We start from the raw sequence: 134,176 nt of genomic DNA, 5'->3' as shown, positions 1-134,176 counted from the left end.
GTGGAGGGGGATTTCCCAATTTGGAGAGGCCAGGAGGGCAACATATCTGTGTATCTATGTTGTTAGTTTGATTTACAACTTTGGTGGTTCTCTGCTTGTATCTTATCTCATTACCTGCTTTGTTATTGGTGCTAAAGGATGGCAACTGTTCTTTCTTCAAACCAGCACTTTAAATAAAATGTCTGTGTAGCACAAGAAGGCAAAAACAGTGAAGGGGCTCTTCCATCTTCGCTGCAGTGTAAAGTCATTAGATCCTTAAAGGCATTAGATAATAAGATAAAATGGCCTGTACATAATTGCATTCTATATCAAATCACATTTTAATTAGTCTAGTAGTCAATGCAGAAGGAGAATTATTTAGCCCTCGGCTTTGATTTTAAATGGAAATGTATTTTGCTACGCAGTTTACGGTGAATCAAGGTAGCTCGACGCCAGTGACATGGAGCTGAACTCCCTGTGAACCGAGGGATTATATGGATTTACTCCTTTTGAAATCCGTCTGTGTTGGGGAAAGCCTGACGGGGGGAAAAAGGGGAGCACCTCTCTGAGATCATGTTAAGATGCATGAGCTTTGTTTGCAGCCATTAGCCTCGATTGTCTTTACTCTGATGTTAATTTTTGCTTTGTGAAGGGTACGTCAAATTCCTCAACAGTCTAGTCCAGGGCTATGCGCCTGTGTTCAGGTTTGTTTACTTGGTAATAAGATTTAGTGCATCTCAATTATCATTTTGCGTACCCATTCCTCCATCAACTCATGTTCTGGGAAGCAATTGACATCATGAGGATTTAGTGTCATTCCAGTTTGAGGAGTGAGGACGCTGGAGTTAAGACACGTGAATTTAGCAGTTTTGTCGATCTGTTATTCCTTCTTGAAATCTTATCTGGTGATCTAACAAAGTGCTCACGATGCTGACAAATTACTTAATGAGCATTAAAATTGTTATATATAAAGTCACATGCATTAATGTAGACTGTACTGGACATGATCTGGCATTAATAACTGAGCAAATAGTCTGAGGAAGGAGACACCCTGTCCTGTCCTGTAATGTGGATGTGATGCTTGTTATGATCATGTGATAAGATGACATTACGGTCATTTAGCAGACGCTTTTATCCAAAGCGACTTCCAATTATTGCAGGGCAGACATTATTCAGCGCAGTTGAGGGTTCGGTGCCTTGTTCAGGGGCACCTCAGCAGTGCCCTGGAGGCAAACTGGCAACTCACCAGCTACCAGTCCACTTACTTGGTCCATATAGGACTCGAACCGGCGACCCTCCGGTTCCCAAGCGGAATCCCTACCGACTGAGCTACTGCCGCTGAATGAGTTATGCTTTCAAAGTGTCGGACCAATACCTTCCTTTTCATTACGACTTTAATAAGTATCGATATGACAAAATGTGTAACTCTCCTAGATACTGCCTCCTTCATGCACAGCGTTTCCCCTCTTCATATGATTATTCGCATTGAGATAACAAAGACGGACACAGGAGGGCAGAAATGTTTCCTAAGTAATTTCTCTAATCTTGTGTGCAGTGGAGGAATGACTTTGTAAACGGCTCGGTGAAGATCTCCAACTCCCATGAGAGTCAGGAAGAGTGCCTCGGCATGGCTGTGCTAGACATGACCAGGATAGCAAAGGAGAGACAGATGTCGCCGTTGGACATCTACCACAGGATGAGGTACAAGTAAAAAGCAAAACAAAAACAATCATCTGCTAAACATAACCTGTAGTTTAAGTTTATGAAAGCATGGTCCACATATGACTATTGGCTCTATGAAGACCCATGAAGAAAATCAATGTTCTCTGCTTCTTTACTCACAGCTACAAGTCATTTTTGCCCAAGGACATGAGAGCTCAGATCCAGGACCACAACTTGTTGACACGCAAGCGGATCCGCTTCCGCTTCAAACGCTTCATTCAGCAGTTCAGTCAGTGCCGGACCACTGTGTGCGACCTCAAGCTGAAGTACCTCATCAGCACGGAGTCCCTGGAGAAGGCTTTCTACACAGAAACCTTTGAGGTCAGGGAACCAGCCAGCGGACAGCGCACCATCCACGTGGCAGCAGACACTGGCATCCAGTGGTGTCGAGACAAATGCGAAGGCTCTACGCAGGTTGGTACCTTGAGCGGTGTTCTATTGTTGTTGTTATTATTATGAACTCTATTGACAGTTGTAATGGCTCGGTAGAGAGGCTGGATGGATGTTTCTATAATGTTTCAAAGTTGTTCTTCATTATTTCTAAATGCCATATCAGATTTCTTCAACTGGCGTCTATCATCCTCATACCTGCCATTTTGGTTTTGACTCGGACCTTTTCATGTTTATCTCAATCCTAAACGGATCCGTGTGTGTTTTGCTCTTTCACCTGGAGAAATTTGGAGACTAAAGAAATGAAAACCTCCACTTGCATTAAATTCAACAGTAGTGGTGTATTGGTTCTGGTCCTATCCAATTTAAGGTAGTCTGATAGCCTTTGGTGTTATGTTGTCTTTGCGTATGTTATTGTTTTTAAAAATGTCAGTGCGATGTGACATTATATGGAGTTTTATGTGTAACAACCCAGTGTAAAAGAAAAGCGGTCAGAGACATTATGCAGATTTACAACCGGATGAGCAGAATACACGCAACTTAAAAAGGCATGACAGGCACAACCAGATCATTTTACCACAGGGAGTCGGTGCCATTAAAGATTGTTAAACAAGATGTGCAATCTTAGTGTTCTGTCTTGGATTTTAATGTCGGCATATAAATTGTCTTAAATTGGCTACAATAAAATGAACTAAAACTGAAATGAAAATTCCAAACGAAAACATGTAGGGGCACACATGATGAAGTTGCCTACAGATGTGGCTGTAGTACTGCTGCAGCTTTATTTTATGTCGGGCTAGTTTTACAGTTTTTGACATTTAATTTAGCGTCCCAAGTCTAATGTTAACTCTGCTGTTTGGTCAGGAGCTACAGACCTTGTGTGACTTCCCTGATGTGACTGACATCAGCATCAAACAGGCCAACAATGAGGGCGATGCGGAGAGCCGGGTGGTCACCATCAACAAGCAGGATGGCAAGAATCTGGTAACTTCAGTTAATGAATGTCTCCTCGTACTCTGTTCTACAGGGTTTACTGCTTAAAGAAGAACCTCTTGCCATGAGCCCTTACTAAGAATTTTTTAATGCAACAGAACATTTTGGAGGAAGGTGGGATGGAGGCTGACCTGTTTTTTCTTCCTAATATCTCAGGAGCTGGAGTTTTGCACCCTGTCTGAAGCCCTCTCCTTTGTGTCCCTCATTGACGGCTATTACCGGCTCACTTCAGATGCACACCACTACCTTTGTAAAGAAGTGGCACCTCCTAGGCTGGTGGAGGCAGTCACTTCCCATTGCCATGGCCCAATCTCGTAAGTAAAGGATATTCATTGTATTATGTACAAAATGGTGATAGATTTCTCTGCTGAATAATGAGTCATGACCCTCACCATTTCTCCTTTTGTGCTGCATGTTATGGTTGCAGGATGGACTTTGCCATCAACCGGCTTCGGAAATGTGGAAACAAGCGGGGATTGTACATTTTGCGATGTAGCCCCAAGGACTTCAACAAGTATTTTCTGACTTTCCCTGTTGCAGTATGTATTTTGTTTGAGATTTTTTAAATACACACAGTTTTGTTATGACATTACGAGTCCTACATCAATTTACTAGCTCTATGCTACTTCTTTCATGGTAGAAATTACATTTTGTGGAAACCCCCTATCAAAGGATACTTGTATGTTTTCACTTGTGCCCTTGTGGTTTGATTATAAAATCATAGAAGTAGATTATGACATTGTTGTGTTTGTTTGTATAATTTATCTTTTTCCTTTTTGCTAGTTGTACGATGCAGTAGAATACAAGCACTGCCAGATAACGCAGTCAGCCAACAGAGAGTTCAACCTCAGTGGAACCAGAAGGAACTTCAGCAGCCTCCAGGAGCTGCTTAGCTTCTATCAGAAGGAAACCGTACGCTCTGATGGCATCGTTTTCCAATTTAGCAAGTGCTGCCCACCTAAACCCAAAGGTAAAGCCAACAGAGTCTGTACGTTTCCTATTTTGTGTTGTGTTTTGTGAGCTTTGCAGAAATTAACACGAAATTTTATCTTTTCTTTTCATCAACAGAAAAGTCCTGCCTTTTGGTCTGCAGGAGCAACAAGGGCTCTGAAGTGCCTCTATCTCCATCGTTACAGCGGCATAACATAAGTCAAATGGTGTTTCACAAGATCAGGAAAGAAGATCTGGAATTTGTAAGATTTGCATGATTAGGATAATTGTGTCTTATTAGTATTGTAAATCCATTTAGTCCACAGTGCTGTAGATGAGTATGTATAAGTACATTAGGTCTGCAGTGCTGTACTGTGAGACGGGAGATAACACGAGGCAAATCATGATGGACCATGGACCTTTTTCCAACTTGACCTTTCAACATAATAACTATCAAGTTAACAACAAACCTGAATAGAAGGAAGAAATCAGATATAAAAACCAGGCCTTCCTTATTGCTGACGAGACAAACTGAAAGTCACGAAGGAGGGCACCAAGATTCAATGAAGTAATGAAATGTATCCTGCATGGTCACCTGCATATCTTACTCTGGGCAGCAGCACAGAAGCCATTTCTTGCATATCAGAAGAAACCAAAAGCAAAAAGACACCAATTTACCCCAAACATGGTCTCACCAGTCCATGGTTGAATATTTGGACTGGCTAAGGACTGCCACCACACAACACCGTACATATTGAGCAGTGAGGTAGTTAAAGCATATATTTGGACTGCTTTGCTTCAGCTGAGAAACATGCTCTAATAGCTCCAAATATGACTGTATCTTGAAACATAACCCACAGATATTGCTCAGAATGCGAAAGGTGATCACTTGATGATCACTTTTAACCTTCCAAATTTTTTCCCAACCCAGTAACGATCCAAATCACACATAAAGGTCAACAGGGCAACGGCTTCACAATTTGAAACCACATGGTTCAAATCAACATTTGAACGGCTCAAATCCCTCCCCGGCCTGAGGGGAAACCTTTATCAAGGTACTAAAAAACAGGTACAATTCCAGGTTTGTAAAATTGGTCCAGATTTATTCAAAAGCTGGAACAGTGGCACAACATACTCCGGCAAAACGGCTCTCGTAGCAGAGTGTGTGTGCTGATACAACAAGGGTATTGTAGTATCTTTGTAGTATCTTGGTTGCAATGGCACATTCAACATGTAAAACGTTCGGAACATGACTTTTCTTCTTGAACTTTCCGTCAACTGAATGGATTTTGCCTGCTGCTCTTCCTTTCAGATGGAGAGTCTAGGTCAAGGAACATTTACCAAGATCTTCAAAGGGGTCCGCAAGGAGCTGGGAGACTATGGCAAGATGCACCAGACTGATGTGGTCATGAAAGTCCTGGACCAGGATCACAGGAATTACTCAGAGGTTGGTGGTTTTTAACCTCTGCAAAGTTCGTTTAGAAATAAGATTTTTCGGTTCGTCTTCATCAAGCTGCACAGGTTTGCTTGTGCATTTAAACACATTTTTACATGTAAACTCTGGTACATAACACTGATGTGCTATTTCTCATTGGCATGTTCATAACTCGGTCATCTGTCTTCTTGTTCCCACCATGCAGTCTTTCTTTGAGGCTGCCAGCATGATGAGCCAGTTGTCCCATAAGCACCTGATTCTTAACTATGGCGTGTGTGTCTGCGGAGACGAGAGTGAGTCTTAAACCCACGCACAACATTTAAAGTCATATAAGCATAAATCCTCTAAGTGAAAAATATGATCATTCAAACACTCACAGCACCTGAAACAGATTCAATTTGACACATTATAAGCTTATGGTATTATGAAGTCTTAATGTCAAGAGTTGACTGTGCTTCCTGATAATCTTACCTAGTCTCGATAAACTTTAACGTCCATGCAGGGATTTAACCATGGGCTGTAGTGGGCTATTCTTAGAGGGATTACAATATTCTGCACTAGACACCTCATCACATGCTACACACTCATCGCCTCCCAGGATTTAAGACACAGACTTGTAGAGTCTGCATGTTGACGTGATTCATTCAGGTTTCTCATCTATGCTACCCTTAAAGCACCTGCTGGCAATGTGCCTCGTCTAGAATATTGCAACTATATTTGCGTTCCTTATCCAATCAGAATGTGAAATTTACCAGAAACTGCAGTACATCAAACTGTCGAATTAGACACACACCTCACCTTAGGCAAATGCAAAGTTCCCACGCAGAGAATTAAGGAGTACTTTTCCATTTGTCTGAGGGTGTTTGCTTTTACACAATCACAAGCCAATCAAGATCCACAGCTGCTTTGTAACCTTGTTAGGGAAATTCTTTCAGCCTCAGAGATGTCAGGCCACTTGGTTGAAGACAGCTTTATTCTTGCAAGGAGTCCAGACTCTTCAATAGCTACTACATAGATACTTATAGAGTATATGCTTTGTTCCCTCCCCATGGAACGAAGCATGCTCATCAGTAATTTTTTATTCCAGCAGCACTTCTCTATCTCACGGCCAGACTGATTAAGTCTCGCCATAACAAGAACATTTGTTTAATGTTGAGAATACCAGCAGGAATACCAGCAGGAATACCAGCGCACCAGAATCCCTTCTTCCCTGAGGAAACACAGCATGACCTTCTTTGTTCATTCAGTTTAATAACATTTTTCTGATATACCTCCACTGAAAATGCTTTCAGACATCATGGTGCAAGAGTACGTGCGGTTTGGCTCACTGGACACCTATCTGAAGAAGAAAAATAACTTGATAAGCATCCTGTGGAAGTTGGAGGTGGCGAAACAGCTGGCCTGGGCCATGCACTTCCTGGTATGACGGCCCGTACACTGTCAGAATTTATTACACAGCTTTACCTTTTATAGTAGTTGTTATAATGGAAAAAACTGGTGTTATATTCAATTCAATTATTTTAACAATTACATTAATATCAATGTTAGTTACCTGAAGTTGTAATATAAGTATTGTTCCTGCTTGTGGGCAGCTGATTAACCTCTCCCTTCCTGAACCCGCAGGAGGAGAAACACCTTGCCCATGGGAACATTTGTGGGAAAAATATTCTCCTTATCAGGGAAGAAGATCGAAGGACAGGGAACCCCCCCTTCATCAAGCTGAGTGACCCTGGCATCAGCGTCACCGACCTGCCCAAAGAAAGTAATACACTTTTTCAATCAGAAGAAGGCTGCACACGACTATTTAAGAATGAAGTTGACCTTGACTCGTCGGCTTTATTCTGTGTAATGTTTATTAGTTACATGGCATGAATACAAATTTCTACTGCATCATGATAGCATATTGACGTTCCTGTGAGGTTATGTCTCAGCTGAAATGGCTACGGGTTTTTGCAAGCCGAGGCATACTAATAATACAAAGTGTGTTGTCAAGCAAGGCGGAATCCTGCAAAATTCATTCTGTATGTACTCAACTTTTGCCTTCAACTGTGTCTGAGTTCTTCAATGTGTTTTTGGAATCAGTCCTAATAGAACGGATCCCTTGGGTGCCCCCCGAGTGTATCGTGGATCCTGCCAATCTGACCCTGGCTGGAGACAAGTGGAGTTTCGGCGCTACACTATGGGAGATCTGCAGCGGTGGGGAGAACCCATTAGCAACACTGGACAACTCTAAGGTGAGGACATTGGACAGTTTGGAGTTTGATAGCAATCTGAGCTGAAGCTGTTTGGATTGAAGTGATATTTCAGATCCGCTGATGAGAATTACGGACCGGTTCTGAGTTCAGCCAGTTGCTATTTGGTTTTTCTCCCTCAAGAACGCCTGTCAAAAACACAGGCGTGATGTGTAATAACAGTTATTACCTCACTTGCCCTCTGTCAGTGGAACAGATGGAGAGCAATTAGCCGGCAGCAGAACATGTTGGTGCTCTATAATGTAGCAGTTCTGATATACACAGATTTTTGCACAGTTGCCGCATCATTGGCTGGTTGTCTTACCGTAAAAGGAGCAATACATGGCACCACAGTGAATTTGGGGAAATGTATGGAGAGCTCTCGTTAAAAATGCCATTATGAGATCATTCCTTTGCACATATTTAACCTTCTAAGTAAACCGTTGTCAGCAAATATCTGGAGCTCCTCCTTTTTCATCCTGGCGCCCACACTAACCCTTAGCTCTGTGTCACAGAAAAGCCTCTTTTATGAAGACCACCACCAGCTGCCTGCCCCAAAGTGGACTGAACTGGCTAATCTGATAACCAGCTGCATGGACTATGAGCCCATGTTCAGGCCAACATTCCGTGCCGTCATCCGTGACCTCCACAGTCTCTTCACATCAGGTGGGTGTGTAGCTCTCACCCAGGCAAATATTTTCCCAAATCCTGCAGACATCATTTATTATCGGGTGCTTTGGACACATGGCTTTGAAGAATGTCACCAGAGGTTCTCACATTGTTTTGGTTTTGTGTCCCAAGACTATGAGTTGATCGTGGAGAGTGACATCCTGCCGAACAAGACGGTAGGGTCGGGCTGGGTGACCGGGGGCTTCGAGAGCCAGGAGCCGGCCCAGTTTGAAGAGAGACATCTCATATTCTTACAGCAGCTTGGCAAGGTAACGGAACCATAGGAGAACATTTAAGAAAGCAATGTATCACAGAATAATTCCACCCGTGATGAGCTACTATAAATCTGGAACCTCTTGTCAATTGCTTTTGAAAATTTGAATATAAAAATGCTATCTTACACATTCAGATCCAATGTTTGGGGATTCCATTCGGAAAAAGCTGGGATTGATTTTGAGAGGACAAAAGTTTTTACCCAAGTGGACATTTTGGCTCTAAATGGCTCAGTATGGAAATGACTAATAATTGAAGTTGTTTCCTCCACCAGGGGAACTTTGGCAGTGTGGAGATGTGTCGATATGACCCCCTTCAGGACAACACGGGAGAGGTTGTGGCTGTGAAGAAACTCCAGCACAGCACTGCTGAGCACATACGTGACTTTGAGCGAGAGATCGAGATCCTCAAGTCTCTCCAGCACGAGAACATCGTCAAGTACAAAGGCGTATGCTACAGTGCAGGTATTTCAAAAGATGGACCTTAATTTGCTCACATAAACAATCAAGTTCAAAATTCAACTCAGTCTTCAGTAGCTCTCGATGAGATAACTATGAATGAGGAAAGGACATTGAGATCCTAGCAAGTTCAAGTCACTAATTTCTTCCAAATTCTGAGTCTGTTTCCTTTTGGTGCCTTTCAGGACGAAGAAATCTCCGTCTAATCATGGAATATCTGCCCTATGGAAGCCTGCGAGATTACCTCATGAAAAACAAGGAGAGGGTCGATGACATGAAGCTTGTGCATTACACCTCTCAGATCTGCAAGGTACCATCACCTGACAGTTCCGTCTGAATACTTAAAGGATGTGATTGTTTCTTACCTACTGTGAAGCTTGATGCTCAAAACTGTTGTACTTCTACAAGGGAAGAACTCAAATCGTCTGTTTTGATCACCTTTTTTCCTGTGTTGCCGCAGGGTATGGAGTATCTGTCAAGTAAAAGGTATATCCACCGAGATCTGGCAACACGAAATATCCTTGTAGAGAGCGAGCACAGGGTGAAGATCGGGGATTTTGGCCTCACCAAAGTTCTGCCGCAGGACAAAGAGTACTACATGGTGAAAGATCCAGGAGAGAGCCCCATCTTCTGGTGAGATGTCAAGGGAATTACAAAAGGGACACTATCGGTTCAGTTTGCTGATGCTCAGTTCCCTTGTATGCATGTATGTGCTAAGAGTTTGAAGTCATTGACGGTGTGTGTGTTGTTGCATAGGTATGCTCCTGAATCTTTGATGGAGAGTAAATTCTCTGTGGCGTCGGATGTGTGGAGCTTTGGAGTGGTGCTCTATGAACTCTTCACCCACAGCGACAAGAACTGCAGCCCCCCTGCTGTATGTGACTACACACACCATACACACACAATCTCATCTTTATTAAGTTTAGCTTCATTGTATTTTTCTTCAAGATCTTAGAAATGGCTTTAATGAACATTCAGAATATTCTGTACAAAGAAGGAATCAAAGCTAATCCAATCTTAAAACCACAAACTCCAGATTCTAGTTCGTTTCAACTCAATACAGTGCAGTTTTCTGGCTCTCCCTCTCAGATTTTCATGGCCATGATGGGGAACGACAAGCAAGGACAGCTGATCGTCTACCATCTCATTGAGCTCCTCAAATCAGGCAGCCGGCTGCCTCAACCCCTGGAGTGTCCTGCAGAGGTAGAGGACCAGACCTTCCACATTCCATGTTTGGACCGATCAAAGCTTTGTACTGGGTCGTCTCCCAAACAGCAGCAAGCAAATAGTCCACTTAGACTAAAGTTACTTGTTGCGCAATCTCAGGATCAAAAAGAGAATCCAGTTTTGTATTTTCTGTGTCAACCTTTGCATGAGAACTGCAGCAGTAATTCCATTGTCGGGTACAGTGATGTGTGATTGAGTGCATTTTAAACCAATGTTTTCCTCCCTGTTCTGGTTTGCAGATCCATGAGATAATGCAGGAGTGCTGGGACAACGACCCCAGCTTGCGTCCAGGTTTCAAGGAGCTGGCCCTGCGCATCGACCTGTTCAGAGACAGCAAGGAGTTTTAAAGAGAGAATTGCCTTAAGTGCCCTGCTTCTTTTGACTTTTTACACTAATTGATATCCTCTACTTGGCTGCCATGTCAGTGCCCTGTTAATGGTAAAAACACAAAGTCCAGAACGGGATTTCTACTGTGTGCCAAGGTGTGACAAGAACAGTGGTGGTTCAAGTCATGGACCAGCCGAACAAGGTTCCTTAAAGCAAGGCAGCCATTTCTGTAGCAGAGTTGCTCAGCGGATGGGATTTGTCAGTAAGTGAGCGTGATGCTGCTGAAGGAGTGTCCACGTCGGGTCAAAGCTCCTGGATAGGGTTGGGGAGTTTGTAGAGACCCTGAACAGTCTGTTGCCTGACTTGAAGCTAGAGATGCTCGTGTCAAACAAGCTCTCCGTATGTGTGTGTTCGTGTGCGTGCATGCGTGAGTGTGTGAGAGAGAGAGAGAGAATGTTGTGTCCATACCAGAGCTAGCAGGGCTAGTTCTCGCCATTGCCTTTTCTCTTACCTTAAAAGAAAAGGCACTAACACAGCTGAGTGTTTTATATGTATGTGGGTGAGTACATGTGTGCCTGCTCCAGAAAATTTTATAGAATGAAAATATAGTCAAAAACTATATTTGAACTGTCAGCAAAGCATCAGTTGTTAATTAAGTACATACAAAGGTGATTTAAGATTCCAATATTATCAGTATTATGTTTTTTATATTGTGACAGATGTTGTAAAAATGAAAAATCTGTGTAATTGAGCAGGTCTACAGCTTTATCTGTTGAGCAAACGTTTGTTGTTCAGGGCTTTGAAAATTGTTCACTATTTCCAAAGTCTACTACATTAAGAGTATTATTGAAAGCGCTGCATATTGTAGATGCTTTGACGAGTATTTGACAAGTTGTTGCCTTACAAGATCTGAAATAAAGTACAATGAAGTACATTTTCCGCTTTATATCTGACAACGAGAACACACACACACACACACACACACACCATGGGCTCTTTAATCCCATTTTAAATGTCCCTTGATCATGGTGCCGGTGGTTCTCCCGCAGTGGCGTGCGGTGCAGTAAGGTTCGTGGCTTGGGAGGCACTGACTTTCAAAGTCAGGTTTACAAATATATGAATTCAACAGAGAAGCTAAATTCTCACCATTCAACTGGCTGCTTGCACATTGACTACTGGTTATGTTTCATATCCCATATCAGCATTATTTACACACAGTTACATAGGTGTTTGGCCAAAGAAGAACAAAAATCTACAGCGGCTCAGAGAGAGCACATTTGCTCTGCTGCAGCCTCTGTGTGTTCTTAATTTGCCATCACAATTCCACAATTCATACTTATTCTATACAAATGAAAGTATATAGGGGGAGGCAGTAGCTCAGTCGGTAGGGTCTGCTTGGGAACCGCAGGGTCGCCGGTTCGAGTCCCTGCACAAATGTGGTTTTATTCTTTAAAATGACTTAATTTTTTTGATTTCTCTAATTTTTGTATGTATTAAAAGAGGGCTGGTCTTTAATTTGTGTGGTGGACTGTACAGCAGTGAGTGTATGCATGTTTTACCTTTACTTGTAAATGAAGTCCATTCGCCTCTCCTTCTTCACAAACCTCTCTATGACTTTGGTGTTAAAGTCCTCTTTATCTGCTTTCAGTTTTAAAAGTCTCTCTGTCTCAATAGAGATCATTGCTAGGGATGGAAGTCGTGACTCTAACTTTTTTAGCTACCCACAATGCCATTTGTCTAAAGCCTGAAGAAGAACAATCGCAGAAGAAGCCCGTGTGCTCACACAGACACACACCGCCCCCTCAGTGAGGCAGAGGTACTGGCTGCCTCCCCTACTGCTTTTTCATTTTTTTCATTTGTGTCTGATCAGCAAGACTAGTAACAAGTCGGTACCCCCTTCCTCCCGTGGGAAAAAAACGACATGATCCCAAATTTGTAGTTAGTGTCTTTTATGCATTTTTTCACTTTCCAAATTTTCGTGTTCAAAATACTTCATCAGGCCGGCAAGAAGAACTTCAAGTTGAGAGAGGTCACACTTAAGCTGTTTATTTAGCCAAAGAGGTTAAAGTTGTGGTACAGAATATTGACTGACGAGGTCTCATGGCTTCAGTGGTCCACAGTCTGCAACCAGTCAGCTATCTACACATCCGCACATGAGCACAGAACTCAGGATTTTCACCCAATATAAACTGTTCAATGTGGGTGTGCACAGAAAGCCAGAAACCAACACAAAGGACTCCTCCTTTGTGTTGGTTTCTGGCTGGTGGTGCATCCTGTGCATTGTAGATGTTATGATAGTGGCATCTTCCCCATATTGATTATTCAATCCCCACCTCTTCCTGTCCCGGTCCAATGATCTCATCATGGTATATCCCTGATGTGCTTATATGTAATACATTCAGTCCTTTGATTCACTCATTGATCCTGAAAACCTCTGGACTTGATATAGCTGTCCATTGATAGATGTTTGACTCAACAATAGTGCTCTGTATTGTCTTGCATTGTCCACTCATATGAACTGACTCATCATGTGAACCTCCAACCTCCCCGCTGTGGACAGACGAAGAATCTGATCTTGTCAGATGTTAGATTAGCTTAGTTGGATGTTGTTACTGAGCTTCCAGTTGTCAGAATCTCTCTCTCTCTCTCTCTGTCAGCAGGTTTCTTATGTATCATAGTTTATACATAGACAATTCTTAATGAGCAAGTACAGTTAAATGGAAATAAATATGATCACACTCATCAAAATTCCTCCTGTTGGACATTGATCCCCCTAGCGGGCCGGCTTTGGCCAGTTTGTGATGGATTGCGCAGTCCTAGGGGTGGCTCAGCCTGTCGCTGCATGTCATGATGACACACGGATCTGTGTCATCATGGCACAGATCCGTGCGTGTGCACGCGCACGCGCAAGCCTGCAGATTCCACCCGCGTGTATGCGGAGGACAGCAGCCGCTGTTCAGGAAAGAAATCGGCGGCGAAAGTTTTAGGAGTGAAAGTCAATTTGTCCTGTGAGGAAACGTCACACGCGGGGCTGGTGAGCGGACTGTTTACATACTTTAAATCAACAAATGGATGGATGAACATAAAATTAGATTTGGACTCATAACATTTAAGAAACATCAGATGTGTAAGGGAGGAAACCTCCCCCTTTCTTGTTTGCTCATGCTTACAAACAAACAAACGAGACTTTGAACTTCGTGAAACTATACTTTTATACTATACTTTTCATTCTACAAATGTGTCCGCTTGAAGTACAGAACGTGACGCAACTCGACTTGCACACATTTTACTTGTATTTTCATTGATATTTACCCTTATTATACGACGGGCATGCGATCGCTAAGGGTCCCAACTGCCAAATAAATGGGCTGGATGTAAACCCACATACATACATACATACATACTGAGAGTGATGTCATTTTTCACCATAACTGTAAAACAGGGGTGGCTTACCCGTCCAGCTAAAAGAGCCACAACAAAACCAAACAACATTTTGGAGGGAGGGGGGGTGAGACACAGGTCTGACCGGTCTGCCTGGGGGAGGGAGGGGGGGGGAGAGAGACGCAGGTCAGTTTGCGCTGCGACCAGCCGGTCTGAGGGGGGAAATATAGAAAAAGTATTTCAGATGTTTATTTTACAATATGAAAAGTATGTACACCAAGAGAATGCTACAAAAGTTCCATATGTGATATTTTCCACAGTGCCCATTTTATTATGCCACTATAACTGGTGTGTGTGTGTGTGTGTGGGCATAGGTACACGCAGGGTACTTTGTATATTTGCGTGTTTTGCATGGTCATTTTCATAACCGTTGCATTCCAGAGAGCTTCACTGCTTGACCCTCATCCAGGCCTAGGTCAAGCCAGAAGAGCGGATGGAGATGAAGTCCAGAAGAGCCGGGCCTCCTGACGGGGGGTATGGCTGGGTGGTGGTCGCATCAGCCTTCTTCGTCATGGGCCTCACCGCTGCTGTGCTCAAGAACTTTGGCCTCTTTTTCCTGGACATTCAGAGTCACTTTGGCGTCCTGAACAGCACCACCTCCTGGGTCACCTCCACTACAATCTTTATGTTTCACTTAGGAGGTAAGAACCTGAACCTGAAGTTCTTCTTCCTAACCAGTTGGCTATTTTTCTAATGCTGTTCTGTCTTTCTCTCTTCAGCACCAGCAGCCAGTGCACTGACTTTACATTCTTCTCAGAGAGTGGTCATCATGGTGGGAGGCCTTCTGACCGCCTCAGGGATGGTGCTGGCATCTCTTGACCTCAGTCTGCCCTGGCTGTACGTCGGCATGGGATTCCTGCAAGGTAACACCCACAGGACGAGGCAAAATTCATTTATTTTGATCTTTGCCAACACATGAAAAGTGTAAATTTGATTGGGTCAGTCATAACATTGTAAACGTCTTTTTCCAGGAACAGGCATTTCCTTTTCATGGATCCCTGCAAACAGCATGGTGAGCCACTACTTTGAGCAATGGCGTCCCATCGCGTTCGGGATTGCCAGCTCAGGGGAGTGTGTCTTTTCCATCATGTTCAGTCCTTTCTTCCAGTGGTTAATTGACACCTACAGCTGGCGGGGTGCCTTGCTCATCATCGGAGGCCTCCAGCTAAACCTGTGTGCCTGCGGCGCTCTCATGAGACCCCTCGACATCACCCAGAGCCCAAACCAGGAGACCTACGGCACAGTAGATGACGCCGCCGTGGTCACACTTAAGAAGAAGAAAAAGCCGATCTTCCAGTTTGCATTGATGAGAAAGCCTGAGTTGTCCCTCTACATTGTGTTTGCCGTCCTTGCAGCTGCAGCGTTGTACATCCCACCGCTCTTTCTCGTGCCCTTTGCCAACAGCTTGGGTATGGACAAATACTGGTCCGCCTCCGTCCTCTCTGTCCTGGCGATGGCCGACCTGGCTGGGAGGCTGTTTTGCGGCTGGTTGGCCAACATGAGGCTGATGAGGAACCTGCAGCTGCTCACCATAATGGTCACCCTGCTCGGGGTGGTGCTCCTGCTGTTTCCTATCACCCACAGCTACCAGGTGATGCTGGTCTTCTCCTCACTGTACGGCTTCCTGTTTGGCTGCGTGGTGGCCATCCATGTCACTTCCATTGTAGATATTGTGGGCTTGGAAGGATTTGACAGCGGTTTGGGACTCTTCATGCTGCTACGGAGCGTCGGTGGCTTTATTGGTCTACCTGCTGCTGGTAAGAATCCTCTCTTTAGATTAGTACAGACATCAATGAATCATTACCTTCACATTCATTCATTCATTAATCAGCAGTCCTGGCACGTTGTGACCTCCTGTTTGTTGCTCTCCTGCTGCAGGCTGGCTGGTGGACCGTAAAGGGAGCTACAGCGCAGCTTTCTACCTGTCTGGCCTCTGCCTCATATCCTCAGCAGTGTTTGTCGCCCTGGTGGACCGTTTGGTTGAGAGGAGGAAAGACACAGAGGTGGCATCAGACCCTGACGTGCAGATCAATTAAGACCTGTAACATGAGGAGCTTTGAACTCTTATAACCTGTGGGTTGGATCAAGCAGCACCAGGGTCAGAAATGTGAGATGGCTGCATCTGTGGGACGAACCACATCTGTTGTTTCACATGTTAGGAAATTAAGGTACTGGTGCCTTTTCACTCTGGTCTGCAGTGTCAATTAAGTATTTTTTATTTTTTTAAATCACTCAGGGAAATTGACCTCACACACATTAGACATACATTCTGTGAAGGTTTTGAGGTTCTCTTAAGGCTTCAGGGAGTGTTTGTCTTTCACCTCCTAGTGATCACCAGGTGAATGAAAGTGTCAAATTCAGTAGAGCTTTGTCTGTCATGTAATAATCTGATGTTTAGATTCAGTCAAATCAATTTCTGTTTTAAAGGAAAATAAGACGCACTGACTTCAAATGTACCTTTAATTCTATTGTATGTTATTGAGTCCTAAAATGTTTCATAAAACTATTTTTAAAGCTAGTCCCATGTCAAAATTTGTCTTTTATCTTTATTATGATACAGGAACTACTTTATAGAACATTCGGAATATACACTGAATTTTGTTCTTATAAGAAACAAGTTGTTATTGTAGATTTAGAATAACCAAAGAATAGCCTCGGCAGGTGCTGTTTGTTAGCAGTTACTCAGTATCTGAGACCTGGTGGGCAGGTTGGTGTGTGGTTGTGATGCAGGGATTCTTTATCATTGTAAGGCATTTTTCAAGAGTTTTGTTTCCAAAATTGTGAAGCAATCTGAACTGTTTGTCATACAAATGTCATGGTGATCTGGTAAAGGTCCAGATGAGGACCCGAATCATTTTGATCTTTTCAGACAACACATTTGATTTAAGCATAAGCACATACGGCCTCTTTCTTTGAGGTCAGAAAAAAGCTAAACTTCAGATTTCTTCCTTTTAAAATTTGGTTAAAGTAGTGTGGGAGAAAATGTACTATATCCATAGCATTATTGTTATAACTATGTAAGTGAACATTATGTCCTTAGCATTAACTGATTGTCTTACAAGAAATCATAGAAAGGAAGTAAACAGTTCTGTTCTTGAAATGATTGTTTTACCAGAATCATTCACTTATCAGAGAGGAAGCAACATTATGTCTTGGCAGGTCACTGTGACATGGTTACTAAGGTAGCCAGGAGTTAAAATAGAACAAGATGAAAGTTAAATATCCCAAGGGAAATTACTGTCCCTGGAAAGGCACCCACCCTGATATAAAAAACATGTTTGCTCTAGGAATAACTAGGTGCATGTATTCACAGAGACTTGTGATGCGTCTCTCCTGTTTGACTGAATAAATGACGAAGCAATCTCAACCGTCTCTGTAAATTCATATTTTAAATAAACTATAGTAGCCCTACATTCAAGTTCGAGTCAAGGTAGACTAATATTTCTGTGCTTTCAAAGGCCTCGATACAAGTACCCTTAAGTTTGAGTTTGTAAACTTGTTATTGCAGTGTGATTGTTGCAGCGTTCAAAAGCTTTAACATGTTCAACTTTGAGGGGCTCTTCCTTGGACAAAGCTGCACTGGTTCACCATGTTGGAGGCAAAATTGGTTCAAAGCTTCCTGTTAAAATTCAATCACACATATCCCCCAGAAGATGAAGCAGAGTATTTTTGTTTAATATAACTGATGGGGGAAGCGCTCTACCAGCCATCACTAGGTGGCAGTGTTGACTCTTTTTTTTGTAGTGCATCTCACCTGCCAACACACGCACACACACTTAAACACAAAATGTTTTAATACCGATATTTTTTCTAAAACAGACAAAACAATTTTAAGATTAGAAAACATCATGAAATTAACCTGAAGACTAACCCCTTTTTCCTGAAAGTCACAACACATTAAAATATATTCATACAATAGATGCAAATATTAACCAAAGCCTACAAGAGAAGTCATTATACGTTTTGTCCATGTTGTGTATTTCAAAGTGAAAAGAAAAAGAAAATGGGAGGAAAAGAAGACGGCTACTTTATACAACAGACTGGAGGCACCAGGGGCGATTTTTGAGATGATGGGAGTAAAAAATTTAACAATGCTCAACTTTGAACGATTTTCAGAGTCGTGTTGATATGTTTGATATAACAAAGTAGTGTCGGTGTCAAAGGGTGCGCTCGTTTTGCTACCTGAGAGCAAAACTGTACACCTTTGTTTGACTGGAACAGTTCGAGTAGGGAAACACCCCATAAAGTAAGTGTGTGTGTGTGTGTGTGTGTGTGTGTGTGTGTGTGTGTGTGTGTGTGTGTGTGTGTGTGTGTGTGTGTGTGTGTGTGTGTGTGTGTGTGTGTGTGTGTGTGTGTGTGTGTGTGTGTGTGTATGTGTGTGTGTTCGTTCAGACAAGGAGTATTTACGAGGAGGCTCTGTTCTCCTCGTAAGGAGACTCGTAGGCATCCATGGGTGGGCAGGTGCACACCAGGTGCTGGTCGCCGTAGATGTCGTCGATCCTGGAGATGCTCGGCCAGAATTTAGTCTCGGGCCTGATGAAGGGCTGCGAGTGTGGAAAGAGGGATTAGTGTGAAAAGAAAAACAAAATGTGAAGAAAAATATGGACTAATGTTACAAAAATCCATCAGCTGTCTCAAATGAAAACTCATTGGCTTCTCTTTGTCTGCCTCTGGTCTCTGTTTCTTACTTTAAATCTTTCAGGGCGCCGGATTTTACTTGGATTCGTCTCAGAAAACATTTAAAGTAAAATAATGTGCTTTACTTTCTATTTTGTGAGTTTAACTACATTGAGGGGGAACTTTATTGTGATGCATCTGCTGAGGGTTGACTGGTGAGGTGTACACCATTATATTTATATTATTTGTATTTTAATTTGGTAAATTCCAAGCCATCATCACTGGGTGAGCAGTTTCCAAAGACCAAGTGGAATCCAAAGGCAGCCAATGTTGCAGTTTTTACTTTATACCGCTAGGTGTCGCTGAAGATTACAAATAACTTGACACGGCACTCACCAAGGGGAAAGCAGCCAACTCCCTAGAGTACGGTCTGTCCCATGTGGAGGAGGAAACGCAAGCTAGAGAGTGAGGCGCCATCTACAAACACACAAAGAGTTCAGGTTTCACCACAGTTGTAATACATTTTTAACCCAAACGCACTTCGAGACAGTCATTTACCTTGAGCGGGTTGATGCGCGAGTCCATCCTCCCCTCCTCAATGTCTGAGATCTCCTGTCTGATACCAAACAGGGCGTCACAGTATCGGTCCATTTCAGCCTTGTCCTCCGACTCAGTAGGCTCAATCATGAGAGTTCCAGCCACAGGCCACGACATCGTAGGCGCGTGGAAACCTGGAGACCAGCGCAACGAACAAGGATCAGAATCATTTGTCATACTAAAGTAAAGGCCCTGTGTCTGCAGTGTTAAAACAAGTGGCTGAGTTTAAATCATCTCCTCTTAAAAGGAAGTGTGAACGCTCATCTTACCGTAATCCTGCAGCCTCTTAGCCACGTCCACCGCCTCAATGTTAGCCGTCTTCTTGAACGGCCTCACATCCAGAATGAACTCGTGGGCGCAAAAACCTGTCCAGAGCCGCAGAGAAGCAAAAGAATAGACACTGAAGACAACGCGGCGCAGAAACCGATCAGGCCCCCGAATCGCTTTAACATTCTTTGGATATTGATGATAGACTATTTTAGTATGCCTCACCTTTCCTGCCCCTGAAGAGAACCTTGTAGTGACCCTCCAACCTCTTGGCCATGTAGTTTGCGTTGAGGATGGCCACCTCTGTTGCATGAACCAGTCCCTTGGCTCCCATCATCTAAACCAAACACACACACATTGATGTGTTTACACTGATCAAATGAATGAGTTCCCTCTCATTTTTGAAAGCAGCTGCCAAAAAGAACAAACTTCAGGAACATGGGTGCTAAGATGCGAGCACACCAGGAGCCGTAAACATGACATGATGACCTCTGCTGACCTTGATGTAAGCCCAGGAGATTGGCAGGATGGCGCTGGAGCCCCAGGGGGCAGCACTGATGGTGCCCAGTGAACTGCTGGTGTTGACGGAGTGCATGGGGACCACCGGGTGGCTGGGCAGGAATGGAGCGAGGTGGGCCTTCCTGATGAAGGAGTGCAGGGACGTCATGAGCAAATATGACCAAAACAAAAGTTGACACTGAATTCAAATGTGTCCCCCGTCTGTCTTACACTCCGATTGGCCCCATGCCAGGTCCTCCTCCACCATGAGGGATGCAGAAGGTCTTGTGTAGGTTGAGGTGGGAGACGTCTGATCCATAATCTCCAGGACGACACAAACCAACCTGGGAGATGGAAAGAAAATCACCATGTTTTGCTATTTTCTACCATCAAGCAATATTAGGGTCCAGAGAACAATGAGTCTCACAAACACTCTGTTCAAGTTCATGGGTTCAAGGGTCTGTGATCCTGCCTGTGATAGGTGGCGGGAGAGCTGCTGTTGTAAAAGCCCCCGTCATTACAGAGATCAAAGGTCACCTCTTCATTCACATGATAACACACACACACACCTATAAACCGCTATCCCACCGTCCTTCAGTTTGACAAGGAATTGCAAGTTTGTAGAAATGACTCTGCTCTCACCTGTGCGTTCATATTGGCGCCATCCAGGTAAACCTGACCGCCGTTCTCGTGAATGAGATCGCAGACGTCTCCGATTTGCTCCTCAAACACGCCAAAGGTGGAGGGATAGGTGATCATCATGGCCGCCAGATTGGCTTTGTGCTTGTCGACCTACAATAGAGGACATTGGGGTCATTCACTGAGTCGGCTGCATTGTTCCGAGGAACGACTTATCCCACACGCAATCACACAGATTCATTAAAGACTAAATGTATCAGAGAATTAAATGGAATAGCCGAGAATGTACTCCGGTTCTTTGCAAAGTTTTATCTTGGCTGATCCATATCCGAGGTCAAAAAGGTTACAGCTAAAGCTTCTTATGTTTGGGAAGAGGTGAAGAGTCTAAAGGGAGCGAATCAGATAAGCAGGCTGGATTCTGAGACTAGTAAAGGGTAGCAGCCATGGCAACAACTGAAACATACGTCGTCAACCAATGTTCCCGAGGGCTTACCAGGGCCTTGAGGTGCACCAGGTCAATGTTGCCATCCTTGTCCACCTCCACCACCTGCACCTTCATCCCAGCCATCTGAGCGCTGGCTGGGTTGGTGCCGTGGGCCGACTTGGGGATGAGACACACCTGAAGAAGAGCCAAGTATCAGTGAAACAGGATGAAAGAAGGGCAAACACCAAACCGGATGAGCGACAGGCAGATCTTTAATACTGCAAACAAGTTGTGTTTACACTCGAGTATCGTTACTGTAAAGGCTGCAGCATTTAGAGGCTAACGCTCGATTAAAGATTGAGTTCAACTTCTTGACAACAGTTCCTTTGCTTCCCTTTTAGAGACCAATAAACAATCAAAAAAAAGGAGTTATCATTCTATCTCATCTCCTCGTGCCATTTAAAACATCTAACAAACAATTACCCTGATTGAACTCCAAACAGTAGCTGGTGGGTTTTTTTCTTTTGATGTGTTAATAACAGATAAAAGGCTGTTATACTGTAGAGTGAATCACATGGGAGGACCTTTGCTCAGACCCGTGACCAGGCTTCATCTGTGCAGTGACTCTTCTTAGTCTGGCCAACAACCCCCGACACCACCAATGTTTAACCTGCCTGCAGGGCACTAACTGATTTTAGCCCTTATTAGGGCGACCCTTCTGGTATTTTGCAACTTAGTCACGCATGGAAACTGGGGCAGTAACAAGTACGGATTGGGTAACGTTGACTTATCAGGGAATCAGTCCTCGGCTGCGAAGTCTTAAATCACCAAATATGGAATCTTCACTCGTCGTGTTTTCAGCCCTTTGCTTGTACAAACGGTGGCCAGGTTGGACCTTGACTTAAGGGACCAGGCCACTATCTAAGAAGGACTGGAGGGAGTTATTAAATCACAAAGGCCACACTGCAGGAAAGAATAGTTATGCAAGATGGTCTTTAATCTGCCTTATCTTTCTTTGTCCTCACGCTACTGCTAATCTGTACATGAAGATACAGAAAAAGTTTCCACGCAGGATCACTGAACAATCCGCCCTGTCAGATTGACCTGCAGCCACAACTACTGACTGTACTGTACTGAACTCACAGGCTGATACGACACTTCAATGCCTCTTTGTAACCTCCATCAAGCAGGCATTCGGTCTATGTGATCAGGCAAATAAACTACAGGTAATAAATCAATAACTTATCTGATAAACATGGAACAAGCTACCGGTAAAGGAACGGACATTGCTCTAAGGGTCTCTTTCATCTTCAATTGCACTAATGAGAAAAATACCAAAGGAAAATGTGTCTGACTGCATTTCTGTATTTTGTTTGGTTGCTTACAGCTTCAGTTGGGGAAGAAGCGGCAGCTGCATCAATAAAACACTGTGTTGGCTCACAGAATTGGCTAAAAGCAAACTTTTAAACCACTTAACATCTCACGACACAGACCACTTAGACCACTTCTAGCTGTTTTTGTGACCTGTAATCAGCACCGCACTTACATTTCTCTGGGTTTCTCCCCGTGAGTTCAGGTAGGCTTTTATAGCTGCCAGGCCGGCATATTCTCCCTGAGCACCACTGTAAGACAAGGCAAACTCTGCATGGTCATATACAACACACACACACACTTGCATCAGCACAGTTCAAAGATCAGTCTGCAGACACCAAAAGGGGAGAAAAGATGGAATTAATGGATGATAAGTCTGTAGGCTAGTGAAGCAGAGTGTGCTATGGCCCAGTGTTGCTGATAAGTCAAATGGTGATAAAAAATAAAGCAAAGGTGGGCGGGTTTGTGCTGCATCAGCAGAAACGACACTGTTACTCTTTTACTGTGGCATTGATTAGAACACCTATAGGAGCTCTCAATATGAATTAGGAGTTTACCTGCGCAGTTTAGACACCGACGGCCTGAACCAGAGTCATTGACTTTAATGGGACGGCTGTCATATATACACAAGTAAATATCTGTATAAAGTAGTAGAAAATATGATATAATATACCTGTTAGGCTGGAAGGAGATCTTGTCGTAGCCCGTCACTTCACACAGGTCCCTCTCCAGCTGGCTGAAGAGCTTTTGGTAGCCCGCCGCCTGGTCCAGAGGCACAAAGGGATGAATGTTGGCAAACTCCCTCCAGGTGATGGGCTAACAACCGGAGAGAGTGAGAGAGTGGGAGAGTAGAAATGATTATCCAATTTTCCAAAAGCAACTTCATTTGAATTCTTGTTTTGATGCAATAGACTCACCATGAGCTCTGAGGAACTATTAAGCTTCATGGTGCAGGAGCCCTGAAGAGGAAGAACATTCAGTCACTCACAAGCTTGAATCTCGGTGATTGTGAACAGTGATTGTGTGACTTCAGGTGAGACAAACCAGTGGGATCATGCTGTGCACCAGCGAGATGTCCTTGTTCTCTAGTCGCTTCATGTATCGCACAATGTTGGTCTCGGAATGGTAGCTTGAGAGAGGGAATCGACCAAAAATTAGGACTACGAGCTCCGATAACACTCAATCCTGTAAAGTGGACAATTGTGTCACGCTACGACTTCATTCACTGACCTGTTGAAGACCTGGTGTGTGAGGTACTTGCTCGTCCTCTTGAACGGACTCGCCATGACCCCTTTGACCCGCTCGCCCATCTTCTCGGCTATCAGCTCCTGAGAAATGCAGCACGGACTTATACCACAACCGTATTTCGACTTATAGCATCAAATGATTGACAGCGCGTTGGATGAGAGGAGAATGAGGGTGAAAAGCAAAACATACAGCTGAGGACTCGCAGCCAAAGACCCACAGCAGATCATCCAGGTCCCTCTCAGTCACCGTCTCATCCAGAGAGACGCCCAACTGTGGAAGGAAATCACAATCAGCGGCCATCTCTTGCTACTCGACACTTCCAGCTCAATAATGAATGCATGAACTAAATGAATGATGCATGACACTCTGACCGGGGCGGGGGAACTTAATAATGGACGTGCTGGCTAGACGGTTGCTCACCACTCCCTCGGAGAAGACTCGCAGGTTGATCTGCCTCTGCACGGCTCTTTCCTGAATGTCTTTGGCCGCATGCACGCTGCAGTTGATCTTCAGCGTGTCGAAGAACGAGTCGCTGTGCAGCCGGTGTCCTGCTCTCTTTAGACCTGGAACGCAGTGTGGCGGATATGCAGAGTTACACCTTCATTCAGACATTAAGCCCGAGATTTCAACAAAACAACCCGCTTACCTTCGGCGAGGATCAGAGCAGCATTGTGCGTCCGCTCAGCGATGTGTTTGAGTCCCTGTGGTCCGTGGTACAGCGCAAACATGGCTGCCATGTTGGCAAGCAGAGCCTAGAAAGTGGCAGGTTTGATCACTACAGCAGGATAGATGGTTCACAGAGATTTCTATTCTTTACAGGTCAAAGGCTTTAGGATGTGTGTTTCTCAGCCGCACTGAAATCTCCTTTTGCAATTTCCACACACAGTCCATGTAAATGTGATTGTGCTCATACCTGGGCGGTGCAGATGTTGCTGGTTGCTTTGTCTCTGCGGATGTGCTGCTCTCTGGTTTGCAGAGCGAGACGATAGACTTCTTTGCCGGCCGCATCCCTGAAAAGCAAATATAGGCTCAAGTCTTAGACCGGCTGACACTGATAAAGGAAATGCACGGCCTCTATTTTCCTCCAAAACCTCCAGTCCAGATTGAAGCGTTTTGGCTACTCGGAGCCGTGACAAGTTGCCTCTCACCTGGTGACTCCAACCATTCTGCCGGGCATCATCCGGACCAGATTCTCTCGGACGGCGAAGAAAGCGGCGTGCGGGCCGCCGTAGCAGAGAGGCACTCCAAACCTCTGTGAGCTACCCAGAGCGATGTCCACACCAAACTCCCCCGGTGGGCGCAGCACACAAAGGGCCAGCAGGTCCGTGGAACAGCAAGCCAGGGCCTGAGCACGGAAACAAACGGAGAAAGAAAGACAGACGCACGCATTCATTCCCTGTTTTTTGATATCACATTCTATGATTTCTGGGTATTTGCAGCTGTTTTGAAGCAACATGCATTTTCTTCCTCCCTTACCCCTCCTTTGTGTGCCCGATCCACAAGAGCAGTGAAGTCCTCCACCCTGCCGTCAGTGTCTGGATACTGGAACAGCACACCACTCACATCCTTCCCACTGAAGTCCATCTCATGAGGCAGCTTCAGCACCGTTTTCACCCCGATGTAGCTGCGAAAAACAGCAGTCAACACAAGGTAAGACTTTGATAAGTAGAAGGGATGTTTGTGTGCACTATCCTGAGTGGACCGTACATACTTTGCTCTGGTCTGCACCACCGCAATGGTCTGAGGGTGGCAACGTGGGTCAATGAAGAAGGTCCTTCTTTTGTTCTGTCTGGGAGGAGAGAACACAGATGGCAACGTTAGGAAGAGTTTGACCAGAAATCCCATCTAGATTAAAAAGCATTATTTGCCTACACCCATTATCTCCTCTACTGAAATGTGTTTTCATAGCGCTGCTCTGTCAGATTAACCCCCTAATTATGCTTCATTCATTCAGATTATGATCCAATTTGTGACACAATTGTTGCTCTGGGGCCTCTGCTTGTGCTTGAGACAGTTATCTAGGTCAGGCGTTCCCAAATATGTTCAAACTGGACAGCTAGACCTCTTCTGGGCCTTTACAAAATGACTCCCCGGGTCCATGCGAGTGAGTGGCTACCTGTGGCACAGCTGCATGGCCTCAGCAGCAGCAGTGCCTTCGTCCAGCAGGGAGGCGTTAGCGACGGGCAGGCCGGTGATGTCGCCGATCATGGTCTGGTAGTTGAGCAGAGATTCGAGGCGACCCTGAGAGACCTCAGGCTGGTAGGGTGTATACTGAGTCACCCTAGAAACACAGGACACAAGGACAATAGCACAACCTTGGTTGTATTCAGGGAGCAGAGACAAAACAATGGAGCGCAGTGTGTGTGTGTCTGCGTGAGAGGGAACGTGGGCCGTTATCGTCTGAATTTGTGAGAAAAGCGTGTTTATTCCAGAAAGGCTGTTTGTTTGGTAGGAGAAGGGACAATCATCAGATCTCACGAGTTAAGTCTTGGGTTTAAGTTAATTGGATTACAAAGTGTGAGTTCAAGAGCCAAGTCACAAGACAAACACCGACATATGAATAAACCCAGATCATATTTGTGTTCTCACACCACTGTTACAAGTTAGACCAGAAATATCTTCTTCAGTAATTAGAGCCTGAAGTCACTCACCAGCCTGCGTTCTCCAGGAGATTGCGTTGAATAGGTGGCGGCACTGAGCAGTTGTAGTATCCCATCCCAATGTAGGAGCGCCACACCTGGTTCTTTGATGCAATCTTTTGTAGAGTTTCCAGAATCTCATTCTCGCCTGTGAAAGGAGAGATGGTTCACTTTGCCTGACATGATGATGATGGATTCTAGCACATTAGGGTGCGACACGATTCCTTAGGTGTTTTTGACCATCATCTGTATTCATGATCAACTTGTGCATGTGGTTGTAAAGGACAATCATATTCATAACAATAAATAACTGATAATATGAAACAAGTTGTGCTTCTGATGAACAGCATCTCGTCTCACATCTGATAAATTTGACTTTGTGACTCAAAGAAAGTGAGAGAGAGATTGGCATTTTAACAATACAACAAGGTCAAAAAAAGGAAAATTAAACACTCAAAACTGAGATTTATCTTCTACACATTTCTCTCAGTGTCACAGGCACAACCCCTGTCTTCACTCATCCAGACACATATATACTGTAGGTTCTTTCCTGACGGCGAGTTCCTAAGCCTCATTCCCCGCTGCTGGGAGTGAGCGCTGCCAATGCACAGCCAACCACACGGATTCCTCCGGCCTTCCCTGGCTGCTTAGCAACGGCGAGGAATGAAAGAAGCCCTAACTATTCTTGTTTTCATTACAGACAGACACCTCTAGTGCTCGGTGACGACAGACGACCAGAATCTATTCATCCATCTTCAACATATATGCATATTTACGGCTCTTGTAAAAAAGACAAAACAACGCACGTTTGACTCTGTGAAGCTGCTCGGGTTCAGTGAGTCAAATCAAATTCAAATTAAGCAAAGAATGTAGTGGGTCATGAGCAGGTTCACTGAGGTCTGTGCGTGCATGAGTGTGTGTGTGAGCGGGTTCACTTCAGTAGGGACTCTGCTGCTCTCCCATAGTCCTGGAGTTATACAGGGCAACAACACAAAAAAAAGCCTGGTTGCAAACTGAAGCCCTATACAGCCGAATAAGCGAAAAAGCTTCTGTCACTCGCTTTATTGCTTTGTGAAGGCGAAGCAGACAGAGAGGGAGGAGTGGCGTTCCATAGGAATGCATCTGGTTGTAGTTTCAACTTGCTTTACTCAATAACAAACACATTAAAATGCAGCATTTCCCAGAGGCTCTTTGCTCATATGTGACCTACATTTAGTTCAGGCTGGAGGTCTGGTAAATAAAGGATTCTTTTATAATTGTTTCATATATGCATCTCTCATATAGTAGACATTCTGTACAATAACACATCTTAGCAGACATTTGTGTTTATGAGCACTATTTTTAATGGATTTCCTGCCTTAATCTTAAGCATTTCAATCTGAAAGTCTTATTTCTTTGTTTATATGACTGCTTCACTAAACTGTAATTTTTTTTAAAACATAATTTCATTGTATTAGGCAATCAGCAAACTCCAATAAAGGCGATGCGTTTGGTGGTCAAACATACGCGCATTGCTCTTAGGAAAACAGGGAAAACGAGGCAATAAAACCCAAGTCACCTTATTAGGAACCCCCTCGGCTGTGATGTAATGTGAACGCTGCAACCAGATTGAACTGGACTTGGGACTCAGGGGCTAAACTTTACACTCCAGTTGCCATCCTATAAGCATCGCTCTTCCCAACAGGAGATTGGTGCCGCTTTTGCAAAAACAACTCCAAATATGTTCAAAGGAAGACTTAGCCTGGCAGCGCCGCGCACAATAGAGCAGCAACCTACATTTCAGCCTCTAATTTTCATTTCATGCTTCGGTTTAAAATGCGGGAAACCTCACAATGAACACCAGCTTCCTTATTTACATCCTTTAAACAACATGTACCGTTTTACGAGAGAAGAAGAGGAAGAAGAAGAAAGATGTAACATGTCGACAGGAAGGAGCACTTACACACTGGATCATCCATTTTCATACTCTTCTGGATTCGGATGGAGCCTGGCACGGTGTTTTCGATTAACTCGTCGATCGACTGTAAACAAAAGCATGATGGATCAATAAATAATATCAATACAACAAAAAAAAAATTGAAGACCAAAAATAACTGGGCATCTCTTCGAGGTAATGGTGTTGATCTTGCTCTAGACAATGAAATAAGACGCAAAGATAAAGTGTCCAAAAGGTTCAAATAGGAAATCCTACCTCGAGTCCGAGCACATCGAGCATTTCTCTCTTCTCCCTCTCACCTGGACCGATGTGCCTCTCAGCGAAATCATCATGTCTGGGTAAGATTCTGTCAATCTGTCTGGAGGAGGAGAAGACAGCGGTGGTCCGCAGACCCCGAGCTTCAATGTTTCGGTTCCTACACTGAAGTTTCCACACCATGCGGCTCTTGTCCCTCACATGTCTGCAAGGTACGAGAGGATTCACCGACTTGGCGAAGAAGAGCCCCCAGGACTTCGCGCAGCTCTGCATCTCTGATCTGTTCGAAAGAATCGGGGAAGGGAGGAAAAAAGAACACAGCCTCCCTCACTCGGGTTAGAGTTTCTCCTCCTCCGTGAGTGAAGCGATTTCCTCTGAAAACTCTGGGTGACTCCATCAAACTGCACGCTTTATACGCCCGCACAGTTACCCACCAGGAGCCAATCAGAGCGCCAGGGCCAGATGACGTAGGTGACGAGCCTCAGACGAGCGGCTCAACTTTCTCACGTGCCCACAGTCCACTAGTAGGAAGGGGATGATATCAGTCCAAACATTCCACAGAAGGGCCACTCAAACCTTATTTACTCAAAACGTATTAATCCCTGGGGCGGGGGCGCTAAAAGCGGAGCTAGAGTCGTCTGTGCCATGGAGCAGCGACACACATGAAGTGAGGCAACGCACCGTGATATTGCAACATAGATTATAAATAAATATGTAGGCCATCACACCACAAGACAAAGCATTTGCCAGTGAGTGGACATGTACACTTAGCGGTTCTCAAACTGTGCGATGTGTATTAGTAGTGGTACGCGCAGCGGCAGCACCCCCTGGTGGTACACTAGAGTCCCCAGGAAGTTACCTAACAGAATCCAAACAGCATTAAATCTATCTGGTTTCAGGGACACCAGTCGACCTCCAAGATCAAAATGTCACGAAGCTGCCTCACTTCTGATCGAAAGTGTGTCGCCATGGTAACTTATACTCCACAGCTAGCCTGGTGCGGAGCAGGTTAAATTCCAGTTTAATCAGGTTGTACTATAAAATGCCACCTGTTGACTAATCAGCTCCTTTGTAAATGGGCGTCACCGTACCTGCAGAATACCCTTGATTAAGGTGCACGTGTGTATCATTAGGGCGATGGACAATGCACAATACCAAATAAAATACACAATACAGATACACACACACACACAAGGACAGTGATGAGTCATTCTTTCGTGTAAGAATTGGATAAAAGGTATTGTGATTGCGTCAAGATTTTGAATATAAGGAGTAGGAAGTAAAATTTGAAGACAGCTGTGATACTAATGAAAAAAAATAGTCTGCTTGAAGTATGAGGTGTGGATGGCAATTATTGTTGTCAGTTTTAAGTTATTTCAGTGAACATTGTGAGTTTTTTTAGGGGTTCAAGTCTGCAGAGCTGGGGACCCTCTTAGAATTGCATATTTTTTATTTTTAGTATGTGCTTAAAGTATATGAGGCTCAGAAACCATAAAAGCTACAGCAACCAAACTTAGAACACAGGTGTAAATTTCACCCACAACTCAGCCAAAAACTAATTTATAGTCACTGACCAGATGGTGGCATTGCATTAATAACCACTTTTAAGTTTTGGCCTATAACCCTTTGAACTGTAGATCATAGTCATTGGGTTTAAACGTGTATCAGCGTTGCTCATTTTCACTTGACTAGAATGTAGTCATTTGAATTGCATTTGAAATCCAACAATTTCTCTCATCACAAATGTTTGCATGTTGAATGTATGGGCCGAGTATTGAGTATCTGTAAAAGCATCTGTTTTTTCGTGTTTCTTCCTGTTTTGCTATAATTGTGCAAACTTGCAATGTCTCATGAATACCAAGGAAAGGCAACTGTACTGTGCTAATCATTAGTCACTGATACTGCTTCTTAATCGGAATGGTTCTTCCTCTCTATGCAGATCACCTCCTTTACTACTCTTTCAAACCACCGTCTTCTCTGTCCAGGCTGTGTACATTGTTGTCCTCAAAGGAGTATCCCTTGTCCTTCAAGTGTAGGTTAACTGCCGAGTCTTGTCCTGAAGTGCTTGTCCTCCTGTGTTGAGCCGTGCGTCTGTTTAGTGGCTGTTTCGTTTCCTCCGTGTACAGGTCTGTGCACTCCTCACTGCATTGGACTGCATACACCAGGTTGCTCTTCTGGGGTATGGAGTCTTCAGGGTGGAACAGTTTCTCTAAGTGTGTTGCAGGTTTTGAAAGTTACAGGAACACAGTGTTTGTTAAACATCCTCCTTAGTTTCTCAGATACTCCTGACCCATATGGAATGAGGATGTTTTTGAGTTGATGATAAGAGCAGGAGCAGGAAGGGATTTTGTTGAAAAATGAATTCCTGCATCACCTCCCAGTGAAATCAGTCTATACACTCTACAATCTACACTCAACACCCTTACGGCCTTATGAAAACTGAAAACTGTGTAAATGCGTGCTTGTCTCCGTTACTACAGTTGCTAAAATATGGATGGACAAACATAGCTTATCACATATCACTAACAAAGGCAAACATAAAGACCTGCTTTCATTTCAAGCATCAATGGAATGTCAAAGATAGCAGCAGGTTGCAAAACAAACATTTGACCTCTTTAATAGGGCCGATGCAGCGGAAGATACTTGAACATCTGTTATTAGTGGCACTATTCATTTGCCTGTGATATTCACCCGGTGACTCTGACATGGACGTGGTGGACTCGTTATATGACCAACATCAGTTCTTGATGCAACAATTTCTTTCACTTCCATTCGCTTTGCTGTTCTACTTTCTTGCTAAACATGGATATCTTACACTGATTTACAGGTATGACATAATCCCAGTTAAACACAAATCAATCTGGACTTGTATTGCAAACTAGACAGATGCTTAAAATGTTTTGGAGAGTTTATAAAGCTGTGTGCCAACTAACATTTCAGTGAATCCCTTTTAGATTTTGTAAGGTTCATGCAGGTTCATTCTATTTTAAATCTAAATAATCCTATCCTATATGTAATAAGGTCAATCTAATAGGAAGATAGTGAGTCTGACAGTCTTCATCTCAACAGGTACCTGTTTGTTTGTGTTGGAGGGTGCGTCCTGGCGGTTGTCACAATGGGCATCTACAGCCTTCTTCTGTTTGCCTCCACCTTTGTCTTTATACTGCTTGTTTACTCCAACGGGCCCACTTCCATCCATGCCTGGGTGTTTGGAATCCAGATGTGGTGGCAAACCTTCTGGCACCTGATTATACAATACAGTGAATACTACCTGCACGAGCCCGTCAGCATCAGGTACACATCTTCACTCGGTTACATTTAATCTCTGGAAATATCAATGTATTATTGAAACAAACCAAGATTACATAGTGCAGTGGCGCAAGTAAAGCGCCACTGTGCAAGGGACACTCCTTTGTAAAGACGGTAAATCTGACTAATACACTTGTTCTTTCAGGTTATTTCAGGCTGTGTCCTGTTTGATGCTCATCACTCAGAGAATGACATCATTCTCCATGGATCTTCAGGAAAAACTGCTAGTGGTGCCAGGTAATGCTTGGCCCCAAGGGAAGTCTTGGCTCAGCTTGCTCCCTTTAGTTAGCTACATCCTAAATTTCACCACGCTGCTCGGAGGTCCATTGTGCTCCTACAGCCAGTTTGTGTCCTTTATTGCGGGTGTCAGTCCTGCACCCAATCCATTGGTTATAGATTCCCTCAAGGTAATGCTGGTGTTATTGCTGGAATGGTTTAAGTATTGTCTTGTTTATGTAATGAAAAATTCCCCATACGATCCCTCCAACTCTGGTATAATCTGGAGCATCACATGGGTCTGCAGCCTGGGAGTGGTTTTGAGGATCCAGTATTACTCACACTGGAGGATCAGTGAATGCCTCAATAACGCAGCCGGGCTTGGCGTTAGGGCCAATTTATCAGTTGAACGACCAAACTGGAGCAGTAATTCAGATGGAGATTTTTGGACCATTGAGACATCGAGTCGCATCTCTAAAGTCGCCCGCCAATGGAACGCCACAACATCTTCCTGGCTGCGTCGGCTGGTGTATGCAAGATGCAGAGCTGCCCCGTTGTTCATGACGTTTGCATTCTCAGCTTGGTGGCATGGTTTGCATCCGGGTCATTTGGTGGGGTTTTTGGCCTGGGCAGCAGCGGTGAAGGCAGACCACCACATACACAGGTACACACACCCAAGGCTTTCATCCACATGGACCAAAGGGTTGTACACCTGTTTCAGCTGGATAAACACCCAAATGATTCTTACTTGTGTTGTTGTGGCAGTAGAATTTCGAGACATGTCTGGTTTGAGACTCTTGTCTGTAACATATTTGGGTCTGTTTCCACTTTTAAATATTATACTGCTCTTCATCTTCACTTTAAAAAACTATGTACTAAGGAGTCCTTTTGAACACTTGTGATTGTACGTAATTTACTTGGTGTGTATAGTTTGTAGTTTGGGTTTCTGTTTATGCTATCAGCGTTAATATTACTGACTAACCATTAATGTGAGTGTCGACTTAGTGTTTTGTGTTTGTGTGCAGTTATCTAGAGCCCAGATTACATGGCTGCTTAACAGAAATGTGTAAACAAATGTGTTGCTAATTCTATATAACAGGAATGATTAATTAATTCTTCTCAATAGTCAATGTAATTGTGAAACAGGGAATCTCTCTGGATTTTCTTCTATTGGGAAAATAGATTTATAGACTTGAAAACAAAGAAGCTGACTGTAGTTTTTGTTGGCTGCCCATTGAGCTTTATTTAGAGTAAAAACACCTAAATATATTTTACAAAAGGCTATCTGGTGCCTGTGTAATAAATATCACTTTACATGATCTCACTTATCTGAGTGTTTGCAGTTCTTCATTTAGCACTGATGTCTCTCTTCTTTTCCACAAGTTACCAGTGACTATACCTAAAAACAACAACAGTCCAAGGTTTCTGTTTGACGCAAATTTCTTCCAGCAGTCGTCTGGCTTGTTGATATCTAAAGTGTAAATCTACGGGAGAAAGGAGAAGTCGTCATGGTGATGTAATAATGTTTGCACTTTTCAACTACCTATGATGGTTTTCACACTCCCGAGTAGCACACAGCTTACCTGATGGCCAAGGTGAAGGGCCACAGTGGACAACACAGCATAGTAAGGAAGAGTCTGTTCTGCATTGATCCCAGCCACGACCAGTCCTGACATCATGGCCACCACAAAGCCACTCAGCCACGGTTTAGTTTGCTCCTGGAACCTCAGTGCAGTAGACTTGACTCCAATCTTGAGGTCGTCATCTTTGTCCTAGTGTCAAGAAGATGGACATGCCAGCTATTACCTCAGGGGCTGTACAAACAGAGGAAGTACCTGTTCTATAGTGATTAGCTTTTACTGTCATTGTCATCTCACGCGCATACAATGGATACGGTATGTGGCTCCGGGTTGCCATCTACAGGCCAAAGTAGCAGTAGCAGCGAGCGCCACGTTGCTCCCTGCAAGAAAAACATTGAATTGAGAGAAAAGGTCCCTCCTTCACCTGATGTGCATAGATGGTGTCGTATATCAGCGTCCACATGATTCCAGAGAAATACAGAGGGAGGCACACGGACCAATCACAGGCTCCTTTGACAGCAGACCAACCCAGCAGTGCTCCCCAGTTGAAGGTGAGGCCTAAAACCGTGAAGAGTGGGTAAAGCCGAAGAAAGTAAAAGTCCAGAGTGAAGAGGAGGGAAAACATTCACCAAAAGCTTCTATTAATTCCTTCCAGTTTGATATGGATGAGTTCAAATCACTCATTAGGATATTCCCAAATAATCAATTATGTGCACTTTTAATTGACAAGTACAATGGTTCCCAAAGTGGGGGGTGCGCCCCCTACTGAGCTATTGCGGGGCGGGAACACCCCTCCCCCTAAGACAGACCAGCCGAGCCGCATTGTTTCATATCGTGTGCCCCGCCGCCCCGTGTCAGACCGATCGGCCGACCCGTATGGCGGGGCGCGAAACAATTCTGATCTATAAAAGGGGGGCCCTGCAGAAAAAGTTTGGGAACCACTGGACTAGTAGATTACAATCCGTTCATTATGACAGCCCTAGGGTTGATGCAAAATTAAATACCATCAATGAATGCATACAACCTTGGAATTGAATGTATTTGTGTCAGAGACATGAGACACATTTGGGCAGAGAGATGATATCCAAAGTCTATCCGGGGTGAGTTACAGGCCGATATGAGAGAACATTCGTGCATTTCTGAAACTCTATTGACATGAAGAAGCGTTTATGTGACATGTAGAACAATGCAGGACGATCTTTATATTCACCCAACACAAGCTGTGGCCAGTAAGTGATCCTCTTCATCAGCGGGTAGGTGACGACAAGGGATAATGACGCAGCTCCAAGAGCTATACTGTGATGAGTGTAATGAAATCAGTCAGTACAAACACAGTACATCCTTTCCTCTTCTCCATTAGGCCCCTTTAAGTCACAGGTCTACGAATGCGGACTGTAGACCAGCTTGATCCAGTACATGTTTCATTGGCAACAGTGGTAGTAACTTAATCATGTGAGGCCTCTGAGAAGGGGAGAGACAGTAATAACATGAGAGGATAAGACATCTAGCGGGGATAAAGCCAATGAAAAACGAACCCTGTGAATACCATGGATGACCCACTGATATAGTATCAGGAATAAACTACGTAAATGTACCCATTACCTCAAAAAGTCAAATCGAGCCAGAGGACAATTTGTACTTGCCAAGATTTTTGAAGCACTCAGCGTTCTCACTATCGATTATTTTCATTGATTAATGTATGGATGATTACGATTACCAATTGAGTTGCCAATTATTGTACATGTATATACTCTGCAGATTAGTATGTGTCCTTAATAGAGAGACAAGGATAAATTGAAACTACAGCCTAATCCCAATGTAAGATCATTCATATTTGACATAGCTATGATATTGGCATTTAAGCCAGTAAATGGTGCACTGTCACTTTAAGAGGCTTGGCAGCTCGCAGCCAATGACAGTTGCTTCTTCTTCAGCATGATGCAGATGGTTTATCTTTAGATATATTTTCCAATGTGTTCTCAAATTAGTATGTGTGTCAACTTTGACATCATTCATGATTGTATTCATGTCTCCCATCTCCCACTACTATTATTTGGTAATGCAAATAAAATAAAAACTAAATAAAAGATTATTTGTGATTATTTGACCCAGCCCTATTCACATTTGTGCATATTTTACTATTTACTCTCGTATTTGTAGATTAATTTCCACTTTTGCTGCATTTAAAAGCTGCTTGGAACTTTTCTCTGTTAGTATTCATTTCTTGCTTCCTTTCCTTTTTGATCTTGGGCAAATAAAACCAAAACTTAACAGACCAGAACTCATGAAATGTTGATGTTCACTGAATACCTGTAGTAGTTGAGACAGAGAAGAACTCCAAGCGCCAGAGAGAGCTGCCCGCCCAGGAAGACCAACGCCTGCATCCGAGAAATCTCCCCTGAGGCAATGGGACGAGTGGCCGTCCTGCTCACCTGTTAATGCAACAGTCAGTCAGTCAACAAACTTCTCTAAAAAAGAGTCCATCTTAATGTTATCTTCTTATTGCTTGTTACCATCTAATTCCTCTCATATAGCATATACAGTAAACGACAACCAACATCTTACATATCTTTACTCTAATGTGAATATCAGCAGAAAGTACGCAATCCATGAAGCCTCCTGTTCTTGTCAGCTGTTATGTGCATGGCTGTTGGCCAGCTTTACCTTCTTGTCAAAGTCCTTATCCCACATGTCATTGATGGTGCAGCCGGCTCCTCTCATCAGCAGAGCGCCTGTACCAAACAGAGTGAGCATGCCCAGATGTGGGAGGCATCCAGGATCAGCCGCCAGAGCAATGCTCCAAGTACATGGCAGGTACAACAGCCATGTTCCTAAATGCCACAGACGCAACAACAACAACAACAACAACATGTGTGAATGAAAGAGACAGAGAAGTCAAGAAGGCATGCACACTGAGTGAATACAGATACTGAGCAAGTGACAGGAGGGCCATTAAATCCAACTGTTAGTCTGGATTATTCACAAATAAGGTTTTTGCGATTTGTGTGGCAGCTGATTCCAACATTTTTGTAGAGGCAGACCACATTGAGCCTAAATGTTAAATGGTTGATAATAAACAACCATGACTTTGTTCACCGCAACAGTACAGATAATCCTGCACCAACACTCCACTCATATGGACAAAACACAAAGATAAAAACACACAAATGTACACACACCTATGGGTTTGTCCAGTCTCATCAATCTGAGGTAAGGCTGGACAGGTGCAGGTGCTGAATTCACAATTGTAGCCGCTGATAAACTGAACTGTCTTTTCCCATAGCTTTCTGTTCCACGCAGATTGACTGATGGACGGAGCGCGCTCTTGCTGTAAAATGCTCTGGGACCCGAGTGAAGAGCATTTGGAGTTCCTCTGTCCTCGTGGAGGCAGCTGTTAGACAGAGAGGACAGGCCGGAGCAGCATGTCCCATAGTGGAGCCTCCTCCAGGTGCTCAGAGTCAACCTGCTACACAGCCCGACTGACAACATGGCGTCTCTCACGTCAGATCCACATCATCTTTTTCTCTTCTACCTTAAACCTGCTACTCCTAAACAAACACACAGTGACAATGCAGAGGATCTCACAATGGTTTCACAAATGCTTTTCACACAGGAGAAAGATTTCGCTTACACTGGCTTTTCTTTTGTGCTGTAGTTCATCAGCACCTCAGATTTGTAGCAGGTGTGTGTGTGTGTGTGTGTGTGTGTGTGTGTGTGTGTGTGTGTGTGTGTGTGTGTGTGTGTGTGTGTGTGCGTGTGTGTGCGTGCGTGCGTGTGTCAGAGAGAGAGAGAGAGAGATGGGGCAACAAAAGCTGGTGTCATAGTACAGTATCATATAAGGTAACTTGCTGTCACACTAGCAGTTGACAGCCAATCAAACCTGTTGTTACATACATCGTTCAGCTGACTTATGTTGACTAAAATGACTGAAGGTGAATTAAAAAGATAAATATACTTGCAGTAGAGAGAATATGGAGTCAGACTCGTCACGACATCGGACAATAACAGTAGAAGCTTTGTTTCCTGTAGGAGTTTGGACAGAGGTGCTCCTTGTTTTCAGACCATGGACCCTGCGCTGCTGTAGTGGTACGTCCCTCCATTGTTCCGTAGTAAACATGATCCCTGCCCGGAACTAATAGTCACGACACAGCACGACCCCTGCACTATTACTATCATTTGTTTAATTTAAAAGGCAATTAATGAGAGTGGCAACCCAGCATCAAATAAAATAAATGAATATTTATTGATCAATATTATAGTGAACATAATGCATTCATTATTGATCAGTCATTTCCCGTTTGGGTATGCAATAGTAGAGTAAATTAAATTCTGTAGATTGGCAGAGTTGATAAGATTTTGAAGCAGGTTCGAATTTACTTTCTTTCACGCCATACATTTACGCAATATTTTAAAATATTCTAAATGAATTATTTAAAAAAGGTTTCATATTATTACTAGTTAATAGCATACATATATGAAAACTGACGTAGTCTTGTGTGGTCAATCAAGTTTGTTTTTTTAAATTAATGTATCGACGATCACTCGTCCTCTCTTGAAATGTCTTATTTTGAAATCTGAAACTACGGATATGGAGGTTTTTATTGTGTCAAAGAACGGAAAGACCGGAGCTGTTGTCGCGGGAAAATGGCGGAAATCTGCATCATTGTGGTCCTCACTTTTGCAGAGACATTGATTGAAAAGATTCCGTAAAGCTCCTCCCGCGTCGCTCCGTATGCGTGAGTATATGAACTGCGTGTGTGGAGCGTCTCAGCGTGTTGTCTTTGCCGACGTTTCCTTCTCGTGTGTTGCATCAATACACGTTAAAGTTTAGTCAATAGAAGGGGGTTGGGCACGAAGTTTTGTTCACTTTTGCGGTTCCAGGGTCACACTTGACATCGACGCGACTTGTTGACCTTTACTCTGGTGATATTCTAACCAGCTGCTCTGCTAGTTTCCCCCTAAACATACGAACAAGTGCTTGTGGTGGCAGATAGATGTGGTCAGCACGGGCAAAATCAAAGGGCTGAGTTCTTAACAGTGTATCAGTGTTGTTGTAGGGGATGATCAATAGTTAAATCAAGTTCAAACATAAACTAGTACAACTTCTGTCTTATGTCATCATAAAGAATTGCAGCCCGATCCCAAAAAGGCTCACGTCAACATCATTTGTATTGAACATATGATCCCTGTGTGTTTATAAGGAGTCCTTTGAATCTCTACTTTAACTATGATGAAGCAGACTTTTGTGTCAACCAAATGTGTTGTCGCTGATGTGCGTTTCATTGTGCCGTGCAGGTGTTACTTCAGGTGTCTGTCAGGCTCTGGCTGTACGGAGGCGTGGAAGATGCAGAAAGGTAAACACAGGCAATATCTGACATTCATCATCCGCTAAAGTTCCATATCTGATGTTGCAGATGTGTTACTCGCTCTCCTAGATTCGGCGCCCTCCATGCACCATCAAGCTGCCACACAGGATCCTCAGGTCCGGTCCTTCCAGTGCAGCCATTGTGTCCTCATCTTCAAATCCAAGCTCTTCCTTCTTGAACACCTCAACAATGTCCACGGCTTCAATGTGGATGCTGCCCTCACCAATGCTGGTTTAAAGTCGTCCAAGATTAGCAACGTACTCGAAGCTGGCGCTGATGCAGAGGATGGATTTGAATGCCGGCACTGTGATTTTAAAGCTCGTACTCGGGACAGTATTAATAAACATGAGGAAAACTGTCACAAAGATGCACCTCAGAAAGGCAAAGGCATCTCCAAAAGTCCAGAGACTGAAACTGGTTCCAGGTTAAAGGCGACAACCAACCAGCAAAAGGAAGAGACGGGAGAGAATGTTCCCTCCTGTTCGATTACATCTACCTCAAAAACCAAATGCACAACTACTACGACAAACAAAAATACCAAGCCGCCACAAAGCATCACTAAGTTTGACGCTGCATCGCCTGGATTAAATGTGAAACCTCCAAAGAGAGACGGCAGAAACGGAGTCATCATTTTGCGCGACTCTCGCTTAAAGTCCAGCCTGAGTCAGGATGGTGTGTTAAAGGTCGCCGCGTGTTCCAAAATCGACATCGCCAGGAAAGGAGACGCATCTCTGGAACAAGGCGACCAATTTTTGTTTACAAACCGATCACCATCGAAACCTGACAACACTGGGAAGAGAACCAGGAATGACATCTCAGCGAGTCCTACGAAAAGATCAAAGAGGGACGAAGAAGAAGCGAGCTATCTCACCAGGAGTAAAGTTGAAGAAGAAAGAAGGAAAGACGATCTGGTCAACAACGAGAACCACGCAGAGAACTCAAACGTTTACCTTTGTAAGCACTGTGATTACAGCGGCGTGGACCTCAGCGTCGCGTCTTCGCATTATCTCAACGTCCACCCCTACATCAGACTTACCTCCAAGTATATACGAGACCCAGATGATCACAGTGCTACATTCCGCTGCCTAGAGTGTCCGGCTGACTTTGTTACTGTAGCCAAACTTAAAAGACATTACACGGAAAACCATCCAGAGGCTCCAGATGTGTTCACAATGCAGCCAGACGAGTTTAGTTTGGGCTTCAGATGTTTCCTCTGTACATTCACTGCAAATGTACTGAAAGCCTTGAAAGAACATCACCAGAACGATCACCCGACACTGAATGTGGACGATCCCTTGATGTACTGCAGGTATTCTTCGAGCAACTCCAGAGAGGGGCCGCGCGAGGAAACATCTAGTCCCAATATGTCGGGCGGCGATTCTCACACGTCGAGCGAGGGAGTCAGGGATACGTCCTCGCCGCAACCCGCAGCCTCAAAAGACGGTGACGCGGCTTTGTATCAATGCAACCACTGCGGGTTCGGTCACAATTCAGTGGTTGTCATGTTTGTCCACTACCAGAGAAGCCACCCAGAAGAAACCGTGACCATAGACAAAATCAAACAATCTGCAAAGGCTAAGAGAGTGAAACAGTCCTGCGGAATGGACAGATCAGCAGATTCACCCGCACAGGACGCCGCCGATCCTCCCGAACTCGAGCAGACGCCTCCGTCCTCGCAAAAGGACGTGTCATTCATCAACCGTGAGCGCAGACGTGAAACAGCACACAGTCGGTCAGAGACGTCCAAAATTGAGGACCTGAACTCTCCAGGGGTCAAATGTAAAAGGAAAAAATCCTCTACTAGAGCGGCGTCCAAACAGCCCCCAGCAGAGGCCACGCCCCCCCTGGACTTGCAGGTGTTTTACTGCATGTTCTGCAGTTATTGCAGTAATAATGTCAAAAGCGTCATTGGACACCACAACGCCAAACATTTTGAGTTCTCGCTCATTTCCACGATGGAGGTGTTGAAGCACAGCGCGGAGGTGCAGAACGAGAAGCGCCAAGCACGGGCGGAGGCGTCTGTGAGCTCCACGTCCCCCGACTCTGGCAATCGCAAACAAGTGGAGCTGCGCGTCCACAAAGAGTCTCGAGGCGAAGGTGAGAGTGAAGACGAGGCGGCGGCGCTCAGCTTGAATCCTTACGGATGCCCGGAGAATTTGTTTTACTGCCAGAAGTGCAACTTTGCCAATGTGTCGGTAAAAGGACTCCTCAACCATCAGTCCAAAGCTCACCGCAACCTCATGTCCAGCACCGACCGCGTGCTCAGATACACAACTGTCCTCCGCGGAGAAATGGCGAAATTAAAACGCAGTCGTCTTCCTCTCCCTCTTATGAACAACGGCGACGAGATGAAGTTCTTCTGCCACCTTTGCAACTACAGGCAGAAGTCCGTCGGCGATATCGTGTTCCATTACAACAAAAGACATAAAGGATTCGAGGTTAATGCCGAAAAGATCCTCAAATATACTTCCACCGTGCACAAACGCACGAGCAAACGGCGTCTGAAGGCGAGAGCAGGCGAGGAGGACGGCTGCGGGGACATAGAGGATGAAGACACAGGAACACAGAGGGGATTGCCCCCCTCATCCTCAGCTGGAGCCCCAAAAAGCAGGTTGCTCCAGTGCTACAAATGCTCCTACTGCACCCAGCACGTGTATCTCCTGAGGAAGCATCTCCGGATTATGCACAAATCCAACCGCTGCTTCACCGACGTCCTGCGGCTGTGTTTCAGACAAGGAGCGCTGCCGCTGTCGTATCACTGTGACATGTGCGTGTTCTCTCACGAGGACGCGGCGGCCGTCCTTGAGCATTACCAGCGTCGACACCCGACGCGCAAAGTCAACCTCCAGTTTGTGAACACTCAGTTATACACGGGTACCACGGTAACCTCACATAAAAAGAAGAAGCGGCACGCGGAGGAGACCGACGACGATGACCCGTGTAGCCAAGCCGGACAGGATGACAGCAGAGGCTACCCGTGCAGGGCGTGTTCCTTCAAAGGCGGCTCGCTGCAGGCCATCGCCAGCCATTACCGCGCCGTCCACCCCTGGTCCGTGAAGGAAGACGGCTCGGTGCTAGACGTCATAACCAGCTGTCAGGTCGAAAAAAATGCTGACCTGTCCGACTCGCTGGATACCGACACAGTGGCTGTCAAGTTGGAAACGACACCCGTGGCGGTGGCGGCGCCTCACGAAACGTCCATTTCCACCAAGCTGTACAAGTGCCTTTACTGTTCGGCAGCTTTCAACAGTTCGCACGGTCGCGACGTTCACTGCGGTTTGAAACACAGAGAGGTCAAGGCCGAAAGCTCCGGCGTTCGACCCGACACGGTGGAGCGTGGGAGTTCCGTGCACGTCTACGCGTGTCCGCACTGCACCTACATAAACACCAATCACACCGGAGTCACCGCTCACATCCAAATGAAGCATCCGGCCGTCACGGAGCAGGACAGACCGGAAATGAAAAAGGTGCTGCTGTCCGACGTGGGCGAGCGCGTGACAGCCGCTCTGGATGGCGAGCTGAAGTGTAGCGGCTACCTGTGCAGCCTCTGCCCCGCCATCTCCGCCTCCACAAAGAAACTCAAGCTCCACTGCCACCGCGAGCACCGTTTGACCGTGCCGAGCATGCTCAAGGTGGAGAAAGACTCGGCCGCGACGAACCACCCGTCTATGCATCACGACACCCAGAGCTCGGCGCAGCGAGCCTTTTTCAAAAAGAAAACGTACGCAGTCATCAGATGCCCGTACTGCAAATTTGTTTGCAAAACCCAACTTGCCCTGAAGCAGCACATCCGCCTTCACCACGACGATACATCCGAGCTAAAGCATCAGTTCGGTGTATACAGTTGTGACCTGTGTCCTTACACGTCGTTACGGCCGCGGTTTCTCGGAAGCCATTACACTCAGAAACATGGAAGGGCTGCGTTCATGAAATATTATGCACCGATATTCTGGGAAGGCTCCAAGAAACCCAAACCCGAGCCTGTAACCGAGCAGCCTGCCGTCGCTCCTGAGACGTGTGACCCTCACGCGCCGGCAGCCAAAGGAAAGACGCTGATCTACAAGTGTCCACGCTGCACGTACGTGAACATCAGTCACCACGGGACGCTGACTCACTGCCAAATGATTCATCCCGCGTTCACGGCGCGGGCGGACGCACTCCAGACGGAGGAGGTACGGATGGCCGACATGATCGGCTGTATGAAAAGAAAATACGGGAAGTTGATATTTGGCGGCCACATGTGTAAGATGTGCCCGCTGATCTACCCGTCCTTGAAGAAGATGAAGCTCCACATTGAGCTGAACCATGGTGAGACTGCACCCAACGCACCCAAGCTGCCTCTGCAACATTCAGTCAGACTCAAAAAACAACTTCTGTCCAAGTATCGCGGCACTCGCTCGTTAATGCAGGGCGGCTTCTTCAAAAGCAAGAAATACGCAAGGATCGGGTGTGAATTTTGCAAGTACAGCTGCTCCACCAAAATCGCCCTGGATCGCCACATGCGCACTCACCACAAACCTGAAACCGCCGCTGCAGGCCACGTTTTGATTTACAAATGTTCCCAGTGTCCTTATTCGTCTTTAGTGAAACGCTTTCTTCGGACCCATTATACTGTCAGACATGGAAGGGCGTCTCCTTTCAAGTATTACGTGCAACAACGCGAACAACAGATCGAGATGCCAGAAGAGGCCGACCCACCCGCGGCGGGTGGGAAGGGTTCGCTCTATGAGTGTCGTCTTTGTGTCTACTCGTCCAGGTGTCGCAGGTACCTGTCGGGTCACTACAAACGGGTGCACAGGATCGGAGCGCATCACCCCATCAGACAGCAGCAGATCAGAGAGTGGGACGAAAACAAGACTGGCACCCCTGTTCAGGCCGAATCAGGCGTAAGTGTTCAATGCATCAAGTGTCCAGACTTATTCTACGATTCGCCACAGTTGCTTAGCGACCACTACAGTCAGGACCACAGCCTGGACCTGAGATCGGACTTCACCGTGTTGCCCGGCGTATCGGAGAAGGGCTCAGCCTTGTACGAGTGTGGCCACTGTGACGTCAAGATCAAAGGCTTGAGGAAGCTCCACGCCCATCTGAATGACCACAGAGAGGCCAACGTGAGGATGAGGACAAAGGTCACCGAGGAGGCGGAGGACCGATGGGTCAAAGTAAGAGACTACACGCCCTTCGAACTTCCGTAAAACTACACATTCAAATGAAGCACAAGCTGATAAATGCGATGTTGTTGTTTTCTTCCCAGGAAGCAGCGGCGGAGCTTGAGGCGGGAAAGACGACGCTGGAGGAAGCATCGGCAATTCCTACGTCGCCACCTTTTCCGTCCGCCTACGCGGAGGAGGCGGAGCCAACCCCCGGAGCAAAGGGCTTCCCCTGCATGATCTGTGGCCGGACCTTCATGTCCATGGTGGGTCTGCGCGTGCACGAGCGCAGCCACGAGGCCACGGACTCCCTGAAGAAGCTGGAAGCCCTCTCCACCCCGTCGTCAAGGCACATGTGAGCGCCGACAACGTCCATCAAGATGACAAATTAAGCTCCACATTTAGTATTGTTGAATATTCATGTTTCAGAGTCATTTGTCAGTGTAAAAACATCTTGACAATAGATCTATTAAGTAACACACTTTGATTCTTGAGCTTTGCAAATTCATTTTTCAAGCAAATGTATTGGATGACCAATTGCACTTTGGAGTGATTTGAAGTGTTTAAGTTGAGCAATTAATAGATTTTCTTCTCCAACAGCTTTGACAAATACATCATCATCAAATCTGGGAACGTCAAGCCGTTCCAGTGCAGCATCTGCCTCTATCGAACCAACCTGATGTGCTTATGGAAGAGTCACCTCATTAAAAAACATGAAGGTAAGCCACCGTCAAGCAAATCAACAATGTGTTTTCTGCACAAAATGATGATGATAAAGATGCATGTGAGGCTGTTGTGCTCTTCTGTCGTTCCGTGTTCGTGCTGCCGCTGAACACGCAGGCGTCTTCATGAACCCTGCAGAGGTTGGCCACCAAGAAGAAGAGACGCTTCAGGTGGCGGGGAAGGAATCCGTCTATTCAAAAGAGGAGTTTGGCTGCGTGACCCAGCCTGAGGAAGAATATGAAAGCAAGTTTTAAAAATGTGGTGCACAGTATCTATGTCACCAAATTAGCCTTTTGCTCCAGGCGGTAACAATAAGGTGGATGTGTTGTTCTCTAACAGGACCCTTCTACCTGGAGCCCCCAGACGTTCAGCGCCAGTTGAACCATTACAACTTGATAGCACAAGCAAACGCCTCAGCCAAAGCAGAGCTGCAGCAGGCCACGTTACCTGAGGACTGTGTTCTCTACTGTGAAATATGCAACTTCACCACCGAGCACCTCTCCAGTATTCGCCGGCACTATTTAAATCGCCACGGCAAGAAGCTGCTCCGATGTAAAGGCTGCAGCTTCGTCACCAGCTCGAGGTAAAGCGGCGTCCTCGGGCATCGTGTAGGAAACCAGACCTCCAGCTGTCATGGCTGCTTTGACCATAGCAGCTGCAGTTATAAGCACTGTTGCTTGACATCTGCTTAGGAAATCCTTTGTCACCTCTGCCATCAAATTCTGTAAGAGCAGTAGTCGTCATTTTAAAGTTGAGTTCTTTTCCAGGCTTGTTTTGTATTTATTTTCTATTGTGGGTTTTGTCGTCTGTGTGCAAGAAACAAATGATACAATATTATATAGAATATATGATATTATAGTAGCGGGAGACATCATCATCATCATCAAGCAGATTGTTTTTTGGATTGTCTTGTTTTTGTTAACATACTGTTCCTCCTCGTCATCCGATTCTTCTCCCCTCTTCAGGAAGGACCTTGAGCTGCACATGGAACGAGGTCACACCACCTTTAAAGCAGAACCTACGCACCAAAAGATCCTTCACTGTCCCCTGTGCCTCTACCAGACCAAGACCAGAAACAACATGATCGATCACATCGTTCTGCATCGCGGTACGTGGATACTCGCTCCGCGTTCTTACCGTTCGCTCTTTCTGCCGCGCCCCCCCCCCGACTCTGCTGACAGCGTTTCCCTCCTTCTCCTTTTTCAGAAGAGCGCGTGGTGCCGATGGAAGTGCGTCGGCCAAAGCTGTCCCGGTGCCTCCAGGGCGTCGTGTTCCGCTGTCACAAGTGCACCTTCGCCAGCGCCAGTGAGGAGAACCTGCGTCTGCACATGATGAAGCACGACGACATCAGACCTTACAAGTGCCGACTGTGCTACTTTGACTGCGCCACTCTTAGCAAATTAGAGGCCCACCTGTGTGATAAACATCAGGTGAGGATTTATCAACCTCCCCCCTGTGCATCGCTCGAATTCCTTCTGTTATTGAGTCTGAAGTTACACAGATTTGAACCTGTAGGGGCTTAAAGGAACTCTTTCAGCATGCAGTCAAATTTGGACGTGGTTGCAGTTATTTATTAATCTGCTGAGTGTTATTGGGGATCGCTGAGAGAGAATAATTGAGGATAAAATGATTGCTTGTGTGGATTTACTGCTGTGACCACAAACGCCACCAGACTCAATCGCATGAAATCTGTCAGTGGAAGTTCTTTAGGTATTTGTGGCACATTGATCACACATTGGTCAGTTCAAATCATGATCGCCACTTTTGCTTTTGTTGAATTGAAAAAATCACAGAAACATTCAAGATAAGTTCACACCGTCAATATTGCGCACATAGGAATAATAAGTTAAAGATATAATAAGATAAAGAATTGCTCATTTTATCTTAACTCACTTTTCAAGCAATGCCGTGCCGTGTATCAATCTAAACACATCTGTAATGTGTCCTGTCTGTAGGTCCTGAGGAATCATGAGCTAGTGGGACAGATCAACCTCGACCAGCAAGAGGAAAGACTGTTTGCCATGTCTGACACTGAAGAAAACATCCAGATTCAACTGCTGGAGGGGGAGTTGGAAGGTAAGGAGGAAGAGGAAATGACAAACCTGAATAATAAGCGCCCACATCAGGCACGGGCCGGAGGTGACATCGAGGAGAGCACCGCCATACAGGAGGAAGAAGAGCGTGGGAAGATGATGGGTGTGGAGGAGAGCGCAGGGACCAAGGACAAGAGCTCTGCTTCAGCTCCCCGAGGTGAGGACAATGTGAAGCCGAACAGCGTCGACCAACAGGAGCAGGGGCAGAGTGTGAAGAACCAAGCACACACCGAGAATGCAGTCCAACAAACTTTGGAGAAAGAAGGGAAAGTGAACATTAAGTTTGAGGATGAGGAAGTAACTTGCAACGGTGGAAAGGATCCTAAGAAAGAGAGGGACATGGATGAAGACCAAGCCCAACCCAGAAAAAGAGACGGCAAACCCGACATCATCAAACATCAGAAAGCTGAGATGGCCCAGGGTAGAAAGTTTAAGGTAGAGAAGAACATCGACACCAAAGCAGAAGATGACATACTGCGACACATCCTGTTGCTGGATGATGAGGGAAGCATTTCCTCAACCCCTAAAAAGTGGACTGAGGTAAAGGCTGAGGTAACGCCAACTGCTGTGAACAAGAGTCGCATTACTGTGACTATGAAGCCACCAGAGCGTCCCACAGCTGAGGGGGAACGACTCACCGCCACACACAACCATGAACACGTGAGCCACAAACAACCAAGTGAAGAGGTGACTTCAGGCGTCGTCCGGTCGACCAGAAAGAAGGGAAGAGCGCCACGGCAGGAGAACCACAGGGAGGAGCATGGCGCAGACCCTTACGGGGACATGCCAGTGCTGGAGAATGAGTACCTGAAGGAGGAAGCGCAGCCTGGCGAATGGTGCGAGAAGGACGGCGAGTGTGAAACGCCCCAACAGAGGCAGGACATGGCAGATGAGACGACCTGCAGAGACGGCAATGACCCGTGTAAAGGTCAGGAGAGTGAGGAAGGAGGGGAAAAAAAGGAAGCTAAGGCTTCATCTTTAATAAAAGGTAAGAAAGTAAAGGTCTGTTGCCATGGTTGGTCCTTCTGATGGTCCAGACGTGGCTGCGATTTGATGTCCTCATCCTTTTCAAACCCAATCTAACCTCACTCTCGTCCTTCAGGTGCACTCGCTGCCTCGGATGGAGACGCCAAAGCGCTCCACCGACCGGTCAAAGAGGAGAACCTGTTTACCTGCCAGCTTTGTGGGAGGAGCCTCATGGACGGCGCCCAGCTGGAGACTCACATTATGCGACATGGAATGTAATTTATGGAAATGATCTTGTTGTATCGTCTCTGTCACTTCCTTTGATGTCTATGATGGTTAACAGTTTGCTGTCTTATACTGTATGGAGGAGCTGAGTGCATTGTGTCGCTGCACAGGTGGAATCGGCATGCAGTCGTGATTTTTCTTTGGAAAGCCAGATGTTGATCCTGTGAGCTGCTACTTTATCTCTTCTTTTACTGTGTATTTCCATTTTATAAATTACTTTTCAATGTTTTTTGTAGAAACTTAATGTTATAATAATAAAATGTTTTAAATATGTTCTAATGACATTTCTCTTGTGATCAGATTTAGTATCACTGCTAATTTGTGAAAAATTGGAAAATTTAATTATGACTGAAGTTAAATAAATGTGTTTGACTGTATAATGTGTGACACATTTTCATTAGGATATTTGAGTTGTTCACGGTTGCTCTTGTGCTATTATTAGTGTATTTCATGTTTTTTTTGTAGTTTCTTGCTAGAGCTATAAATCAGGAGCAACATGTGGTGAAAACTTAAACACCATGAGCCACAGTCACGTCACACACTGAGCCGTGGTCCCTGGTCTGGTCTGGTGTAATGCAGTGATGTGGAACAGCCTCGTAACCGCCGCCTGTTGTAAAGGTATTTGTTGCCTTCAGGTGCTGATGGAAATTCCAAGTAGATGTCGGCGCTTTTGGGGTAATGCGTGAAATCCAGCCACAGAATGCTATATTTTACATCTCCCAAATTGTTCATCGACGTTAAACCTGATGTGAATATTACTGATAATTCCTGTGACATTCCACAAATGAAAGATTGTCCACCGGATTTTTAACTGTACGTCACCAGCCATTAGAGATTCATTTTCTAACCTTTTGTTTCAGGTTTTATGTAATTATCGCCACTGAAAGGCAAGCGAAACCCCAACAAAGCCTCGTTTATCGAAAGTACGAGCTGATGTGCAGTACATGAACGCAGCATTCTCGTCTGTTTGTCTTACGACACATTCTGTCACCCGAATGTAAGCGGAGACCGCTTCCTGGTCGAAATAATGGACTGATGAGAGCTGGAGGGACAACTTGCCGAGCCGGTGAGTCCACAGTGCAGCGAAAGGTTCTGACTTATGGTTCCGAAGGACTGTGTGAGGAAGAACTGTAGACACACTGCAGCGAACCCGGTTAGAATCTTCGAATTGGTCGAGAATGGCTCTAAAGATGCTGAACAGAACAGATCTGCAAACTTTCTTTTCTTATTGTGCGCTTCTTATATTTTACTAAACGACCTGTTGTGTTGTTCAAATTAACGGAGAAGTACAGATAAGCTGTCTCAAACTTGGCTCCACATTTACAGGAACTATTTCCTCCTTCCTTCACTCACACCTTTTCCTTGTGTGAGGTGTTGTTTTCCTTCAGACTTTACTGTAAGAGCTGTAAATCTGAGGGTTTAATTGCAACTTTGCTGGCACTCAACAGTCTTTGCAAACAGTGATTTGTTTACATTGGTTGGATGCTTTCAGTCAGACTCATATGGCCGTATTGGATTGTTTATGTAAAGTAAACATTTCCAGTAACCTCAACATACTACAAAAGGGACATCACCACCCTGTTACTGTCTTTTAACCACTAATCTGAATTGTTTACTTGTGACTGTTTCTTGAAGTTGTGCTTATTGGCACTTTTGAAACAATCCACCTCACCAACAAACCACAAACTAATAAAAAAAAGTCACTGAACTCAAAAGTACACAAGAGAACATTTACTGAGACATACCTAAAGTACCAAGTGTGCATACAAGTCAAACAGGTTGTTTGTAATGGTACACATAGTACAGTTTTACCTGCTTCATTATTAAGCCCAGTGGGTGGTTCTGTGTCATTGCTCCTCCTCTAACATGAACTCTTTATTGCACTTTTTAACAGAAGAGACATCATACAGTATTCAGCTGGACAGATGGCTGCAGTCAAATCAGCTGAGGATGACGGCGCCTTCTCATCAAGAATCATCAACATTGTGTTTGTCATCCTACTGCTGGACCTGCTTGGATTTACATTGATTTTGCCCCTCCTGCCTTCGATTTTGGACCACTATGCACAAACAGAGGTGATATTCCTACTTTAAAGAAACATCAACTGTACATTCTCCCTCTAATATACAGCACACTGTGTGATGATGCAGTGAAAAAATCCTGACGAGGGCATATGTCCATTCTATGTGTGTTTGTTTTCAGGATGTTGTGTATCAGTCTCTCCAGAGCGTTGTGGACTTTTTTAGGGAGGCCGTTGGAATTCCTATGGAAAAGAAGTACAATAGTGTCCTGTTTGGAGGTATTCACACTCCTACTGATCCACATTCTGTAGAGCTGAAGTATTCTTTGCTTGGCATGATGGTTCATGAAATATAGAATTTTAACAATGCAAAGCCGTGTGAATCTCTTATTTGCCTTTCAGGTCTGATCGGGTCCCTTTTTTCTCTGCTGCAGTTCCTGTGTTCTCCCATAACTGGAGCTGTCTCAGATTATTATGGCAGAAGGCCTCTGCTCATTCTTACCACAGTGAGTACAGTGCATGAATATTTTACAATGTGTGCACAGTATGAGTGCAATACACAGATTTTTACGAGTTAAGCATAAACATGTCAGTAGATCATTATAGAAACTGCAATCATTTGGTTTGAACTGGGCTCCTTGTGTTCCAGGTGGGACTGATGTCCTCCTATGCGGTGTGGGCCATTTCCCGGAGCTTCAGCATGTTCCTTTTGTTTCGAGTAATTGGAGGCATTTGTAAGGGGAACGTCAGCCTGTGCACTGCCATCGTGGCTGACCTACCTTGCCCGAGAGCACGGAATCGAGGAATGGTAGGAATGGCTTCAAATAGAATAATGGGACCGTATGCACATGTATGTAACCTGTTTTACCAAGTGCCACACATCAAATCTCCCTTCTGCCATCGTCATATTCCCCTTTTTCATGATCATTTCATACAAATATACTGTACAGTGACAGGGGTTTGACCCTGACTCTTCCACTTTCTGGCTACATAAAATATCTTCACACACACAGGATATAAGTTGCAGCTAAATGTCTTGTATTTTGTTGTTGCCAGGCCATGATTGGGATTGCCTTCTCCTTGGGCTTTACTGTTGGACCTCTGATGGGTGCCTACTTTGCCTTGAGCTCCAGATCGGACCAAGTGTTCTACCAGACTCCAGCTCTGCTGGCGTTGGCTTTCAGTGCTGCTGATCTGCTCTTTATTTGGCTAATGCTGCCAGAAACGCTCACAAAGGACTCCAAGGTAAGTGGATCCTCAACAGCCCATTGCTTCCATAGAGCAAAAGCAGTCAAGAGATGAGATTAATAACACGCTTAGTGCTTCCCTCAAGTGTGTCGTTTGTTTTGTACACTTCAATTCCACTACATGACTTTAAAAAAAATAGTTTAATAGAGTGTCCTCATTTCCAAAGCAATTTCTATAATGTTTAACTGTGTGGAGCTCGAGATGAATGGTAGATAATACTTTTGTCACATTTTCTAATAAGTTTAGTTAAATTATTCAAGGATATTTTAAAATAATATGAAATCCTTTGTAGTTCATACTCAGCAGATTTTCTTCATTTCTGAAAAGCCAGCAGGTTGAAGATACCTGGATTCCACCTGACAATAATAAAAGACTACATGACAAATATAAATATATCCTGTTCTCAGGCCTCATCCTCAGGGTTCGGGGACTCGAGTGACCTCCTGAACCCATTATCTTTGTTCCACTTCTCTGCTGTAACCAGGAGAGAAGGACCGCCTTTGAAAGAAAGTGAGTACATACTGGATGTCTCTGTGAGCCAGATGTTTTTTAATGCATTTATCATGCTTTTGTATAACATTAATGCACTTTGGAATACTGATAGCAGGTGGGTTTGTCTTGCCAGGAATTCAGAAGCTTCAAGTGCTGGGTCTAGTTTATTTCTCATATCTCTTCCTGTTCTCTGGTGTGGAGTTCACACTGAGTTTTCTGACTCATCAACGGTTCCACTTTACAAGGTATAAAGTTGTAGGTTAAAGAATATTCACGGTGACACCATTATGAATTTTACAAGTACAGTATCTGTTTGTGTCAACAGCATGCAGCAGGGAAAGATGTTCTTCTTCATAGGTATCATGATGGCTTTAGTCCAGGGGGGCTACGCTCGCAGAATTAAACCAGGGCATCATATCAAAGCTGTTCGTATGGTAGGAGGAGAAAACTTCCATTTACCTGACAATAACATGTATAACAAAATACTCAATAGAAATTGCTAACTGAGCAGTGTTTTCTTATTCTTAGGCCATCATAGCATTGATTCCAGCATTTCTTCTGATTGGGCTCTCATGGGACACAAATATGCTTTACCTGGGATTAGCTTTATACTCTTTTGGTGAGTCATTAAACATTTACATGTGAGATGTGAATAATGGCCGACAACCCGTAACATGAAGCATATTTAAAAAAAACACAACTTACCTATGTAAGATAACTGTAATAAAATCCTTTAAATGAAGCTTCTGTTTGAATGAACTGTTTCCCCTTGTTACAGCGGCAGCAATAGTGGTTCCATGTCTGTCAACAATTGTTTCTGACTATGGTAAGCCTCTTATTAACATTATCTGCTGATAGAAATGCACAAACCATATTCATATCATATCATATCGACTGAGAATGTGCAACTCTTCCTCCAGGTTCAGCCAGTCAGAAAGGCACAGTTATGGGCATCTTACGCAGTTTGGGCGCTCTGGCCAGAGCACTTGGACCAGTTGTGTCATCCTCTGGTAAGGCAGCCTCCTTAATAAGATAAGGCAATGATGAAATGAATGAGTTTGGTGCCATTAGATGATGTTATCATTTGTTTTATCATATAGGAAGTGTATGTTCGTAAAATCATAATTTTGGTCGGAAATGATCCTGCTATCCATGGACCATTCGAAAAATATAAATGCATCATTATGAAATTAATGCATCTTGTTTTTGTAAAGTAAATAACCTTAAAATGAGTATGATGATACTTCCTTGAATAATGTACAAATAACTTGCTAAGCTGTAGTTCTGGATGCTTTTGCACTGTATTTGTTGTAACGGTTGTATTTGTATTTACAGTGTACTGGCTAGCTGGAGCAGAGACCTGCTTTATTCTCAGTTCTGCTGCTTTCTTCATACCTCTGGCTCTGCTGAGCATAGCCAGGAGGCTGAAGGAGGACTGAACAAATCAAAAACACTTGACACACACACTCAAACACACGAACAAACTGCACAACCTATGCTTACTTCACGGGAGAATGGGTCACTGATATGAATGAGACATTTATGGTGTTATTCAGTCTGTTTGACTGTTGAATGTTATGCTGTTTACATTAGCTGGGAAAGCAGGCACTGATAATAGGGTGATGTTTGATTTACACAGTGTTTGTCACAGATCCTCAAACATATCAAACAAAATTATGAGAAAAGATCATTTACATGACAAAACTGCTTCCACTGTGACTGTTGATTTCTACTTGTTATTAATCCGATTTCTACTTGTGGAATATACAGTGCATCAGTTTATACTGCAGTATTTTACCAACCACACAGCCTATGTATTTTTTAACATAAAGAAGCATTTTATAATTAAACATATCTGAATGAAGAAGTGAATTGTCTGTTTTCTACGCTCATTTTCAAGCTAAAGTAAATTTGTCTTGTTATTATTTACTTGCCTAAAAAAAAAGAAACAATGAATTTATTTACCTGGTATTTGTTTTTTACTGAATGAGCATCATTAGTACACCAGAGCCAGATCCTTATTTGATTCCGGATAACATTGTCTATCTCCCAGTAAAACGCCTGTTATTGCTTTAGGAAATTGACAAAAATATTGGAAAAAGTTCCAATATGCTCATAATGTTATACAACCATTTAAACTTTATGTTAGGGTCGCTTGTGGCTTCTAAACGAGACATTTACTTTGTCCTACCGCAGGATGGCGCTGTGGTGTCTGCTCGCTACAGGCTACTCGGCTCATGTAAACACCAGCTTAATAAGTTCAAAGTTTAAGCTACAAACACAGCCCTACTGCTATGTAGCTTAGCCTGATAGCAAACACTAATAGTTAAAGTAGTAACACATCGGGTAATTGTGGCATTTTAACATCACCTGGAGACCCGAGTGGCCGAGTTAATAGAGACGGCGATGTGACTGCATGTAGAAACGCTAAACATGGACAAGGTAGCTTTAAAAGAGGAACATTACGCTTGTATTGCAGCCAGACTAGTTAGCATCGTTGTCGCTAACTCTGTAGCTAAGTGAAGCTCAAACATACAGTATGAAGGCCGGGAAAAGGTTAGCTTAGCTGAAACAGACCTTCGAGTGTGTATTGGGACATAATAACGAGGTTTAGTCAGGTTTTTGTGTTCTAAAAGCCAGAAGTGACGGCCCGGTGTTGATATGTGCTGGGGTGGAAGTGTTAAGTAGCTTTATTGAAGTCAGAAGGATGTCCAAACAACAACACGTGTTCGTATAAACTGTAGACAATCACTAAATTCCACAAGCTGTTAATCACACGTTGTCCTCACGTTTCCCAGGAAAGCAAATCATCTGCGGACCAGATTTGTGACAGTAAAGAGCAGAGGCGACAGAGAGAGGAGCCCACTGAGCCACAGACACCTTCATCTCCTGTGGTACTACCAAACCCATACTTATCCAGTCAGAGCTCAACACGGTAGGAACACACACACACCATCGGTGATTCAATGTCATAGCTGCCACCAGGTCATCTGGACAGAGACAAAGGTTAGACTTTGACTCAAGTGTCCAATTCTGGACTTTGTGAAGGGATCGAGTTGGTTTGAACCTGAAGGAGAATCCATCGAGAGCCAATGGAGGGCCTGGAGGAAGAGGAGGAGGAAGTGGAGGCGGCGGCGCCCCGTCGTGGGGTCACGGCTACAGTAGAAGCCGCCGTGTTAGACAGTCCACAGATGCTCACCAGCACAGTGACCGAGCCGCACAGAATCCACAAGACAAGGTTTGTTCTATTTTGAAGACGTATAAATCGTAACATGGCCAAACTACAGATGTGAAAGCCTCTACACTGATGTTGCTCCACAGTCATCAAGCTCCATCAATGATTCCTCTCTGGGCAGAAATATGGGAAATAATTGCCTGGATGGACCAAAAAGAGGTAATGAGAGATGTAAACCTGTCCATGTCAGCTCCTCTCATCTGATTTCCCTGAATTAATGTTAACGTTGATGGCAGGCATTAGGTGAGTTTTGAATTCCAATTTGCCTTTTATTGATCCACAGGGTTTAGAGGCACTAAATCTGCCCCAAATAGTGCTGGAAGGTCGAAATCCCCACAAACCATCCCCTTTGAAGTGAAAATGTCAGATTTCCCAGAGTTGGCCGTTTCACCGAGCAAACCAGCCACTTCCCCTCATCAGAAAGGCTGCTGGGGACCAACTCCATCACTGAGCCCTCGTATACAGAAATCAGTGACCACTTGTGAGGTGAAATCACTGAAATCTGAGGTACTTTTACGTGTTTAAATTTGAATATGCTGATAGATTGCTCATTTGTACATTCTTATCCTCTGGAACTTGGTGCTAGTCTAATATTTTCTTGAGTAGACGCTTCCTGCTAAGAGAGGATCCCCAACACAGCCAAGCTGCCATCAAAGTGCCAGTGGTGCCAATGCAAACTCCCATGTTCCAAACTCCCATGTTGTCCCAGCAGGTAGGGTGAAACTTGATGTCGTCCGTCTTCAGATAATGGAAATCTGTAAAATCAGTATATGTTTCACATAGTGACCATTTGTGCAAACAGGTCAGTCATCTCAGGCCAGTAGCTCTGGGGGATCTCTGACATCCTGGGCTAATGTTGCCTCTCAGCCTCCAAAGGTTCCTGTCCCCAAAGAGAAGACCAGCAGCAGCTCCCATCTACGGGTATGATGATGTCATTTGGATTCACGATAGCAGCAGAAATCCAAGCAAACTCAATATCTTTATTGATCCTTCATTGTCTCACTGTCGCTATTTGCCTTTGGTCAAAAGGACGACTCTTCAGCAAAGCAGGAAGAGGGACTCTCAGGGAAGAAAAAACGAAAGAAAAAGAAAAAGAAGGCTAAAAGTGAGGATGAAGAAGCCGATTTAGAAGAACCAGCAATTTATCAGGAGCCTCCAAAGTTTGAGGTACGCTGTGTGAAAATGCAGTGGATGTGTTTAGCTTCAGTCAGGTTGTAAATACAACTTTCCTTAAAGACAATTATGTTGTTTATAAAGAATGATTTTTATTGAGTTCTTGTCTTCTAGGATGAAGAAGAGTTCCCGGGCTTGACTCCTGCTTTACCTGCAAGTGATCGACTGATAACCAGCAAACATACAGCAAAGCTATGCAATGAGGTGCACAGTGTTATCTCTCACTCAATGCTTTCTGATCTAAATGATGGAGTAATACTATAAAATACAAAAATGTTTTTCATCAAGTATTGTGATATAATTTCCACTAAAAAAAATTGGTCTTGTTGCATTTTTATAGGAGAACCAAAGAGAAAGTGTTCAGCACCAGTCACCTGCAGCAAAACCTCTGTCCACAGAGACGACCAAGAAAGCACAGGTGTGTGTTTGTCTCTTTCCCTCAAATTCATTTCCACTGCACTCATTTGAGAGATGGGCATACTGTATTTCGTGCCTGGTTGGTCTTGGTTGTGCAATCCTGTCGCTCTGTCATGTCTAGAAAGCGGAGAAGGCCTCTGGGAAGAAGAGCAAAGTTCCTGTTCAGCTGGACATTGGAAACATGTTGGCCGTCCTGGAAAAGAAGCAACAGTCTCAGAAAACCAAGCTGGACACCAAGCCAGTTGTTCTCTCAGGTAACATATTTCAGTTCATATATTCTTTGTATTATGACTTTATAAGCTGTTATATTGAAATGAGAAAATCAGTAATAATGTGACAGTATAATCAAATGTATTGGACTCAATAGATGAATAAACACAGCACTACTGAAGAGCCCAGAGCTGTAATCACAGGCTACAAGAATTAGTCTAGAATAAGACTTTATTGACTATTTGTAGTTGGTGGAGCACGACCTGTTGGTCATAAGCCACTGCCAGGCCAGAAGAAGCCGCCCTGGCAGCAGGATAAGATTGCGCACAATCCTCTGGACTCAACCAGCCCTCTGGTGAAGAAGGGCAAGCAGAGAGAGGTGCCCAAAGCCAAGAAACCCACGCCCCTGAAGAAGGTGAGTCCACCTTAACATCAACTGAACCATGTAACCAGGTTCATTCTGGAGTAAAGTACTGTCATTGGTAGTTTATTTCTGCCTGAATCTCAGGTCATTCTAAAAGAAAGGGAGGAAAGGAAGCACAGGCGTTTACTGGAGGAGAGAGGGCTGCTGCCTGAAAACGAGTCTGAACCCGCTAATGAGCCTGGAGAGGAAGAGGAGTGTGACACCGCTGCTACAGGTCAGAGCGGACAATATGATAACACGTGGTCAGGTTTACAGTAATGAGGAGCTACATGCAGGAGAAAACAACCTTTGACCCGCCAGCTTTTGGGCCTGTGTGTGACCAGTGTTTGTATTTCTGACACCTCAGATGATGTCACCAGTCCTATTGATGGGCTTGAGGATCAGCCAGAGAATGACACAAATGAGATGCAGAGCAAGGAAGGCGGAGAGACGGCCCAGGAGGATGACGAGGGAGAACAACAAGCCACCTTACCAGTGCCTATTGCCACCAGTCGACCCAGTATCCACAGTAGAAAGTTCAGAGAGTAAGACTGCAATGCTATCTCAATATCCATTCACTATTAATCTTATGTAATATCTTCAAATGTATTCTCTGTATGTGTGTGTCCTTGCACCGGTCAGCTATTGCAGTCAGATGCTGAGCAAAGACGTGGACGAGTGTGTGACGTCACTGCTGAAGGAGCTGGTTCGTTTCCAGGACCGCTTGTACCAGAAGGACCCCATGAAGGCCCGCATGAAGAAGAGGATCGTGATGGGCCTCCGAGAGGTCCTCAAGCACCTCAAACTCAGGAAGGTCAAGTGTGTGGTCATCTCGCCCAACTGTGAACGCATCCAGTCTAAAGGTCAGCAATCGGTCCATTTAGTAGTTGGTGTATTTGTCGGAGTGATAATGAATAATAGGATTGTCGTGATATTTCAAGCTGACCATTATCTGTAATTAGTGTCACAGGTATCTTACAAGCGTATAATCAGAGATACAACACGTACTAGCTTCTGTTTAATGATAATGATGTCATCGTCCCCAGGTGGGCTGGATGAGGCCCTGCGCACCATCATTGACACGTGCCGTGAGCAGGGGGTGCCGTTTGTCTTTGCCCTCTCCAGGAAAGCTCTGGGTCGCTGTGTCAACAAAGCAGTGCCTGTCAGCCTGGTGGGCATCTTCAACTACGATGGTGCACAGGTCTGGATGATGTCCTACAACATACATACTGATATATAACACAGATGCTGACTTGCATTGGATAATCTGCTATTATTGGTGCTCCTTATTACTTGATGTTATATGATTATGATCAAGAGTGAAATCTTGTCAAATATCATACAATGGGCCCCATTAGTATATCTGAACCCTTGCTGAACCCTTTCTCACCCACAGGACTACTATCATAAGATGATCGAGTTGTCGTCCGAGGCCAGGAGAGCCTATGAGGTGATGGTGTCCAGCGCGGAGCAGAGTGAGACGGAGGCCGAGCAGGAAGCAGACCTGCGAGAGCTGCAGCTCAGCAGCCTGAGCCTGGCTGAGGAGCCTGAAGCCGGGCCTGACACCACACTGCCAGGAGAGCCAGAATACAGTAAGTTAGGGTTCAGTAGATGTTGAGCACAGATTGGATAATAAGGGTAGTATCTACTGCTGAGGGTGTTCCTCATGTTTTGAATTCTGAATCTATAACTCCACCACATTCCCCCATTCATAGTCATACACAGATGAAATGCTTTTGTTCCCATTTCCTATTTCAGTTCAAATTTGGAAGAACATGTTGGAGAAGGAAAGCAACCACACATTTTTGAACTTTGAGGAGCAGCTGAGCTTCATCCACTTGGCCAACGACTGTACTGACCTGACTGATGAAGTGGAGTCGAGTTGACACTAAGGAAGCTTCCCTTTGTGCCTAAATGAGCCCACTAATGTTATCACCAGCCTATAAGAAGATACTTGACCTGTCAGCGGCGCCTGGACTTAATTTGAATCTAATATTATACATAATGACAAAGTGCAGTGACGCTCAACCTTAAAAGTGGATCCCTTGGGAGCTTGTCAGGACAAATAATGTCAGTGTGAATGATGCGGCTAATATTTGATTCTAAATTGATTGTTCCTATTTCTCTGATGAAATCATCTTCAAAAACATCGAAATAACCATCACCAGTTAGAGTTCAAAGTAGCGCACAGTGGCAGGTCTGTGTCTTTGGACAGTGTGTATGGAGGGGGGGGGGGGGTTTAGAAGCACTGAGTTTCCAGGACCAAGTCTCTTTAAGATCCCACAATATGAATTGTTAATAAGGAGCTGATCTTTGTGTGTGTGTGTGTGTGTGTGTGTGTGTGTGTGTGTGTGTGTGTGTGTGTGTGTGTGTGTGTGTGTGTGTGTGTGTGTGTGTGTGTGTGTGTGTGTGTGTGTGTGTGTGTGTGTGTGTGTGTGTGTGTGTGTGTGTGTGTGTGTGTGTGAGAGAGAGACACAGACACATACTAGTGGTGAAACATTGAAACATCCATTATCCACCTATCTACCGACCTATTGATCCTGAGATTGAGTTCAGATTTGAAAGATATGATTCATACCACTTATCTTGTTTACATTGGAAAGCACACAGACTGCGTTGCGTACCTGTGCCAAGGCCAGTCCTCTTAATAATTCTAATTATTATTATTATATAATTTTAGTTTTACGAAGCTATTTCCATTTGCATTGACGCTTACATATATGTAGCTGACAATCATGGTAAGTGTAGTTTGTGAGAAGATATTTGAAAATGTTCACAAACACACTGTCCTATTTTGAAATTGCTGCACCCACATAATCACTGATCACCTGTTTCCTGGCCAGTGGCCTAAATGTCCCACACATTTTGTTTGAATCTTGTTTTTACGACATCACAATACAGGTCAGACACACAAAGCACTGAAACCTCATGGGTGGTGGTCATGAAACCTTTTCTAGTGACATGACAGCGACACTAAGTTTCACAATAATTACATAATAAATGTCTTGATTTGTGCCACACTGATTAAATACAGTACTTTTTTAATAGTACTATTCCTGATGAAACCTGAATAAGGCTAAATCTGTTAATTTAAGGTGTAAATAGCAATTTAATTACTTGTGTCAAATTTGCAAATGTGTCAGTGTCAATAGAGATTTAAGAATGATCTGTATTTACACAATGCATAAAGGAATACTTCTTTGTTTATGGTGAAATTATCATGGTTTAGGTTATATGATTTATAGGCAAAAGTACATGAAATTGTGTGGTGCCAGATGAATGAAATAAATCTGAAATCATTGTGTGCTGAAATGAAGTCAGTTTGTTGTATCTGAATGAAAAGTAGCTTTAAGTACCTCTGGGAGAATAAAAAAGGATGCGGTTTGAACTACATTTGGCTTAGTTTTTCTGACGTGTGTAAATGTAGTTAAATAGTAGTAAATATAGAAAAAGAACGTTTTGGTTATTAGTGAGCCGTGAAGGGTAACAGGAACATCATCAATGCTCACAAAAAGCTAATTATGAAAGTGTTGTTTCATCCTGGTGGACTCAGATAGGATGCGAGAATATTCTTTCACACATTGACTTGAACAGTATTTATGTTTATATGGTAAATGAAGATATAACCCGACTGTTCATGACAAATGTGCAGCAAATCAAAGGATCAATGCAAAAACACGGCGGTAGAAGGCAAGAATGCACTATACATTACATATTCCTGTGGAAAATAAATCCACTATCTGCAAACTCAACTGTTATATAAATGCATTTTATTCCACTGTATAAAATGCAACACTCTTGACTTTGTACACATATAAATAAAGTAGTATAAATAAACACAACCAAGCTGCAACAACTGCTCTGGTCTTTCTTTTCGGCCTTAAAAATAAGTTAGTCATTGTTGACCCCTAAAGATGCTTTGATGCATATGTGGAGTAGTTATAAAACAGCCATGTTGGTCCTATATCTTGCTTTGAAAGATATAGCGTGAATTAATTCTCTTCTGAACTCAGCAAAAGAAGCCGCCCAGTCGCTTTGCATTACATTTCTATGTTCAAGGTATATCAGAGCCTAGCCTGGGTGCAGGATGATGAGGAGGTAAAGAGACGTCCACATATCCACTGTCGGGGACGTCTGCACACACATCTGCGTTTGTGCGTTTAGTTGTGTGAGCGTTCTTTTGCTTCTGATTGGTGCGGTCAACATAGCAGATCCCCTTGTCGCCACAGGAAGTGCTGAGTGAGACACTTTCTCTCTGGAGGAAGAGCAAATTGTCTCTATTGGCCCCGCTCACCTTACTGTAGTCCTCCTGTCTGCCATCAGCCTCCTGTATGTTCTCTTGTCTCTCAATGTCCACATAACCACTGTTTACCAAGGATCTATTTTTCATAAATGCAGCCGGTTCCATTTTGCTTCCCTCTGCCTCACAATCGTTGAGGCAAAGAGCTGATTCTTTCGTTTGAATCTCTGCGCTTGAATTGAAGCCATTTTGAACAATTAAGCTCGTCTCATAGTTTTGCAGAGCGCCGTCATCATTGTCCAACACACTTAGATCCTCCATCTGATCTTTCCAGGCCGCGATAGGAGGGAAGCTCGGGTTGTTGATCAGGGAGCTGATATCTTCATGGTGCTGCAAAAGTACAGCATGGTGTCTCTGTTATCACCACTGACACAACTTAAACTTAAGATATGATGGAAATGAATAACAGACATTGTTACCTTGATAAGTTGAGTGTCAAAGTCTCTTATCTTTGGACCAGGAACAGGAGGCAGAAGACACAGTCTAACACTGAAACAAATATTCATAATTCAGACTGTGCGTGCGTGCGTGCGTGCGTGCGTGTGTGTGAAGGACATGCATACCATTTCCTCTTCTTGATCAAGACACACATTATTGCTGTAAATGCAACAGCACAGAGGATGGAGGCCAGCAACTCAAGGTGTCCCCCGTTCTGATTGTCTTAATAAAAAGACACGTTCAATCATTAGGATTTCGAACATTTTCTCTAATGCCAAGAATGGAGCCAAGAACCTTTGAGACTCACACTCGGGGATTTTCCTGTAGGTGGCGTTGCTCCATTCACTCCACTTGCTGTGGTCTAGTTGACAGCGTACCTGCACCATGTACACGGCACCAGGGTGAAGGCCGTACAGGACGAAATGGCTCTGTTTACCAGACATGTACTCCTAGAACAGGAACATTCAGATATCACATGATCACCTTGTGTATGTGTAGCTAGACTAAGATCACAGGCAGGTCAAAAAATACTTGTACTTATATACTTATAATTGCTCTGTATTGACATTTTTGCCCAAATGGCCCTTTGCTTTAATGCCAATGTTGGGAATTTTAATAGGTTACTAAGTTATTATCTTGAAATCATTGTCATAGTGACTTGTTTTCATCTGAGACAGGATGTCGTGGTTCCACATCTTCCACTTTTTGGACTTTATAGGAGCAGATTTTCCCTTTTGCGTTCTATGTCAGAGTTTGGAACCAAGCACCATTTCCATTACCGCGTTTGATTTTCATGCTGATATTTCACATTACTTTTGACTGATACAGGCTTGATATGAGCAAAATCTGGCAAATTCTTTTAATTCCACTCACCTCCCACTTGTTGCTTTTATCCTCTTTGACTCTCACTTGGTAAGTAATGGTGACCCAGCCGGATCGCGTGTCTGTACCATGGGGAGGCTCCCATCTGATTTGGAGATACGGACTTTCCTCTCCCTCCTCCACAAGCAGTGTGACCTTCTCAGGAGCGTCGGGCTGCACTGTGGAGCACAAAAAGCACATCTGAGAGAACGTAACATGCAACGGAGGGCTCCTACAGGCTGTGTGTCGATCCTCAATGTGGCAAATACTTTCATTCATTATTTTAATCGCAAGTTTAGACTCCTAAAAACCTGATTAAAGCAAACCTGAATACAAATTCACGATTTTGACAGAGACTTCACTCTTTGTACAACATGTAAAAGTCATGTGTGACTACTGACAAAAGAGAGTTCCACTGAGCCCCAACCAGTTCCTCCTCAGTTTGTTCTGGTTTTTTGAAATTACTCCTCATGTACTCCTCATGTATGTACATACTGTTATCTCATCACAAGCTGATTAAGCAATCATTTGCTGAATCAACCAAAGATACCTTTGATTTATTTGCCGGAACCAACTCACTGAACCTACAAACAAGAATCTGAATGAACTTTCAATTCATTTATGGCTCTCATCCACATCCTGTTTGTCTTGGAGGTGAGTCTTACTGATATACATGACATCCACGTCTAAGGGGTCGGACGTGGCGTTCCCCAGGCTGTTTGAGGCCACCACTCTCAGGCTGTAGGTGACCCAGATAAAGGTGTGCTTCTTGTCGAAGAAGCAAGAGTTCCTCCCTGCTGACTGGTAATCCGGACACTCATATGTTCCCTCCAGACTGCAAGCAGACACAGTGAGACATGAGCAAACACTTGATTAGGTGTGTATGATGGTATTAAATTAAATGGTAATTGTTTTAGCCATAGTTAGTGGTGCTGTGCTTCGTGTACAATCCTGTACTGTATTAGACTGTACAGGTGTTTTTAATAATGTGGCCACTGTGTGTCCATCTGTTCTGTAATTCACAGAGAGCAAAGGTCACACAGGTAAAGCGATCAAGGGGTTATTTGCTCAGCAACACAGATTTGCTCTCAGCTGACTGAGCATAAGCGTATGAATGAGGGAGCTGGTAGTTTTCCACTGTCCACTCCACTTTGACTTTCACGAGCATTCAGCCTTAACGTGCCAGATTCTTTGTGACTGGGACTGAAGTGGACCTACTCTTCTCTGTCGTAGTACAGGCGGTGCTTAGTCGACAGCCCCCCATCAGAACCTGGCTCCCACCAGCAGGTAAATGTCTCTTTCTCTGGGGACCTACAGCTGACGAGGACTGGTTTGCCTGGTGGAGACGCACCTAGTAAACAAAGACAAGTATGAGGGGAAGACAGAAATAATAAGATTTCCAGTTTATCTCATGTTGAATAATATGGAGTAAAAAGTACAACATTTTATACTTGAAAATAGAGAAAGAGGAACTACTTAGTGCTAACATGAATCTTATCAGTTGCTTCCCACGTCTGATGATACCAATAGGATTTAACATAATGATCATTGCTCTGACTTACTGTAGCACCGTGTAACCACAGAGAGCAGTAACAGCAGCACAGCACCGCCATCTCTCCTCATCCTGGCACAAAGTGTCACACTGTGTTTGCACTGCAAAAAGGAAGCGACATCACCAACTTGAGTTGGCGTAAACTCAAGTGTTGACTGCGCGTCCTGTTTTCACCGCAAACAAAGAGATATGAGGGGAAAACAACTTGCCGTCAAGGTCCAAACGTATTCTACAGTCAATATGCAGCCATCGTGTGCAGATGTAACACCATATACTGTTAAAAGCACGAGAATTACTAGAAGTACCAGTCATTAGGTTTGACACCACACAGCTTCAAACTGCAGCAAAAAAGAGTATAGATGAGGTTTAGTTGCTTACTTTAATCATAATTTGATCTTAAAAAGGACAAAATGCATGTTTGTTTCAGGCATCAGTAGACTGCAGTAACACTGATTTGTCCACTCCATGGAAAGTTACTCCAGTCTGTTTGATTTGTTGGGAGTGACCAGCATGCAAGTTTACACTCTTTCAGATTTGTAAATTTATGACTCTCTCCCTGTTATTATTATATTGTATCACGACTTTAAAATGCTTTGATGCAATTAGTCACTTTCAAGTGTGAGAACAACACCCTCACTAGCTTTGACCTTGTAACTGTTTTTTCTGTTGTTTTTGTAACAACAGTGTTGACATGTTTACTTGAATGCTGCGATACAAACTCTGACACATTGTAACAGGATCTCAAGAGCAAGGAACATTTTAAGGGAGGCTTGATGCCTTAACCTTGCTTTATCAATTCAGATAGTATCAAAAAATATGTGTCCTTGTCTAAACATTTAAATAAGATGATTGCTCATTCAACACTGAGGCAAAGGGACATACCAAACACAAGTATCCAAACCTCAAACTGCTCTTAGAGTGAAAAGGCCTCTTGTTGTATATGTTGGTAGGCTAGGCCTTGACATACTTAAAAAGTCTGATGTGGATAAGTGGATTTGATTTAATTGGTTTTGTAGAACATGTAGAAATACAACTCTGACCAAGTGGGATTATTTAAATGGTTAAATGGTTTCTTGTAGAATGGTGACCAATGTTACAGTCAATATGGTGTAAACCAATAACTGAAAGTATTTTAAATGTAGTGCCAGTTTTTATTTAAGATGGCACCTTCTCGATGGTCCCTAACCTCTAAGCTGTAATACGAGCTCGCCTTACTTTTTTTTTTAAGAAACATTATTATTTATCATTTAAATTATTTTTGCTTGCACTTAAGCGTTAAAACTTAGATAGATATTTATAAACTGTTATTGCATTGTACTGAATAACTGACGAACTTCCAACGTAAAACAAACTACTGTTAAATGTAATAATTAGGCTTCCTTGAATATGGCATTGCGTTACACTGTTTGAAGGTGAAATTGAAGGTGCGCCTGCAGCTAATTTACAGTCAACTAAATAAAATTAAAAAAAAATGTTAAAAATTATTAACAATTGCGTCTATCCCAGCGCCGAGAGAAACATATGAATGAGACACACACTAAATATAAACATACATTGTTTACTCACTTCATACACCCACGTAAATGTGATGAATACAAGTCATTTTCCCCTGGTAATCACACTGGACCGCAGAGAGGAAGGAAGTGACTCCAGGTGATTTCCCATACGCCGATGGGCCGCAGGAGGGACGAGCCACACAATAATATGGAATGTGTCGTGACGTCACACTCACCTGAGCGTGGCAGGAGTGTGAGATGTCTCACTTCACAATAAATACATTAATACACTACAACAGAAATAGAATTACCGCGTTTGAAATTTTTCAAAACAAGTTTGATTTAAGACAGAGGTAATGAACAGAAGTTTGTGAATATAAAGCTTTGCCAATAAAACTAAAAATGGAAATAAAATAAAATAAACCTTTTCTACACTTAAACTACTAACAAGTTTTCCACACAAAATTATTATTAACACGTTCTTGCGTAATTGTTTAATGCAAAGAACAGTAATTTTGTAATCATCATATTCTAATAAAAAAAAGTTTCATACAATTGACAAGTCTCAAAGTGTCTACAGTAGTTTATCTTGACGCATAGACGATCTTTGGCGGTTTCAGTGCGCGGCTGTGATCGGAAACATGTAGGTGTGTCGCTGAGCGCCAATTTACAGGAAGTGCGCCTATTGTTGAAGGAAACTAAACTTCATGTCGGACCGGTGGCTTTTTCAGCAGCCACATATCGTTCATGAGACTCTTGATGAGACGCTGACATGTCGGAACTACCGGACCGCTCCGCCAACATCAACTTCCTGAGGGAGCCGCTGCTGAGGAAACTCTGCGAGTTGCTGGACAAGAGTCGTGCAAAGACAGGATGGCGCAGACTGGGAGAGTTGGTCGGCAGTGACAGACGCTTCAGAGTTAGGTAGGATGCACTGAATGTATGGGTGCAATTGTTGTTTCGCTTTTGCAAATCTCAGAATGAACCGGCTGCAGCTCTTTATGTCTGATTATTGTGGAGTGGAGATTAATTCAGTGTAATAAAAAAGACCGGCACAGCTGGATTTAAAGGCAACATAAAGTATTGAGGTATGATTCACATCTGCTCACCCTTGCTGATATGTCACTGCACTCTGAGTGACAACAAGCGGAGACTCTGGCTGTTTAAGAATGAAGATATGAATCTGAATTACATGTTGTTACATGTTGGTGTAGACATGTTATGGATGCGTTTATATAGACTTGAACCTCAAGCAACTGAGGTAATTCAACACATATTCCAGTATAACAGTACACACTAGGAAAACTAATTAACAACTTCCTGTCCCCTTCAAATCTAAATACACAACATACTATATACTTACTATTTTTATGAAAGCCCCATTTTTATCAAAACCCCACCAGCTAACACACAGCATTGCATATACAGTATCACATTATCGCTGATACATATTTATTGACAGATCTTTTCTATTTTCTTGTTTTCTGGTGCTTCAGTTTTAATAGAACAGTGTATGATATTTACATGTGTATGCTCATCTCTAATGTGTTTGATCCACCAGCTCAGATGAGATGGAGATGTGCTCTCTGAAGGTGCTGGATCTGGAGGGCAGCCCGAGTCGCACGCTGCTGAGGCTGATGGGAGAGCGAGGCTGCACCATGGGCAACCTGCTGGACTACCTCCAAACTCTGGGCAACTCAGAGGCGCTCCAGTGTCTGAAACCATCAGGTAAAACATTGTGGCGGCCAGATTTGGCTTTATGTTGTCATACACCCAAACTAGGCCCGACCTTTGGACTTTGTATTTCATTGATGGGAAATTTATTGCAGATTTTATTGAGTCGACACTGACATTTCCACGGAAGCTTATTATCTCTACTAAAAAGCTTCTGTTTTCAGTCCCATGTGTTCGCTTGTCTGTTAGAGGGTTATATCAGAAATTAATTGATAATTGATACACAGTTTAGATTATCAAACATGATTCCCAGTTCTGTTTGGGTCTTGAAATTTGTACCATGTGAATTTAGAGTTATTAAATCATATTTGGGTGATTCTGTTATGTATCTTCAAACGTGTCCTTCAAATGTCTTTCTAGTCTAGTTTTTGTAATGCAAGTGTAATCTCAGCCAAAAAAATTGAATTTGGAATGAAGTGTGAATTGACAGTCAAAGCTCTTCACTGTTCAGCCCTGCAGATCCTCATTCAGCCTCAGTCAGTGGCTCTCATATCTGGCCACAATCTGCGTCTCAGCTGCTCCGCTGTAGGCAAACCTCCAGTACAGTATCAGTGGTTTAAGACCAAGGAGGAGGTGAGTCCTAACTCCCTACACACACACACACACACACACACACACACACACACACACACACACACACACACACACACACACACACACACGCTTACTTGGTTCCATTTTGTATTGAGAGTTTTCTTTTAGAAGTGATGTGATTGCATTTTTTTCCACTGTGTCCAGATCCACATCAGGATCACATGATCCTTTATTAGTTCCATTATCGTGATGCAGAATCTCAAGTATTGCATTGCATTTAACTGCAGACCTGTTCAGATACAAAGCTGCGTCATTTAATATGAACAGGTTTTCAATTGATTTGATTGAATGTTCAGATTCCTGACAGTGAAAGGTAAAAGTATAAAATATTAGTTAAAATAATATAAGTAAAATTATGACAAGTAAAATTGGAAGAATATGAAGTAAGGAGAGACTGCACAAAATGATGATGATGATGATGATGATGATGATGATGATGAGTCTACTTCCTCTGGACTGGAACAGGAGGTATTTCCATCGCTACATGTCCTGCATATTAGTAAATGTCATTCACTTTTGACAACCCTAGGTGCCCAACAGCGTCTCTCAAGACCTGATCATAAATACTGTCCAGCAAAAGGACGCCGGCTTTTACATCTGTAGAGTCAACTGTGAAGATGCCTTTGAATTCAGCCAGTGGGCACAGGTGGACGTCCTGAATGTCTCGTCTTACGGTGAGCCACCAATGCTAATTCTTTCTGGGGAGAGGACATGTTTACCTCACTATCAGGTAGAATAATAGATTCCTGTGGGAACTGAGCACCTGTCTAAAGCTGTAACATGTTTCCAGTAATTACCAGGGTAGGCATCCAGCAGACACTGAGCAACATGAACAACCACTGAAGTCACATTTCTAATAACATGGCATGATGTCTCCTGTACATGACAAAGGGTCGTGGTAGTGCCCCTTTGCACATTGTGGGTGAATTCACCTGCCGCAGACGGAGCTTTCCAGTTTTACATAGAGGAGATGTCCATCAGTCAGACTTGATGGTTGAGAGACAATGTCTTCTCTCCAACCAGGACAGGGCTGTCATTTTCAGGAGGGTCAGCTGAAGGTGGTGATTCAGCCACAGTCGCAGCAGCTGCATGTTGGTGAAAGCTTGCAGCTGGAGTGTGGAGCCCTGGGAAGGCCGATCCCTCGCTACCAGTGGCATAGAAACAAAGTCCCAATCCCCAATGCCACAAAGAGGAAACACATGGTGAGGCGATGCTGTTAGAGAGACTGTATGTGTGTTGATGTTGTCACTATTACTACTACTTAAACTACAGCGTTTTTGTACCATGGATCTCCATCTACCATCATTTAAAGGTTACAAAGCACAGCATGGCAACTAGTTGATTGAGAGATGGAGTTGAGATTTCATTAATTTGTTGCTATTGCGCACTTAACAAGACTTTCAACTTGTCTGTAAATAATGATAATTAAAGTATGAAGAGAAGCTCTACCTAATCTGTTTCGTGTTTGAGGAAACCAATCTAAACGAGTGTCTACATTTCAGATTCCTCATGTGATGCAGGATCACCATGGGAAGTATTGCTGTGAGATCATCAGCAGCAGTAGTAGAGAGAGAGTGTGGACCAATGAAGCTGTCGTGGTGATAGGTATGTCACACTGCATTATGTTTCATGTCTTCATCACAACCTCACAGTTGCATAGGTCCTTCAGTTCGTTCACTCCATACTCCTACCTGTCTTGAATATATGCATTATCCACCCATGTAAACACAAAGTAAAGCCGAGTGTCCCATCTGACCTTATGCTGCGGCCTGTCAAGGGAGACTTCAAAGCATGATTTCTTGGATACAGCATCTTGGTTTGTAATTGTTTTGCTTCCCACACAGTTAACCCACATCTACAATTTTAAGTGATAATTTGTTTTTGTTCTTGACTGAAAGCCCCAAGGATATCTGTCCAGTTAGCAGGGGCAGTGGAGTGCACCGAAGGTAGAGTTGATATCATTCAGGCCGTGACTGCCTCTACAGCAGTCATTAGACCTCGCTGCATGCAAATCTTAATCATAACTTTCACTAATAACAAACCCAAGCACTGAATTGTTCCTACAAATGCATGTTGGTCACGGTGGAGGTTTGTATCCTATCATCTAGAACCTGACCGATATTGGCTTATAGTGCAGTGGTTCTCAACCTTTTTGTACCATGCACCACCTCTGAGCAAAACTAAACATCTCCAGTAAGTACCACCTCATCGATGAGACACCAAGTCGAGAGGAAATCACAGAAAAGCGTGTGCATGTTTGACAATAGGAATCAACAGAACAGACATCAGAATTACCACAAATTCCAAAGGTTTGATTCTCTGCAAAAAAGTTTCATTACCACAAGTGGTAACATGCACTACAGTTTGAGAACCACTGCATTGGGTAAACATTGGCAAATATAAATAACAAAGTTGCAGTACATTGATGTGTTATTTGCTGCATTTTACTTTGACCCTTTTTTGAATGAATTAACATTTAATATATTGTAATTGTATTTGTTAATATTTAAACTCTAATATTTACAATAATTTTCTTTGCTTAACTTGTAAAGAAAAATGTATTGCAATCTTATTTTCCTAGAAATTGTGTATTGGTATTGACCTCAAAAACCCAGTATCGGTCGGGTTCTATTGCAAATATTAACCAGCAGAGGGCTCATGGGATTTGATCCACAGGTGTTTTATGTGTTTTATTTATTTCAATATTTTGTTTGCCCATTTTACTGTAATTCTGATTAATTGGTGAGATTACAGGAAATGATCACTTATACTAACGGTGGCAGATCAGTTCTTTCAGAATGAAAACAAATGATTTCTAACACTGAAATATGAAATACTAAGTAAATAAATATTTTTTTGTTTTTGTTTCCTTAGATGATTTTTACGCCCTTGGGGCAAGTAAGTATAACTGTTATTAACAGTTTTTAAAATTTCATTTCATTATTTCTCCTAACTTGACATATTATCTTCGCACTGTGTTTTCACTTTGGTTTTACAATTTCAGGTCCCAATGAATTCCTCTTAAATAGTATTCCAGAACAACTTTATGGTAAGTGCATCACAATGCTTTTCTTTATGTGAATTGTGAGAGAATAACTCAAATGTAATGAGTATCAGGCTGTTGATCCTCTACTTGTTGTCATATATTTGTGAAAAGATTTTAGTGATCTGTGGTTAGTCTGCTTCACAACATGAATGCTGGAATAAAGATGTGACAAACACCACAAACTATAACTTAAAATAGACGATGACCACCTTTCTCTAACACAGCATTTAACCTCAACTACTAAACTCTATCACTAAATTAAAGCCACAATGCACTCTTATTTGCGCTCTCAGATTTTTTTACTTTGGTATTGTTCTGTATGTTCTGTCTTGTTCAGTACAGTATCAGTCCTTTGCCTCACACAGCGTATCACTTTATATTTATGCCTTTCCCTTGTCCCATCTCAGCGACTGACAAAGTCGCCCTGCTGATTGGTAATCTGTCCTACCAGAACCACCCGCAGCTCAAAGCTCCCATGGTGGATGTATACGACCTCACCAACCTCCTGCACCAGCTGAACTTCAAGGTGGTTTCACTGCTGGACCTCACAGAGTCTGAGATGAGAAACGCTGTTGAAGAGTTCCTGTTGCTGCTTCACAAAGGAGTCTATGGTATGTTGGTATGCTGTAGATCCTTTATAGTTCTGTTTTGTCCCGTCACTGACATGGCACACATTAGAGTAAGAACCTCACATACATGTAAACGGCCTAGTTTGGTCATTAAAAGGTCATCAAAAGGTTATTCAACACAACATGATTATAGTCCAATAAAATAATAAATACAATTCTTTCAAATGTCATGTAAACACCATGATCACATCTAGAGTGACCTACTTAACTTTACCAAGGTCATCAGTTATACATTGTGTTACGCCAGCGTGTAAATGTTCCATCAACATTGAATAGATAGAACACCACCCTCTTTGTTTCAGGTTTTTAAATAGATTATTCAGTGAAGTTCTCCTTTCTTTGGCATCTAGGTCTGCTGTACTATGCTGGCCATGGGTACGAAAACTACGGCAACAGTTTCATGGTGCCAGTAGATGCACCCAACCCATACCGGTCAGCTAACTGTCTGTGTGTGCAGAGCATCCTCAAACTGATGCAGGAGAAGGAGACAGGCCTTAATGTGTTCCTGCTGGACATGTGCAGGAAGAGGTGAGGATTCCAGTCAGCACCTCACTGCTTTACCTCCATCACAAGTTGCAGGAATAGAGCTGACATTTTATTTTATTTTATTTTATTTTATTTTATTTTATTTTATTTTATTTTATTTTATTTTATTTTATTTTATTTTATTTTATTTTATTTTATTTTATTTTATTTTACAGGAATGTTCATGATGAGAGCACTCCAAACATTATACTGAGAGTGACAGCCAACATTGTCTTTGGATATGCTACGTAAGTCTTTTATACTATTGTAACTGTAACTATTAAATTTATTATAATTAAAATAAGGATTTATATACAGTTAAACTGTTAACCCCCCACACTCACACTTTTTCTGTTTTATCCTCCATGTTCCTGTGAAGTTGCCAAGACGCTGAGGCGTTTGAGTTGAGCTCTAGTGGTTTCACCAACGGCGTGTTTGTGAAGTTTTTGAAGAAGCGGCTGCTTGACGATGAGAAGATTACAGTGTTGCTGGACAGAGTTGCAGAGGGTAAGAGAGGATCAGTAATACTTGGTTAGTTAGGCTGAATTGGGCACCAGATCAGGTAATTAATTCATTGATTAATTAATAAAGTAAGCAATAATTCAAGTACAAATAGGTCTCTAGTAATCACTAGTAAACCACAGTAACCACATTTAATTTCTGCGGGCCTAATCCATTTTAGGCAACATTTTCAAATTAGGAGTTATCTTTTACTTATATACAGTATAGCAGAATTGCTTCATGGGTATAGCGCTTTCGATACAAGTTAACTATTTAATATAGCGTGGGCATGAATGTTTGTGGGAGAATGGAGGAACTGTAATATCTGACAATGTAAGGATCCCATAATAAACTTCTCACTATGTTGGACTCTGTGCCCAGCTTGTCTTTGTAGGTGCAAATCATACTCAGGTCAGTGAGTTTAGGATTTGATGTGTGATTGTGTTGTGTCCAGACATGGGCCAGTTTGATGCTACAAAGGGGAAGCAGGCTCTGGAGATCCGCAGTAGCCTATCAGAGAGGAGAGCGCTGACTGATCCCGTTCTGCCCGCTGACACCGCTGATCTCGCCCAGACCCACAGCCGCCTGTGGGCCAAAGCTCACGGTGAGATACGAGTACAAACTTAATGCTTCCTGTACTTCATAAGCTGTACCTGCATCCTGGCAATGTTTAAGTCTAAAACAAGAACAAAATCTGCGAGGAATATCTGACTCTGCTGTTTCCATTACAGACTACATTATTGTTGGCCACCGGGAGAAAGCAATGACAGTTGTTAGTGTGTTTTTCAACATGAGCAAGTTTTTAAATGTGTAGTATATGAGTTTGTGGCACTTTACAAGCAGCTGTTGTGTTTTTTTGTACCAGAGCTCCCTGAGAGTATGTGTCTGGACTTTGACTGTGGGGCTCAGATCAAGTTGGGCTTTGCTGCAGAGTTCTCCAACGTGCTCGTCATTTACACCAACATCGTCAAGAAGCCTGAGGACATGTCCTTCTGTCAGGCTCAAGTCACCGACTTCTCACAGGTCAGATCCCTTGCACATCATGTTGCAAAAGGAAAAATGCCATTCATAGCACACTAGCTGTGGTCTCGATGGGGCTGAAAGTGCATCTTTAGCTAGTTCGCACGCCAAAATTCACCTTTAGTGTGCAGATATGTCAAAATATCAGAAAGTGAAACTATCTTTAGAGGTAATTGTGAGCATGTGTCGGTCAGGTTTGGGTGAACTGACCCTTGAAGAGCCCTTTTTCCTGCTTACCTTTTTAGAGGGAGAGAACTTGAAAGAAAATCTGAGAAATACTTTAAACCTGACTTAAATATACACACATTTATTACCCGGATTCAAAATTAGGTCATCCAGCAGTGAAAGTGAAAACCTTCATTCAACTGTTGAAATGTCCTTGAGTAAGGCTGTTGAACTCCAATATTGATGGCCAAAACTACAAATGTTGCATATGTTGCAGATTCCAAAAGTTACACATATTAACACAAGAATTATATATGCGGTTTCATTGAAGAGAAAATACTAACATGTATTTTCAAATAATCGCTCCTAGAATGACCAAACAGCGACACTGGGTCTGCTGACAATGAATAAATTATCAGAATTTCCGAATTCATGTTTTTTGCCTTTTTCTTTTGTTGCAGCTCTGTTAGACTTTTCTCCTTATTAGCTCTGTGCTTCTGGAGTTGGTGTTATGTTCATGGTGTCAGTCAGCTGTGTGGGCTGAGGGCTGATGGATACTCTTTTTTCTGACAACTATGAAACTGATACTTTGCAACAACAGCCAGACGATGCTCCACTTACATCTAGACAACGAAGATAAATAAACGTGTCATTATATACTCTATGTGTGCTTCCATCACTGCCAAATATTTCCTCTCCTTTCTACAGGATCTTGATGTGGATCCCAAAGAGATGAACCGAGAGACTCCAGAGGAGACTGGAATCTACCTCCTGTCCAGCAGCCTGCCGCAGCACTGCCTGTACACCAGGCTGAGCTCTCTGCAGAAGCTCAAGGTAAACGTCAACACTCTTGTGCATAGTGCTCTTTTATTTTCATCTTGACAAGACGACAAAGAAGATTGATGTGTTTTTCAAATTAAGAAGTGTTGTTATTAATGTATTTTATATATAACAAATCAGTCTAACCTAATAGGTGATAGAGCAATAAGTTCCTTCATAATGTGGTGTACCTCAGGGTTCAGTTCTTCGGCCCATCCTGTTCTCTGTTTGCATGCTGGGTAATATTGGTTGCATCAATATTTTCTATCATTGTTATGTAGATGACACACAGTTGAAATGACTCCATGATCCTGATTCAGTGATCATTGTGTGATTCTCTTCAAATAGTGCCCAACATTGATCTCTTCTACTGTATAATAAAAAAAAACATTTGTCCTTTTTCCCCACTTTCCATCCTTCTTCCCTCCTCGTCTACAACAGGAGGAGCTGGTCTTCACTGTGTGCCTTGAAGGCACTTTCACCTCCATGGACGACGATCCCGTCCACTGGACCAAAAGCATCAACATTGGCAAGCCGCTGATTGCCCGGCTCGACCTATATAGGGGTGTGCGGAAGAATAGCTGCCTGCAAACCTGCTTGATGCCCCACAGCCCGTCACATAGTCCCTGTCACAGTCCTGGGCCAGAGCACCGCCTCCACCTGCATCACAGGCAGCACCAGACTCAGGACTGCAACCGCCTGTCCCTGCAGCAACACTATCTTGAACCGTATGAACACCTGCAGGGTGCTGTGGGAGGCTTTGGGGACTGCTATATTGGCAGCATTGGCCAGGTATATGACTCACCTGCTGGGCCAGCGAGCTCATCTGACAGGTTAAGCATCCCTATAGAGGCTACTGATGACATCAACGAGCTGCAAACTGTGTTCATCAACAGTCTGCAGCTGCAGCACCAGTGAAAGGTCTGCTGGGAGTCACTGTTGTTCCTCAGAGAAGCTTCAAACGTCAAGGAGGTTATGTTTTCAGCTCCATAGTTGCTCCATGTTTCGTAGAAGGGTATTGAAAAATTCAGTGGCCTTCAATGTAAAGTTTGCCCATGAGCTGACTAAGAAGTGATCATGTTTTTTTTGTGTGTTTATAGTGCCACCATGTGGTGCTTTGTGATTTGCCCCATAATGCCTATACTGTGAGGTATTATTTTGGTTCAGGAGGGAGTCTCTATCAGTATTGGCTATAGCCATTTCCACCCTGAACAGATTAATTTGGTACATGACATATTTGTATGAGGCATACAAAAGCTGTTTAATTTGATATTCCGAAATGTTTTCCTGTAACTGGTTGCAAATGGTTGTGTGGGTCAACTCTTGATTAAACCTTTGTCTCCTTGTTGTTTGTTCTTGTTTTTGGTAAGTGACGGGTGGGCTGCCAGATGTTTTGTACAAGAATTCTTAAGTATAACCTTGTGTAATGTAACATAGATATAAAGATCAGTTCATCCCAGTTCAGATTCAACTCCTTTTTCTCTGTCTTTTTCTTCACCTTTATTGTCTTGTTTTTCTTTTCTGTCGTTCTTCGAGAAGGAGGTGAAGAAAAGAACGATAGATTGGATAAACGAGAAAAAGAGATGAAGAAAAAGAATGATAGAATTGAACATTGAGGAAAAAAGGTGAAGAAAAATAACGATAGAATTGAAAATTAAGAAAAAAGAGGTGAAGAAAAACAATGATGGAATAGAAAAATGAGAAAAAAGAGGTGAAGAAAAAGAACGATGGAATAGAAAAATGAGACAATCGACAATCAATTATATATACTGTGTATATATACATATGTGTATATATATAATTATAAATATATATATCATAGTTGTAAATTGTAGTTATTGTATATGTATATACAAGTGTTTATATATATATAACATAGTATATGAAATATATATATATTAAATAGTAAATTAAATATATATATTAAATATTATAACCACATTTCTATAAAGCTCTTCAGCTCATAAATGACAGATCCAGATCATGTGGTCTTCACCATGTCCTCTTATGTAACAGGACAGGGAGCTGTGCTCAGGTAATTTGAGCAGAGAAGTGTTTAACACAGTGTTTGGTCAATGGACAGAAAGCCCTGCAGGATGGCACCAGCCACTGAATCAACACATGAAACCAGCCGAGTTAAATTATGGATGCAGTCAGCCACCCGCAAGCTGCAGGCTGCGTATCTCAACTGCGTCACTCTTGCCACTGAGGGAGGAGGCGAGAGGAGGAGAGGAAGGGGGAGGGATAGAGGATGCAACCTGCACAGCAGAGATACGGGAGAGGAAGTCTGAGAAACCCGCATGCAGTGAAGCCAGAGAGGAATAATAAGCATGTCAGCCTACTGGATCCTCCTGCTTCTCATCTCCTACAGGGACATCAGTGCAAGTAAATGACCATTTAGGTAGAAATGTGTGTGTTTATCGATTTGTGAACAAAAGCTTTAGTCTGCATCCTCACTGACTGCTGTGTGACCTTGTGAAAAGTAGAATGAAATGACTAACACAGCAGATGGATTGGCACAAACCGTGTGCTAACATGGTTCATTAGATGCACTGAGGGAGGCTGTGAGCGAGTGTGTGTTCATTCCTCTTTGTCATTATTTTACTATTTGAAGCAATGTTATTAATCTGATAGATAGGAACCATTTCCACATGCTTCAGGAAATGATGAGTAGTATTGAACAAAAAAGTTGTCTATTTTTTTAAATGTAACAAAATCTAATTGTATAGTATTGCATGATTGTAATGCTCTTATTGGTTTACTAAAAAGCCAAAGATGAAGCTTACACACAGATTTGGTTTGGGCTTAATATTCTTGATATGATGTAGAAGAATTCAGCATGATCAGGAGACAGATGCAAGGTAATCAGTTAGCAGGTGGGCGGTGGTGACACTCACAAAGTCAAGCTGGATGAATTATATGATTGGCAGGAATAAGAACTAGCTCAGTCTTTGGGGGGTAGATGAAGGAAGTATTCATCCATGTTGCAAGTGAGACATCAGCGAGACATGCTGAGATCCACACTGAGGTGATGAAATGTTCAGGTGGTAAGAGTGGGCACAGCTGATTATTACACCACCTATAGGGAGGTGGTGTACACAGAGAAAAGCAGAGGCCCGAGCACTGACCCTTGCAGACTCCAGTGGACAAGTAATTATAGATTTTGTTGGAATTTCTTCTAAGAAAATAGACTGTAGGACTCTTGTTGCCACACAGAACACCATACCAAACACAGAGCAACCTCATAGCAAATGTCCACAATACCCTAGCAAACACACAATTCAATCTTGGCAAACACCCTTGCAAACTCCCAGAACTTGCTAGCAATCACCAAACAACATGTAAGTATCACTAGGCAGCTGCCCAACCGTACCTGAACAGAGTTCTACCAAACACCTTGTTTAGTTTGCTTAGCTTAACAGTATTTTGTGATGTGTTTAGTGCTCATGAAAAAAAGATGATATGATGACAACTTTATTTATTCCCCCATCGTTAGCAACATTTGATGCCACGACCCCGACGATGGTTTCCAACATTACTTACACATCAGCCGTAATGAGCGTCGTCCTGAAAGGTGAACAGGACGTCTGGTTTACACACACACACACACACACACACACACCTGTTTGTCAGAATTGTTTCCCCCTCCTGGCTACATCTGTTGATGTTGCAAAGCATGTTGCAAAGCACGAGTAGTTTACGTCACAAAGCACAAAGAAGAAACAGGAAGCCTTTAGCTGTTGAACAGGTCGACTTGTCGTATCTGTCTAAGTCGTATCTTCACTTTGCTACAATCAGAATTCATGGATATTTGCAATCAAGCAAAAAACATACCTGGTCCTTTTAAAAAGCTGAGGTCATGATGAACACTTGATTGAAATGTACAATAATCCCACTTTCTGTAAGAATGGATGACTGGATTTTTGCCTCGTGTCTGTTTGAAATGCTTCTCTCACTCTCCACACAGGGGAAAATCAAACTGAGAATGTTCAGCTGTTGAATCGGGTCCGTTTAGAACTGGACTGTACCTGGGCAGCTAATGAAAACAAACAGCCAAACATAACTGGGTACTGGACAAGAGATGGAGATGAAATTGAGGACAGCCGTCTCACAGTGCCGCTACAAAATGAGCAATATAACCTCAAAAGAGTGTAAGTGTCCATTTATGTATATGTGATGTCTTCTTTATTGGTATATCACTGAATAAGAGCTAATACTACTAATCAATTTTAAACAAGATGTTATTCTACAAGGGATCAGTTTTGGTATTGATTTGTTGTTCATTTATTTTCTTTACAGATTCAATATTGAACATGAAGAAGACCTTAGGAAATATTCGTGCGTCTTTGGCAGTCAAGCACAAATACAATTTATTTTGACAGGTACACAGTCTTTGCAACCACATGTATCAAGCCATACATTTGTCTACTGATGCTCATGATATTACACATCCCTGCTGCAAATCTACTAAATACCAGCATTACTGTAACACAGAGTACATACTGTATGTGTGCAGGCTGCAGTATGGCAAGCAGTTATTCTCACATCTCTCTGCTCTTATCTCTATTTTCCAACAGTACCAGGGATTGACCATGTGCCCGATAAGCCCATTGTAAGCTACATAGGTGATTATGTGGCTTTAGTATGTAAAATAAAGGACACCGCGCCGAAACCCGACACCTGGAGGTGGTACAAATCAAATGAGACGGACAAGGTGGGTGAGCTGCTGAGAGGCCACTTTGGTTTGGATTCAAGTGGGATTTGAACAAAATAAAACCCCCTTTGTGGAGCATGTTCTCTCTGTGACTGCTGGTTTCCTCCCACAGTCCAAAGAATATGCAGGTTACGTGAACTGGCAGCTCTAGAATTGCCCATAGATATGAATGAGTTTGTCTGTTTCTGTGTATCAGCCCTGTGATAGACTGGCAACAAGTCCTGTGCACATCCCGTGACCCCTGCATGCATAGAGAATAAATGGATGAACAGAAGCGTGCGATGATCCAAGAAAGACACTAAGGACAATAAGCATATACAGCTTTAAGCGGAAAACCAGCATACTGTAAACTTTGTTAAACTTCAGTTCAGCACTTAAGGAAAACAACATGTAACATAATGTAACATGGCACCGTAGCTGAACGTGAACATTTCAGTTGGACTCAGTGAAACGACAACGCAGTGAATGAAGCCTTGTTTCAGGAAAAGCTTTGAACTTAGGAGCTCTGAACATTGTAACCGTCGGACGGGCAGTGGCGGAGGAAGAGGAGGATGACTACAGTCTGTGCAGGCCTTTGTTCACTGTTAGTGGCACATTCACCCCTTTTACAGTAATTTTGCTTCAAGAGCATGGGGACAAATGACAAAGAAGAATTTGTTTATCTATAATGATTTAAGAGCATCTTAGGTTATGACACTTCTTTTTAACACCCCTGAAAATGTGAGCTAATTTAACTCAATAAAGGTCTGTGGTCAACTTGAGAAGCTGAATTTGGATATATCCATTCTGCCCACCCGAAGATGCCTGAGACACTAAGTTGACCCCCGTGTGGTTCTTTTGTCCCAAGGTGCGGACTGATGTTCTTGCAGAGCCTGGACGGTATGAGATCAAAAACGAAGACCTCAAGACGACGCTGGTGGTTTACAACCTGACAAAGGAAGACTCTGGTGTGTATCACTGTGGCGCAGTGTACCCCCTCAAAACCAGCGTGGGCGAGTTAACGCTGAATGTCCTCTCCTTCATGGAGCCTCTCAAGATCCTCTTTGCCATCGTGGCTGAAGTTATTATATTGGTTGCTGCCATTCTGCTCTTTGAGAAATGGCAGTCCAAGAAAAAGCCCCGTGAAGGTATTTGGGAGGCTAAATAAACATGAATTTGCATATTTACTGTGATTTGTGTTGAATTATAACTTTGTCTGGTATCTCTTTTCAGAAAATGGGATGAACCCCCTCCCTACTGATGAGATGTGAGTAGTTAAGGGAACGCTGATGATTGATAGCTCAGTCGCTTCAGTTTGTGCACCATTACATGCGCGTGTTTTTATGTCTTCATCAGGATGCAAGAAGAAAGCAACTCATTGGGAGAAAGTTCTGCACTGAGACAGAGGAATGTTTAAGGAGTTTGAATCTGCACTCCAGCAGCACCGCAGCAACACTCTCAACATGTTCCGTTACACGTTTCAGAGATCAAACAAAGGCAATAAACCATTGATTTGGTGAAAATCATCACCAAAGCGCAATAATCAAATCATGTTTGTGCACGGTCTATTATTTAAAGGACTACTTTCTGAACACTGAACTATTTCATGTTTCATTCATTCAGTAGAACTTATTTTTAATGTACAGGGCCATTGTGGTGGCTAAAAGCAAAGAGATTCTCTTATATATCTTGAATCACTTCTTGTCATATTGTTTAAACTGCCATGACATTTGGAGACAATGTTCTTCATGTCAAATACAGAAACCAAAAAAATCTGCCAAACTTTATAAAGCCAAGTATCTCCTCAAAGGAAAATAACCCTATAGTAAATACAAATTTAAAATTAAAACTTTCAAAATCCCTTTTGTGAACAATTTGCAGAATATTTCCCATAGTTTTTAGTGCCTTATACTCTCAGAAAGCAACTAACCAACTGCTCCTAGTTGCAATGACAAACCATCAGTTTTGATGTGTGTGTGCAGTCGTTAATGCTCGTCTTGTGTATGTTTTACTTCAATGACACAAGACACAAAATATATTGTTATGACCATATTGATGGATCTGTCATTTAGGAATGTATCAGATGTTTGTCTGCATGTGTCGGATGTTGTCTCAGTGTTTTCCTGCACTTAAACCAAATACAATGTGTCACACAAATATGTAGATTAAAAACACATGAAACTCATCTCCATGTTTGTACTAGAAATCACTTCTTAATGCCATCAACTGTAGATTACATGGATGGTTTGGACATCTGCCTGGAGACCTCGCTTGGACGCTAAAGGAAAACTGACAGTGTCCATTTGAAAAGCATAGTTTTATCTCTGCATAAATACAGTCAGCCAATAATAGTTTGTACATTTGTTCACTTGGAAACAACATTTTATACAATCAGGACAAATTCAATCTATCCTGTTTAACTCCTTCCTTGATGCCTTGCATCTTCCAACGGCTAAGGCCTGACACAAAGTTAGGAGGGACAGAAGACGGGAGCCTGCGAGTGTCTATGGCCGGTTCATCAGGAACTGGATCAGCAGCTTGATCACGCCATCGTTCAGCCCCACCACTTCTCCGTCCTGCACGGCCTCGTAGAGACGCATGCTTTCCGTGCCCCACAGGAGGTTCTTCCTGGGGTTGTTGGCATCCGTCTCAACGGACAGGGCCACCGTGTTGAGTTGGTAGCAGAAGAAGGAGAAGAATTGGCCGTCTGTGATCACGGCCTGAGACGCAAAGGGCCTGCTGACGTCCTCGTGGTTCCAGAAGCCTGCAGAGGTGAGACAGGAGTGGGACCAGCATGTAAAATGGATGAAAGACAGGAAGAGGAGTAGACGGGTTTGCATTCTGATTAGTAATGAATAAATATGTAAAAGAAGGCTAAGGTTAAATCAATATTGTATTGCAGTGTTGAGAATTGTGGTATTCTAATGCGTAATGACTCGGTTCTGAAGGTACCAGGTCACAACTGATGTCCTGATATGTATGAAGGATTTATATGGTCAGGAGGATTGTTCACAATAAATTAAGTGATTAATCTATGGGCGCGATAGGAAGCCTCCTGTGCTTTAACCACAGGTGCACCACGGAACTGAATTGCGCATTTGGACTGCCTCAGTTCATCACGTTTGCGTACAAAAAACTCCACTGGTTTGTCTCTCAGCATTGTGTGTTTTGTTGTAAGATGCCGTTTGAGATGCGATGGTTTCACCGACTCATTGCTGAGATCCCCACCCACCCACCCACCCACCCACACCCACACCCACACCCACACACACACAGTGACTTTGGCTCGTCCTCCGTCCCGCTCCAGGTGAATCCCAGGTTGATATAACTCGCGTCATTTTTCCGTATTGTTTTTCGCTTTTTGCAGCCAGCTCCCGGTGCTGTGGACACGTCACACTACTTATGCTGCTGCTAACGTTCGCACTCTGTTCACCGTCGTTCAGGCTGTTTAAAATATCCTCCTCCTGATCCGCAGACTTCGTCTTTTTAGTTCCCCTCTGGAGCCACGACTTAAGTGGATTTGGACCGCTCATACTTATTTCCCCCACAGTTAAGTTTAAGTATGTTTTTTTTCTTCCGCCGCGTATCTCCGAGTACCATCGGTGGGAGCCCGCGTACCACCGCTGCTTTAAAGAATTCAGATTAATGTGTCATATTAATTGTGACTTTTTTTCAATTGCATGTGTGGGGACAGAATAATGACAGAGAGTGGGTTAGCAGTCCAGGCACCAGGATGACAGATGGCCAAGGCTTCTCTGGAAGTGAATGTTTCTGTCAAAATTTGTCAAGTTGCCATGGCAACACTAAATCCGAGTAAGTCAGGTCATGGCAAACGTGCTGTATAGAAATGGCCACATTATATCTGTAGCTTTGGCCACCTGGCGTGCAGCTGTATGGGCGGTATGGGGGCTTTCAGAAGAAGACTGCTAGTAGAGAGACAAATAACTTCTGCTCTTGCCGATATGTACTGATAAGAGTTCTGTGCTGTTTCAGTTAGCAGGCTTATTGTAGCCACATTAGTGTGTGGGCTAACCCTATACTGTTACGTATAATGAGAAGTGAAAATTTTAGAAATGAACCAAAGGTGACAACCAGCGAGTCAGAGCAGGAAACGTGTGGTTTCCTGCTGTGATTCTAGATCAGCATCTGCAAGCACACAGCAGTGTAGCACTGAGATACCAGTTGTGTGTGAGGTTTGTGCGATATCGTACCTTGGTACATAGCCTGGGCCCCCGTCCAGGCAAACAGGCTGGCAAGACCATTTGCCCTGAGGAAGACCTCGATCTGGTCGGACTGCTGCCGCCGGGCCATCCTGGCCCTGTGGTAGTGATCCGGCACCATGTGGAACTGAGTGTGACCGTAGTGCGCTGGGTCTGGGAACTTGGCACCTATTGAATGTAACAACAAGGTTTAGGTTTGTTTCTGTTTTGTTATGGCAACATTTGTATAAAAATCCCACAACTCTCCATCCCCAGATTATTCCAGAATTATAATTCCTTGAGAGCCCATAATGAAAACTGCTAATACAAACTGTTGATCACATGTTGCAGATATTATTTAAAAGTATTATTTCAAAAATTGCTGTAGCACCTTCATTGTGTTTGCAGTTACAGAAAATGACAACTTTATTTCTAATAATAATTAAAAAAAAATGGATGAATAAGAGGACCAAAGTTTAGAAGACCATACTGCCCTGAGAAAACAACTTGGTTTGGTAATCTGACTAATACACTTTAAACTGCAGTTGGCGACTGCACATCAGCACCTCCACATGGCAACCACTGCTAACTTCACACTACAAAACCCAGAATGAATGAACATGAGTCACAATGTATACGACTGGTCACTTGTAGCCATTTTACCTGTGAACATATTATTTTCGTACTGTCTTCTGAACAAAGGCAGCGTGTTTGGAGCCAGTTTGATCTCTGGGACTTCAGCTGCATAGGAGGCCTCCATTGGGGTAAACTGGACGACAGGACAGACAGCAGAGCACATGCTTCACATTAAAAGGGAAAACAGGCCAATACATTCTTATATATTATCACTATGTGTCGTTAATATCATATGTTTTTCATAGCAGATTGTATGATGTGTACCGGTGACAGCTGCCGAGTTATCCTGATCTGACTGTGGGGCTGGTCATCGATCTGGAACCTGGTCGGCTCCAGGTTACCTCTCCTGTGACCTCTAGGGACGGTCGTTTCACCTCTCCTCCAATAGAAATTCACCTTGGGCTTCAAATCTGAAAGGAATAAAACAGTAGGAACATATTACAGACTCGAATTGGGCAATATAGGACAACAAGCACAGTCATAAAGAAGGGGGTATTGGCAACCTTGATTGGAAGATTATATAAACTAATAAAATATACTGCACTCAGCTTCACCCCAAGGTCCCAGAAAAGGGGTTCCCAAACCAAAACACAGTATATACATTGTTCCTACCTACGCTGGAGAGGCTCAGCAGCGGATTGTATTTGCTCAGACCGTATGTGAGTCCAGTCACCAGGTTCTTCAGAAAAGGTGCCACAAAGTGCTCCTGCTCTCTGTAGAGGAAGGGCTTGCGTTTCTTCATGTACCAGTGCTCCTGCAGAATAGCGTCCACAACCAGGGTGCGGATGCCCTCAAACGCATCATCTCCCATCCCAGGCAAAGCGTTTGGAGCGTCCAAAACCGGGGTACGGGTGCCCTCGAACGCATCATCTCCAATCCCCAGCGACGGTGAGCTCTCCCCGGTGCTCACCTCCGGGCCGACGGTGAATTTGTCGGGCAGGCCGGAGATGTACGCGGTCTTGGTAAAATGTTGATACCACCTATCTGCGTTCCGTGCGAAGGTCTGAGGGTAAACCACAAATTTCTTGCGCTGGACGCGAGTAATGAGGGAGATTTTATCCTCCACGGTAGCGGCGCATATTTGCGATACCCGTTCTTGGATCTGTCGCAGACGCGCAGCTTTGCTCTTCGCCGTGAGAGAGGCGACGATAGGCGGGTACGCGGGCTCCCTTGCCGCTGCCTCGGCGTGGACGAGACATTTTTGTTTTAAGAGCGCTGGCGAGTTTTTAGAAAGTAGCGTCTGCAAGGGCAATCGCGTGCGAGTCGCCATACTTGTCACTTCTGCTTGTATTTCCGTTAAGATAAAGGGGAAAAACTAGTTGTCTCCCACCACAGCGCCCCCTACTGCACACGACCCATACAGCATGAGTAGTTAAATAATATTTTAGTTAGATAAAAGAGTTAGCGATTATAAAACAATGCAAGTTGAAGGGGTGCTCTTCGTGGCCACCACAGCACATCGTAATATCAAATTGAATCCCCATTTTTGCACAGGCGAACGTATACTTCTGAAGTGAACCTTGTACTTCTACAGTGCCGCATTCAGGGAATCCCAAAACCGTGGTACATTAGACTTGAGGGAGGCCTGGATAGTTCGTAACGGTACTGTTCCTCATATGGACAGTTGGGACATTTGGAGATTAGAATTGGAACGAAATTATGATATATTAGTTGTTTTATTTAGCTTACGTCCCGCCTCAGAGCTAGAGGAAATCCAGTGTAACGAGTTGCATTTGAATTCAGCACCAGGCTATGCTAGGTACGCAGCTGTCAGTGTAGCTGTGGACTGGCATTGCTGCTTTAAACACAAACAGTTAAACAAATACTTGTAAATAACCTCTCCGAGACATTCGAACGGCCAAACATGTATTCCCGTAACCTTCTACGGATTAATCTTTTCAGGGCGAGCAGTTCTTGTCAACTCGGCGCCTATCGTCCCTTTTGTCGACATGAGGTAGCTGCACTAAATATAAACTTGCTTTACTTTTTCATGCACATTTTATTTTCGTTAAGTGTTGCAGAGTTTTCTGGCGAGTTGCCCGGCTGTGCGGTCCATGCAGAGTTCCGCCACCCAGAGGTTTGGTCTCCTATCGGCTGTCGGAACCTGGACGGAGGTTAAACTTGGCTTTCGACTTGGTAGACTCGATATTCCGATTTGCTAAATTCAAACAGATATAAGCAGACTTAATTAAACTGGATTTAGAAATAGATTTAACAAGATTAACCCTGAAATAGCGTTTAACCAGCGGGTCTTAAACTGTAATACAAGTGCTACAGTCAGTGTTGATGCAAGTACTACATTAACCAGGGAACCTAAGCGCTCCCTGGTGGTACGCCGGATTATTGAAATTGCTGCAAAGAATCTAAACAATTAAAATCGATTGAAAATCTGTTATTGAACAGTTGATGCTTTGTCAATGAGTTGGTATTCAGAAATCCAAATCTTCAGAGATTCGGATTTCTCTGAAGTGGTACTTTGTTCAAATGTTTTGAGAACAACCGATTTAATGTTCGATTAGTTGAACCTGGACTAAAGACAAACCTCAGACACTAGATCAACATCGAAAATCCACAGTAGTTACATTTATCAAAAATGAACTAGATGAAAAAGAGTGCTAACAATTCATCTGTTTTTTTATATTCAGACAAGATCAATCATGTCCAGATCAGATAACAGTTTTGAACCCTGTATCAGGGTTGTGAAACCTTTATCGTTTTTGTGATAACAGAAAACAGACAAATCGGAAGCCAACTTTAACCCTCATTGATTGCTTTGTACATTTTACCGCTAGCAGCTGTTACTTAATCATCTCAGATATTTCACTTTTCCCTTGTGTGTGTCACGTTTGTCACATTGAACTACAGAGACCGCTGTGCACAAAAAGTGACGAGGTGCAGCTGGCAAAGGAGGCGAGCAAGAGGTACGTCTCCGCGGCTCCGACCATCTTCTCCAAAGTGATCGACAAAAGCATCCCAGCAGATATCATTTATGAAGACGACAAGGTAAACGGCAACAGTATTCTCCAAAACACGCATGAACTGGTTGATTTCTTATCACAGCTAGACTATTCCACGTGGAGTCCAGTGATAAATTAACATACAAGTGCTGTTTTGCAGATAAAGTGGTTACAAAGAATTATGCAATTGACCATTTCACACATATTGCTTTTGTGTGTGTGTGTGTGTGTGTGTGTGTGTGTGTGTGTGTGTGTGTGTGTGTGTGTGTGTGTGTGTGTGTGTGTGTGTGTGTGTGTGTGTGTGTGTGTGTGTGTGTGTGTGTGTGTGTGTATCAGTGCTTGGCTTTCAGGGATATCAGTCCGCAGGCTCCGGTGCATTTCCTGGTCATCCCAAGGCTCCCTATTCCCAGAATCAGTGAAGCCAAAGATGATGACGCTGAGGTTAGTTGTTAGAAAATCATCATATTACAGAATTTAGAATGAATCAAACTGCCGATGCTCCTCCCTTGTCACATCCTAAATGTGGACACCCTGGAGTGTATGTGCAAAGCTCCATTTGTAAATGATCTAAATGAAGCTCTTTTACAACTTTATTTTATTAGCAGTCATCTGGTTATTAAATTCATTGAAGGTTAAAGTCACTGTCTCACAGAAATTAATTGATTATCATGATCCCGTTACACATGGCATACTTACATTTGTAACCCTGCTTTTTGAAAACAGAACAATGGGGTTTGTACTATTTGACTTGTCTGCTCGTTTGTGATTAACATGAATTCTGTGTTGTTCATTTCTCTGCATTTCTCTGCATTTGTCTGTATTTGAACTTTCAGCTCCTAGGACATTTGTTGGTTGTCGCCAAAAACGTGGCAAAGAAAGAGTCTCTGGCTGAAGGATACAGAGTGGGTATGTATATGTGCTCCAATGTGGTTAGCTGGTGCCATTCCTGTCATGCGTGGGTTGTTATTTTTGTTGAATCTTCGGTATGTCTGTGTTCTCTGCAGTGATTAACGACGGGCAGCACGGCGCTCAGACGGTTTACCACCTTCACATCCATGTTTTAGGAGGGAGACAGATGATGTGGCCTCCAGGATAATCTGTGTATGTCTATTTTTGTCTTTTTTGTTTTCTGTCTCTCTGTCCTTGAAAGTAATAACAAGAACAAAATCAATATATAAGGAGCTATTCAAACGTTCCCATCCAATTCTATATACAACTTAGAAATCTCAGCTTACGTAGCAAAGCACAACATGAAAATATATTGATTTGGACAAATGTAAAGATAAGACGCAAACAAACCATGGTCCTGACAGCTGCAAATAAAATACTACACCTGGATTGTCTGCATGTATTTGTCCATTGCCAGTTTCTGCAATAAATACATACTGTGAATACATGAAGACTGTATATATACTTTTTGTCAGGGTGATAAAGGAACTTGTACTTGGAGATCTAATGTCAAAACTTCCATTTACAATATTTCTAGTAAGTGAAAGTCAGTTAGTATTTATGAGCGTTACCAGTGAATGATGTTGAAATGATCAAGTTACATTGCATCTTCACCTTTGATACAATGAATTAAAAATAACTTAGAGATGCTTGTCTTCCTCATAAAGTGCACTTTCTAGTTAAAATATAATAATTAAATTAAAATGTATTAAAAACACATTGTTCAGAATCCTACCAATTAAATTCTGTACCTTTCTGAAAGATATTGTGTCAAATATATGGGTCTCTATTCCCACCAGCAGTTTAATATTAGTGACGGGGTGTGTGTGTGTGATCAGTGTGTGTTCACATCCCCCCAGAGACGCTGTGTGCCAAAATACTACCGGCAACGTCACACACATGGTGTGACTGGGTGGTATGATTCAATGACCTTCATGCTTGTGATCTAGGTTACTCTGTGTCATATGAGAAGTGAGCTGAACCTTTGCCTATATTTACTTACAAAACAATGGTCACGTCTCCAACCACGGCGGACAGGAAACAAGGGGAAACAAGGCCAAATTTAATGACACGTAAGGAGAAAACCATATGGGATTTCGGAAAAATAAACAGAAGGGACATCAAAGGATTTCAAAGCTGGAATTGTGCAAAAGGTCAACTACTCAGCGCATATTGCAAACATTTGGCTATTTATCTTGATGTGAAGTTTCACAAGTTGTGTGCAACTGATGGAAGTCTATTTAGAAGGTCAAAGTCCCATCAAAGCTACCTTATCAGCTCTGATCAGCTTTCAGACAGGCCCCACCATGCATTATCTGATAACCAGCATTATAAGCTGCACAAATCACTTTAGGATGGTAAACATCACATATTCCAGCTTGGTTCTTCACATCTCTGCTGCATTAAACATTGAGACTCCAGCAGCGGTCAACTCAAACAAATCATCATTCTGTCTTGTGAGTGGTTTCTCCTGGCTGGACACTGTTTACTTGTCATAGTTCAGGTTCACCTTGAGGAGGTCTAACCTTTGGTCAAGTTTGCTGGTGGATCTTTAACTGGTGGGTTCGGCTTCATCAGCAGGTGCACAGAGGGTTGCATAACTTTGCTCTGTTCTGGACGAGAGGAGAGGGTAGGGGAAGTGGTAAACATTCATTCCCCTATAGGCTGAATCAGGGGGGGCTAGTTACGCGTTGGTGCCAGGCAAAGGTTCATCCAGGTCTTTGACGGCACCTGACTGCTCTTGTCAAGTTGTTGCCATTCAGTGCCACCCCCCAGCCGCTGCAAGAGGTAGGCTTTGAATTCTGACACATTTCGGTGTGTGCTGCATGTTTTAGAGGTAAAGTTGCTGCACACTGCACAAGGCTTGTTTAGAGTGAAATGCTGGTGTCGAGTGTCAGTTGTCATGTGTTTTGTTGTGGGGACCTCATCTTTCACGAGACTTTCCATGCCAAGTTGGTCCGTGTCAGCCTCATGCTTAAAATATCCTGACCTCTATGAGTTCATACATGTGGTTATGCAGTGACAGAGGTTAGTATTCTTCTTCTTCTTCTTCTTCTTCTTCTTCTTCTTCTTCTTCTTCTTCTTCTTCTTCTTCTTCTTCTTCTTCTTCTTCTTCTTCTTCTTCTTCTTATTATTTGTCTGTAGTTCTTTTGGCTCTGTGGATTGGTTCTGTGAGATCTTGATGTAATGTAATGTAATGTGATTCACACAGTAAGGTGTTTAAATGTTAAATGGTTGATGCATTTGTGTTTAGCTTTATGTATCCAGGGAGGCTTCACTGCTCATTAACAGAAATGCACTAAATCATTCACCTTGACCAGCCCCTCTGGAGCAGACTCACACCTTGCTCAAGGGCTCCTCAGCAGGGAAAGTGAAGATTTCACTTGCTTTCATATAGGCTACTGCTGTATTCATTAATGCTTTGTATTGGTAAAAAGCCATAAACGAGCAATGTTTTGGTTGCCAGTCTATGTTGCAATTAAAAATTATTTTGTAATCCACACCAAATAATTACAAACGTGTTTGAGCTACACCTTATTGAAAAGTCATACTGAGAAGTCTAATGTGCTAAGAGAGGGAAACAGAACAGTTCTCTCCTATGGCAAATGTGTGATAAACGCTTGAAACAAATACACATGACTTTAAAACAGGAATTTAGCCCCAGTGTAATGTGAGCAGGTTCCTCATGATTTATTGTTTAATCAACAGAGACAAAAGAGTCTTTTGTCAGAGTCCCTCTTATCTGCTCCAGATGAAGGCTAAACAAACCCTGGTGACCACAGCACAGATGCTCCTGGATCTTTTTTTTTTTTTTTTTTTTTTACCAACATTCTTTAACAAATCTGGATTTCCTTATGGGAATAGGGACTTTTATAGTTAGCCCTTGTTTTGATTTATTTATTGTTAAAGTCACATTTTTTGTCTGGGTAAAGTTCAAATCTTATTTATCTTATTTATCTCTATTTATCTCATTATCTATTGAGACGTAAAGGTGACTTTAACCGATGTTTACATAATCTTGGCCACAGGCTTTATCTTCACCACTTCATATTGCCACACTGTAGTTTTGTAATTGGGATGAACTTTGGCCCATAGAAATCATGAGTGTGAAGTTATCTCCTATCAGAGGCCACACTGGCTGACTGATCAATGATTGTATGTATGTATGTATGTATGTATGTATGTATGTATAGATTGATTGATTTTTCTCCAGATAGGTTGAATTGAATCATTCAGCCAGAGACATAAAGACCCATGTAGAGGTCAGAGTTTTGAATTGTTGCAAAATGTGAACACTAGGTAGCGTTATTCCCAGTCTGCAGTGTTGTTAGTATTTAAAGAACTAAACTGAGAAAAGTTTAGTTCAAACGTCAAGTATTGTCTTGTCTTGTCTGGAATTATTATTTCTCGATTAAGTCTGAAGAACATAAAGATTGTTATCACTTTGGCAGCTTTTATACATTTGATGATATGCATATTATGTTTCTATGTCTGCGTCACATGTCTGGGTAAACAGTGCTGAGTGTTTGAGGCAAAGGTTATAAATAGAAACCCAGTTGGCCCGGTGCTTTTTGGCACAGCATTCATTGTGTCCACATTTACAGACCTGTTGTACGTGATAACCAACATTAGCACTGACCTGTTGCAAATGACCTTGGTTAAGACATGTCTCATATAAATGAGACCTGCGGTGCTGTCTGTCCTATTGTAGTTGTGGACACGTCCGTGTGCAGGAAGGGATCACATTGCTTCTTCATCCCTTGATGGTACGTTTACTTGTTCTCTTATTGAAGCCAATACAGGATGACTGACCAAGAAGATTCTGTTAAAAGCAACGGGCACACTGTCATGGATGGTACTGAGAGGTAAAATGATGTAGAAATTCAGTTACATCACTGTATATTAGTTTTAATTCATAAATTCATTCGTGTCTTTTCAATGTATGATACAGTATCGACACCCAAAATGCCCAGGCTCCATCTGACATCAACTCCAAGGATAATACTCACTCGACACCCGCCGAGGACTCGTCCAAAGAGCCTGACAAAGCTGAGGACACACTGATGCAGAATGGTGCTGTGGTGGGGTTACACACACAGGAGACAAGCGTCTGCTCAGAGTCCAGTGAAGCTCCCGATAACCAGGAGGCTCATGGAGAACCAAAAGCAAACACAGCTACATCCAGCAATGCTGAGGCACCAACCAAGCCACCTCAATCTGAGCCAGAGGGCCCATCTGGAGCACTTGTGCCAGGTAAGACTCGCCACAAAAGACATGACAGAATGAAACAGTAGGGAACGAGGATAAACTACTTTAATATATTATATACCCTAAGCATAGTTGTCTGTAAATGAGTGTAAGAGCCAAAGATGAACGAGATGATTAGTTATTCATAAGGTTCATATTATTCTGAAATTTACTTGTGTACAAACGTAAAATCATTGTTGTAACTTTAAAGACATTAGTTGTAACTGGTTAATTTAGATGACATCACTGTTGTTCTCACTTTTTGGTCAGTTAAATGACATCACTTTCTTAGTTTCATGACAAATGACATCACTTTCTTAGTTTCGTGACAAATGACATCACTTTCTTAGTTTCATGACGAATGACATCACTTTCTTAGTTTCATGACGAATGACACCACTTTTTTAGTTTCATGACAAATGGCAGTGACATGACAAGAGTCTGATACTGTTGAGAGCGATATTGGAATTTGATGCAACACATTTTTAACTGCACATACCAAAGGCTTGACTTTGTAATTTTGTGTTTTCTATACAAACTATACAAAGGGACGTTACCTTAGTCTTAATTTATACAAGTAGCTCCAAAACTAACTGACAGCCAGTACAGGCAAGCATGTGATCTGTTTGGTGCTGACGCAACAGCTGCAGCAGCATTCTGAGCTGAGCGTGTATCCACACTACAGAATACAGAGACTGTGAAGTCATTTTAGCCAGAGGAAAAGAAAGCTTGAGTTACATCCCCAAACTAACTGAGGACAACAATGACCCGACTCCTGAGATGCGCCTCACTGACTCCTCCATTGCTGTTCTGGGTGTCACCACTACTGTTCTGGGCATGCCCTGCCCTTCGTAGCATCCGAGTGCTATGATTGGCCGGGTGTCCAAGCTCGCGCGCAATGCAGAAGTGTCGTTTATTTTTTGACGAACCGGTTCCGGTCTGCTGGTGGCCAATCACGGCACAAAATATGTCTTCTTCCACTGTTTGCCCCGGGGTCAACGCTGCCTGGGTCATTAGTGTCAATCAGCGTCGACTAACTGGTTTAACCAACAGTTGTGTGTGTGTGAAGTTCCAGGTGTTATCTAAATAATGACTTAAAGGAAATGTAAATGGCTCACCCCTAATTCCTAAGTAGATCTTTGTTCCGGAACACACACACACACCAATTGACGTGTGTGTTCTTAGCTGCAGGTTTGGTATTTGTTGCCTTGAAGGTCCCAGTAGATTAATATAGAATCGCACGGACAACCAAACAGTCAAGAGAGTCAGTAATTAAAATAAATAAAATAAAAAATCCAACGTTAATATTGTGTAACCAAAGAAAATACAATAGGTCCAAAACCTGGGACTCTGTTACTGCTCGATTGCCAAACCACAACTTGAGGAAGTAAAGTCAGATATAGCACGATAGATTTTATCAAAAACCCCTTTGATAAGAAGTCCTTTATGAAAATAGTCACAGTTTTCTGAAGTTCTTAAGCCAGAATGAAACTACACCAATAACTCACTGAAACACATTGAGAGATGAATTAGATGAGATTAAATCATTTTTTTCATCTAAACATAAAAGATTGTTTAGAAAATAAATGTGTTGTCCAAATTAGAAGCGTAGTATGAATGACCAAGCCTTGTGATAGACTGACCTGTCTAGGGTGTTAGTCCCTGGGGCCTGCAGCAATGAGAAGGTGTTTGAGGAGTTTGGTGGGTTAGTCAGAGGAAGAGACATTCCTTCACAGAGGAGCCTTAAGCATCCATACCACTGAAAAGAAGATAGAGCGATGTCATGAAAGCCATAGAGAAGGTACATAATTTTGCATAAAAGTACAAGTAAACAAATGAGTTTATATTGGTGTATGCTCCAACCTCTCTAAACAAACCTGATTGGTAGGTAAGCAAGCTTGTAAATTCCATAGCTTTGTGCATTGTCTCAGGTTACAGCATAGCCTGCCCCCTATTCTCTGAGCAGCTCTGCAATTCATATGTTGTACTGCAGCGTAAAAACACACCCACAGAGAGACATGCCTGCAGCTTCAGTCCTCTCTCACACTCAACCTCCCTCTCAGCAGTGAAGTAGCTGTGGCATGGTGTGGTAGGTGTCTTGTGTATTTGACAGTCACTGATGGCAGGTAAAGGCAGCTGGCCCTGTTGTCCTCATACAGAAGATCCCAAGGGGGTTCCTTTGGCAGCGTCGGGTTCGGGGACAATACTCACACCTGCAGACCAGCTATGGAGCATCAGCAGAGACAAGGCGGTCAGGCTGAGAATGGAGGGATCGGGCAGAGGATCGGAGACTCCCATGACGATCCATCAGATGTTCCTGCAGACGGTGGACGGCTTTGGGGATAGCCCGGCGTTGTTTTCCAAAAAAGAGGGCCAGTGGGAGTCCCTGACCTGGAGGCAGTACTATCAGCAGTGTAGAGCAGCTGCCAAGAGTTTCCTTAAGGTTTGTTTGCCCATGGACAAGTTGTGCATGTATAGAATTGCGTGTGTGTCTTTATTCTAAAAAGTCTATTTGCTTACATGTGTCTTATTCACTCTACTTATCTTCTTCTGTCTTATTCTACTCTAGATTGTAGAGAAAATGTTAGATTCAGCAGGTGAATTCATGTAATATGCTCAGTGAAATAACAGATTACACGTTACTTGTAATTCCTTGCACTTATTCTTAGTTGTTTATATGTCCGAGCTTTGCCTCAGTCTCCCATTGTAATGCTTTTGAGGTGAATACAGGAAGCTGAAAACCAACACTTGGGTGTGTGAAATTCACAGCTTATGTTACGTCTCCCATTTCATGGCCATGTCCGTGTCCCATGATGAGGAGCAGGTCTAGAAAAGTGATGTAGGTCAAATGTAAAGTTAGCATGGTGCATGCACACAGTCTCATTAATGATGGATACTCTTAAAAAATAATTGTGTACTTACAGCTGGGGCTGGAGCGTTACCATGGTGTGGGTATTCTAGGATTCAACTCTCCTGAGTGGTTCATCGCAGACATTGGCTGCATCTTGGCTGGGTAAGATTACATATGAGAAACTGTAGTTCTGCTATATGCTTGTACACTCTTACAGGTTATTATTGCACATGTGATACCTCACTGCTATTTCACCCGATACGTTTCATATCTCTTGCATACGTCTCTACGTCTGTACACTCGCCTACAGATGAACTAGAAACCTAACGTGGATATTAGATTCATCAGGCTCCTGATCTCAACGTTGGCTATTAATACACTTCTCCACTGATAAATACATTAAAATAAATAATGATGGTGAACTTGTGGATTATTCAAAACCTCTAATTAACTCAGATAACTAAGACGTTTTTGTGCCACAGAGGTCAACAGCAAAAAAAAAATTCAGGGAAATATTAAGTAAACACTGACTTTGGTAATGTCATATCAATCGATACTAACTATCTCAGAAAGTTGAGCTTTACTCCCGTGTGTTTAATTTGTGTCACAGCGGCCTGGCAGCTGGGATCTACACCACCAACTCCCCCGAGGCTTGCCAGTATGTGGCTGCTCACTGTGAGGCCAACATCCTGGTCGTGGAGAATCAGAAACAGCTCGACAAAATCCTGCAGGTCAGGAGCAACTAATCTGTAGTGCGGCTGTGTGTAATTCTTTCATCTATCGCCCTAAACACACAAACATCAATGTTTAGTCCTCTCCTTCTCTTGTGGAACTCATTCATTGTACAGTTGCACAACCTAAATGCTTTCATTTAATGTTTTGTCTCTTAAGGTTAAAGATCAACTACCTCATGTGAAAGCCATCGTTCAATACAAAGGCGAGCTACAGCAGAAGACACCGTTCCTGTATACAGTATGTACATTTTCAAAATACCTTGATTGAGCAGATATGTCTCATGAGTCTGAAACATCTGATAATATTTGACGGAATGTACTGAATGAGGCGTAATCTTTTCTCGTGTTGTTAGTCGTGCTGTTTATCAGCAGACTGATACTATGCTCGGATGTTTGTAACTATTTGGTACATATCTGATGCCACAGAGCGAAAAGGGACACCAACATGTCATACTGTTTTGATAAAGGATTTGCAACCAAACCAGTATATGTAACTGAGGTCAACTATGTATGTACACGAAACAGCATAATGCAGTTTCAGATCAGGACAGTTCAGCCTCCAATTAAACCTGCTTTTATTAATCATCTGTTTTTCTCTGAAGTGGGCTGAGTTCATGAAGCTCGGGGAGGATGTGCCTGAAGAGCAGCTGAATGCTAAGATTGACAGTCTTCGGGCTAATGAGTGCTGTACGCTCATTTACACCTCTGGGACCACTGGCAACCCCAAAGGCGTCATGCTGAGCCATGACAATGTAAGTACAGTAACTAAGCACTCTCATTGGAACAAGTCAAGAGGCTCCAATATACTGTATCACAACAATGTATAATGTAGAGTGGACCTATGATAGCGCCTTGGGCAATTTCACTGATAAATAGCGTGTTTCAGATTAACACAGGCAGGTAAAAGCTCAACCTGAAGCATCATCATCACAAAATCTTTCTGACATCTCCTGTCCATCATTCCCATGTCCAGCTGACCTGGACAGCCAGTACGGCAGCTTCCATGGCACAGTTAAACTACGCAACAGAAGTGCTCATCAGTTACCTGCCACTCAGCCACGTGGCGGCTCAGGTCATGGACATGTGGATCTGCATGAGCATGGCAGGGACCGTCTACTTTGCAGATCCAGACGCCCTCAAGGTCAGGATCCCTGACGCTGCACACACTGTATTTACAATCAACCCAACAAAGGCTGGATTTTTTAGACCAATACCTCTATTAATTATTATCAAATGATTACATATACATTAAAATGCAGATTATGTTAAATGTGATTGGTGTATTTGTTGTTCTGTCAATAAGCAATCATACTGGCTTGCTGATGCATAATGTTGGTTTCTACATATGACCCTGGCTGATCTTCTTCTGTAAAGATATTGGTGCTCTTGGTGTCATTTGTAATGCTTTGATCACTTGATTCAGTACAGATTTGACTCTATTCCCTTTTCTTTTCAAAGGGCTCGTTAGTAACAACACTGAAAGAGGTCCGCCCAACTTCTTTCCTTGGAGTTCCACGTGTGTGGGAGAAGATGGCAGAGAAAATGAAATCTGTAGGTGTCAAGGCATCGCCGATGAGGAGGAGAGTGGCAGACTGGGCGAAGTCTATCGGACTGCAGTACAACTACAGTGCCATGAATGGGTGAGACAGCCGCCAGGGTCTTTGTTTAAACCAGGAAACAAGTCAACAGTTTGTCCTTCATAACAAAACCTTTTTGTTCATAGGTGATATGGGACACTGCAGAACTTAGCGTGTCCTACATTCTGACACTGCCGTGTAACTATTATGCATTGAAATCACAATTACTCAAACTGAAAGACAACAAGTGTCTATGTTGTTCGATCCAAAGCAACCGCAAGGTCGAATTCTTCAGTTGCTTGAATCTCTCATCTCTGACGTTGTGAGCGATGTCTACTAATGATGGCGTTTAGAGGTTACATTCCAAAACATGCTGCATAGATAAAATCAAATATTTGTCAGGATATCTATGAAAAAGGATAACTCACATTGTACTTGACTGTTACGCAGTTCCTTTAAGAATATGATGTCTATCGCATTTTTCGAGGCAAACTCTCTCATTTTTAGCTGAATTCAATCCCCCATCTCATCCTCTCTAAAATCTGCTCCTGTGTCTCCATTTTGTTTTGTTTTGGGGTACAGGGAGAATGCTGTGCCCTGGGGCTTTACGTTGGCCAGCGCTCTGGTCTTCAATAAGGTGCGTTCGGCTCTGGGCTTTGACCGCTGTAACCTATGCTTCACTGGTGCTGCCCCCATCACCAAGGAGACCCTGGAGTACTTCATGAGCCTGAACGTCCCTGTGATGGAGCTGTACGGCATGAGTGAAAGCTCCGGCCCACATACCGCCTCCACCAAGGACAATTACCACATCATGAGGTCAGCAGCAAAGCATTATGGGACGTGACACCTTTGTAATGAGACTTTGTTTGACTTAATATTATGTAAGTACAAATCCTCTGTCATTTATTTGTCACTTTACAAATTGCAAGCTGAAACTGGACCCTGCACTCCCATTTAAGATATAGTATATCTGCTCTTATTTTGAAGAGGCTCTTCGTTGTAAAAACATAGTGGAGCAGCAACATATGCGACAAAAACACGATTCATACAACCACAATTACATCTCATAACAACCATTATCTTAGAGAAATACCTGAACAGAATATACACAGCTGCATTAGATCACTGCTAACCAGTGCCAAGTTTCTGTAACAGGGTATTTAGTACGCCACATTAAACATTTTGGTAGTGCTGAACCTGACCCTGGAACTCTCTGTGCCCACAAGTAATAACGGAAAAAACTCCATTGCAAAACACAAAGAATCTCCGAACCGCACAGCTTGTTTCACCAATCTTGTCAATTTGCGACAACCAGCTAAATGTAATTATGGAGTAGCTGTTACTCGGAATGTGGTCATATCAAGTCTGACTGGTCACGTTACTGACTTTGTTTTGTCGGCCTTTAGCTGTGGAAAGACGTTGCACGGCTGCAAGACAAAGCTGGACAAACCGGACAAGGACGGGAACGGAGAGATCTGCTTTTGGGGACGGCACGTCTTCATGGGCTACCTGGACATGGCTGACAAAACAGAGGAGGCTCTCGACCAGGACGGATGGTTGCACTCAGGGGACATAGGGAGAGAAGATGAAAACGGCTTCATTTTCATCACAGGAAGGATCAAGGGTAGGCAGCCTCCAAAAAGCCTCAGGAATTTAGTGCCTGTGACAGGTTTAGTGTTTGGTTTGATTGAATATATACTTGCCAACAGTACTCTTACGGTATTTAAAAGGAGTTGGTGCAAATATTGTCTGCTCTAGTTTGGCTGCGTCCATTCTCCTGCTTAGAAGTACTTCCAGTATATTATACTCCAACAACAATTCTAGTTTAAGACATTCACACTCCTGTAAAATTGTCTGTTACACAGAGCTGATCATCACCGCTGGCGGCGAGAACATCCCCCCCGTTCCTATTGAGGATGCTTTGAAAGCAGAGGCCAACATCATCAGTAACGCCATGCTGATTGGAGACAAGCGCAAGTTCCTCTCCATGATGCTCACGCTCAAAGTAATACACACTTCCTTTACGTAGAACGCTGCAGCAACAAAACAGACAAACCAAGTAACCACCCACCTGTCTTTTTCGCAGTGTGTCTTAGATGAGGAAGGTGACCCCACAGATGACCTGAGCCCAGAGGCCTTGGCCTTCTGTCAGCAGCACGGCGTCACGGCAACTAAGGTGTCAGAAATTGTTGCCAATAAAGAGCCGGCGATCTACACAGCCATCCAGGAGGGCTTTGAGCGCGTCAACGCCGGAGCCACTTCCAACGCTCAGAAAATACAAAAGTGGGTCATACTGGAGCGGGACTTCTCTGTCAATGGAGGAGAGCTGGGTGAGTTACACACAACACAGTTTAGCTCCTCTCCCAGTTGGTATTAAGACTATAATGTATAATGCTGTTATGTTACAGTGTTCATTGTCCCTGAGCATTTTTAACTGGGTGACACTTGAGGACACACTGTGTTCTTATCAGGTTAATATCAGAGACGATTGAGCTGCCAGACAACATTCCACGCTGCCGGGTTGTTTGACAATAGAGGACGTGATTGAAAGTTTTCCTGTGGGACATTTACGCTGCTGTGTGATCTTGATGAAAGCTGAACTGTGTGCGTGAGGTTGTGACTGAGCAAATAGAAGCATGTAGGTTGTAACTGGATTAACCACCTGTGTTTTGTCTGTGCAGGACCCACCATGAAGCTGAAGAGGCCCTTTGTTATGAACAAGTACGAGGAGACAATAAATAACATTTATGCCGTGACTGCGGAAAAGCAGTAAGAGCTACATGGTCAAGAGACAATGTGCCCGCCTCCGTATCCACTAACGTACAAGCTTCTACTTAATGTTGACCGTCCATCACCAGCCGTCCAGTGCGAGAGGTTTATAATTAACCTGCCTGATGGAGGGAAAAGGCCTGATTCTAGGAGTATTTAATGAAAAAGAGGTTTGTGTTGAAATTTTTTAATGTGTCAAGTTTTCCAGGGGCTGTATAGAAATTGGTTTTATCGATTCTAATCATTGATTCTAATCAACATTTAAGCTGTTGAATGTATATAAGGTTTTACAGCGAAAGTGCACTTTTTTTGTAAATAAACCAAATCTCACCTGCTGTGGCATGAACAGGTGGATTTTACCTCTGAAAATAGATTTAGAGTCCCGAACAAAGTCAGTTCTGGCTTTGGCCGACTGTCAGTCATCACTAGGAACTTTTATTCCTAAATTATAAAGCTGTTTTGTCTTCAGCCACTTTGACAATTGAGCAAAAATGTTTGTTGTCCTTAGGTTTAGTTTTTGAAGCGACCGTGTATTTTTAAGGTATTTGCAGCAGACACTGCTTCTAAAGATGGAAGGTGATGTATGACTAAGTCCTGTTGTCGTTTGTGGTCAGAAGATGTAAAGAGTAGAAATGAAGGATTTCTCCAACAACAAGCATGTGCAAATTTCACTTAATCATTATGGATTTTTAATTTGTGCTTTTCCACGTACAGTTTGAGAAATGTCAATGTTCATTTTGTGATGGGAGGATGTGCCATCGAAATGAATTAAAAACTGAGTGATTTGGGGAAAAACGTGTGTATCTGATTCTATACCTGAAAAACACTTTTTGAATTTTAGACAATGGCAACAACTTTTTGCATTTGCTGAAACTAAGGATTTGAATGTTTTATCCTGCAGTTTCTATTTTTTCACTTCTTCGTTAAGGAATTTTCTTTTACAGTTACCTCGGCCTTCACCTTGTCCCTTTAATTATTGAAAACCTCATCACCTTAAAGATCAGTTAGAGCACAGTCACTCCAGAGAATAAGAAACCTGTGTGACTGTGCGTGACGACATGTAACTAAGCCTGGAATGCACTTACTGATGTGTGGCACTAAATGGAGTGTGTAGAAAACAAAGATTACACATGGAATTAAGACAAACATCATTATATCCTTCTCTTTCATCACCCACCCTGAGGAACACCATCCAAATGTCTACAAAACTATCTCACTGTCTTGGTTGCAGAGGAAAAAAAAATAACCTCCTAAACCCTGAAGGCAAAACACGGAACAGCCACTGCCATAGTGCCTTTAAGCAATTGCTTTTCAAACAAATCAGACTTTCCTAGGCTAATATTCTCTTACATCTGTATGCAGACATAGACAGTACTTGCACTATACCAACATAAGGATGACAACACCTCACATCATATCAACACATAACACACATTCAAACACCCCTTCTGATTTTCTGATATAAGTTAATATCAGTAATTATGTTTGTGCATCATTTGATTCCAGCTGCTGCAGAGTCCCACGCTTATACACAATCAAGTCAAAGGCTACAGTTCACTGGTGTAGAATGACAATCTACAGGACAGGAAGGATCTAATTATGATGGTATTTATACAGCAGTGCTGAGGAACAGAAACCTCCTTTGCTGAGTCCCCACAATAGCTCACACACTCTCATCACTTAGTCTCTGTTTTGTCGCTGCACAAAGATCACTATCTATGCTATCTCACAGCAATCACTTAAGCCATAACCCTAAAATTTAACTTGTTTTCTCTGCCAGCTCGCTGTTGTCTTGAAAGCGCTATGATCACTGGGATCGAAGCCAAGTTTTAGTTGTCTTATCACTTAAGGTGTGTCTGGAAATGTGACATAGCTGAATGGAGATCATGTACACTTAAGGTGACATGTACACAGTGCAATTTAGAACTGATTTGTCAGGAAGAGGACAGGTGACATTCCCCGATCATAACAACAACACAGAGCCTCGACTTTGTCCTCAGATGAATCTTTCCACCATGTAAAAACAATCGTGTCCCAGTGACCTAATTTTACAACACAAGACACAAAAGTCGGCATGATTAACCAATCATATACGCATCATCGCTATTCAGCAATTAAGAACATTCATGCATCTTTTTCTTTTCCAGTATAATGTGGAAAAGCATTCAATACCAACAAATATACCATCAATCTGAACATCACAGTGTGTGTGTGTGTGTGTGTGTGTGTGTGTTTGTCTGAGTGTGAACCTATCCTAGTCCTGGCACTGGTAGATCCGGTTGGGTCTGAAGGGAGTGTGTGGCACTGGGGTATCGGTGCCACACTACACCGGCTAGTGTTCAATCTAGTTAGTTACATGCAGGTGTGGGAAAAGTGTGGAGGGATGCAAACATTAGAATAAAGTCTGATTAAACTGATGATTTTACAATATTTATGAGAACATTTCAAAATAGTCTTGAGCTGATCGCTGCTGTTTTTATTTACAGTACAATTACAGAATATTTATGACGTAGAAAACTTGATATAATTCTGTCAGTGCTAATGAGGCAAAGGCTTATGTTTATCTTTGCAGCAACACTGCCCCCATGTGGCTGAATATAGGTAATGACTTCAAAGTGTTTGGTGCCACCGACATTAGACATCAACGCTGTGAATTCAAGGGGAATGGCACGTTACAAATGCATAAATGGCTTATTTGTTCTTATTTGGTCGTCATGGCGACTCCCTTCTTGACCCAAGGGTTGCTGTTGAGCAGAGAGAGCATGAAGCGGGCCACGTCCCCGCGCCCCACCGAGCTGCCCACTGCGTTCCCGTTGCCGTCAGGAACAAAGTAGCCCTCATGGGTCAGGAACTCCTGAGCTGCAGAGAACAGAATGACTGAATGTAAAATCTGAATCTTTAAAGTAGAAAATACAGCCATCAGACAAACCTGGATATATCTTTAACCCTTGAGCAAAGCGAGACACCTGCCTCCAGGTTTGTTTTCATTCTGGAGAGTTTTACCTGTGGCGGGTTGGTTCTTGAGTCCAGGTGGACGAACTACGGTCCAGTTAACATCCTCCGTCTTCTCCAAAAACCCCTCCATCTCGTGCATGTTGGTGAGGACGCTCCGGATCATCGGCAGCAGGAGGAACCGGATGAGATAAGAGGACTGAGCTCCAGAGTTCGCTGAGAAAAGAGACAGGGAGACAAATTATACTCCGATAAGTAATAATCAGTTGTCTACTTTAAAACCTTTGCAATGCGTTTAATGTGCAAATTACACTCTGATCCTAAACCCTGATCTCATTCTCTTGCACACAGAATGAAAACACACAGGGAAAATGTCTCTTTAAGCTCTCGTCTTCAGCTTTGGGCTTGTCAGGGTCGTGGTCTTACTCACGCTCAGTGTACCAGGAGGTCATGGTGATGATCCTGGGGACCCCGACCTCTCGCATGGCGCTGACCACAGCCCGCATGGACGAGGTGTAGCCCGTCACCCCGGAGAAGAAGGAGGCGGGGAAACCGAGGCAGGACATCACGGCATCCTGTCCTTTGAAGTGAGCCTTCAGAGCGTCTGCAGAGAAAATATCGGCCTCCACCACCTGAGGGACGACAACAGTTAGGAGCCTGCTTTCATGAATGTGCTGGTCTAGTTGGACACGAATGAGGGAAGAACGTCTGGACCAAGACGGACAAAAGTTTTAGCTTTGCTTTCTGATAGTCGTTACGTTATCATACCTCTGTTCTGATCAAATTTGCTGCCAAAGTTGAGTGGGCGCGGCTCATTCATCAAAAGATGCTGTTGTCACCAAACCTGGCGGACATGTACACTAACTCAGTACTAATGAAGAGAAATACAAGGAAAACATCAATTAACCTGATGGTGGTGCTACAACCACATGTACAATTTTGCCTATGAGACAAAGTATAATCAAAGGTTTGGTGTTGCAGCAGGGTTGGGGTAGAGAGGGGGGTCATGGTCTAATCAATAACCTGTTAAGTTTTATTATTGAGAGTCAATCAGAGTATTCTCAGCTTTGGTGGAGGTATGAACTCTCACACGTGCCAGTCTAGTTCAGTTATAAGAAGAAGAAAATCATTTGAATCAGCAGAATCTAAAACTGCACAGTTGCAACTGCACCAAGATCCAACACACACACACACTTGCACACACATTTTAACACACATATGTTGAAATACACATTTAGCTTTGCCATGAAACAAAAATGAAGTTGTGGCTGCTACGGAAACAAACATGATTTATAATCATGTGACATTTTAGTGATGTGAACTTTGACCTGAATGCCTCGGCAGCACAACACACCTCACACAGTGACTCAGCGGTACGTTACCTTGAGTTTGTCATGATGGACGGTGAGTTTGGCTGGATTCCTGACCACTGCAGTGACCGTGTGGCCTTGCTGCAGCGCCTGGTTGACCAGAAACAGTCCCGTCTGTCCTGTGGCTCCCAGCACGGTGATCTTCATCCTCTCTCAGACTCTGAGCTGTGGGAATACACTTATCAGTGGAGAGCGCTGTGAATGTTTGCCTTATCAAAGTGACTCGAAAACCAAGAACGAAAACGATATTAGTCACAATGCAATAAAAGCCCCTCTGTGCTGAATTTAGGGAGGTCATCTGACCGACAGTGGGTTTAGGGTGTAGATAATGCAGATAAAAGCTGCAAAGAAGCATCAATCAGACATGCTGAAGCAATAGAACAATAAACCGTCTGTACAGTGCCACTCTATTAGGTACACATGTATCATCCATAATCCAACTTTATACTCTTTCAACAAGTCCTTTCCTTGTGAAGCAGGGCTTTCTAGTATTCTGCCCTTGGACTTTCTTTCTCATCATCATCATCATCATCCCATGCAAGCACAACTGACACGTTGTCTGGTGGTATACAGGCTGATCTTACCAGCTTAATTGACAGTAGTGGAGGTTGATGTGTTCAGTGGTCAGAGGCTCAGTGAAGCAACAAGCTGGGAGTTAACTGAATCTCAGAGGTTGTTGTAATTCCTTCTTAGTATTTAAAGGGCAGACACAAGGGCGGCACCTTTGACATCTTCAATGCAATAACTTACCACAAATAAGATTCATTCATGATATTCAGTTTTTTACAGCCATAACTAGCAGGAACAGAGTGGCATTCAGTACTGCTGGTGTCACAAGCTGTTTATTCATTGACACGGACACAGGCTCTGATGATGAATGGATTGGATTGTATTAAAAAAAACAGTATTAACCTTCCATTACCCCTTGTCTCAGCACAGCTAAAAGGTCAGTCTGAGCTATGATCTCACTCTCTTACTCTCAATGTAGCACTTGACATGGAATCGCTTGATAAGTTTCCCAGAAAAAGACATAAACCACAATTTGATCTTATTTGGAGTTTTACTACCATTATGCCATCCAAAGAGCAGCCTGACACTATAATGCACCCATGTGTCCATTTTCAACGATCTTGCAAATAATATTCCGATTAAAGACACTGGGAGAAGCTGAATCTTTTTTTTTAATTTCAAAGTTATATTCATTGTCACCTCAACAATTGAATAGAAAGTCAAGAGTCAAAGAGGTGTCGTCTCCGAGGTGTAAAAACATAGTTCACGGTTTCACAGCCATAAATTACACTAATGCAGCCAGGGCACCAGATGACACGGGCACTGATTAGTTGTTGGCTCACTTTACAACTTGCTTCCGGCTTCTATTCACTGACTTCCGGTTGACGCGCCCCCTGAAAAACGTTCAAGATCAGCAGCACGTTCAGTTGTGTTCGACAAGAGACGATTCTCTATGTTCTATGTTTGCCGAATTAGTTTTAATAATGCACACAGAGCTACTTTATGTGGCCAATAACTTAATTCAAATGTGAAACACGGTATATACTATTATATTATATACTATTATATATATATACTTATATATATATTTTTTTTTTTTTTAAATTAAAGAAAAATCACCATCTAATCTAAGGGAATGTGATTGGATGTTCCATTTTCACTGTTACCTGAAATTCAGACACATTAGTTTGCCTACAATTGTTTTAATATGGGTCCATGTTTACCACTAATGGATGAGCTAGGAGTTGATGCAGACTGTTCAGACAAAGTTTGGCTCAGAGGTTGAAATGGTTTAGATTATTCCAAATTATTTAAAATTAGGATATTTTAAAAATAAAAATGTAGAATTAGAGGAATTGTTCTCTTCTTCTTCACATAAGTACACCTGTATAAATATATATAAATATATATAGATATAAGACATAAAATGCACAGTGTATCTGGCAAATGTAATTTCAGATAGCAAACCTATGTAGCCTGGTATAAGCATACCTACAGTCGACATAAATTTGAGAACAAACTAGTCAACAACGAATCAACTTTGACATTTGAAGTTTGTAGTCTTACATCATTCCATATAGTTTGAGATTGCTTGTGAACATTGCATTTAGGTGTTTTATAAGCAGGCTTATAACGTCACTGGAAAATAACAAGAAAAAAACGTTTTCAAACACATCGAAACATAGAAAACAAGCTTAAACATAATCACACACTCCTGAAAATATTTCCAAAAAAAAGGAACCTTGTAAATGTATTAAAACATACCCTGTATTTCTTAATATATGAATTAAAGGCTTACTGCGCCAGCCAGAAATCAAAAATCTACCCAAACAGCTTTTGGCCTCTCTGCTGCCCATCATGTTTACCTGTGGATCTCTCCCTCCTCCCTACACAGAGTGGCCTCATCAAGTCATTAGCTCAACTAATCCAATTGTGACTGTGTGCCTTGATTATGTGATCACACCAAGAGCCCTATGACTAAACAGGCTCCGGCACAGACTGAGAGAACAACAGGCAGAAAAGATCTGCTGTAATTGTAATGGCAGGTGGGATCGACATCCTGTGGACTAGTGGAGGATGCGGCAGAGCAAATTCCTGCTTGAATACTCAGTAACAGAGTACTGACTGACCTGGGAACTGGTGACTGGATAGATAAGGTGACCACGTAAGTACATCTGTTCTTCTGTATTAGAGGTCTAGAGTACATCTTTATATATTCCAGAGTGTTTATAGTTTAATCTTGTCAATCAACCAGATGAGTGTGACTTGACTGGGCAGGTTTTATTGCATAGAACTGCATTTTGGCCAGGGTGTGGTGCTCAATAACGCTACAAACTCCACCAGTCTGTCCATCTAAAGAGGTTGAACAGAATGGCATCAAACCGTGGAATAATCACCTTTTGTTTATTTAATTAAAACAATTGAATTACGCTACTTTTAAACTGAAGGGCCATTTTATTTTGCTTTTTTATTTGTGTCCCCTTTGGGTTTCACAGATTCCCTAGTAAAGCTTCAGCAGAAATAGAGACAAAGCAGGCCTCACCTGTGGGATTGAGGCCAAGCACAGAGGTTAGGAGTGAGCCAGCACATAATGAGATTACACCAACACAGAGATGACCAGCCTCAATGTGCTGCTCCTGTACTCAGCCTTGTTGGAGGGTTTTGCTGTCTAAATGGGTAGAAAACAAGGATGGCTTTCATTTCATCAGGCAGTTGTGTTATTTCTCAAATACCGGGCTCAGTGACGTGCTCAGATGTGTGTGCGTCTGTGTGTGTGTGTGTGTTTGGTGATTTTAAACAGGACTAGTCATGGGATGTGGCGTCTCAAAGTCTGACCAGTTCCACAAACAGTCCAAAAAAGGTACAGACTTTCATTGTTTAACACTCCGTACATTTTCCAACGTTGTTTGATTTCTCTATCTGATTGTTTGAGCACTCTTATTGAATCAATGTGATGAGTGAACTTGTCTAGACAATGGATTGGATCCAGATTCCGCATCCTATCCAGTGAGAAATTGGAGATGTCTTATTCATTATTTCATACACACTTGTTCAGCATTGCACTCTGGTATTCTTAAAAGTATTTCTTCACACAGGCGTCTTCATCATCACTGCCGAGCCAAATCAAACAGCTTCATGTTTATTCATTTCTGCACCACGACTCCCTTTGTTGTCAGACACCAAACTGTAATTTCTCTATATGTGTTGTATATCTGAATCTATTCGCATTATCGTTCATAATGTTTTGATCTATTTCCTCTCGTCGGTCCTGCATGCAGCCGCCACATGTAAGCCATGCTTGTCCTCATTTGTCTTGTTTTCTTAGACCATAAAAAAATATATTTATGAAATAGCTTCTTGTTATTTACAGTACACAGGGAGTAAATGTGATTCAGCCCTCTATCTGCCAGTTTTGTTTTGTCTTGGAGAATCTGCTAGAAATGCTTTTGGAACTAATTGTAACGTACTAGTAGGCAAACTAACCCTATGAGCTTTGTACCCCTGAAGTGAGAGACGTTGGTGTTGACTTTTTGTTTTGTTTGTAGCCATAAAGGCAGCAGTGCTGATCCAGCAATGGTACCGCCAGTATGTGGCCCGCACAGAGATGAGGCGCAGATACACATGGCACATCTTCCAGTCGGTTGAATACTCTGGAGAGCAGGCGCAGATAAAGGTGGGAGGCTGCCAAAAAGCATCATAAGCAAACTTATTTTTAAATTAGGAAACCTATCATGTACTTGCACTTTCGGATCGGTTTCCCCAAATTTAGCCCCAAATATATTTGACTCAAATATGGGATTTAACAATATTTTGCAGCTCATCTCAGGTTCAATGATAACATTAAGCTATAAAAGAGGAACAGTTATGATTATTCTTCAGTGTCGATGTGCTTTTGATAAGGAAAAGCAATAAGGATAGGATGTAAATACTGCTGTAAGTTACACTTTTTCTATGGAGCAGTAATAGAACTGGAAACTCAAAATGTTTTCTATCCTCCCTGTGCAGCTTTATAATTTCCTTGGCTACCTCATGGACAATTTCACACCGTCAAGCAACGAAAGTAAGGTTTCCGTCTCCATGACCCCTCAGGAAAGAGTTTGGATTCTCCTCTTCTGTCACATCAAACGTCTTGAGTCTGACGCTGCGTTTATGACTTGCAGGAAATTTGATTGTGCATATCTTCCGAGAGAATGAGGTGTGTCGGGATGCGGAGTGGGAGAGGTATTTCTGTTTTAAGAACATTGTGGTGCCGGAGCTCTACTCAGGACCTCACCTCACCTTTCCTCTCACAACGGAGCAGGTGACCGGCCTGGTGGAGGCCTTCAGGAACAAGAAGGTGGGTGCAAACACAGCTGAAGTCATCTCAGATCGGTTGCTGAGTACATTTTGTCTGTATATTTGCCTGAAACCGTTTTGCTAAACCAGTTTCTCTCCCAGTAGCAGCTGCACTCGCGTTACGTCCTCCAGCTCCTCCTGGAGACGTGGAAATTACTCCGGATGATGCCAAATATTACCCGCATCTCCACCTGTCACAGCAAAGAAATCACCATTTGTGGTGAGCTGGAGGAAATGGTTAATAAAATGTAGAATAATTCCTTTCTGTTTTGTTGCTGATGATGATGATCTTCTGTTTCTGTCTCTTTGTCAAAGGTGATTTGCATGGACAGCTGGAGGACCTGTTGCTGATTTTCTATAAGGTTGTGCTAAAATCTCGTGGATCTCGTCTCATTATTTCAGTCAAAGTTATTGGTCTTAACACGACGCATTTTTATTCATTTGTTTGTTGACCTTTGCCATTCTACAGAACGGCATGCCGTCCCTGGAGAGGCCGTATGTGTTTAATGGAGACTTTGTGGACAGAGGCAAAGACTCCATCGAGATCGTCCTCATCCTGTTTGCGTTCCTGGTGATTTATCCAGGAGAAATTCATCTGAACCGAGGAAACCACGAAGACCACATAGTCAACCTGAGGTAAACAAAGTGAAGCAAGAAATACCCAACGTAAGGCTCTGACATGTTGTATATGAAAATGTGTGTAACCTTTTGTTGCTTTGCACTTGCTGGTGCAGGTATGGATTTACCAAGGAAGTGCTGACTAAATACAAGGTAGGCTTCTGTTGTGTAGACCTGCAAAACAACGTTTCCTTTTCCTTCCAATGAAAGGTTAACGGCTTTATAGGAATCCTATAAAGCTCCTCCTTTCCTCCACTAAGAGAGTTCTAGGTTGTTAGATGAGTTGACAGCAGGACATCTGACTTTGGGACACACACACACACACACACACACACACACACACACACACACACACACACACACACACACACACACACACAGTGTCTTCTTTCTTTTGCTTCCATATTTGTCAGATTCCAACCCAAACTCACGGTCAGTGGGTGGCAGCAGCGCTCCACTTTTACATTATTACAAACTGCATATGACAGCTTATTCCTAGACGTCTATCTGATTATGTGATGCTTAGTGAAACATTGAAAGATGCTGGCAAAATTCTGACCTATTTGCTATTTTTTATAAAGTTTTCCCGGTGTTTCCAGGTGTTTCAATGATCTCACGTGTCTGCTTCTTCTCAGATGCACGGCAAACGGATCTTGAAGCTGTTGCAGAAAATATTCAGCTGGTTGCCCCTGGCGACAGTGATTGACCAGAGAGTGCTGGTCCTCCACGGAGGGATCTCGGACAGCACAGACCTCGGCATCCTCACCAGGCTGGACAGACACAAAGTGAGGACTGAACATCTGGCAGTGATTGACTCACAGATGTGGCAGCAAACACTTTGAACACTTCAGATCAAACAGACACTCTGTGGAGTGGGACTGGATCAATATTTGTATGTTTATATATTATCTCAGATTGTCCTTCTTTCATCTAATTCCTTAAGAAAGCTTTACTTTCCTGGGGTTCAAACTCACCCTGGAGACTTAAAAGGCGTCTCACAGTGATGTGGAGCATAACACACTTTTACGCTGTCAACTCAGCAGTATTACAGTAGTTATATATATTGGCAAAACAAAACAAAAGGATAAGGATAACGTCCAAGGTGGTTGGAAGAGTTTCTATTGATCTTTGGGCCTTTTTCAATCGTCAAACCTGTAATCCAGTTCCAGATCCAGAAATTGACTCGTTAGTGAACAAATCCACTGATCTGCTGCCTCTCTGACGTAAAGTGTGGAGGTAAGATCAGAACTGGCTGTAGGTTATTTGTGCAACATTCCCCTGAGGTCGTCGCTCTGCTCTGCTCTTCCAGTACGAGTCGGCGCTGAGGCCTCCAAAGAAGAGACAGCAGAGCTTAGCCGGGATGTCCGTGGACTCTGACGCGGACAAAGACGTCTGGTCAGCCAACAAGTTCCTCAGTCGACGGGCGTCCCTCACGTATCCTAAAGCTCTGGGCCCTCGCGACAGCTTCCACAACCGCTCGCTGCAAGATTTCTCTGAGCACATCAAGATCAACGATGAGCTGGAGCCTCAGAAACAGACACTTGCATCGCTTTTAAATCCTGCTTTACAAGAAGACATGACCACCGATACGTCCTTGGACACGCCCGAGGACTTAATTGACAATGACAATGTCATCGAGGAGTGGAAACAGGTGATGTATGGAATTTTAGGTAGCCAATGAGGTTATATGTTCAATAAAACTCAACAATATCTATAAGCAGTCACATCAATAAAGCCACTTAACAATGCATTCAGATCCGATCTCATTCCAAGAATTAGGAGCTTTAATTTGAAGTCCTCAATTCTTTGTGCACCTCCAGATCCTGGACCTGCTGTGGAGTGACCCCATGAACCAGGACGGCTGCACCCCCAACGAGGTAAGGGGCGGAGGCTGCTACTGGGGCCCCGACGTCACTGAGGACTTCCTGAGCAAGAACAACCTGCAGCTCATAATCCGCTCCCACGAGTGCAAACAGGACGGATACGAGTTCTGCCACAATCGTAAAGTGAGCGCAGACACAAACGCTTTAGATTATGTGTAGTATTTCCGCTCCTGGGGGAGTTCATACACTAATAAAAATCTACTCTTGTCTCATTCAGGTCCTCACTCTGTTCTCTGCCTCCAATTACTATGACGTGGGAAGCAACAGGGGCGCCTACGTCAAGCTGGGGCCCGACCTTGTGCCTTATCTGGTTCAGTACCAGGCCAGCAGCATGACCAGAGAGCTCACTGTCAGGCAAAGGTACCCAACTTAACCACAACGTAGAAGAGCACCAAGGCCAAACAATAGACAAGTTAGAACATCCTGGTCTAATGAGGAAGAGAGATGATTTTCTAACCTTGGTGTCACCACTGACTAAGCACAGTTTGTTGCAGTATTAGTGGCAGGTGAACATTACAAGGATAGAGAAATATTGTCCTTCTTTCGCCACTGTGGTCGCACGGGACAAGACTGTGGAGGCGAGATATCCTAATCATAAGAGACACAAAGTTCTGTAATGATTTGCCCGTTTGGATAAGCGTTTTGTCAAAGAATCCTCCTCTGATCTTTATCTTATCTTTGTCCACAGTGTAGGGCGAACAGAGCGCTCGGCCCTCATCGTCCTGCGGGAACAGCTGTTTGCGCACAAGCCTGACCTGATGTGTGCCTTCCAAAAAATTGACAAGGAGAACACAGGTGTGTAATTCCAATTTCGTCGCGTGTTTCACTGTTACTTCCTTCTTCCTTGTGTTTTCCGAAGGACAAAAGCCTGACCGGGAGAAATCTGATCTCACTCCTTTGTTTTGGACAGAAATCCAGCCTGGAACAACTCACAGTTTCACAGAAACTTCAACCTGTTGCACCAGTTCATTATTCACACATTTGATTTCACTTCTGACCAAAATATCCAACAAAGCTTTTTGTCTTTTTGCTTTCTAAGTCACTAAGATAAAATACTTTATTTTTGTCAGGTCACATGCAATTCACAATGTTTATTTCACGTTACTTAAAATTTGTCTTGCACCCCCCCTTACATATCACAAACACAAGCATTACAGAGGGGGTGGTACAGGGTGGGGTAGCCATTCTACAGAGTTTGGTACCTTGCTCACAGGCAAACAGTGCCCTGGAGGCAAACTGGCAACTCTCCAGCCGCCAGTCCACTTTCTTGGTCGAAATTACCAAAACAACTCCAGATTAATCAATAATGTGACTGTAATATTCTCCTCGTCAGGGAATCAAACCCGGGTCTTCAGGTCTGACAGGCGGAGATACTGTCCACTATACTCACGAGGAGTGGTATAACCTCTTGTGCAGACAAACGAAAAAAACAAAATTACTATCAATATTCCAAAAGTCAGCAGTCTATAGTGAATTTGTAAAGGAGAGGATCAGTGTCCTTGTATTAGAGGAGACATTCCTTGGGGGCTTTTGGGGGAAGTTTCTACACCGTGAACCCACAACAGCACCAAACCAATCATGACACATTCATCCCTGGTTAATTTCAGTCTTTACGGTGTTTTCTTATCCTGGTCTCCCTCCTCCCTCTGCCAGGTCTGGTGTCTCTGAGCGACTGGGCCACGGCGGTGGAGAGCGTGATGCGCCTCGGCCTGCCCTGGAGGATGCTCCGCTTCCAGCTGGGCACCTGCAAAACCTGCGACAACACGCTGGATTACCACCAATGGTTCAACGAGCTCGCCATCAAAGGGCCCAATGTGGATGTGAGGACGCCTCACTGTTTCTGTGCTCGCTTACGTTGCATTTTTAAAAAACCTAATAACATTGAACGTTGCAAACATCTATGTTCTCCCCCCTGTGCAGCATATTGACCAGAGTCTGCTTGAGACTTTGTACCGCCACCGCTCCACCTTAGAGACCATCTTCAGGATAGTGGACACAGACAACTCAGGTAAAAGATGGATCACACATTTACATGCTTCTTTAACCTCAAATGTCTTGTGATCTTTCTTTGGTGGCTCCATTTTGTCGCGTGATGCTTTGTTTTGGTCATTCCCTTGGATAATTCCCTTAGATTCACAAAAAAGACACAAAGTCACGTGCCATAGCAGTGTCACGGTTAAAGATGACTTATAGAAGAAGCAGAAATGCACAATCCTTACATCGACAGATTTTGAAATACAACAGGAACCAGTCCGGCCAGAAATTCCGTACTACACACATTTTCTAACCGTATGTGACCTTTCACGGCGCTCACGTTGCAAAATGAAGTGTCTGACATGATCTCGTGTTTTTGAGTGCGGCGTCATCCCAAAATGTAACGCAGAACCGAAAATGGAGGAACTTTACCACCGCTGGTCGTGTGATCTGTGTGGTATTAAGAGACAGATCTTGAATTTGGAATGAAGAGCTTCATTTTATGTGTAACGGGAGAGTTTGCTCTCAGCTCAGCAGCACAGAGACAGTGTGTGTGTCTGTGGATTTGTCCTGTGTGTCTATCTTTGTCTGTGTCTCTGTAGTTTGTTTGTTAGAGACGTCTGCAGAGTTCAGCTGCCATTAATCCTCCTGTAATGCCCAACGAAGCCGCAGCAGGTTACATCCATCTGAATCCTCCCGTTTAAGATGAGGATTAACCCAGTGATCTACTGGTCTTTCCATCCCCCCACCTGACCACACACGGACATACACACACAGACTGACTGTCCTGCCTTACCAATAATATCCTGTTTAACTCCTTTCCTCCCCCTCAGCCTCCCTCTCCTACACCTCTTTGTGTACCTCAACTCTCCTTCATCCTCCCGGGACTGGGTCTGCATTCCTAGACTGAATAATGCTGTAATGGGCTGATAAGACGTGTCCCAGTCAAAGGCGGCTGTGAATTGTTGTCTGGACTTGGCTGGAGTTGGGGAACACAGCTGGTGTATCTTTTGTATCTTTGGCTGAATTGTAGAACCTTCAGCTGAAATTCATTATCTTGTGAAGAAGTAGGAAAATATGAATGTCCTCAACTAACAACATTCCTCATCAGCTTGATGAATTGAATTAATTGTTCAATCTGTCAAGTTGTGTTTTTGCTATTAGTGTGCAGTATGTAAGGAATGCAGTGGTGAAATGCACCATCAGGTTTGGTCTCAGTGGGTGAGATGGCCTCATTAGGGGAAGCGGAGACCCCGAGTCCTCCACAGGATCCATCCACAGAACTGGCAGCTCATGTTTCCTGTTCTGTTCGTGTAACATTTAATTGTCTTCTCCCCAGGCTTTATCAGCATGGAGGACTTCCGACAGACATGGAAGCTTCTGAGTGTCTACCTAAAGATGGAGATCACAGACGAGGCCATCTCCGACCTGGCTGTCACCATCGACAGCAACCACGACGGCAGCATCGACATTGACGAATTCATGGAAGCCTTCCGACTCACAGACAAGAAGAGCCGTCTGGAGCGAGGCCGCAGCATGTTCATGGGCACCGCCTCTGACCTCACCAAGCTGGAGGGAGACCTCAGCGTATGAACAAGAGGTCAAAACACACGACAACTCACTGGGACTTTTTTCCTCTCGCCAGCTGAGTAGCAAAGGGGAGGAGAGATAACAGCAAACACAAGCTGCTTTAATGACGCAGGATGTGAGTAGATCACATGAGATTAGGACACGTCAGAGTTCAGGATGTTTGTTGCACAGCTTGTTGCACATTTTGAGGCAGAGAGCAATTTTATTCATTTAGATGGAGAGATCCAGGCTCAAGCAGATATGAACCATGAAGAAGAATTTTATTTGTCTCATTATAAATATATATTGGTGCAACAGCATTCTCCACAAACACAAGGCTTTTTGAATATAAAAACAGGTGTTTATTGTTTGGCATCTTAGATCCACACAAGTCAGTATTTTGAAGAATATTTGTGAATTATACTAAACTATTGCAAAGCTATTAACATCTATAATAACTATATAAGGCAGTTCATTGTGCTACATTACATGCAATAATTGTTTGCAACTGAATGTTGCTGGTGCCTTCGCAAAAGTACAAACAAAGAGTTAATTTGCAAAAACAGATGAGCTCAGTTTTAACTTGTAAAGTCATGTGTGTACTGTGCATTCCAGATAATCAATCAAGCAAACTGTAGGTTGTTTGTGTTTGGTGTAGTATTTTTATATGATATAATTTTAACACATCAGATTTGATTGACATTATCTGGAATGCACAATTTCAAAAACAATAAATACATACAAAATGTAAACAGAGACTGACTTATCTTGTTTTTTCCGATTAACTGTTGACCTTTAGTTCCTTGTAATTCTGCACTGATGAGGTTTGGAGCAGTGCCAACAGTGTCCTGGAGTCTCTGCCTGTCTGGGCCCCTGAGCTCAGTCACAACAGAGAACTCAAACTTTCCATTTAAGAACATACAACCACCTCTTAGTTGTTACTTTCCAGCCCAAACCAGCAATAATAGTCTAGTTTTGAATGATATTACTTGAAATGCTCAGTATGCTCCCATGTTATTGAATGTTATTGTGCAGTCCAAAGCTTGTAAATCTGTAAATATTGCATGTTTATAAATTGTGATATAGAGAGTTTTTTAAAAACTTTTTTAAACTTAGAGAGTTTCATTAAATTATTAAAAAATGTTGGCAGTTTTCATTCATTTGCTTTCATTGTTCTACTTCCTATGGAAACATTCTGCTTTCAAAATCTGACTGGCTAAACAAGGCAACAATGGCCAGTAGGGGGCACTAAAGACCAGTCGTGCAATTCTTCGTACAGCAGTTGGGAGAGTTGTCAGACTGATGCTGGGTTGTATTGACAGAGAGGTAAATATTTACTGTGGCTCCAAAAGAAACGCGAGAGGATGAATTATTACTGAATAATAAAAGAGTAAACATACCAAGCCTTTGTGGTACTGGAGGAGGAACTACACACTCAAGGAGAAATAATGAAAAGTCTCGAGCATTTCAACGCAGAATGTCCACGTTTCTTTGAAATGTTGGTCTTTGAAGTGGGTGGCTATTAAAAAGCCCTGAGCTGCCTCTGCCTTAAATGGGGCTTTTATTCTTCTTGTTGATTTATTGCACAACCTGCTTTAACTTGGAACACCATGGAAACCAAGTGGAAAGTTTGTTCAATCTCCTCAGCCAGCATCTGATTGATGAGCAGAGTTGGGGGATTGACAAAATATATTTACTATACTCAAGGGCAGTTTAGAGAAGTTGGTTTACTTGGTATTTCTGTTTTAGAAGACGCAATTACATTTATCTGACAGTTGCAGATTAATTATTATTTTTTATGATTCACACCTGAGATAAACTCATATTGTTCTAAAGAAAGTCTTAGTTCGCACAAAAATGTTTCGCTTTTGGTTTCTTTCATTTCAATCTCTCAATAGACAAGTAAAGAATTTGAATTAAATAATTAAATAATGATGAAATTAGGCCCCAGTGTTTATCTTGTGGAATTTCATTGACTCAAAGAATTGTTATTTAAAACTGCAACATCAACAGTTAACTAGTAACTATTAACCTGACTTATTTCTCCCTAGTGCATTTAAAATGCCAAACTTGCAGGTTCAAGTTGTTTTACATTACATTACGAGCATTTGGCAGACGCTTTTATCCAAAGCGACTTACATTACCACCCTTCGCAGAGGGGGGAGCAATTGAGGGTTCAGTGCCTTGCTCAGGGGCACCTCGGCAGGGGCTCAAACCAGCAACGCTCCGGTCCCAAGCGGAAGCTCTACCCACTGAGCCACTGCCTCACACAATAAATAGTATTGCCCAAGACCAATCAACTGAATTTGAACATTGGTGGAGTCTTGCCTAGAGAACACTGTGATACACTCTCTAGTGCTCTGAAGTGTCCATCTTGTGACAACATGTTAAAAACACGTGTCTCGTCAGAGATGCAGGTGACGCGTTGCCGCTTGCCCTCTGGCTCTCTGCTGCAGCCTCCCCCCACGCAAACTGACACGCTGGTGACAAGCAGGACAAAGGGGTGAGCCGTTAGACCCAGTTCTCCAGTGTGGCCGAGGGTATCTATTGTTTGCTGTCCGCAGGTGGTCTTACACTCACGGAGCTGTCGGAGGAGGAGGACATTTAAGTGGAACCTCCTCAGTCAGCTAGAACATCTTGAACACTGATCATGCTTGACAACATGGTTGCCATCGGTGGAACCACTCCTCCTTTCCCTCACCTTCTTCTGTGGTACACTTACAGTAATACTTTAAGAAGATATTGTCTTGTGAGAAGACATCAAGACATCCACCAAATGCACTGTATTGGAAAAGCAACTAACCAAACTACACCTACAAGAACATCCAGCTAGCAACACTGATCTCACCCAAAACTCTGCAGCTACATCATTATGTCATTTCAGCATATCCTTTGCTGGCTGTGGTTAGTTTCTGTCGCCCTTTGTCTTAATTCAACTGACCATTACACAGCCTGGTTCTCTTTATGATTTTAGTTCTCTTCCTTTTCTCTGTCCCTTCGTTCCGTGTTACACAACTGTGACAATTTGGCTTCACTATTATCACTCTGGTACAGCAATAAAGTTATGATTCACTACCTGTGCAACCAGACTTTACAGTTCACTAGCTGTGCTGTGTAACCGTTGCTTTGTCTTGTTATGCATCTAGTTCACATGTGTGTCATATCCCCTAGGGCTCATTAATATTTCTTTCCTTTTTCTCCTTCTTTCTCTTTTCTTTCCGTCTCTGACGATAAAAACAATCCCAAAAAAGCATGCTCATTGTCATGTCAAATGCTTTCTTCAAAAGAATATTGAACAAAATGTGCATTTTCATATGTATCCAGGTAACTCAGTCCATCTCAGGTTGCGTGAGGCCCGAAAAACATCCTGAGCAAACGGACGTGACCCGGGTGTCCTTGCTGGTCGCTATGGCCGCATTACATGAGGTGGTTAAAATGTCTGTGGGGGTGCGAAAGGGTCTGTGGAGTGTTTAATGTGTTATAGAGGTGTACTCTTGAAGAGGGCAAGAGATTGATTTAAACAATGACCTGCAGAAGAGAGAAGCAATGTCAGTCTAAAAAGAGGAGAGTAAACACACTTTAAGGACAATTTCACTGTTTCAAGTGCAGCAGCTGGTACTTGGGCTGCACAGTGTCTGATGGAGAAACTATTCAAATTCAGAATAAACAAAAAGAATTCAAATTCTCACATTTCTTATCACATATTCTCACTTTATTCTGCAGTTCCCTGCATGCTAGTATAGTTTGAGATGATTTCAAAGGAACATTTCAGCTTCAGTGACCGTTAAAGCACAAACATGACTGACGACATGACTGACAAATTGTGTTAACTTCCTCTGGTTACCTCAACCGTGATGTTTGCCCCTCACTGTGCTCAAGCCCTGTAACACTGCCACAGAACGCTAAGTTCCTCTAAAATAAAAAAAAGGAAGGGGTAAAGCTGTGTTATTCAAGTTTCCTCCGAAACCTTCAAACAAGATTTGGGTTGAAAAGCCAGATGGAGCGAAGCGCAGACATGCTGGCACCTGCAGACTCTGAAAGGGATTTCAAGGACAGGTAGGAATGACGCGAGCACTCAGCACAGTTCACACGCTTAATGTAAATGTCCTGCGGCCTCCGGATACAATAACAGATGGCTGCGACTGATCTGCTCAACTGACGTGCCCCCGTGGTCATAAACATCCCCAAAGATACTTAATACTGAACCTGTTTGGCCTCAGCTGATTTCATCATGCCAAATAAGGAAATCAAATATATACAACAGGAATAAAGAAAACCCACCATAATCACTGGCAGAAGTTGAATAGAAGGGAAAGGATTATGTTAGGGGGGGGGGGGGGAACTTAATCAGATCTTTCAATAACAAGCTTATATCAATATATATATTTCAACACAATTCTTGTTTGGACTGGTACAAACAGAAATGTGTCATAGTTTACTAAGAACAGACTGAAGTAAACTTGGCGAGTTAGTCATCATTGTTGTTTGGAATCATCTGTTGGTTGATGAAACACGTTCACACAGATCACACAGAGATCCCAAAGAGAACACAGATGTCAATAAAATCGTCACAACATTGGCATTTTGGACAAACAAGTTACACTATGAGATGTACAGTGAAACAGGAGAGGAGTGTCAAAGATGAGGCAGATAAGGCAGGAGTGACAAGGAGAGAGAGGCGAGTACGTGGAGATCCTGAGGGCAGCTGGTCCCATCGTTCCACCTTAACACGTGAGGTGGAGCACTGATGGAAAACACATCAAGGCGTCGTTCCACAGATTTTCCACAGATATTCTTTATTTCACTGCCAAAAGAAAAGATCAGTTTCAGGATAAAACACATCCCTGTTTCTTTGCCTTCGTCTTCTGTGTGTGAGTGTGCATTGGGTGTGTGAGTGTGTGTGTACACATGCATCACTGGCATTAAACATTAGAGTTCTTGACATCTGCCTTCAAGGTTTTGTTCCCACGTAGGAGAGGCTGCCTGCACTTGTTGCATTTCTGGGAAATCCTGCGTGTAGAAACAATGATCGATGATGAAAGAAGTACTTAAATGCAGCACTATTTATGATAGTAAAAAAACTCTACATTATACGCTCCATTATAAGTATCCAGCGTTTTAAAGCTTAAGCATTTAGCAACATTACGTGCTAAACTATCAGAAGGAGCATTATTCTTGGAAAGGAATGCCTAAAGTTATTCAGCAGTAATGAAAATTCCAGTGGAGCAGCTTCATATCCTGAGCTTTTGGGAGTTTCCTGCTTTCAGGCACTGTCGGCATATTGAGTTGATTCCCGCTCAATTAGGTTGGTTTTGATTCATTTTAAGCAGGAAAACCAGCACTGAGCATTGAGTGTTTGCGCAGCTTTTGTCAACATTGGTCTGAAAACAATGAGATCAAAGTGGTTGGTATTACATAAGATAAGATAACATAATAAATCAGATCCAGACAGCAGTAAATGTTCAGAGCAGTTACATAACAATCCCGAGTCAACATTGTATTGTGGGTCCACTGAGGCCACAGAGGTTAGAGGTCAGATGTGGTAAGTACCTGCAGTTTGACACTGGCCGTCTGTATGATGGATGCATATCTGGCGGTGGCGAGTCCATAAAGGAGCCCTCTATGTTTGAGCTGAGTTTGTCCAGGTATTTATGAGGAGAGAAGCACTCAATGAAAAGAGGTTGTGAAGCAAAATGTCCTCTAACGGTCAGTTGAGGTACTGCAGGTAGGACCTGCTATTTAATGCTGAGTGAGTTTCTACAAACATAAAGCAGCAGGAATGAGAACAGGTTTTATTTTGTTGAAGTTGTTGATACCAGAGGGCGCTACAACTAAATTAAAAGTGTGTGTAATGACATCAATGCCCGCAAATGTAGAAAAAAAAGAAAAAAACATGCCTATTCATCCCATGATAGACTATCAATCAATACCGGCATATATCATCTGCTAAATAAAGCAATGAAACTTATTGTAGTCGTATCTTTCCCTTTTAGAAGGCGTGATGATGTGATGTAGCCGTTAGCACAGCAGGAATGCCTGTTGTCCTCGCATCAGCACAAGACACGTTTGGTCAAGGCTTGTTTGGCCTTGGCAGAGGTGTTTGCTCTAGCGAGGGGCACTACTGCTTTATTTCTTTAACTAGCAGCTTTAACTAAGTGAGACAAAACACAGCAGACTCCACATGAAGACTTTGCATTTGTTGCAACTTTATTTTCTTGCAAATACACTAGAAATGTTTACAAAAGCACTGTAGAAACATCTGTGCAGTGTAAATTATCAAAACTAAAAATGGATATTACTTTGAAATCATTTTGCACCTAACATGACAAGGGGATTGTCATTTTCAGCAGCAAAACAAATTAGTATCACCATTAGTGACTTCACAACATTTGATGGGAGAGATGTCGTTTGTTACAATGGAGAGCAAATGGAGGAAATCAAAAGGATGGTATGGCACAAGTGCTCATCCCTGAAAGAGGGCTTCATTCATCTAGATGGGTTAGACTGCATGTAAGCTTCCCTAATGCCAGAGCTGGCACGGCGGTAATCATCCTACACACTCACCCAGATTATCAGCCTTCCAGTAAACCGCTCCAGTTTGACAGAAACATTGCATTGGCTCCACAAAACTAGACTCAAACAAGATCACATACTCATCCGACAAATACACAATCTTCAACCATCCATAAACTCTTAGAGACATCTTTTAAAGGGCTCTCACGCTGTACAATGTGACATACTGGTCCACAGTTGAAATATTTGAGGAAAACAATGAAATGGAAAACCAAAATGAAATGTCTTTTGATCCCAGTTGAATATTACAAATTGACTGAACTACAAGAAATGGAAAGGAAACGAGCCCACACAACTCAAAGTAGCAAAAACCACAAATCTAGGAAATATGATACATAAATATTGTGTGGTCCTTTACAAAACATTCACAATTTATTTTACACAACGCTGTATTGCTTTTCCAATACAGTGCATAATACTGAATTTCCTTGCTCCCATGGAGCGTTGATTAGTTTTGTATGTTCTAGCAATACCCATCAAAACCCAAACTTCCCACTGTGAAAACCTTTTTTTTTGTATTTTTTGCCTTGATGGTAAAGGCACATACACACGCACATGCTCGCGCAACACTGTCGCAAATACTTCACTTGGCGTGGTGGCACGTTTACTAAGGTAGGCGGCGGAGGCTTGTGGCATGGCCGTTATCGCGGAGGACAGTAAACACGGTGCTGGGGGCCGATCTATACAGGTTATCTTTGGTCAAGCAGGGATGAGCCAATGGGCTTCAACGATTGGACTTAAGGTCGGAGTCAGACAGCAGAGTGGCGGCTAAGGTGTGTGTTTGAACAGATGGTGTACAAGCAACGCACTCGTGGGTTTAAGGTCTTTAAGGTTCAAGTCAACATTTCAAAGGTGGTTAATGATGATAATACAGTGATAATATCGGTGCAACAGTTTGCACAAGGCTGTGGTTGCTTGTATATATATATATATATATGCGAGATTAAAGGCCATCAGTGAAGCGTAGTATCCAAATGACTCACCACTGCCGCTATGTTCTATTGAATATACCCAGAATCCTTTGCCTGACACGAAGCTTCAAATGGCAACAGAAATGCTAAAAAAAGCACTTTGTCACCATTTGTGCACCTTCAGCACGGTCCAGTTTACTAAACCTAGCGTCAAACTCAAACATACACGTCATATGATCAGATCACCTGCTAACAGATGAACGAGTGGTTAAGAGGGTGATAACTTGTTAACGAGCCTTAACTTGTGATAACTTAAACTGCTATGTGGGATAAATGGCAGCAAGCTTTGGGTTTTGTATCTCGGTGCTCGGGTGTTTCCAGAGGCATCACAGAAAGCACCTCTGTGGCCAAGCGAGCACACTAGGGGAAATACAAATCCATAGGTTATGGCGATCATTAGCAGCAATAACAAATACAAAAAATATCAAAAAGAAGACACTCCATGTGCTGAAATGTAGGTAATACAGGCATGGATGCCAACTACAAAAACACCCTTCACAGCCAATACTAGCCAGGACAAACCATTGAAATAAGACTCTACATAAGGACTATGTGAAATGACCAGGACAGAAATACAGTTAACACACACACGAGGCAAAATTTCCAAGCCAAGTGCAGGGAATTTTCCAAGTTGACAGTATTATGGCCTCGATTCACGTTCTGTTGGCGTCTGCCAGTGGCTTTGACATTTGACACAACAAGTGCGGCAGACAGGACGAACACGAAAACGACACGAAACGTAAGACAAACAGTGATTCAAGTGCCACGTTTGCCTGAGTGCTCCTTGGCAAACCTAATGACCGCTGGGCCTTGTGTCCAGAGGAGAGCGGTGCACAGGGCGCCGCCAACTGTTTACATCGAATGATCCTACTTTGAAATTGTCCCAGCACACGCCAGTATCTATAACAGTTCAGCTGTATATATATAACATACTATAACCTGGTGGTCTTATTGGAGGACTGGTTTCGCAATCCAAATTGTGCTTTTCTTTAAGTAATAGTGTTGAGGTGTGCGAATGACGTAGCAGAGGTCGTAATTTCATGTCTTTCAGCACACAGGAGGCCTGCTGGCTGGATTAGATCAGAGGTATCTCAACTTTTTCCCTCCTTTACACATGAAACAAAACATTTCCAGCTTATTTTAACAACCAACACAGAACACACTGAACCGTTGTAAGGCAGAAAGTGGGTTCAAAGTCTCCCTTGAAATGTTTTGTAGGTGATTCTTTTTTTTTTAATATGTAATGAAACCTAAATGTGCATCACAAATCGTTCCACAGCTTCGCTCACCCGTCACCTTCACTAACGAGCGCTTTGATTAGCTGTAGCCTCTAGATTACTTCATTTTAAATTAGTGCTCTGGATGAAGGTGATTACAGAGGGAGAGGAGGATCAAAATCCCGAGTAATTCAGGTGTCAAACTACACTCTGCCCGCGTTGTGAAAAATATTCATCTTCATCATAAACAGGACGATGAAGTTTAAGACAAATGTGCCCTTAACACACACATTCACTAATCGACACTGGGCCAACAAGTGCTACAAGCTCGGGTGAACCCACTCATCTTAGGAAAAAGGCAAAAGTATTCAAATAGTTTGGCTCAGTCTGTTGTAAATAATTTGTTGGCAAAACCATTTTCATGGTCTGAGAAGAGAAGAGCGAGGGGAGTATTTTACAGGGAGAATTTTTTTCTTTTAAGGGGCTATTTGATCGGTGGGGAGTCTGTGGAGGTTATGTTCACACAGGAAAGGAAAAGGGCAAGGAGACAACTGTAACAACATTCTGCTCTTGTTCAGGTGAATGTGAACTGTCAGCGCACTTTGATCCCTACTGTTTGAGTCGGCTCAGAGGACCATGCATCACCCGAAGCTACCATTTCCCCTCAGGAGGTACAGAGGTTTATGGGAAGAAAAATAAAATAAAAATAAAGGCTTCTTGGTCCCATCCTGGCCCGACCAGTTGTCTTCCCCAGTTCCGGGGCCAAGTCAGGATGGAAAGAACGGAAGAGTGTAGAGGAGTTTGTCGAGTTGCAAAGTGTGGCAGGCGGGACGGGCCATGCTCAGCAGGTAGAGGAGGAAGAGGAGGAGGAGAAGGCCAGTCAGTCATGAGGGGGCTCAGTGAGAGGAGCAACGTCTTTGTTGACAAAACACGTACAGGGGCTGGATTCCACCCATCCATCCTACCCCCCCCCCCCCCCCCCCCCCCCCCCAAAAAAAACAATGTTGGTGGAATGGTGACACTGGGTGAAAATGCACTCAGTGTGCTAACCCCGCCCCCTGCATTGCAACACCATGCTCTCCCTCGGCCCCCCTTACTGAGCTCCAGACTTGTGTGTGACCTGGATCAACACTTCTGGGCCTCTACTGAAGACATGGCGATGTAGGAGCCGTTTCTGGTAGGCTGGGTGCTGTCCTTCTGGGCTTCTGATGGCTCGTCAGGTTTGTTGCTGACCGGAGCGTAAGCCGTTTCATCCTTTGCCGTCTGGACCCGAAGGGGGAACACAACAGGATGTTAGCACGAATCACAGGAGAGGCAAGGAAAAGAAGAAAAGAAAAGTCCCAATATATGCACACGTATGGAACACCGATATCAAAATGGAAAGACGTGTTGAACACCAATTTGACTTGTAGACCAACAAGTGTAAATATGAAACAGTTGAGACAAAAAAGCACCACAACACAATATCAACTTCACCAACTTGCAAAATACAGAAACCAACAAGACTAATGAGGTGAATATTCAATGAAATGATGTCCCATAAAGATAATTAAAAGTGGTATAATAAGCAGAGGTGGATAACAAATTAAAGAGGAATAGCAAACAAGGCAAAAATGGAAGACTTACAGAATAAGAACGAAAAGCCTCAGTAAAATCAATACGTTTTACTTCATTCTAAAACAGAAAGGAAAAAAGGGGGGTTACAGAAAATTAAATTTAGACATGGTTAATACAATTTCTCACATTGCAATTACGCATTTGACATTCTCTGGCTGCTAAACTGGGTGTCGCTCTAATCAAAGTCATGTTCTCTTTAAGTGGCGTCGCTGTGACCTAAACAGACTGTTTACCGTGACTCAAATAAACAATCTTGGGAGAACAGATAAGAGATTCACAGACGCTGTTCCCTCATTCCTGCGATTATTATGGTACAATGCACTTTTGTGCTTGGCTGTGCATCGCCTTGCTCACACCCTGAACCACACGAAAAAAGGAACAAGCGCTGCTCCTTCCTCCTAACAAGAGCTGCATTTACTGTTTGAAAACGCTGAGCAAGAACTAACAGCGTGCTTCTGAATTTTCACAAGTGTCTCTCAAAAAATAGGATCTTTGAGCATTTAAAAAAGAGCCCTATACTGGTAAAATGTAGTTATTATTTTAATTAAAACTGCTCATGCGGCCTTGCAGGTGCAGACTCATGCGTCGTGTTAGTTTGCATGCAAATAGCTTATGAGTTAGCCAGCAGCAGCTCAGAATTAAGGAACTGTTGCTACCCCAATGTTGTTGCAATGTCACCTATAACCAATCTAAAATCTATTTACTACTACTGTAAGTGGTTGTGCACACTGCAGCTTTTCACACCAGTGTAACTGAATTAATTCTACCCTTCAGGGAGAATCCGGGTGGAGACGGAGCTCTTACCTTCTTCTGGCGGTTTCGGCAGAACAAGACAACGAGGACCAGCAGCAGGATGAGGCCCAAGCCCACAATGAGCAAGGGGAAGTTGGACACTAGTGTTACAATTAAGAGCAGCGTCCTCATCTGAGAGGCTGAGTCATCGTCAATGGTCGCCGTCTGGAGTTAAAGAGAGATGACGGTGTTCTGGTTAGTGGTTCAACGTGCCGTTACTGCCTTTGTGCGGCTGTGAGGCATCAGAAGTGCATCATATTGTTGGGATTCTCACCTCATTGACGAACATGATGGGGAAAATGGTTTCGTTGATAAACCTGGTCGTGCTGTGGGACAGAAAGAGAGAGAGGGAGAGTCAGTGAGGACAGCTGGCTCCACATGTGGCCGCAGGGTGGACAGAGTGTCGCAACCGCGATGTGGACCAGAGTTCAACAAACTTTAACTCACGGGAAACCAGGGTATCTCTTCAGAATGACATTGAGTTGTGCTCTCTTGCAGGCACGAATCGGAACCCCAGTGGTCTAGAAATGGAAATACAGAGACCAATATTCAGCTCTTTCTGCTTAAAAGTGTGTTCGAATTCTCAAAGCAAAGTCTCCTGTATGGCAACAACAGCAATCCCAGTCGGAGTGATCATTTACAAGCACAAATAACTGCTGATATCTGTGGCCTTTAACGCATTGCAATAAATCACTGTGGCATTTAAATATGATCCATACCGGTTGAAGGTCAAGGTACGTCTCGTGTTCTTCCTTGTTTGGACTGAGACCGTCGACGGCGTTGATGTATTTGGGGTCGGCTTGGTAAAAGTGGGGGAAAGACACCACAATGGGAGCACCTTGTGGGAACAAAAACAAAAGTCTATGAGTCAGTTAAGTGTCCGTATCCTGTTTTCCTTCTAAACACGAGGGGCCAGAGAGAGAGACATGAGAAGACACGTGAGATAAGAGTTATATCTTTAACCGACAGATCCGAGCCACAGATAGCCAAGGAATGTCTGATTCAGGTCAGATGGAACCGATGCAATGATTAGAGGAGGTAAGGTGTGTGTGGGAGTTGCCCTCGAAGAAATCAAAGTGTAATAGTCATTAACGCATCAGTAGCAGTCGGTTTCAGTATTGAGCCAGTTGCGCTATTTCAATGACGACTATGAGACACTTCCATGGCCTTCGAACAAAGTTAATCATTGAACAACATTGTCAAATCTGCTTCAAATTCTGGGAATCTTCGATACTGTGATTTTTGGATGGAGAGATAAGTAGGTTATGGGGTTAGATTTGCTCACATCAAATCCAAGTGTTGGGTAAGTAGGTCAGACTCTGTGATAAGTTGTGTGTGTGTGTGTGTGTGTGTGTGTGTGTGTGTAGGGAAGGGCCTCCCACCTTCTCGACAAACGCTGACTTTCAGCACGCCGGTGCCGAGGCAGTCCCCAGCCGGCACACAGAAGCCCTCGTTAGCTGGGTTGTCCTTGGGGCTCATGAGTACGTCGGCAGGGGGCGCGAAGCGGTAAGCCTGGATGCCTTTCACCTCCACGTCCTCCACATAGCCCAGATGGATGGACCTGAGGACGGAGGACAGGGGAGGCAAAGTGGTTAGGGAAACACAGAAGCGTGCAGAATTCAATGGCCGCTATGTGTGGAGGAGAAACTGTCCCGAACCCTCCCGAGTTTGTCTCAATCAAAGAACATGTAAAGGCGAGTGTGTGTGTCACAAGTGTGTGTGTGCGCGCTAACCTGCAGAGATCGGCGGCAAAGATGTAGAGCAGCTCGTTCCTGGACAGCAGAGGGTGGAAGACTGCGCCGTCCGTCCCGTTGATCATGTTGCTCTGGTTGGAGGACCACCATGACATCTCCCTGTCGATTTGTATAAAACAGAACGCCATGACGACGGCTGGAGCTGCATTGATTTGCAAGCCAGAATCTGCTTGCGCATGCCAGTTACTTACAAAACGCAGTGTCATTGCAGAAATTCAAACATTTATTTTGCAATCCTGTTCTATTCAAAGCCAGAGAGCGGCTTTGGACTTTGATTCCTTTCATCATATACTAACAGGTTGAGCAAGTCAGGTCAATGCACAGAAAATCTGACTGGAGGTAGAAGTCTGCAGTGGGACGTAAATGCCTTCTATCACTGAAATGTTGCTACATGAAAGACAGAATAGTGCATAAAATAGACAGAGAGAGAGAGAGAGAGGAGGGAAGTGAAACGTATATGGTTCTTATGTCTCTTTACCTCAGGCCGTTCCATGTGTCAATCTTCCCATAATCCATGTAGTTCGCCTCCCCCGTATAGAACACAAACTCTCCTTCGTGGGTTCCATTTTTCTAAAAAGAAGAAGGAGACACGAGGTTCGGTCAGTGCCCAATTAGAAACGCCACTTTTATTTTGAAAGGAGGGTGAAGACAATGACATCAGCACTAAACTACAGGCTGGGAGTGCTGACGGTGGACCGGAAGTTATTCACGCGACCACACTCGGATCGCGAGTGTTGGTCTGACTGAGCTTTTCATGATGTCATCATTTTGTGTCACGGCACGCAGCCATTATGATAAAGATAAACAGGAAGTGTAAACATCCTCCATCAGCGTTAAGCGAATCTCACTTCTCATATAGTGACACATGGTTCCTCTTTAATGTCTTTTCAGTCACTCCTGGCAACCGAAACACACTTTGGTTTATTGTCCTAAAATGAAAGAAGCACTTATGTGGTGTTAGTGTGTGATGTTTGTGTGTGAACTTCAGCTCACCTTCCACATCAGGCCAAAATGCTCATCAACATCTGGCTTCAAGCCATGTATCTTTTTGAGCAGAGGGTCTTCAAAGCCCCACAGAATTTCATGGACGGTGCGAGTCATGAACAGCTCCACACTGATGCTCCTTAGCAAAATGGAAATAAGAGTGCGCAGGACGAAGGAGTATGAGCGCATCTCGTTCATCACCGCCTGCGGAAAAAGGAAAAGGAAAGGATGAGAGTCAGTCCGACCAGTCAAATCTGAGAGAGCAGGGGGCCACACTGATGGCAGAGATGGCAACCATTTCTCTCTTAGTTCACAGATCTACAGGCTATGCCAGACCAGTGACTGTTAAACAGAACACCGAACAGTTCCTTTTTATTTTTTTTTCATTTATTTTACATCCCAGGCGGGCCAGGACGGGGTTGTATGGATACGGGGTTGTATGACTGCCGGGTTGGGATGGGTTTCGGGGTGGGATACCCTTTCTTTCACAGCCTGTGATGCGATTTGTACTAGCCTACATTGCTGTTTGACATCATCCTGTGAACGCTGTGTTTACCCTATGAGATCATTGCAATTTCAATCTTCTTGTTTTCTACCTCAGGTCCTACTTCTTATGTTTAACAACATATATTAATGATACAACCCTCCTTCTTTCTCGGTCTCTCTCTCTTCTCCCTCTTTCTGTATAAAAAATGATCTCCAAAATATCCTACAATTGTATGCACAGTGTCATGTAAAATGTTTGCTTCAATAAAAACAAATAGCAAAAAGTATCTGAGAGAGCGTCTGTGATTGGTCACTGTAGTCACAGTGACCATACATTAGCCTGTACAGACACAACAGCTTACCACTAATGGAATGTTGACGGTCCTGAGCAGGTCGACTTCGGGGTCACCAGCGGATTTCTCGGGGACGAAGACGAACGTTTTGGGGTTCACGGCGTAAAGCTTGGTGCCGTTCTCCAAGAAAGTCACATTTTCTCTCGGCCGGTATTCCCTGATAAGGAAAAGATGGCAGAAGGAAGTTGGACATCTTCACGTTTTGACCCTGAACAGTATTGCTCCAACCTGCCACAAGCACACACACCCATATTTTCCAATTAACACACACCGATTGACTGCTAACCTACCTGTAGGTATAGGGTCCGATCTGTTTGACTGATGCCTTCCCACCGGCCATGAACTCTTCAGAATTGGTCACGTTGAAGAAATAATACTCCATGTAAACAGGTGGGGGTGGATTCTTCCACGACTCAAACACTCTGCTCGTCTCCGTCAAAGTCATTTCCTGGCAAGAAAGAGAGCGAAAGAGAGAGAAGTCAGATTGACAGTGAACCCCTCAGTGTTCTGCGGCGTCGAGATTCTCATTGGGTTTTCGTAACACAATTGCTTGCTGGAGCTTAAAGAACGACTCAGGCGCCTTCAGCCACCAATCGAGTGCGCATACGTGGCACTTTTCTGCGAGGAGCTGGTGACGGGCCAGGACGCCAAAACCCTGAGGGAAGGTGAGAAAAGTCCTTCATAGGTGAAAATCCATCAGGCCAAGCATAAAATGAGAGGAAATTGCAGAGCCACTGACCTCAGCAAGCCTGCGAGAGAATCTGACTGTCTGACCGCTCAGCCTGAGCAAACAATGCAGTAACACGCTGGACGTTTGAAGCAAAGACAAGACAAGACGCTGTAAGGAGAGGCTATGCAACTTTAACAGCTTGAAAACTGTAGTAATATTTGTTTTGACTGACATTTGTTTGTTAACCATTGAAAATGCCCCATTGTGGATGAGGAAAGGATGCCTATTTTGACCATTAAAGGAGGATATTTATAAACTGGAAAATGAGAAATGACCCACTTCCTTTCATGTCTTTTCCATGAACAGTTCCTGAAGGCTGCGGGTTCAGCGAGGTGCACTTAAGACCGTCGCCTTCAGCTGAGACACCGTGAGAGCAGGTCATAACTCAAGGTGTGCCACGCCACACGAAAAACAACAGTTCCTGTTTGGTTTGCAACATCCGGGATTTAAATAAATGTTTAGAGTCCAATTTCCAGGTTGTTACTTCCTGTTATAGATCTTCTCATATACGACTTCTCCAATAACCACGAACAAAGGGTGTGATCTAAATGAGAAACATCTTACAAACGTGGAAAACCATTTTAGCAGTTTGTCGTGTTCAGCACAGGTGTTGTCCTTTGTGATAATTATCAATATGACACATTCAGACTGAAGTCGTTCTTGAGAAGCAACTGAAACACACAGGAAACTCACATCTGTGCCGACTCACGTAGCGCCAAGAAGTAACTCCCCGTCTCAAGAGGGTCACGCTGCCCCACTGTAAAGCACAACATACTGTATGACTCAACTGACAGCAAGTCTTTTACACACACACACAGAGGAGGAACTTGAGGTATTTAAGAAAAGGTATTTCCACCGACTTCATCATTCTGAGGTTCAGTTATGCACTGAAGAGGAATCGAGTGACGCAAAAGGCCAGAACTGCAAAGCTTGGCAGAACGTAATAGTAACAACTAATGTGGACTAGGAGCCCTTTCACGCAGGGTTCTTTAGAATGTGGCCCTTCCTCTGCAACTCATCACTCGTTACGTTTGGTGAAGAAGAGCATGGGAGTGTGACCATGGCAGAGATTTTAACAATTCCAATGTTTACCAACCTTGGAAAAAGGTTGTTTCTGTCTCCAAAAAGCCTTCAAACTAAAACGTAAGTCATTTATCTCTGATACAGCGTGTTCTAATCCCTCGTCGCCCACAAACACACAAAGAGGGACAACGTGTTTGGGACTAAGGTTAATTGCCGCGGTTGTTTCTCTTTGGGGATTGAATCATAGGTGTTGAGACCTTAAGATAATAAGTTAGTCATCGAAATACATACAGGAATTGTCACATTTTCACAGGTAGCGGCAGTTGTGCTGCCTTGGCAGAGGGACAGCTCGAAGGAGTGGCGTCAGGGCGTGTTTTCCCTTTTATGCCTTTCCGTCAGAGCAGGCCGACACGGGATAGGCTGAGGCTGGAACAACAAGGCAACGCCAGATTGCTCTCGGGCAAAACTCCTGCCCCTGGGGCCAAGAAGTCTCTGAAATTCCTGACATGGTTCTTACAATGCGGCCCTCCACACCCAGCATACCGCATGAATCCATGTCCTGCGGGGCCCAACTCTGAGCTGCCCTACACAGATCTGTGTCATCCAAGCCACCATTACAAATAGATGCTTGAAAAGTCAGATTAGCTCAATTTTTGGTGTCCGGTCAGCACGTCCAGATTTGCGTAATTCCATGGGAACGCCGAGGGCAAAGAGGATTACCTATGCGGTCACTTTCTTTAAATCGAGGGTCACACCACCCTTATGCCCCTCCCTGTCACTGAACTTTTACTAACTCCCCTAATCTGTCTCGGAATGGGATGCTTCCATGATTGCAGAGGAGAATAATCACACCCAGATTCTAAATTTAACATAGGAGTGAAATCTGTGTCAGTGAGGCAGCTGTTTGTGTGTGCCGCTTTATTCTGTCCAGCAATTCTTCAGAGGTCTGCTTTTTCTCCCCTAAAGTGTATGTGTGTGTGTGTGTGTGTGTGTGTGTGTGTGTGTGGGGCGGAGATTGCGCCGGGGGGCAACAGCACAAAAGAGTAAAACATACATTGTGACAAACATACTCAACAGACAGTGATCCAAACTATTTTGACGGGTGAGAGGAGTGTGTGAGAGCAGCTGTCACGATCCTCCGCCCCTATAGGACTATAGGATTCCCACCCAACCCAGCTCCTAAAAATATAATGCTCTTTTCCATTCAGGAGCATGGATATGTAACCTAGACTACCATAGTAGGTAACGGGATACATTCATAATTCCTTGTGATACTGGGCTGTACAGATTAAACAAGTCCACTACATACAGGCGGTACTGCCCTCGTTTTCAATGAATACACTACTGAATGTAATGTATAATAACATACAGTAATGATATCATCTGACAAACAAACAACTGATGTCATTATAACTGTCCTACACAAACTGCTAACCCCAGCAGTCTTAGAGAGACAAAAAAGACTGTGTTTTAATATGAAGATGTTATCTGTAGTGGCAGGTCGTTGCCTTCTTCAGCATAGATGTGTCACTTCTTGGCTAAGCCTTGAAAACAGTGTTTGTCACATGCACGATGAGACTAAGTCACTTTCCTTACGATTGTTTATATTAAAAAATAGAAAAGCCAAAGTGGAAGTGTGGAACTGATGTCATCCATCTGATGATTTCATCTTAACTAAGGAACTTGCAACAGAGACGTGATCTAAACAAACAGTTAAAAAC

At 43.3% G+C, this 134,176-nt stretch overlaps 17 protein-coding genes and 2 long non-coding RNA genes across 29 annotated transcripts in view; 11 read left to right on the top strand and 8 right to left on the bottom strand.

Annotated features, from left to right (window-relative positions):
• Positions 1-11,568, top strand: part of jak2b (Janus kinase 2b) — a 15,175-nt gene extending 3,607 nt beyond the window's left edge. Inside the window, exons 5-24 of the mRNA XM_076150825.1 lie at positions 1,535-1,680; positions 1,824-2,115; positions 2,956-3,075; positions 3,241-3,398; positions 3,512-3,623; positions 3,868-4,054; positions 4,153-4,277; positions 5,327-5,461; positions 5,655-5,742; positions 6,742-6,869; positions 7,073-7,211; positions 7,532-7,683; positions 8,196-8,346; positions 8,482-8,618; positions 8,897-9,086; positions 9,266-9,390; positions 9,541-9,713; positions 9,837-9,954; positions 10,170-10,283; positions 10,547-11,568. Of these exons, the coding sequence (XP_076006940.1) occupies positions 1,535-1,680; positions 1,824-2,115; positions 2,956-3,075; positions 3,241-3,398; positions 3,512-3,623; positions 3,868-4,054; positions 4,153-4,277; positions 5,327-5,461; positions 5,655-5,742; positions 6,742-6,869; positions 7,073-7,211; positions 7,532-7,683; positions 8,196-8,346; positions 8,482-8,618; positions 8,897-9,086; positions 9,266-9,390; positions 9,541-9,713; positions 9,837-9,954; positions 10,170-10,283; positions 10,547-10,654 (2,898 nt within the window). The 3' untranslated portion in view covers positions 10,655-11,568. The remainder of the gene's footprint in view (positions 1-1,534; positions 1,681-1,823; positions 2,116-2,955; positions 3,076-3,240; positions 3,399-3,511; positions 3,624-3,867; positions 4,055-4,152; positions 4,278-5,326; positions 5,462-5,654; positions 5,743-6,741; positions 6,870-7,072; positions 7,212-7,531; positions 7,684-8,195; positions 8,347-8,481; positions 8,619-8,896; positions 9,087-9,265; positions 9,391-9,540; positions 9,714-9,836; positions 9,955-10,169; positions 10,284-10,546) is intronic.
• A 1,996-nt stretch (positions 11,569-13,564) lies between these two features.
• Positions 13,565-16,985, top strand: LOC143001272 (monocarboxylate transporter 13). 2 transcript variants are annotated; one of them, XM_076150778.1, is made up of 5 exons: positions 13,565-13,668; positions 14,485-14,716; positions 14,795-14,938; positions 15,047-15,832; positions 15,954-16,985. In XM_076150778.1, the coding sequence occupies exons 2-5, from the start codon at positions 14,509-14,511 to the stop codon at positions 16,109-16,111; spliced, it is 1,296 nt and encodes a 431-aa protein (XP_076006893.1). In that variant the 5' UTR covers positions 13,565-13,668; positions 14,485-14,508; the 3' UTR covers positions 16,112-16,985. The 2 variants fall into 2 exon arrangements, with proteins under 2 accessions (XP_076006893.1, XP_076006892.1); XM_076150777.1 differs by having other exon boundaries at positions 14,390-14,716.
• Positions 16,986-17,965: 980 nt separating this feature from the next.
• Positions 17,966-29,143, bottom strand: gldc (glycine dehydrogenase (decarboxylating)). Its single transcript, XM_076150776.1, has 25 exons — positions 28,567-29,143; positions 28,318-28,396; positions 26,388-26,523; positions 25,853-26,017; positions 25,448-25,525; positions 25,213-25,360; positions 24,885-25,081; positions 24,650-24,746; positions 24,383-24,488; positions 24,157-24,299; positions 23,926-24,006; positions 23,719-23,816; positions 23,533-23,617; positions 23,406-23,447; positions 23,162-23,304; positions 22,664-22,739; positions 21,187-21,312; positions 20,697-20,846; positions 20,286-20,398; positions 20,056-20,197; positions 19,782-19,893; positions 19,559-19,654; positions 19,251-19,423; positions 19,089-19,169; positions 17,966-18,619 (listed from the first exon to the last, which is right to left on the bottom strand). Exons 1-25 carry the CDS (start codon positions 28,837-28,839, stop codon positions 18,479-18,481), a joined length of 3,081 nt encoding a protein of 1,026 aa, XP_076006891.1. The 5' UTR covers positions 28,840-29,143; the 3' UTR covers positions 17,966-18,478.
• A 1,625-nt stretch (positions 29,144-30,768) lies between these two features.
• Positions 30,769-33,178, top strand: mboat4 (membrane bound O-acyltransferase domain containing 4). The gene is made up of 3 exons (XM_076151112.1): positions 30,769-31,393; positions 31,636-31,860; positions 32,021-33,178. The coding sequence occupies exons 1-3, from the start codon at positions 31,272-31,274 to the stop codon at positions 32,991-32,993; spliced, it is 1,320 nt and encodes a 439-aa protein (XP_076007227.1). The 5' UTR covers positions 30,769-31,271; the 3' UTR covers positions 32,994-33,178.
• Positions 33,179-33,303: 125 nt separating this feature from the next.
• Positions 33,304-37,762, bottom strand: coq2 (coenzyme Q2 4-hydroxybenzoate polyprenyltransferase). The gene is made up of 8 exons (XM_076151111.1): positions 37,627-37,762; positions 36,851-37,219; positions 36,336-36,502; positions 35,982-36,103; positions 34,882-34,967; positions 34,096-34,229; positions 33,675-33,863; positions 33,304-33,575 (listed from the first exon to the last, which is right to left on the bottom strand). The coding sequence occupies exons 2-8, from the start codon at positions 37,158-37,160 to the stop codon at positions 33,417-33,419; spliced, it is 1,167 nt and encodes a 388-aa protein (XP_076007226.1). The 5' UTR covers positions 37,161-37,219; positions 37,627-37,762; the 3' UTR covers positions 33,304-33,416.
• Positions 37,763-38,307: 545 nt separating this feature from the next.
• LOC143001280 (zinc finger protein 462-like) lies at positions 38,308-49,109 on the top strand. Of its 2 annotated transcripts, XR_012963694.1 has the most exons (12): positions 38,308-38,407; positions 38,967-39,025; positions 39,107-44,199; positions 44,292-44,542; positions 44,788-44,906; positions 45,028-45,153; positions 45,250-45,493; positions 45,876-46,018; positions 46,117-46,340; positions 46,866-47,991; positions 48,106-48,417; positions 48,720-49,109. XR_012963694.1 is itself a non-coding variant. In XM_076150785.1 (11 exons), exons 2-11 carry the CDS (start codon positions 39,016-39,018, stop codon positions 48,246-48,248), a joined length of 7,479 nt encoding a protein of 2,492 aa, XP_076006900.1. In that variant the 5' UTR covers positions 38,308-38,407; positions 38,967-39,015; the 3' UTR covers positions 48,249-48,599. The 2 variants fall into 2 exon arrangements, 1 of the variants encoding a protein (XP_076006900.1); XM_076150785.1 differs by lacking the exon at positions 48,720-49,109 and having other exon boundaries at positions 48,106-48,599.
• A 94-nt stretch (positions 49,110-49,203) lies between these two features.
• LOC143001281 (major facilitator superfamily domain-containing protein 10-like) lies at positions 49,204-53,666 on the top strand. 2 transcript variants are annotated; one of them, XM_076150787.1, is made up of 13 exons: positions 49,204-49,320; positions 50,149-50,329; positions 50,457-50,553; positions 50,677-50,780; positions 50,924-51,082; positions 51,331-51,519; positions 51,930-52,032; positions 52,148-52,259; positions 52,340-52,448; positions 52,543-52,633; positions 52,793-52,840; positions 52,935-53,024; positions 53,350-53,666. In XM_076150787.1, the coding sequence occupies exons 2-13, from the start codon at positions 50,180-50,182 to the stop codon at positions 53,451-53,453; spliced, it is 1,356 nt and encodes a 451-aa protein (XP_076006902.1). In that variant the 5' UTR covers positions 49,204-49,320; positions 50,149-50,179; the 3' UTR covers positions 53,454-53,666. The 2 variants fall into 2 exon arrangements, with proteins under 2 accessions (XP_076006902.1, XP_076006903.1); XM_076150788.1 differs by having other exon boundaries at positions 49,275-49,407.
• Positions 53,667-54,262: 596 nt separating this feature from the next.
• On the top strand, positions 54,263-60,843 carry LOC143001303 (selenocysteine insertion sequence-binding protein 2-like). Its single transcript, XM_076150826.1, has 18 exons — positions 54,263-54,456; positions 54,813-54,949; positions 55,063-55,252; positions 55,336-55,408; positions 55,533-55,756; positions 55,856-55,961; positions 56,052-56,170; positions 56,279-56,416; positions 56,537-56,626; positions 56,763-56,840; positions 56,961-57,093; positions 57,298-57,464; positions 57,558-57,687; positions 57,820-57,997; positions 58,095-58,315; positions 58,499-58,653; positions 58,849-59,044; positions 59,211-60,843. Exons 1-18 carry the CDS (start codon positions 54,448-54,450, stop codon positions 59,336-59,338), a joined length of 2,472 nt encoding a protein of 823 aa, XP_076006941.1. The 5' UTR covers positions 54,263-54,447; the 3' UTR covers positions 59,339-60,843.
• A 362-nt stretch (positions 60,844-61,205) lies between these two features.
• Positions 61,206-66,268, bottom strand: prlrb (prolactin receptor b). Of its 3 annotated transcripts, none has more exons than XM_076150830.1 (9): positions 66,170-66,268; positions 64,614-64,704; positions 64,270-64,402; positions 63,717-63,886; positions 63,064-63,230; positions 62,498-62,639; positions 62,316-62,412; positions 62,172-62,241; positions 61,206-62,082 (listed from the first exon to the last, which is right to left on the bottom strand). In XM_076150830.1, the coding sequence occupies exons 2-9, from the start codon at positions 64,672-64,674 to the stop codon at positions 61,507-61,509; spliced, it is 1,416 nt and encodes a 471-aa protein (XP_076006945.1). In that variant the 5' UTR covers positions 64,675-64,704; positions 66,170-66,268; the 3' UTR covers positions 61,206-61,506. The 3 variants fall into 3 exon arrangements, with proteins under 3 accessions (XP_076006945.1, XP_076006943.1, XP_076006942.1); XM_076150828.1 differs by having other exon boundaries at positions 64,614-64,767; positions 66,170-66,266; XM_076150827.1 differs by lacking the exon at positions 66,170-66,268 and having other exon boundaries at positions 64,614-64,772.
• Positions 66,269-66,727: 459 nt separating this feature from the next.
• Positions 66,728-76,216, top strand: malt1 (MALT paracaspase 1). 2 transcript variants are annotated; one of them, XM_076151020.1, is made up of 17 exons: positions 66,728-67,023; positions 67,661-67,827; positions 68,285-68,406; positions 68,957-69,101; positions 69,451-69,629; positions 69,930-70,032; positions 70,326-70,373; positions 71,302-71,325; positions 71,432-71,476; positions 71,881-72,084; positions 72,453-72,630; positions 72,804-72,875; positions 73,007-73,134; positions 73,583-73,732; positions 73,994-74,151; positions 75,022-75,147; positions 75,574-76,216. In XM_076151020.1, exons 1-17 carry the CDS (start codon positions 66,872-66,874, stop codon positions 76,048-76,050), a joined length of 2,478 nt encoding a protein of 825 aa, XP_076007135.1. In that variant the 5' UTR covers positions 66,728-66,871; the 3' UTR covers positions 76,051-76,216. The 2 variants fall into 2 exon arrangements, with proteins under 2 accessions (XP_076007135.1, XP_076007136.1); XM_076151021.1 differs by lacking the exon at positions 70,326-70,373.
• Positions 76,217-77,360: 1,144 nt separating this feature from the next.
• emb (embigin) lies at positions 77,361-81,373 on the top strand. Of its 2 annotated transcripts, none has more exons than XM_076150860.1 (8): positions 77,361-77,517; positions 78,629-78,706; positions 79,100-79,283; positions 79,432-79,514; positions 79,710-79,846; positions 80,694-80,973; positions 81,059-81,092; positions 81,182-81,373. In XM_076150860.1, exons 1-8 carry the CDS (start codon positions 77,463-77,465, stop codon positions 81,240-81,242), a joined length of 912 nt encoding a protein of 303 aa, XP_076006975.1. In that variant the 5' UTR covers positions 77,361-77,462; the 3' UTR covers positions 81,243-81,373. The 2 variants fall into 2 exon arrangements, with proteins under 2 accessions (XP_076006975.1, XP_076006976.1); XM_076150861.1 differs by having other exon boundaries at positions 77,442-77,533.
• Positions 81,374-82,123: 750 nt separating this feature from the next.
• Positions 82,124-86,111, bottom strand: mrps30 (mitochondrial ribosomal protein S30). Its single transcript, XM_076150859.1, has 5 exons — positions 85,273-86,111; positions 84,925-85,070; positions 84,688-84,793; positions 84,037-84,213; positions 82,124-82,589 (listed from the first exon to the last, which is right to left on the bottom strand). Exons 1-5 carry the CDS (start codon positions 85,928-85,930, stop codon positions 82,330-82,332), a joined length of 1,347 nt encoding a protein of 448 aa, XP_076006974.1. The 5' UTR covers positions 85,931-86,111; the 3' UTR covers positions 82,124-82,329.
• Positions 86,112-86,372: 261 nt separating this feature from the next.
• On the top strand, positions 86,373-89,013 carry LOC143001325 (putative HIT-like protein Synpcc7942_1390). Of its 2 annotated transcripts, none has more exons than XM_076150863.1 (5): positions 86,373-86,614; positions 87,526-87,663; positions 87,954-88,058; positions 88,451-88,523; positions 88,622-89,013. In XM_076150863.1, exons 1-5 carry the CDS (start codon positions 86,525-86,527, stop codon positions 88,711-88,713), a joined length of 498 nt encoding a protein of 165 aa, XP_076006978.1. In that variant the 5' UTR covers positions 86,373-86,524; the 3' UTR covers positions 88,714-89,013. The 2 variants fall into 2 exon arrangements, with proteins under 2 accessions (XP_076006978.1, XP_076006979.1); XM_076150864.1 differs by lacking the exon at positions 86,373-86,614 and adding an exon at positions 86,623-86,737.
• Positions 89,014-89,727: 714 nt separating this feature from the next.
• Positions 89,728-94,758, bottom strand: LOC143001326 (uncharacterized). 2 transcript variants are annotated; one of them, XR_012963696.1, is made up of 4 exons: positions 94,677-94,758; positions 94,457-94,572; positions 92,206-92,388; positions 89,728-90,178 (listed from the first exon to the last, which is right to left on the bottom strand). It is a non-coding gene; the product is annotated as an uncharacterized LOC143001326 (long non-coding RNA). The 2 variants fall into 2 exon arrangements; XR_012963697.1 differs by lacking the exon at positions 89,728-90,178 and having other exon boundaries at positions 92,201-92,388.
• On the top strand, positions 92,247-101,539 carry LOC143001321 (long-chain-fatty-acid--CoA ligase ACSBG2-like). Its single transcript, XM_076150857.1, has 14 exons — positions 92,247-92,431; positions 92,518-92,819; positions 94,973-95,256; positions 95,738-95,826; positions 96,275-96,395; positions 96,556-96,636; positions 97,001-97,150; positions 97,372-97,539; positions 97,857-98,038; positions 98,558-98,791; positions 99,382-99,599; positions 99,841-99,980; positions 100,062-100,305; positions 100,657-101,539. The coding sequence occupies exons 1-14, from the start codon at positions 92,370-92,372 to the stop codon at positions 100,746-100,748; spliced, it is 2,367 nt and encodes a 788-aa protein (XP_076006972.1). The 5' UTR covers positions 92,247-92,369; the 3' UTR covers positions 100,749-101,539.
• Positions 101,540-103,194: 1,655 nt separating this feature from the next.
• LOC143001324 (flavin reductase (NADPH)-like) lies at positions 103,195-105,283 on the bottom strand. Its single transcript, XM_076150862.1, has 4 exons — positions 105,079-105,283; positions 104,127-104,328; positions 103,748-103,912; positions 103,195-103,603 (listed from the first exon to the last, which is right to left on the bottom strand). The coding sequence occupies exons 1-4, from the start codon at positions 105,211-105,213 to the stop codon at positions 103,446-103,448; spliced, it is 660 nt and encodes a 219-aa protein (XP_076006977.1). The 5' UTR covers positions 105,214-105,283; the 3' UTR covers positions 103,195-103,445.
• A 3,492-nt stretch (positions 105,284-108,775) lies between these two features.
• ppef2a (protein phosphatase with EF-hand domain 2a) lies at positions 108,776-115,979 on the top strand. The gene is made up of 16 exons (XM_076151125.1): positions 108,776-108,863; positions 109,122-109,249; positions 109,582-109,636; positions 109,737-109,912; positions 110,017-110,131; positions 110,227-110,273; positions 110,381-110,547; positions 110,646-110,682; positions 111,165-111,314; positions 111,839-112,180; positions 112,350-112,535; positions 112,630-112,772; positions 113,101-113,207; positions 114,066-114,232; positions 114,333-114,420; positions 115,726-115,979. Exons 1-16 carry the CDS (start codon positions 108,776-108,778, stop codon positions 115,977-115,979), a joined length of 2,250 nt encoding a protein of 749 aa, XP_076007240.1.
• A 3,688-nt stretch (positions 115,980-119,667) lies between these two features.
• On the bottom strand, positions 119,668-121,594 carry LOC143001402 (uncharacterized). The gene is made up of 3 exons (XR_012963699.1): positions 121,506-121,594; positions 120,873-120,965; positions 119,668-120,749 (listed from the first exon to the last, which is right to left on the bottom strand). It is a non-coding gene; the product is annotated as an uncharacterized LOC143001402 (long non-coding RNA).
• Positions 121,595-122,646: 1,052 nt separating this feature from the next.
• scarb2a (scavenger receptor class B, member 2a) overlaps positions 122,647-134,176 on the bottom strand; it is a 13,207-nt gene continuing 1,677 nt past the window's right edge. The window contains exons 2-13 of one of the 2 annotated variants that reach the window (XM_076150657.1): positions 130,993-131,150; positions 130,712-130,859; positions 129,873-130,067; positions 129,358-129,449; positions 128,859-128,978; positions 128,508-128,686; positions 127,845-127,963; positions 127,573-127,646; positions 127,400-127,451; positions 127,138-127,290; positions 126,343-126,390; positions 122,647-125,979 (exon numbers count right to left, since the gene is read on the bottom strand). In XM_076150657.1, coding sequence (XP_076006772.1) covers positions 125,842-125,979; positions 126,343-126,390; positions 127,138-127,290; positions 127,400-127,451; positions 127,573-127,646; positions 127,845-127,963; positions 128,508-128,686; positions 128,859-128,978; positions 129,358-129,449; positions 129,873-130,067; positions 130,712-130,859; positions 130,993-131,150 — 1,476 coding nt within the window. In that variant the 3' untranslated portion in view covers positions 122,647-125,841. The remainder of the gene's footprint in view (positions 125,980-126,342; positions 126,391-127,137; positions 127,291-127,399; positions 127,452-127,572; positions 127,647-127,844; positions 127,964-128,507; positions 128,687-128,858; positions 128,979-129,357; positions 129,450-129,872; positions 130,068-130,711; positions 130,860-130,992; positions 131,151-134,176) is intronic. The other variant, XM_076150658.1, reaches the window with a different exon arrangement.

This window comes from Genypterus blacodes, unplaced genomic scaffold (genome assembly GCF_046128005.1).
Source record: "Genypterus blacodes isolate CSIRO-AG114 ecotype Tasmania unplaced genomic scaffold, CSIRO-AGI_Gbla_v1 ptg000053l_1, whole genome shotgun sequence".
NCBI lineage: Eukaryota > Metazoa > Chordata > Actinopteri > Ophidiiformes > Ophidiidae > Genypterus > Genypterus blacodes.
The sequence above is the reverse complement of the archived record's forward strand: the minus strand, read 5'-3'. Positions and strand labels throughout refer to the sequence as shown.

What these genes read in the sequence shown, in the direction of transcription:
- LOC143001272 (XM_076150778.1), top strand. Translation starts at nt 14,509, where the DNA reads ATGGAGATGAAGTCCAGAAGAGCCGGGCCTCCTGACGGGGGGTATGGC. An exon ending in CTTTATGTTTCACTTAGGAG is followed by an intron (nt 14,717 to 14,794) that starts GTAAGAACCTGA and finishes TTCTCTCTTCAG; the next exon opens with CACCAGCAGCCAGTGCACTG. An exon ending in CGGCATGGGATTCCTGCAAG is followed by an intron (nt 14,939 to 15,046) that starts GTAACACCCACA and finishes GTCTTTTTCCAG; the next exon opens with GAACAGGCATTTCCTTTTCA.
- gldc (XM_076150776.1), bottom strand. Translation starts at nt 28,839, where the DNA reads ATGCAGAGCTGCGCGAAGTCCTGGGGGCTCTTCTTCGCCAAGTCGGTG. An exon ending in TCTCCTGGGCTTACATCAAG is followed by an intron (nt 19,894 to 20,055) that starts GTCAGCAGAGGT and finishes TGTTTGGTTTAG; the next exon opens with ATGATGGGAGCCAAGGGACT. An exon ending in CGCGCATCAACCCGCTCAAG is followed by an intron (nt 19,170 to 19,250) that starts GTAAATGACTGT and finishes GTGTGTTTGTAG; the next exon opens with ATGGCGCCTCACTCTCTAGC.
- mboat4 (XM_076151112.1), top strand. Translation starts at nt 31,272, where the DNA reads ATGGACGTGGTGGACTCGTTATATGACCAACATCAGTTCTTGATGCAA. An exon ending in TATCTTACACTGATTTACAG is followed by an intron (nt 31,394 to 31,635) that starts GTATGACATAAT and finishes TCATCTCAACAG; the next exon opens with GTACCTGTTTGTTTGTGTTG. An exon ending in CACGAGCCCGTCAGCATCAG is followed by an intron (nt 31,861 to 32,020) that starts GTACACATCTTC and finishes TTGTTCTTTCAG; the next exon opens with GTTATTTCAGGCTGTGTCCT.
- coq2 (XM_076151111.1), bottom strand. Translation starts at nt 37,160, where the DNA reads ATGTTGTCAGTCGGGCTGTGTAGCAGGTTGACTCTGAGCACCTGGAGG. An exon ending in GAGACTGGACAAACCCATAG is followed by an intron (nt 36,503 to 36,850) that starts GTGTGTGTACAT and finishes TGTGGCATTTAG; the next exon opens with GAACATGGCTGTTGTACCTG. An exon ending in CTCTGTCTCAACTACTACAG is followed by an intron (nt 34,968 to 35,981) that starts GTATTCAGTGAA and finishes CACTCATCACAG; the next exon opens with TATAGCTCTTGGAGCTGCGT.
- LOC143001280 (XM_076150785.1), top strand. An exon ending in TCACATCGTTCTGCATCGCG is followed by an intron (nt 46,019 to 46,116) that starts GTACGTGGATAC and finishes CTCCTTTTTCAG; the next exon opens with AAGAGCGCGTGGTGCCGATG. An exon ending in ACCTGTGTGATAAACATCAG is followed by an intron (nt 46,341 to 46,865) that starts GTGAGGATTTAT and finishes TCCTGTCTGTAG; the next exon opens with GTCCTGAGGAATCATGAGCT.
- LOC143001281 (XM_076150787.1), top strand. Translation starts at nt 50,180, where the DNA reads ATGGCTGCAGTCAAATCAGCTGAGGATGACGGCGCCTTCTCATCAAGA. An exon ending in ATTAGCTTTATACTCTTTTG is followed by an intron (nt 52,634 to 52,792) that starts GTGAGTCATTAA and finishes CCCTTGTTACAG; the next exon opens with CGGCAGCAATAGTGGTTCCA. An exon ending in ACCAGTTGTGTCATCCTCTG is followed by an intron (nt 53,025 to 53,349) that starts GTAAGGCAGCCT and finishes TTGTATTTACAG; the next exon opens with TGTACTGGCTAGCTGGAGCA.
- LOC143001303 (XM_076150826.1), top strand. An exon ending in AACCCACGCCCCTGAAGAAG is followed by an intron (nt 57,465 to 57,557) that starts GTGAGTCCACCT and finishes CCTGAATCTCAG; the next exon opens with GTCATTCTAAAAGAAAGGGA. An exon ending in TGAACGCATCCAGTCTAAAG is followed by an intron (nt 58,316 to 58,498) that starts GTCAGCAATCGG and finishes CATCGTCCCCAG; the next exon opens with GTGGGCTGGATGAGGCCCTG.
- prlrb (XM_076150830.1), bottom strand. Translation starts at nt 64,674, where the DNA reads ATGAGGAGAGATGGCGGTGCTGTGCTGCTGTTACTGCTCTCTGTGGTT. An exon ending in CTACAGGAAAATCCCCGAGT is followed by an intron (nt 62,413 to 62,497) that starts GTGAGTCTCAAA and finishes CTTTTTATTAAG; the next exon opens with ACAATCAGAACGGGGGACAC. An exon ending in TTGACACTCAACTTATCAAG is followed by an intron (nt 62,083 to 62,171) that starts GTAACAATGTCT and finishes GTACTTTTGCAG; the next exon opens with CACCATGAAGATATCAGCTC.
- malt1 (XM_076151020.1), top strand. Translation starts at nt 66,872, where the DNA reads ATGTCGGAACTACCGGACCGCTCCGCCAACATCAACTTCCTGAGGGAG. An exon ending in GACAGACGCTTCAGAGTTAG is followed by an intron (nt 67,024 to 67,660) that starts GTAGGATGCACT and finishes TTGATCCACCAG; the next exon opens with CTCAGATGAGATGGAGATGT. An exon ending in GGCAGTGGAGTGCACCGAAG is followed by an intron (nt 70,374 to 71,301) that starts GTAGAGTTGATA and finishes TTGTTTCCTTAG; the next exon opens with ATGATTTTTACGCCCTTGGG.
- emb (XM_076150860.1), top strand. Translation starts at nt 77,463, where the DNA reads ATGTCAGCCTACTGGATCCTCCTGCTTCTCATCTCCTACAGGGACATC. An exon ending in AATACAATTTATTTTGACAG is followed by an intron (nt 79,515 to 79,709) that starts GTACACAGTCTT and finishes ATTTTCCAACAG; the next exon opens with TACCAGGGATTGACCATGTG. An exon ending in AATCAAATGAGACGGACAAG is followed by an intron (nt 79,847 to 80,693) that starts GTGGGTGAGCTG and finishes TTTTGTCCCAAG; the next exon opens with GTGCGGACTGATGTTCTTGC.
- mrps30 (XM_076150859.1), bottom strand. Translation starts at nt 85,930, where the DNA reads ATGGCGACTCGCACGCGATTGCCCTTGCAGACGCTACTTTCTAAAAAC. An exon ending in TAACTCGGCAGCTGTCACCG is followed by an intron (nt 84,794 to 84,924) that starts GTACACATCATA and finishes CCTGTCGTCCAG; the next exon opens with TTTACCCCAATGGAGGCCTC. An exon ending in GGCCCAGGCTATGTACCAAG is followed by an intron (nt 82,590 to 84,036) that starts GTACGATATCGC and finishes TCACCTCTGCAG; the next exon opens with GCTTCTGGAACCACGAGGAC.
- LOC143001325 (XM_076150863.1), top strand. Translation starts at nt 86,525, where the DNA reads ATGTATTCCCGTAACCTTCTACGGATTAATCTTTTCAGGGCGAGCAGT. An exon ending in CCAAAGATGATGACGCTGAG is followed by an intron (nt 88,059 to 88,450) that starts GTTAGTTGTTAG and finishes TTGAACTTTCAG; the next exon opens with CTCCTAGGACATTTGTTGGT. An exon ending in GGCTGAAGGATACAGAGTGG is followed by an intron (nt 88,524 to 88,621) that starts GTATGTATATGT and finishes TGTTCTCTGCAG; the next exon opens with TGATTAACGACGGGCAGCAC.
- LOC143001321 (XM_076150857.1), top strand. Translation starts at nt 92,370, where the DNA reads ATGACTGACCAAGAAGATTCTGTTAAAAGCAACGGGCACACTGTCATG. An exon ending in AGCTCGACAAAATCCTGCAG is followed by an intron (nt 96,396 to 96,555) that starts GTCAGGAGCAAC and finishes TTGTCTCTTAAG; the next exon opens with GTTAAAGATCAACTACCTCA. An exon ending in AGACACCGTTCCTGTATACA is followed by an intron (nt 96,637 to 97,000) that starts GTATGTACATTT and finishes TTTTCTCTGAAG; the next exon opens with TGGGCTGAGTTCATGAAGCT.
- LOC143001324 (XM_076150862.1), bottom strand. Translation starts at nt 105,213, where the DNA reads ATGAAGATCACCGTGCTGGGAGCCACAGGACAGACGGGACTGTTTCTG. An exon ending in GACCTCCTGGTACACTGAGC is followed by an intron (nt 103,913 to 104,126) that starts GTGAGTAAGACC and finishes CTCTTTTCTCAG; the next exon opens with CGAACTCTGGAGCTCAGTCC. An exon ending in CAAGAACCAACCCGCCACAG is followed by an intron (nt 103,604 to 103,747) that starts GTAAAACTCTCC and finishes TGTTCTCTGCAG; the next exon opens with CTCAGGAGTTCCTGACCCAT.
- ppef2a (XM_076151125.1), top strand. Translation starts at nt 108,776, where the DNA reads ATGTGTTGTATATCTGAATCTATTCGCATTATCGTTCATAATGTTTTG. An exon ending in TGTTGCTGATTTTCTATAAG is followed by an intron (nt 110,274 to 110,380) that starts GTTGTGCTAAAA and finishes GCCATTCTACAG; the next exon opens with AACGGCATGCCGTCCCTGGA. An exon ending in AGTTCTGCCACAATCGTAAA is followed by an intron (nt 112,536 to 112,629) that starts GTGAGCGCAGAC and finishes TGTCTCATTCAG; the next exon opens with GTCCTCACTCTGTTCTCTGC.